At 41.0% G+C, this 101,694-nt stretch overlaps 2 protein-coding genes across 3 annotated transcripts; both read left to right on the forward strand.

Moving 5' to 3' along the window:
• The first annotated feature begins 1,714 nt into the window (after window positions 1-1,714).
• Frem1 (FRAS1 related extracellular matrix 1) lies at window positions 1,715-62,791 on the forward strand. Of its 2 annotated transcripts, XM_035439826.1 has the most exons (18): window positions 1,715-1,856; window positions 4,538-4,682; window positions 8,332-8,473; window positions 11,804-11,999; window positions 17,270-17,534; window positions 26,461-26,872; window positions 31,917-32,118; window positions 33,729-33,873; window positions 40,575-40,704; window positions 43,295-43,367; window positions 48,754-48,903; window positions 50,655-50,881; window positions 51,494-51,541; window positions 51,805-51,969; window positions 52,170-52,298; window positions 52,704-52,819; window positions 60,659-60,744; window positions 62,368-62,791. In XM_035439826.1, exons 2-18 carry the CDS (start codon window positions 4,540-4,542, stop codon window positions 62,565-62,567), a joined length of 2,829 nt encoding a protein of 942 aa, XP_035295717.1. In that variant the 5' UTR covers window positions 1,715-1,856; window positions 4,538-4,539; the 3' UTR covers window positions 62,568-62,791. The 2 variants fall into 2 exon arrangements, with proteins under 2 accessions (XP_035295717.1, XP_035295718.1); XM_035439827.1 differs by lacking the exons at window positions 1,715-1,856; window positions 4,538-4,682; window positions 8,332-8,473; window positions 11,804-11,999 and having other exon boundaries at window positions 17,425-17,534; window positions 26,408-26,872.
• Window positions 62,792-81,912: 19,121 nt separating this feature from the next.
• Cer1 (cerberus 1, DAN family BMP antagonist) lies at window positions 81,913-84,398 on the forward strand. Its single transcript, XM_027400186.2, has 2 exons — window positions 81,913-82,419; window positions 84,087-84,398. Exons 1-2 carry the CDS (start codon window positions 81,913-81,915, stop codon window positions 84,396-84,398), a joined length of 819 nt encoding a protein of 272 aa, XP_027255987.1.
• Window positions 84,399-101,694: the final 17,296 nt, after the last annotated feature.

A 101,694-nucleotide genomic window follows, 5' to 3' on the forward strand; every position in this document is an offset into this window, starting at 1 on the left:
AAGACAGCCAAGTACCAGACTACCAGACTGCCATTTTTAAATGAGTAAAGCCTTCTTGAAGCAATAAGAACTCCACTGTGGTGTATGTATCTCTGTCTCTGTCTCCCTCTCTCCCCTCTCTCTCTCTCTCTCTCTCTCTCTCTCTCTCTCTCTCTCTCTCTCTCTCTCTCTCTCTCTCTCTGTGTGTGTGTGTGTGTGTGTAGGAGTCTGTCAAGTGTCCTGCTCTGTCAAGGTCTCCCATTTAACCTGGATCTAGGCTAGCAGGCAGCAAGCCCCAGAGATCTTGCTTTCTCAGCCTTCCGTAGTCCAAGGCTGTAGGTGCTCTGGCAGCTACTACACCCAGCTTTTTAATGAGTGCTGGCTTTTCATTGGGAGTTGGACTCAGCTACTTGAAGTTTCATAGCAAGAACTTGTACCTGCTGATCCAAGTTCCCACACCTGAAATAAAAGTATCTACTGTGATAATAAAAACTTAAAACACCAAATATTGAACTCAGAAGGTTATTAATAACAGTTTAAAAAGGACATGAAATTGGGAAGAATATGGGGGCTCTGGGAGGAGTAGAAAGGGATAATGACAGATGAATATGATCAAAATGCATTGTATAAATATATGAAATTTAAAAAATATTTTTAAAAAGAAACACCAAATTTGTTCTGGTATATGCAGTAGATATTTGCTACTTCCAAAGCAGGTTGAAACCTGAAATTTGTAGAAACAAGGACCAAATAACCAACTAGTGTCTGAAGTAGAGTCCAGATCCACTTTTCCACTGAACTCGCCTGACTTCCAGAGAGTAGGCAGACTTATGCTTGGTTCTCCCAGCACCAGCCTTTGAATCACTAACAACATAAATTGTCTAAATTTTACAGAAAATTTTTGATTATATGTGTTTGTGCACAAAATATATGTTAATGATAAGCAGCATGCATACCATAGCCCAAATGTTAAGGATGGAAGGCAACTTTGTGGACCTATTTCTCTCGACTTTTTTTTTTTTTTTTTTGGTTATTTTTTTTTTTTGAGGCGGGGTTTCTCTGTATTGTTTTGGAGCCTGTCCTGGAACTCACTCGGTAGACCAGATCACAGAGATCCACCTGGCTCTGCCTCCCAAGTGCTGGGATTAAAGGCATGCGCCACCAATGCCTGGCCTTCTCTCCACTTTTATGAGAGCTTCAGGAATTGAACTCCCCGTTGCCAAGGCTTGTGTGGAGAGTACCTTTACCTATCGAGCCATCTCAGCAGCCCCACCCACATAGATGCTTTAATCACGAGCCCTACATTGTGTATGGAACTAAAGAACACTTTGAGTCTTTAGAAAAGATCTGAGGAAGATGACTAGATTCCTTTTTACATTCCTGTTTACTGGAAATTTCATTTTCGTTTTCTAGAACCCAGTATCTGAAAATGTCATGGGAAATTTGAAATAGGAAATCTTCATATAAGTGGGGTGGTTTTTTTTTTTTTTCTTTTGCAGCTTTTCAAAAGAAATGGAGAAAAGGCTCTATTTCCCACTGCTGACTTTGTTGGCTTGCTCCTTCTCAGGTGTGTGAGGGTCAGACAGCAGAGCTGGATTCTTCTATCATCGCTGCTGCTGACAGGGACATCCCCAAGGACCCCTTGCTCTTCAGCATCACTCACAAGCCCCAGCATGGCCTCCTCATCAATGTGGCTATCAGCAAAGAGTCCCCTCAGATCATGCCGCTGAGTCATGAAATTCACAGCTTCTCCGTGGACCTTCTCAAGACTGGTAGACCATGTTCCACTTCTATTCACCTGCTCTTGGTGATGCAGTGACTTAACCCACCCACGTGTATGCTCTAAAGTTTTAATAGTAGGAACAGAAATTAGCTAGGTGGGTACCAGAGATGGGGTGGGGGGGAGAAATGAGCTGTTGATCAAAAGGTACAAAGTTTCAGTGTAACACAACAAGGTTTCCGACATCCATGTGTCCACTGTGGTGACTGTAGCTAGTATGTGATATGTAGTGTAGCTGGACATTACTAATAGTACACACATGCAGACAATAATGAGGGGAGGTAGTGTACATTAGTGTGAGGTAAGTATGTCACAAGTTGCACATTTATCAAAATGGCATGTTGTGTTTCGTGCTTACAAATTTTTGTTAATTAAAACATAAATCTGAAAACTGTTTTACCCCACTAAAGATACTAACAAATCATAGAAATAGGGGGGAAGAGTATATACTTTATTTGTTAATCTCTTCAGACTGAGTTATGGGCTCTTGGTTAATGAGGGGCATACAGCCTCAGCCAGACATTGTAGATGGTTGAAGCTGCAGTGGGATGTTTTCTTTGACTTTTAAAATACCATTAACAATTATATTGGTGATTATTGGTACTTTAACACAGAATTTTAATCATAATTTAAAATTTCTTTTCCAAACGATTGAGATCATGGGACTAAATTTCAAGAGGCTTGCCTGCCAAAATTTCCACAGTTGAAACAAATATAGATCCACATATAATAACCACTCATTAGTCTCTGTGGAGATAATGTGTTCTTTAGGGAAATGACACACTGGAGCAGCCTGAATTGTTTTTTAATTACTTTTTAAACAACCTTATCCCATTTTCCTTGTATAAAAATACTTTGAAAATTTGAGCAAGTATGCAGTTCTAGAATTAGTGCCTAATCTCATAGTCCTTTCTTCGATCTGCATTTCATTCCCCCAACCTGGAAGACCTTCCCTCACCTTGGGTTGACTTAGATGGCACCTTCAGATACAGCTCTCTCCTCCTACCTATTCTCTGGGCTTTGTTCTAGCACTTTTTGGCTTTTTCCCTCCTGTCTTTCAAGTATTTGTTTCTCTAATTAGAATGTAGTCTCTTTGTTCCAAAGATTATTTTGTAATAGTTGCAGATGCCATCTCATGTTTGAATCTGAAAAGCCAATTCATAGTCTCAGTTTTTGTGAATAGTGAAGAAATAAATTCTGGAACTGCAAGACTAATATGACCAATTCAGTTCCCATGTGCTACAAATAATATTGTTACAAACATAAGGAAAATAGCTTAAAGTCTATTCTCAGGAATATCTGATTTTTGTTGATCATTCATTCATTCACTCGTTCTTTTCTGAGCTGGGTTAGATGATGAGTGCCTGTAATTCTAGCACCGAAAGAGCCCGAGGCAGGGGGATCAACAGCCCAAGGCTTTCAAGGCCACCCTTAACTACATAGGGAGAGTTTTCTAAAGGGGAAAAAGACAGCTTAAATTTTTTACATGTATTTATTTATTTTGTGCATTTTGGATGGCATTTGTGGGTTTCTGTATGCTGTAGTTGACATGTGGAGGTCAGAGGACAACTTGTGGGATTTGGTTTGCTCTTTCCACCATGTGGATTCTGGGGCTCAAACTCAGTTGTGAAGACAGGACCCTTCACTTACTGAGCCATCCAAAGGCCCAGGACAGTGTTTTGTTTGTTTGTTTGTTTGTTTTTGTTTTTTTAAGATTTTATTTATTTATTACGGATACAACATTCTGCTTCCATGTGTATCTGCACACCAGAAGAGGGCACCAGATCCCATTCAAGGTGGTTGTGAACCACCGTGTGGTTGCTGGGAATTGAACTCAGGACCTATGGAATAGCAGTTGGTGCTCTTAACCTCTGAGCCATCTCTCCAGCCCCGCCAGGACAGTGTTTTTAAAAAGAAATGTTATCAGATTAAGTAAGTGTCATATATGCAACGTGTAAGTTTGGACAGCCAAACCAATTCAAACAAAAACTAAAAATTGGTTCCAAGAATGCATATTTTGATGACATTTTTGAAAGTTAGGTTTTACAACATTTTATTTTTGGCTCACTTATCGCTATATTAAAAAGAAAACCAAACAATTTGAATATATTATCACAATCATCCCACCCCTAAACATACAGAAATTACCACCCCCCCATCATAGCAAGTAACTCATAATCACTTCATTTACATTTTAAAAAGTACCTGGAATACTTTTGGCAACTACCATCTTTGGCTGTATGGAAGTATTATGTTACAATTTTTCATAGCTGTGTCCTACTTTAAACATTTTTCATTTCTTGGAATTAATGCTCATAGGTCAGCAAACATTTTGCATAAATCCATTAGTATTTATAGAGCCTTGTAGTACCTTTTGAAAATAGTAAATTAAAGTTTTCAGTGGAATATCCAAAGGACTGTTGGGTAGGATTGAAAGAAACATGGCTAAAGGTAGTTTTGGTAGTGAAGTTTTGAACTAATTAGGATTCTCTTTGGTGACTGGCTCCAGATAGATCATACTTTAATTTTCCACACATAATTCACTTTCCCAGATTGGTTTAAATGCTGTAATACCTTTGTTCTTACATGGTTTGTGTGGTTTCCTTGTTTTAAAGAAGGAAATTTAATGGGTTATGAATGACTCCACAAAACATAGTTCATGTCACTCTAATATGCTGATTAGTGAGCCCTGAGAGCACCAAGACCTGATGTTAAAATAGAGTATCTCTGATATGCGGATGGCTCAACCAAAGAGAGACTGTCCTTCTATTCTTCCAGGAATGAAGCTGGCCTATGTCCATGACGACTCGGAGAGCCTTGCTGACAACTTTGTGATTCAGCTGTCTGATGGGAAACATAAAATACTTAAAACCATTTCAGTCAATATCACCCCAGTGAACGATGAGAAACCAACACTAAGCAAGTAAGCTGCCTGAAGGGACTCACTTCAGATTTCCACAAGTTCTGTGGCACTAGGTACACAGCGAGAAGCAAGGCTTCCCTCACACTCATCTTCCACAACTGCCCTGCCACTCAGGCATCAGGACCTCCAGTGTAAATGCTAGGGAATGTGACCTAAACAATTAGTCTTTAAATGATTTGATCTTTCTCTGAAAGTTAAGTATAAAAATAAAATAACTGAACATATACTATTAAAATGCAAGTGTGCATGTGCATACTCTCACACACATGTGCACATGTACACACACACAAAGTGCAATTCATAACTCTACTGAAGGGTGACAATGTTAACTGCCAACAGTACTCACAATAGATTTCATCAAATTTTTAACTGAAAGTGATCAAGGGAAATACTCAGTCCCACTTGGTTCGTCATCTTGGTACTTCTTTATCAATCTGTACTACATCCCATATGGATCAACACCCCACTATCACATATCAGAATGCTATGTCTTAGAATTCTAGAGTTATGAACTGTAAAACTTGTTGGTAACTCCTTTGCATAGGGTTGCATTTCTATAGTGCCAGCAATTTTTTGCAACTATCAAGTGTCACAGTTTACAGACAGCAAAGATTTTCAGGAGGCCCAGCAGGTCTTTAGGGCTAGTTACAGACATGTGTCTGGCTCTTGAGGTTTCTGCTGAGATGCCCTCTTATTTAATGGTGTAGCCATTGAGCATTAAGTAGACCATTGGAGTTTCATCAGGCTAGGAACACCTTCCTGGAAACCTTTAAGTTCCAAAGTCTCCTGGACTATGTAGGGAAAAGAGACCAGACAAATCCCCATCTTACCCTGTCAGATCTTCACTGTTTCTTCTACGTGCCAAATGCTCCATAGAAAGTGTGATGGAAAATGCTGATAATAGTGTTTGGAAGGCTGCTTCTCAGACACTAGCTCTACTAAGAATATATAGGAAATGTCTGTGTCCTCATTTCAATACTGGAATTGACAATTCATATTGGCTTGACATTCATTTATAAATGTGAAAGGTGCTGTAATCCTGGAACCCAGTAGGAAGCAGGATGAATTCAAAGCTAGCCTAGGTGACACAGTGAGTTTGAATCCAGCCTTTCCTACATAAGAGGACCCAGAATAGTGGGGAGGATATTATGTTGCTAGAAATCTCTTTGTCATCATCACTTGAAGAAGAGAGCAAGATGAAAGCTTGTGTTTATTAACTACTTAGTAGGTGGCAGACACTTTCCTAAGTCCTTCATACACTAGATTATTAACTGCTCAGCCACTCACTGACCAAGACCAGAGAAGGGAAGGCGTCTGTTCACTGCAGAGCTCCAGCCTCACTGCTAAACCCCAGCAACAGCTATCACTATAAAATCCCCAAATCTCTTTCAACCCTGTTTCAGAAGCCCTCCTTTGTAATAATAATAATAATAATAATTGTAATTATCGAACCTATTTGTAGGCTACAGTGTGACATTTTAATACGCGTGCATGAAGTCATTGATCAGATCTGGATCACTTCCCTTTCCTTTCTCTTCCTCTTCCCTTGTCTTCAGAGGAAGAAAGCAGAGGTTCTTTTTTTCGTTTTTTCTTTCTTTCTTTTTTTTTTTTTTTTTTTTTTTTTTTTTTTTTTTTTTGGTTTTTAGAGACAGGGTTTCTCTGTGGCTTTGAAGGCTGTCCTGGAACTAGCTCCTGTAGACCAGGCTGGTCTCGAACTCACAGAAATCCACTTGCCTCTGCCTCCTGAGTGCTGGGATTAAAGGCGTGCACCACCAACGCCTGGCGGAAGCAGGGGTTCTTCCTTTCTCTTCCGTCTGTGTTGTTTTAGTAGGACTCTTACTTCTCATTCTTTGCCTCATGCTGCAGCTCTCCACCTTCTCCTGTTTCTTTTCCCCCATAGCTCAGTAGTTAAGAAATCTTGCGTCAACGTGACTCAGACAGCCACTTAGCAGAAGGGTGACCTTTTACATGTCACATCACTTCTCTCTGCCTTTCCTTTACCCTCTCAGTGAATGGGATGATGCTAGCTAGCATCTTTTCACAGGATTGTCACAAGTAAGCTATGTAAAAGTGCCTGAAAGTCTGTACACAGTGAGAGGTCACAACTATTCTTTGTTGTCATTGGTACAAGCAGTTCTCCCCATTCCAGAAACACGAAGACAATCTGATGCCTGCCCTGTTCATTTCTGCCAAGGGTAGCTTGGTCTTTGCCAGCACTTGACTCCATTTCTTTGATGGTTCCTTTAGATGCTGTGTTAGGTGCTTCTGTCCCCAAGTTCTGGCACAACAGCCCACCTGTCCTGTGCATAGCAGTAACCCAGACTGTCATTGCTGACATGTAATTCTGGCCCTCTCTTCTCACCACACTCGTCTTCCTCATAGTGACTCGAGGCTGCTTCATCTTATAAGAAGTCCCACTAATCTCCATAAGCCCCAGGCAGCAAATCCATCAGCTCTAGAATCTTATGGTTGGCGCATGCTCTCCACTCCGATCAAGAAGTTGCCAGTCCTGGGTTAGCAGGGATCCCTCCTTGAATGAGAGAGGTTAGAATGGAGTGTCAGGTATTACCTTCTCTGCAGAAGACCTGGTGCTTGCTGAAGTCAGTTGGTTAGACTTGGTTCTTGGTTCCAAGGCCAAGGATTTCAAGCACTCCTGTGTTTCTCAGAACCAAAGCTGTGGAGTCAGACAGTAGTCGCATGTGATGTCACTATGATCCCAGGGGAGAGCTAGAACACTGGTAGATAGAAACCCCCTCTCCACTTGGGTGAGGCCAGGGGAAGATAGCAGTGCCCACATGGAAGCTGCAGCTGTCACTGCTCCATCTGCTCTTGCTTCCAGTTGGCTGTCCAGACGTCTGCCACCAGGCTGGTGGCTCCACTTCTTTGGGAAGAAGAGCTTGAAAAGACCACATGCACTAAAACCTTCTCAGGAGGAGGAAGAGGACATTAGAGGACCACAGATAACCCAAGAGTATCAGCAGCAGGAGGGCACTCAGACTGCCCTTTAGGACACTATATAAGTCACTTTCAGTAGGGTTCTGTCTGTCTAGTTAGAACTATAATACCTGACCTACTTCTTCATGGAGCATTAAGCATTAAGTAAGCATTAAGTGAAAGACTAGAAGCAAAATCATTATATAAACTACATTTAACTTAGAAGATTGTAAAGTTCTACTCCTGTGAACAACGAGAAGAATCTCTCACGTAGCACCCTAGTCATGGCTGCTGGCTCACACCCCTTTTCAGACTTTGGTATACGACTCACAGTTTCCAATACTTTGCATGTTAATTATTGTTTCTTAATTCTTGAAGGTAAATCCTGTGATAACCAATATACATGCCCCCTGATGAACTTGTGCCTTCCATTGTAGGGAGATATTGTAGCCCCGCCTCCTAGGAGCCGTTATAGGTGTGCCTGGCTACGCCTGTGAGGGTGTGGTCAGGGGAGATTCAGGATGACGCGTCAGCGGGTATTTTTAAGGGGTGGCAGACACGTGGGGAGCCCCTTCTCTCTTGCCTCCCTAGCTGGCTGCCTCTGGGCACGCTCTGGCTTATGCATGGCCGGTATTACTTCAATAAAGATATTTTAACCTGTAACTTCATGATATATTCCATTTTCATATCAACATGGGCATTTTCCTTTCTACAGGAAGGCTGAAATATCAATGACCATGGGAGATACGCGTGTTCTGTCTAGTGCTGTTCTTTCAGCCATTGATAAAGACTCACCCAGGGAGACGATTCACTATTTATTTGAAAGACTTCCCCAAAATGGGCAACTTCAGCTTAAGGTAAGTGGCCCTTGAACACAATTATTTCATTACTTACTATCATTATTTTTAGTGCTTTTGCATTTTAAAGATGTATTTATTTATTATATATAGTGTTCCTCCTGCATGTATGCCTGCAGACCAGAAGAGGGCAACAGATCTCATTATAGATGGTTGTAAGCCAACATGTGGTTGCCAAGACTTGAACTCAAAACCTCTGGATAAGCAGCCAGCGCTCTTAACCTCTGAGCCACCTCACCAGCCCCTAATTAATTATTCTTTAAATGTATGTGTACCTGTGTGAATTTATATGCACCATGTGTGTATAGGTCCCCGTGGAGGTCACGTTCTTTGGGGCTGGATTTATAGATGGTTGTGAACTACCTGATAGGGGCTCTTAACCACAGAGCAATCTATCTAGCCCTAGAGTGGCCCTTTAACCTTTATTTCCCAAAGCAGGTGTAAATTTCATCAACACATACATTCGTACAATTGAATTTATTCTCCAATAGGCATGTCTTTCACTCAAGAGCAAAACATTTACTTTCCTTTTGCCAGGAATTTTCTTTATCAACTTGTAATAAATTCCACCAATACTGAGGTTCTTCATTGCTTCCTTCTCCGAGAATTGTCCCTAGGTCTGGAAGGAAGGACCTGCCTGACTTCTAAGGAGAAACCAGCATATTTTGGGGTGCCTACATTCCCACCAGACATTTTTTTTTCATGTTGATCCATGTAACTTAGCTCTTTTTTCTTTTTTTAGAATTCCTCTTTTCAATCAGAAACTTTTCAAATCTTTTGCCCCTCCCTCTTCTTTTCCTCCCTCCCTCTTCTCCCTTCATTCCTTCCTAACGTCTGTGCTCTCCCCTCCCACTCCTGTACCACTCTCTTTGCCTCTCTCATTTTCTCTGCCATGCTCTAAGCCAGCCATTCTCAGGAACGTGGCAGCATTTAAATCTGTCTTCATTAATGGCTTTATTTTGAAGCCTTTCTGCCCAGCCTCATGCAAATGTGTGAGAGAAAAAAATCTCGAATCAAAAACTACTCTAGGGAGTAGGTTCATGTGGTGATGGTCTTCCCACCCCACTCACTGATGGCTGGCATGTCTTAGTAACTGCTGTATCTGAGTCTGGCAAACTACACAGCAGTAGGTCAACATTCCTGCATTTGTATATATTCCCAAACTTTAATAGAAAGGGAGAAGTGTGGAAACATGAAGGCACACGGAGGGTTAAGTCACCGGTTTTGGTGCTAACTGTTCTAGCAGCTTGCTCAGGCCCTCTTGATTCCTTTCAGTCCTGTAATAACAAATTTCTAATCTATTCAGATTGCAGGCATGATGCTTAATCATTAGTCTGACAGGAATCACAGATCAGCCACTTGAGAAGGTCAGCTGACTCATGGGTCAAAATGTTTATTTGAAGGGTGGCTAGAGACCAGCAACAACCTCCAGCCAGCCTCAGTGTGATTGCCTGAATGCTTGAGTCTTAATCTAACACAGGCTCAGTTTAGAATAGAAAAGCAGCGAGGATTCTTTCTGTGGGGAACAGCTTGATTGTCACAGAGTATGGGTACCACAGAGAGTCAGAGAGAAGAGCAATCACTGATTTAAATTGAGGTACAGCTGTGTCCTTATTTCATTTCAAAGTGTAATGAAGCAGAAACGCACACGTTTGGGTGGCTTGGGGCCTGAGTTGCTTCGGATATGAGATGATCCAGATGGGTCCAGGGTCCCAGCAGGCTGCACACCATTTTCTCACACCTCCCTCAGGCTCACTGAGGCTGGCTGACTGAGGCTAGGGACTGGGCCTCCAGGCCTCCTGGACTCTCAAGACTCCTTGTTTGCTTGTTAGCTCTGCTTCATATTTTGTTTTCTCATTCTCGGTTTCTCTTTTTTTCTTCTTCTTCCTTTTTCTGGCATCAGATGATTCTGTCAAAGTCAAACTCATGTTTGGGAATGCAAATGAAGAATTAGAAACAAGAGAGCAAATGATGCCTTCCCCTGCATTTATTTTCTAGGACAATTATTACCAAGAGAAGTTAAATCGGATCCTATGCTGCCTGATTTAAAAGGGTCTAATTGAAAGTCTATACTTGCAAATCGACCTCATAAAAGAAGGAACCTAGCTCAACTACTGCAATATAAGTAACCTTACCCAGTGGACCTGCAGTAGAACATAGGTTTGCAAATGTCATGTGGGCAAAATATTAGAGAAGAAGAAATCCCACTAAGTAGAAGAGCTCAAAGGAAGTGATGATGTAGTGGGAGTGATGTAGTCCAAGACTTGCTGGGAACTGGGGGTAGATGAACAGCAAAAAAGAAAACACAAATGATTTAAATGTGGTTTAGTCTGTCAACCAGACAGGTAAACTACAGCATCATTTATATTGTAAATCACTGAAGATGACATTTTCCTCCAGTTATACTGCATGACTTTTGTGAGCCATTCTTAGGAAAACCCATGGTTGGAACTGAGGAAAATTAAAGTAGGGTTATTATACAATATAGGATTAGTGTTTTATTCCCTAATACTTTTCTAGTTCTTAGCCAGTCTGCCGCCATAAAAGCTTTTTCTAGCAACAACAAGCCACAATTTCTGCTCCAAACCATGCAAAACACATGCTTAACTAGGGTTGATGAGTTGGGCTTTGAAGATCTTGATGGAAAATGTGGATGACACTGAGTTTATACCTTCTACTGACCGTGTGTGTGTGTGTGTGTGTGTGTGTGTGTGTGTGTGTGTGTGTGTGTGTGTGATGGGAATCTGATGGCTTTCTTTAGGTTTTAGTAAGGCTAGACAGTGGGCTGTGGGGAAATGCTAGTGCATTCTGGTTTTGCTTTCCCCACTGAGCTTTGAAAAAGAAAACAAAAAACAAAAAAGGAGCCTTTATTAGTTGTATAAAAATAAAAACTAAGATAAATAAAAAGAGGAAATTCCAAAAGAAACACATTTAATTTCTAAGCAGCCCATTCCAGGGGCTGATTGCCCACCTGCTCTCGTTAATTGGGCTATTTCATCAGCCATGATTACTGATGATAAATACCTCAGAAATACCAATGCTGCCGAATGACTTTGTCAAAAGTCCACTGGTTGAAGCTGTTTTCATCCAAGGTCTTAAATTATTTTAATATATTTCTTTGAGAAGAGAAACATAACATTTCTTTGAAAAGAAAACATACTCACTATTATTTTAATGTATTTCTTTGAAAAGAAAAATTTAAAAATAGGTAGCACCTAGTGTAGAATTTCCTCCCAAGAGTTCCTATTAGGGGTTTTCAGGGCACAGGGGAAATCTCCTCTAACATATCGGGGGAAGCCAGGGCGTCTGGCTCACTGTGGCACTTTTCAGATAGGAAGGGACTGGGTCCCTCTCTCAGCTGGCATGCAGTGTACCCAGGAGGACGTGGACCTGAACTTGCTGAGATATACACACACTGCCAAGATGGATTCCCAAGATGGAGACAGTTTTACTTTCTACCTCTGGGATGGGGACAACAGGTCACCTGCCTTTGACTGTCACATCATCATTGAAGACTCAGGGAAAGGTAAGACTACATTTACCCAAATTCCCCGGGACCAGGGTTGTCAGTAGAAGTGAGCTGGTGTAAGAGGCCAAGAGCCTCTCCTGACTTCCACAGGCTTTGGGGACACACCTGGTGCACAGACACACACTCAGGCAAAACACCAACATACACAAACAACATAATACAAAGACATAAAGGAAAAATGTTTAACAAAGAAGGATGTGAGGTCTTGATACTCTATTGCACTGCTCCATAATTTATGACTGTGATTTACACCAGGAGGTTAAGAATCATATCTTGTTCACAATCCCAGGGTCTCAACATTTTCAGATTAAACAGTCTTTGATCCTTATGTTTCCTTGACTGAATGCTTCCTTGTTTTGCCTTGGTTGAGGATGCTTAGAATTAAATATAGTCATTTAAGTGTAATTTAAATGAAAAAAGCTATTTTATGTGTGTGGTATAATTACAATTGTCCTGCATTAATTTTTTCATCATATGAGTTAATATTTCTTCAGGGGCATATTTACATTTTATTTATGTGTTTTCCAGCTATAAAATGTGTTCTGTGACTAAGGATAATCAGTAGCTAAGCTAGATGATTTTGAATACATTTGTTCTTCTCTGTAAAAGCATCACTGTACTGGTTCGGTTTTGATAAAATCCAGGAGGAATGAGCCTCAGTTGTGAAACTGCCTCCATCAGATTGGATTGTAGGCAAGTCTGGGGACATTTTCTTGATTGGCGATTGATGTGGGAGGGGCCATCCCACTTTGAATGGCACCAGCCCTGGCCATGTGGTCCTGGGTTGTAGAAGAAAGCAGGTTGGGCAAGCCATGGGAGCAAGACAGTAACCAGTGTCCCTCCATGGCTTCTGCTTCATTTCCTGCCTCCAGTTTCTCTACCTTGAGTTCCCTCAATGATGATGGACTGAGCTGTAAGCTGAAATCCTTCCCTTGCTCATGTTGGTTTGGGTCAGTGTTTTATCACTGCAGCAGAAACCTAACTAGGACAATTGTGTACAAAGGATGTTCAGGTAAATGGAATAATACTAGCATTTTGGCATAGGCAGGTGATTCTTATTGACTTAGCTTCACAGCACAGGGGAAACCATTCCACTGGTATCCAGAGCATCTCCTGTCCCATCACTGCCTCATCTCTGAGGCCATAGTCACTTGGAAGCAAGAGGCTGAGAAAGCACTTATGGGCCAGGGTCTCACCAGCTGTGCTCGATGGCAGCTCTCCCTTCTCGTATGCCTTCTAGTGGCTGAAGCTTAGTCATAGACTGTGTTTGGGGCAGTTGGGCAATAGAAACTTCAGCATATACCCAGGAAAGAATGGCACTAGGCTACTGAGGGCCTCACCGCACTCTATCATAATTAATATTCAATTATTTTTAAAAGGATTTATTAAACCCTGTAAAAGTAGATAGATGTATTTATCCATTAAAATTTATGAAGCTCATATTTCTCTTGCTTCTTTGCATGGTGTTTATCACTGTACAACATTGTATTCTGTGTTCCTGTTGTTTTATTTATATTACTTAATATGACATTCAGAAGTTGCTTACTATCAAGTATAACTTTTAAGATACCTGTTTATATTTTTTACTTTTTTATTGTAAGTGAATGAGCTTTGCCTGCATGTATGTCTGTATGTGTGCCTGGTTCTGGTGGGGACCAAAAGAGGGCATCAGATACCCTGGAACTGGAGTTACAAATGGTTGTAAACTGCTATGTGGGTGCTGGGAATTGAATCCAGGTCCTCTGAGAAGAACCAGTGCTGGGAACGGTTGAGCCGTCTCTCCAGTCCAAGAGTAACTTATCTCAAGTAGAGCCACATTGAGTAGCTGGTCGTACTATCTCCTTTATACAGAGCATGTGCTTAGCTCTGTCTAGAGCCTATTATAAATAGCCGTTAACCTTCCAATTGTGATATGTGTGTTCTGATCTCCACAGTGGCAGAGAGGATGCCATTAGGGGATGTTTAGGATGCATAGGTCTGTAGTTTAACTGTATCCATCCTCTGCCTTCCCAGTGCTGAGGGGCTGGTGCTCTACCTCCTCCTAGCAGTATCTATGCCTCTGGGAAAAGTGCCCTGGGGCATTTTGAGTTTCCCTGCAAACGTTTGTTTCTCTTACTGCCTTTAGTGTGTTTATCACCATTACCTCAGAGCATCTGCAACTTAGGTTTTCATTTGCATTTAGAATGGTCTTTGATTCCTGCATCTCAGTTGGAGATAAAAGCTCAGTATGCCCAAAATACCAGTCTGGTCATTTGAAACAGAATTCCGTAATCTTGCCCCGCCTGACATTTTGGAATGAATAATCTTTGTTGTAGAGAATTTCCTTGTGAATTGTGGTATGTTTAATAGCATAGTTGGCCTCTGCCCAAAAGAAGCCAATAGGGTCTTCAGATAATGACAAGCAAAGACACCTCTTTTGGTTGGACAGAGCTCAATGCTTAAGAACATTTGTTGCTTTTGCAGAGGGCCCATGTTTGGTTTCCAGGATCTACATGATGGCTCATAGCCATCTGTAACTCAAGTTCCAGAGGATCCGACACCCTCTTTTGGCCTCTACAGGAACTAGCCACACACACACACACACACACACACACACCACACACACACACACACACACACACACTTTATTTTCACTTTTGTTTGCTCAAGAGGTTTGTCTTAGTTACTTTTCTATTTCTGTGAAGAGATACGGTGACCACAGCAATAGTGGGACATTCGGTTTCAGAGGGTTAGTCCATGGCCATCACAGTGGGGAGTATGGCAGCAGCTGGTAAGCATGGCTCTAGAGCAATAGCTGAGTGCTTACATCTCGTCCGGAAGAGAGACAGCTAACTGGGTTGGGGGTGAGGGGATGGGGATTGGTTGTTGTTTTGTTTTGTTTTGTTTTTTTGAGACTGGGTTTAACAGTGTAGCCCTGTCCATCCTGGAACTCACTCTGTAGGCCAGGCTGGCCTCAAAACTCAGAGATTCATCTGCCTCTCTCTGATCCCCAAGTGTTAGGATTAAAGGCCTGTCCCTCCACACCTGGTGGCTTTGGTGTTCTTAATCTATTTCAAATATTTTATCTTTCTTGGTGGATTCTCACCCACTCAGTGCTGACTATTGAGGATGAGATGGTGCGGTGCAGTGATTATGAGTTGTGCTTCTAGCCAGTGACTTAGAGCCACTTCCGGCTCTGCCTTTTATTAACACATAACCTCAAGCAGTAAGTAGCATCTCCACACCCCAGATTTCTCATCTGTAGCCTGTGGGCTTTGTTGAAGCTCCTCCCCTCTGTATAGCTGAAAGTACAGAAGAGCCCAGTACTACTGTGCCTGACACAAAGCAGCCCTGCTCATTTTTATTGTTTACTTTTGTTGTGTTGTTAAAAATTGAGCCTTGGTCCTTGTACATGTCAGGCAATTACTTTATCACTGAGAGACATCTCCAACTCAAAGTTTTATATTTTAGATATGATCATTTTTAATGGATCTCTGGTAAATGAAACTGGATTGTAGTCCCTGGTTTGTGAAACATCTTAAGCATGTGCTAATCACACACCTATCTCCCTCATTCATAAACTCAACTCATCTATGTATTTTCCTTTCTTTCTTTTTCTTTTTTTTTTTTTTGTTTTTTTTTTTTGTTTTTCGAGACAGAGTTTCTCTGTGGCTTTGGAGGCTTTCCTGGAACTAGCTCTTGTTCCAGGAACTCACAGAGATCTGCCTGCCTCCGCCTCCCGAGTGCTGGGATTAAAGGCATGCGCCACCATTGCCCGGATGTATTTTCTTAAACATTGTAAAATAAGTGTATTATAAAATGTGCCCTTGATTCTTCTGTGAAGTATTTGCTCCATCCTTTTAACTCATCCTTTTCTTGTTAGTTAGAAAGGCCTTCCCACAGTAGGTTAGTTTTGACTTGAGCACAGTTTGGCCTTGGCTTTTTATATTTGCTTTAGACATCATATTAGTCACAGTCCCTCTTGCTCCGATCAAATGCTAAGAAGCAACTTGGAGGAAGAAGGGTTTATCTTGTCTCATAGCACTAAGGGGACAGTGAGTTATTGGAAGGAGGGAGGCATGGTGGCCCGCATAAGGGGGCAGTGCGTTACGGTGGGGGAAGGCATGGTGCCTCATAGTACCAAGAGAACACAGCATTATGGTGGGGGAAGGCATGGTGGTGTGAACTTGAAGCAGGTAGCTATCCATTGTGCATCCACAGCCAGGAAATGGAAAAATGAAGGCTGGTGATCAGCTTGCTTTCTCTTTTTATTTATTCTGGGCTTACCCCATTAATGATACTGCCTACATTCCAGGTGAGTCCTTAGCAGTTAAAATTTGTAGGAACACTGTAGTAGACGTACCCAGAGTTGTGTTTCCATGATGACCCTAAATCCAAACAAGTTAACAATGAAGATTAATGATCTTTTTTTTTAATTTAAAAAGTTTTGAGAATGTCATACATGAATACTCTATTTGCAGCATCTCCAATTCCTTCCATTTTGTCCATGTACCTTCCATTTCCTCTCAAATTATTGGCTTCTTCTTCTTTAATTGCTATTGCTACATATATGCATGTGGAACCTGCTGAGTATGTATGTGTGTTTAGGTCTGACCACTTGGGATTGGAGAACCTCATCGGGGGCTCATTCCTGGAGAAGACTGGTTCTCCTACTTTCAACAACCATTAATTACCTATTGTTCTCCATCTAAGGGTTGATCCTTGTGAGATTTCCCCCCATACACATTGGCATGTCAACTGGTATTGTCATTTTTGCAGGTCTTGTTTAGATAACCATAGTGTTAAGATTTCATGGGAGCAGCTTTCCTCTCGTATATAGAAGACACTATCTCAGAAGCTATTCTGATCATCCAACTTAAAGTGTTTCTGGCCCCTCCTCCATTATGTTCCCTGAGCCTTAGGTTGCAGTGTAAATATATTAGGTTTGGGGTTGTGTGCCCCAAAGGCAGTTAGGTGTTCTCTGCATTTTGACAGGTTGTGGATTTCTGAAATGGTTTCATCTCCTGCAAAAAGAAGCATCTTTGATAAGGGATGAGAAATTTTGTAGCTGAGTAACACCATTGACAGCTTTTCTCGCCGGGCAGCAAGCTCCCCCCTTTGACAAGTGGGGAACCAGTCCTCAGGGAGGAGGCTGGAGGAGCTATATCCAGATCATGTTCACCACAGTTCCTCCAGGTCCTGAGTCTGAAATGTGTGGTAGCTTCCACAATAGGAGTATCAAGTACTTTTTAATATGAATCTTAACCAAAATCTCCTTTGCCATTCAGGTGATATTGTCATTCATGCAAAACCACTCGTGGTAGCCAAAGGTGACAGAGGTTTCTTGACAACTGCCAGTCTCCTGGCTGTGGATGGAACAGACAAGCCTGAGGAACTACTCTACCTCATCACTTCCCCACCTCGTTATGGCCAGGTGGAGTACATCCGCTATCCTGGAGTCCCTATCACCAGCTTTAGCCAAATGGACATAGCAGGACAGACAGTCTGCTATATACACAAGAGCAGGGCAGCTGTCTCCAGTGACAGCTTCAGGTAAGCCCATGACATTTTTCTAAACCTGTCCTTGAATTAATGCTTAGGAAGACAAAAGGAGTGAAGTTAGTAAATCATCACTATCCATTTTACTATAAAATCTTACATAGCTGAAGGATACATGAAACAGTGTGATCCTTCAAAGGAAGGAACATTGAGTCCTTTTCCAACTCTTCTTTAGCTGCATTTTCTTCTGTTTCCTGACTGTAGGAAAGGTGAAAACATGCTATTAAAATGATAGAAGCAATGCAAATAACCAGGGCATGGTTAAAAGCTAAGTGTGATATACAGCTCTGTGCTCAAGCTCTCCTCTGAAAGGAACACAAAGAAACGAGAAGACACTCTCTCCAGAAAGACGTAGAAATGTAATTTCCCCTTTCTGAGTGCATTTTTCTATCTGAGGAAAAGGCACATATTAGCATAATAAATTTGGCATGAGCAGACACTGCCTTTTGACACAACATGTTCCTGTAACTATATCATAAATCACGTTGTCACAAAGTGGATCATATTTCCCCATAGAAACTGTGTTATAATTGGGGACTGTGCACCTGCTCAAGGATTCAGCATCAAATAAATCATTGGGATGAATAACGATCTGGGGTGAAAAGGCAAAGATACAACACTAATGCAAATCTGCAGTCATTTAAAATGTGAAAATTTGTTCCTAGTCTCACAAAGCAGGGGAAATTCTGAGGGCTCTGTCTAGTGATGGGAAAGTTGGCTGGACTTGTGGTCCTTGATAAAACGGGAGGTCCAGGCCAGGTGTAAGGACTGGACAATCGTGGATTAGCTGGTGGATATTTCATCTACCCCTTGCTTTCAACAGTTAGAGAGCATTAACTTGTATGCCATATACAGGACTTCTGATCCCAGTAAGATGTTTTCCATGTCTGTTTAACCTTCTGCATTGCACTACAAAGTAACATGGGCATAGCAGACTCCCATAATATCCAATGGGTTATAAACTCCCGTAAACACCCACCGCCCAGAAAGGCCCCAACATTCAAATACCTCTCTTCTCAGTTATATTTTACCTTTTAAAATTCCTGCTGTGGGGAGCTGTGTCAACATTGGTAAGGATGATGTTGCTTGTTATTTGAGCTTTAAAAGTGATTTCTGAGGGATGGACTATATTCATCAGTCCAGTGTTAAACAACAATAACAAAAATATCAACAGATATGAACTAGTATTTCCTTTACCACTCTCTCTCTCTCCTCCTTCCCTCCCTCTGTCTGTATGTGTGCTCATGTGGGAGTGGTACATGAGTGTGCAAATGCATGTACATGTGGAATGCAGAGAGCATACCTGAGTGTTGTTCCTCAAATGCTGTCCATCTTGTTTTTGAGTCAATATCTCTTATTAGCCTTGATCTTACCCAGCAAGCCAGGCTGGCTGGCCAGTGAGCCCAGGAAGCCTCCAGTGTCTGCCTCCAGCACACACCAGTACACCCAGTTTTTTTTTTTTTTTAATTTTTTTTATTAGCTCAAATTAGGAACAAGCTTGCTTCACATGTCAATCCCATCTCCCTCCCCTCCCCCCAACCCCCCAACCCAATGTGGGTCTTAGAGTGCAAATTTAAGTCCTCATGCTTTTGAATCGAGCTCTTTACTAGCTGATTGATTTCTGCTGCCCCCTCTGTCTCTTTACTGATGTCCTAAAACAGGAAGATAATTCTTTAGTTGAGCAATCTCTGTCTGAGTCTGTGCTTGAGCAATGTTGGGTCAGAAGAGAACACATCCTCTTCTTGCTGGCTCTTGTGTATAAGTGGTATGTTGCCATTGTGAAAATAGAGGCTCAGGGTCACGTATTGCCTTTGTGACTCACAGCTCCATGGATTTCATCAAGTTACACAGCCACTTGTATTGTTGCTCCTTCTATGGGCCTGGATAGTGTTCACTGTACTTGTCAAACAGGGTCATCCGGAGGCTCAAACGGATTAGGCTTGTGAAGTACATACAACACCTGGCACATAGGAAGAACTGAATTAGCACCATTGTTGTTTATTTTATTCTTTCCATGGCCACCATCTCACCTTCTGTCTTCTCATGATCATGGAAGAATAAGGAAGGTTCAGACAGGAGTGGTGTTTGCTCATTCCTGTGTTTGCTAAGGGAAGCGGGTGCACTTTGGTCTAATTCATGCCTGTCAGAACCAAAGCTTTTGATTTTATAAGAATTTCTTGGGTCTCTAGCTTTTTCTATTCCCTGTTTCTCTAGTCAATGCCCGCAGGCCTGTCAGCTTTGGACATCGATGGCTGCCTGAGGAACCAGTGAGTGATTGCACACATATGTATGGAAGTGAAGGCAAGGTGCTAAGATGGCAAAAACCTAAACCCAAGTGGCTCACTTGAGTACTAGTGATCCTCTGAAATGCTTGATTCCTGTCAGCAAAAGTCACCTTAGCTGGCATTTTAAAGCTAGTTCTCCTAGGAGTATCTACTTCCTTTAGCTCATTAGAGAGTTACCTTGAAGAAAAATCTAAATTCTTGGGCCTTGTGCCAGTTGGGTAACTCCAGTCCTAGCTGGAATCTTGTCTTTGAAAGGCTCTTTAGGAAACTGATGCCTTGGGATCGGCAACCCCAAACTGGTCTAATCCATTGCTCTGAGTGTATTCCGAACCTCTGTGAGAGTTTCCAGAAGGCCTGCCAGGCCCTCCTGGAAACACAGAGAACTAGGGGCCGCTTCCAAAGGGCTCTGGGGTCCTCGCCTCAATGTACTGAAGGGACTTCATGTTGTTTTGTTTCTTGTCGTTCTTTTTTCTACTTGGTTTTCACACTGGGTTTCTTTGAAGATTTTCTTTCGGCAGAAATCTGTGGCCTGACTTTCTAGAGACAGTGACTGGGTGGGGTGGGGGTGGGGTGGTGGGGATGGTGGGAGGAGTGAGGGGGTCTTTTCTGATGCAAAGGTGTGAAACTGTGTGGGCTGAGAAAGAAGCTGCATGGAAACAATGGCCTGGGGAGTGAGAGGCTGGCCCTGCTGGCTTACCACCCATCAGAGTGGTTCCCAGGGGGACCCCTGGTTGGTGTGGGTATGCTCTAGCGGTGCTTTGTGCTCAGCTTCCTCTCTTTAACAAAGAGTAAGAGCTCTAGTCTCTATGCCCTTGAGGAACATCTACCCAGGATTTAAGAAATTGTTTTCTTGTTTATATTTTTGTGGCATTTATGGAATTGAGATTATTAATATATGTTTCTGGCTTTAGAGTTAAATGGTTTCTTTCTAAATGCATTTACTTAAATAGAAAGATGGATTAAGCAAAACAAACAACAAACAAATTGAGCAAAGCAGCAAAATCTAAGAGTGAAGGTTGTACAGGCTTGTGGTCCTCACCAAGATGGCCTTTGAGTGTTGCAGGATTAGAAAACAGGGCTACAGGGAGGAGTACACAGAGCAGAGAGCATTTACTTAGTCCAGAGCCTTCCTTTACTGTGGGGACGATCCTCTAGTCTGAACACCCATATCACCCTGACAGGGCTCCAGACACTTTCTGTATGTCTTTCCTGTTGGCCTCCATCCACCATCTTGAGAATGGTGCTCTTGTTACCAGTTTGTGCCCAGGACTCTAATGTTCCAAGAAGTAAAGGAAGTTGCCCCATTTGAGGTAACAACCGAGAGCTTATTTCAAGTGTAGTATTCTTTGCGCTCTACCTTTCTTGTGTCAAAAATTTGTGGAGACTCTGTTTGTGCAAAGGAAGCCCCTCGATGTGTCCTTCTGATCTGGGGCCAGCAGTTTTACATATTTATAATGGAAGAGCCTCGCATCTGCCCAAGATCCACATTTTAATCTTGTCATTTCGCTCACCCAATCATGGGCTGCTGTGTTGTTTGTCAGGTGGCTCGAAACCAAAGCCGAGTGCCTGTTTTAATGAAAGCGTGATCATGGTGCTTTTTAAAAATTAAATATATGCAACCAATCTAATCACCTAAATTTATGTTGCTTGCTGTTAAATTTGGCAAGGAATTTGGCTGGGTAAAAGAGATGAATTCTATGGTAGAGAATTTTCCCCCTTTCTCTTTTTAATGCAAGATGTGGCAGCATTAATTAAATAGGGTTTAATGGTTGGATTTTACCTTCTGCAAAAATATTTTGTGAATCATAAATTTCCCCTGCATTGTTTGGTGCTGCTGGCCTGGAAGAGAGATTTGGCAGCCCACGCTAGGACAGATGACATGGAGCGATTAGCAAGCTGACTTCAGCTGCTGGCGGCTGGGTCCTGAAAGAGCATGTTAATGTCCTCCATTTTGACATGCCGGCTGGACTTTTTTTTTTTTCCTGAGGAGCTGGCGCTATTTATGATTCCATTTTTATCTTTTAAATGCCATGACAGATGGCAGATTCTTCAGCCAACTCTATTGCCAGGAAATGCAGGAAGCTTGACAGCATTGTGGTAATGGTAAAATCAGACCAGGCAGGCACCCCCAGACAAATCCAGAGTCATTCCCCAAATTTCATGAGAATGCTGGTCATCCTGGCGGCATCTTTTCCCTGGGAGGTGGGGAACAAGGGAAATCAAACAAAATGGACCCGCAGAAGGAGCTAATGCCTCCATATGGCCATCCTGCTCACCTCAGAATGGACACTATTGACTTACAGAATGTGTTTACAGGGTTTTGAATGGAGGCCTGGGCAAGTGTCTTCGCTCGCCTTTTGCAGGCAGAGGCTGTGTTGACCTTGTTTCATTGCTGTGCTAGTTTTACTCTGATGGGAATCCAAGCAGAGCCGCTCATACTCTCTCTCTGTCTCTGTCTCCATCTCTGTCTCTCCCCCCTCTCTCTCAATGCTTCTTTGCCAGCGAATGGCTTTCACTTTCATCACTACACATGAAAGTGGAATGATGTATTTGATTCAGTCATGTTTAGAAATTGCATCTTTTTTCACCCCTGACTTATTAGCTTTAGGTCAATGCAGACAGCTGCTTCGGTGTCCCAGCTGGGAGCACTGGCCTCAGTAAATGTATTTCTGACTCTTCCATGGTCCCTGGCCTGCTCACCCTCATTCCCATCTGTCAGATGGCACATTGCCTATTTCCCAGGTGGTCAGATTCCCCAGCATCAGGAGGGGAGGTGTGTGAGAAGGACAACATGGCTCAGGAGACAATTCCAGTGCCCTCACAGAGGTCATGTTTGGCCTTGACACTGAACTTCGAAAACCTGTCTTCAAAGGACATTTTCCAGAACCGCGTCTCCAGTCAAGTATTAAAAATGGCCACCCCAGAAAAGCCAGTTACTCACTATGACTCACACTAATGCTTGTTGCTCCCAATGCGTTTCATCTTTTCTTTTTGCTGTCTTCTTCCTTTTTAGCTAATTTTTAATAGCCTTTTAATGGGACACAAACTCTTTAACTCTGCAAGTCATGCTAATATTCAATATGCATACCGTGAAGCTGGGGATATGGCTCAGTTGGTAAAACACTTGCTATGCAGGCATGAGGACCTGAGTAAAAGCCAGGATGGCGGCACCCATCTGTAACCCCAGTGCAGAGTAGGAAGAGACAAGTAGGCAGATCCCTGGAGCTCACTGTCTGCCCAAGGTTGCCAAATTCACAAGCTCCAGAAGCATAGAGAGTCATTAAGGAAGATACCTGATGTCAACCTCTAGCCTACACACACATCTGTGCACACATACACAGGCACCCACATACACAAGTGTACACACCCACAGGGACACACACACAGATAACATGGAATAAAATTTAAAAAAACTTAAATTTTTCTTTCTTCAACCTATGCACATTGATGCTCCATGGAAATGACATCCTTTTTAAACTCAGATTGGAGGAACATGGAGGGTTTTTTGTTTGTTTGTTTTTGTTTTTGTTTTTTGAGACAGGGTTTCTCTGTGTAGCTTTGGAGCCTATCCTGGCACTCGCTCTGGAGAGCATGCTGTCCTTGAACTCACAGAGATCCTCCTGCCTCTGCCTCCCGAGTGCTGGGATTAAAGGCGTGCGCCACCAATGCCTGGCCTGGAACATGGAGTTTTTACTTTATTTTACTTAGCTATTTTAACTTCGGGGACATGGATTGCTTATTCTACGGGTCACATCATATTTTCCTTGAAGCAGTCTTTGTGAGTAGCTAATTAAAAACTCAAAATATTTAGCCTTCCCTGAACCTGGAAACTACAGTAACATCTATCCTGGCAAGAAATGTCCACAGGCATGGCAGTGCAACAAATGTCATGGGAGTAACCAGTTGCTTTCTGGTTGGATTTAAGTCCCACACCACGAGATGAAACTCATGCTCAGTACAATTAATGGAGCCCAAAACCATGGCTGGCTAGGTCATAGGCCCTAGGGGAAAACCTACTACAATTATTCTGCTGAAGAGACATAGTCATCAACCACCCCCTAAGTTCTCCTCTTATTATTGATAGCTGATTTATATGCTCAGAAAGCACATTTTATATGCAATCTGTTAGGGAACAGAGGGTCATTTCACTTGAGAAATGACAGAATAGACAACCAGTGTATCTTTCAGTTCTCATAGACAGCTCCCCCTCCACACCCCCAATAGATGGTGATTAATACAGACCCACAACTGGTCAATGTGTGGAAAATAAAGGACTGTGGAGTGCTCAGTTCCAAATAAAACATTGACATCATCATCCTCACCCTAAGGCTCAGGCTTTATTATCACAGAATGGGGGCAGAAAGATGGTGAGGGCCAGAGGTAATGGAAGACTGTGGCAACATTGTATCTGCTGGGCTATTGCACAGAGGGTCTCACAGCAGCCATGACAAATACAAGCCTAAGCCAACTGTAATATGATCATGGATAAGGAGGGGCTCAAGAAGTCCCACCCCTAGCTAAGGAGCCATTAGGAGTTGATGGCTGCTGAAGGATAGACAGTCACTTTTTATCAGGAATGTTGACTCTAAGAAGCTACCCATTCTCTGGCAGAGTGACCTACTTCCATGAACATACAAGGAGCATTAAGTGAACCCAGTTTAAAAAAATAGCACAAGAAGTTGGGAGAGAAAAGTAGTGGAAGGATAGTGGAAAATCAGAGGAGAGGGAAGGAGTAGATTTGATCAAAACACATTGCAGGTATGTATGAAATTATCAGTCTAACAAACAAAACGTTTTAGCATAGCTTTCAAAGTAAAGTCTGTCCCCTTGACTTTTTGCTAAGTATGCCTCTCTCTGAGTCCTTTGCCCCAGAAAGACTGGTTTCAGGTTCCTCCATGCTCCAAAAGAAAGTATCTACCTTCAGATCCTGAAGTCCAAGAGCCATTTCATGGAAGATACAGAATTTCCTAGTCAAATATGCCAGACTTGTAAAATAAATGCCACGATTTCTCTAGTTAAAACAGAGATTTTTTATGATTTAATGATATATTCCAGTAAAATTCATCATTAGAAATGTTTACATCCGTGTGATAATACTCACATGTTTTTACCTCAGTGGAGTACGCACCCTGCATATATGTTCCAGCAACCATCAGCAGAGGGAAACTGCTAAGAAGCGCCTCTGAGTAACTGAGCACATCCATTCCTTTGGTCTGTGGGAAATTTGTCAATCTCACTGGACAGTAGTGAATTTCTAACTCCAGCTTCCTGTCTGCCCTCCACCAGGTGTCTAAACTTCTCTTTTCAGCAGGGAAAGGATCCTTGTCTATCATGAACCCTACATACCTCAAAGGAAGCAGGTGTAGACAAGCACGTGTGGGCTCCCAGAGGTTAGAATCTCACATAGTCCTGTGACATTGAGTGGTGTCTGGTGTTGATCTGACCTACCCTTTTATTATCTTACAAAAGCATGATAAGAGGCCCAGAAAGGAGACTGGGCTAGAATAGAACACTGTTGAATAATGTGATCTGTTTTTACAAACATTACCATTTGCCAGGCCTTGTTGGTGCAGGCCTGTCATCCCTCAGGAGACTAAGGCAGGAGGATTCAAAGTTGAAGGCTGGACTAAGCTGCATAGTGAGTTAAAGGCTAGTCTGGGCAAGTTAGTGAGTCCTTGTCTCAAAAAGTGAAAAAAAAAAAAAAAAGTTGGCTCAGTGGGTCAAGTGCTAACAGAGCAATCTGGAGGCTCTGGGTCCATATACCCAGAACCTTTGTTGTGCCAGATAGAATAGAGCATATCTGTAATCCCAGCATTTCTGTGGTAAGATGGGAGACAGAGACAGAAGAATCCCTAGAAGCTTGGTAGGTGGGAATTGCTCCCTTGACATACATGGCTGCAAACAACAGACCTTCTTGCAAATACAGTGGAAGACATGACCTGACACTGACATGGAGATTGTCTGCTGGCTCCGCACATGTGCTGTGGAATACATGCATACACAGAGAGACAGACAGACAGACAGACAGACAGACAGACAGACAGACAGACAGACAGGGGCAGAGAAATGGTTTTTATAAAGGTAAAAAAAAACCAAAAATGTTTGGGCACGTAGCACAGTGATAGAGCACCAGACTAGCACATGTGAATCCCTGAGTTAAATACCCAGTACTACAAAAAAACATGAAAAAACATAAATTAGAATGAGTTATTCTATTAAGTATCTCATTATACTGGAGTCTCTGATCAGTCTTTAAAGTTAAGTTTTCTACAGTCCATGAAAAAATATTATTGCAAAATTAAAAATATATGAGTATGTGTTAGCCTCCCTCAATCGTTCCAGCTGCGCAGGAAATCCCTTTAGGGACAAAAGATTGCATCGAGCTTGTCTGCTTCATATAGGAGGGACATCAATGGTATTGGGAAAATACTATTGACTTTAGAATGGTCAACTTGTATATTGCCCCGCAACCGGTTCAGTACCAGAAGGGCATTCTTCTGAAAGTCCGTCCTAGTTTTTTCCTTTGAGTCTCAAATCAGCATGTCCCTTAGTAAAGGTTTGTATGTTATCATTTCATTCCAGTCGATGGTGACACAAGAGCCCATGCTGAAGGCTGCCTTGCCTCTCTTTGCCAGATTTACTGTCAGCAATGGACTGCAGACCCAGCATGGGGTGTTTGAGATCACACTGGAGACTGTGGACAGAGCCTTGCCTGTGGTGACCAGGAACAAAGGGCTGAGGCTGGCTGAAGGGGCTGTGGGCCTACTGTCTGCTGATCACCTTCAGCTAACGGATCCTGACACACCTCCAGAGAACCTAACCTTCCTCCTGGCCCAGCTCCCACGCCATGGGTATCTCTACCTGAGGGGGAAAGTGCTTCAACATAATTTTACCCAGCAAGATGTGGACAGCAGGGGTGTGGCCTATCAGCACTCAGGAGGTGGCTCCTGGGAAGACTGCTTTACTTTCCTGGCCACAGACAGGAAGAACCAAGGCTTTGTGGTGGATGGAAAAACTCGGAAAGAGCCTGTTCTCTTCACCATCCAGGCAAGTATAGCAGGTATATAGTTTGTGCCAGAGATGAGGAGAGAGCCATTCAGGAAGTGGTATTTCCTTACTTCTATCCCCCTGGCATTAAGAACCAGGTTGTAGCAGGCCAGGCTGTCAGTATGACTGTGCAAGGGACTGACCTTAAGAATTGGTGGCAGTACAGGAAGGAGCAAAAACATGGGCCTTAGAGTTGGCAGACGTAGGTTTGAATTTTTGTTTTGTCATTTATTGTCTGGAAAACCTAAAAAGAACTCTTCAGCTCCTCCTGTCTGTTATTGTCCTATTGCTGTGAAGGGCACCATGATTAAGGAAGCTTACAGAAGAAGGCATTTGATTAGGGCCTGGCTTACAATTTCAGAGGGTTAGTCCATGGCCATCACAGAAGGGAACATGGCAACAGGCAGGCATGGCACTAGAGCAGTAGCTGAGAGCTTGCATCCTGATCCACAAGCCCAAAGTTCATAGAATGAGACTGGGCCTGGCATGGACTTTTGAAACCTAAAAGTCCACCCTTTCAACAAAGCCATACCTCCCAATCCTTCCTCAACAGTCTGCTAACTAGGGAGTTAGCATTCGAATACATGAGCCTATGGGGCCCTTCTCCTTCATTCTTCCATACTTCCTAATCTTTGAAAAGTAAGCCTACAGAATTGTGGTGGCAATTAAACAAGATTAGGTATCCAAGGCACTCACACACTGCCTGGAACAGATCTAAGGTACATAATTGACATTTGTAACTACAACTACGCCATTAAGGATTCTGCTTAGTCAGGCATGTCATCTAGTGGCACTTTATTTATTTATTTATTTATTTATTTATTTATTTATTTATTTTGGTTTTTTGAGACAGGCTTTCTCTGTGTAGCTTTGGAGCCTATCCTGGCACTCTCTCTGGAGAACAGGCTGGCCTTGAACTCACAGAGATCCGCCTGCCTCTGCCTCCCGAGTGCTGGGATTAAAGGCGTGTGCCACCAAAGCCCGGCATCTAGTGGCATTTTAAAGATTATCAGATAAACATGTAGGTGTGGGAGCTTACAAGGCTACGTCAGTGTCACTCAGGAACTGATGATGGCAATAATAGTAGCAGCAGATACAAACATTTTTTTCTACTTTTAATTCCTAGACAGTTTAATGCACCTATAGAACACATCTTAATTATTTGCTTTCCCCATTCCCCCCTTTTATCACTCTCCCCTGCCCACTGAAACTATTCCCCAACAACCCCCCAACACTTTCATATCTTCTTTGTGTGTGTGACCCACTGAGTTTATTTAGTGTTGCTTGTGTGAGCATGGGTAGGAGGTTATTTCTTGGAGCGTGGGGAACTTACTAACAGCTACACCACTGAAGAAAACAATGCTCTCGCTGTCTCTCCCCCAGCAACCATTAACTGCCAATGGGCCCTCAGGGAGCAGTGGTGGTGCCTTGTGCTCCCTCCCACACCCTGATGAAATGTACATGGGCACAATCTTGTGCAGATAACCAGCTGCCCTGTGTTTTTGAGTGCTGTGGCCCTGTCATGTCTAGATGTCTTTTTTATAGAGTATCTCCTCCCCATCCTCTAGCTCTTACATGTTTCACAGCCAAAGACTTTTTAAATTTGGTATCTAAAGAGCAGACCTACTTGGCATAAATCTCAGTTGATTCTCATAAACATTTTATGCGGTAAGCTTTATTGTCTACATTTATACATGAAGAAACGGAATATCAGAAGTTAAATAATTTGATCAAAGACATCAAGTCTGTTTGATTCCAAATTCTGTGTCCTTCCTGAGGTTCCATACCGCCACATTTGTTGACTCTCAATGATTCTTGGAGGGCAGAGTGTTTTTCATCTTCTAGTCAAAACACATCAAGTATGTTCTGGCTCTCAGAACTCTTAAATCTACTCTTCTTGGATGGAGTTCACCCTGTTCCACACACTTTAACCAACAGCAACAAAGATGCGATTTTGTCTCTGCTTCAGGATATTCTGACTAGTGAGATAATCATATTTTCTCCTTGCTCTTTAGCCTTTGTTAGGATTCCCCAGAGAAAAGTATGTCTCTGTGTGTTGTGCACAGTATCCATAGACCATACAGAGTGTAGAATGTGATAGAAAGTGTGTGCGTATGAAAGACAGAGAGGCACATAGGAAAAATTGGTTTAGGAATTGCCTCATGCTGTCATAGGCCCTGGCATGCTCAAGATTCATTGTGCAAGCAAACCAGTGGAGTAACAAAGGTGATGCTGTAGCCTTGAATCTGAAAGGAATGGAGAGACAAAGCTCTCATTTCTTTAGTGGAACCCCAGTCTTTTCCCTTCAGGCTGGCAATGGTCTGGGTAAGGCTTACACAGTCTACATTACTAAGTCTGTGGAGTTAAACATTGGCTGAAACACTCATCTCTAGACCACCTAGGTCTATGGCCTAGGACACTTGGCTCAGATTAACCTTCAGGGTCTCTGGATGTGAGTGAATCTTTGGTACTATGAAGGCTGAGGGAATATAATGAGTTGTGGATACCCAGGGAGATGGTGTCCATGTCAGTGATACACAGTCACTGCGGTGTCTACTGAAAAATAATTTTCTGAAAGTTTCTAAGAGCTACAAATTCGAATGTGCAGACCCAACTGCTTCCTGTACTTCAGAGATGGAAATGAGTGTGGAGTAGAGAGAATGTGCTAGAACTGAAACAAATCTCTCCATCACAGTGCTCCTCTAAGAACAAAAATATTCTAAGAGTCTCTTCACTCCTTGAAGTTGTGGAAGCAGTCTGCTGGGTGTGGTAAAGCTTTGTTTTCATCACAAATGCAAGCTATCCATTGCAAAAACAAACATTCTGTTAAACACAGGAAAAGCCTAAGATTTTTGTCCCCAGATTTCCTTGACCATTAGAATAAAGGGGTCAAGCAGCTTTTTATGAAGCAGCTGGCCCTGCCAGCAATGTAGGAGCGAAGACACCCTCAGTGTCCTGCTTCCAAGAGCTGTTTTTGTCAAGACAATACAGTATTTATTGACTGCCACATATAAACACTGGCCCATATATGTGATTCAAGCATGGATCAATGGGTTCCGTGGGGTTATATGAGTAACCGAGGGCAAAGTTCCTGGATGTAAAAAGATAGATAAATAAATAAATAAATAAATAAATAAATAAATAAATAAATAAATGAAAGGATGTACTTGACTGGTTGCAACAGGCACACATGACCTCCATTCTGTGGGAAATCACAAAGGCCTGTGGAAGGGATAAGCCTGTGTGGAGATCAAAGGACTTATCATTGCTTTCCATGAAACTAACATGTCTGGGAGAATTTTCACTAAATCCAACTCCAGTTATCATAAGATAGACAGAGCCTTCCTGAAAAATAAAATGTCTTCCCCTGTATCATTTTAAAACCTTTTGGTATATCAAGTCAAAGACCTACTTTGATAAAAGCAAACTGCTTTAATACATCTGAGAATACAGGTATAGCCACAGGCACAACAGGGGACCAAAGTGACTAGTGTTTATATAATAATACATTTTTTTAAAACCATTGACCATAACAGACAGTTATTACTTTTGTACCATTTGGGTTTATAAGAAAAACGTAACATCAAAAATAAAAATAACAACATTCAGCTGTCTCATATTCCAGAGGATCCTAATATAGCTTTGTATATTTTCATTTTTCCTCTTCCACACTACCATGGCCATAGAGATTCTCTCCCTAGGAGATCATCAGGACATTCTCACCTCACCTCCTGCTAAGCCCCAAAGTGCTGAAAGTCCCAGCACACAATTTTCAGATCCGCATTGATGAAGATATTTCTTATAATCAGTAGAAATCCAGAAAACATAAACCTGCCTTTTTGCATGTATATATGTGTGATGTGTATGCATGCGTATTTGTAAATGTGGAGGCATGTTTGTGTACTTCTGTGTGCATGCATGTCCATCCAGTAGCTAGAGGCTAATTTTGGGTGTCTTTTTGATAACTCTATTTTACGAAGGCAGGGTCTCTCTTTTTGAACATGAGTTTGCTAATCCAACTAATCTGACTAGCCAGCTTGCCCCAGGGATTCTGTCTCTACCACAGCCTTACCTGTCCATCCACCACCCTCAAAAAATCTAGTCTACCCATTGAGTCATGTGGTCTTCAGCTTCAGTAAAACAATCCACAGTCTAAAGTTAATCACTTTTGTGATTTTTGTCATAGATTATTTCCATTTTTCTACTCAACACTTTTGTCATTTGAACAAAGGCACTTGCAAAACAAAATAAAATCAAAATGAGAGAAAGGAAGGAAGAGAAAAACTAGTGAATTCCAGGACAGCCAAGGCTATACAGAGAAACCCTGTCTTTTTTAAAAATATTTTTTAAGAGTTTTAAAAATTTATTATGTATACAGTGTTCTGCCTACATATAATGCCTGCAGGCTGGAAGAGAGGGCACCAGATCTCATTATAGATGATTGTGAGCCACCATGTGGTTGCTGGGAATTGAACTCAGGACCTCTAGAAGAGCAGTCAGTGCTGAGCTGTCTCTCTAGGCCCCAGAAACCCTCTCTTGAAAAACCCAAAATCAATAAAACAAGCAAACAATAACAGAAAAAGCAAATAAAAGGTCTATGGCATTTGTAAATAATTATGATTCTGTTTATGTAGTTCATTAAACACAGCAAATCTTTCTGTGATACTAACACTGAATTTGCTATGTAATTTGTGGGTCTGTTTTAGCACATTTCATGTGCTTCTGTTACGGTTTAGACATGCTGCCGAGTGCAAGAATGGGCATCAGGGTGGAAGATACAGTATTTGCCTTCATAAAACTAGTATTGTATGGAGAGTCAGACACCAGACAAAACATAAAGCTGGGTGAAGGTTTATGGTGGAAACTAAGCCTCTACCCCAGACTCTATTTGTTAGGACAGGGGGAACAAGACAGGATTTAGCAGAAACCAACAGCTGAGGACTCCAGGTAATCTGTAAATTGAGGAGTTTGCCATTGTTGAACTGTGAGAGCCCTGCATAGCATAGGGAGAGAAGTCCTTGAGCAATATCACCCTATGATTCAGGTGGACCAGCTGGACAAAGAGGCACCCCGGATCACACGCCTGCATTCCCCTTCTCAAGTGGGGCTCTTGAAAAATGGCTGTTACGGGATTTACATCACTTCCCATGTGCTGAAGGCTTCAGACCCGGACACAGAGGATGACCAGATCATCTTTAAGATTTTACGAGGCCCATTGCATGGACGTCTGGAGAACACAACCTCAGGTATCCTCCATCTTAATCCTTGTAATTCCTCTTTTTAAACTATTGGCTGCCAGCAGGGCTAGAGAGTAACTCAATTAAGTGCAGGCCCATTTGGTGAGTGTTCCCCGGGACTTGCTGATAGACTCAGTTTCTAAATCAATATTGTTGCTAATGGGGATTTGAAGCAACTCCTACATTCATCTTCATAAGAAAAAACAAATCCCAGGCTGGAGAAACCCACAGAAACAGCTGACCTGAACAATGGGGAGATCATGGACCCCAGACTAATAGTTGGGAAACCAGCATAGGATGGAACCAGACCCCCAGAACGTGGATGTCAGTTAGGCGCCTTGGACAATCTATGGGCCTCTGGTAGTGGATCAGTATTTATCCCTAGCATGCAAATAGACTTTGGGAGCCCATTCCACATAGAGGGATACTCTCTCAGCCTACACACATGGGGGAGGGTCTAGGTCCTGCTTCAAATGATATGACAGACTTTGAAGATCCCACATGGAAGGCCTCACCTTCCCTGGGGAGCAGAAAGGGGATGGGATGGGGGTCAGTAGGGAGGAGGGGAGGGAAAGGGAACTGGGATTGACATGAAAAACAAGCTTGTTTCTAATTTAAATTAAAAATAAAGGAAGGAAGGAAGGAAGGAAGGAAGGAAGGAAGGAAGAGTAAGGGGTTCTTCTCCCTTGGACTCAGTTGATAGCATTGGGAAGGCTAATGTTCCAGAACTCTGTATTGAAGTTGTAAATAAACAAAACCACGCTCGCGCGCGCACACACACACACACACACACACACACACACACACACACACACACACACACACACACCACCACCACCACCACCACCACCACCACCACCACCACAACAACAACAACAACAAAAACAAATCCTGGCCCACAGAAGCTCAACTGTTTACCATTTTGTTGATGTTTATTTTTTGTTTTTCAGGTAGCTTTCTATCCAGAGCACAGTGCCAGGGTCAGACTGATATTGGAGACTGATTTCTTTCTTCTACTATGAAACCTAAGTGATATCAGCTCCTTAAAAAAATAACAATAATCTGTGTTTTTCTCATAATGGTTTTGCTAGATTGCATGTTATCTTTGCTTCAGTAAGGCAATGATCACATACCTCATTAAATGGGATAGCACAGAGGTGACAGGTTTTATTCATTTCCTATTTTCTTTCTCTAGTTTAGTACTATAAGGCAAATATCTCAGAAGGAAAGCAAATTTAAAGATGAATTTGAGTTCATTGAATTTGAATTTTAACATAGTTGCAATAATGCTAATTTCCTTTAAAAACAGAGTTATGCTGTTTTGTTTGAAACAATGTCTTAAGTAGCCCAGGCTGGCCCGGATCTTGCTATGAGGCTGAGGATGACCTTGAACTTGGAATCATTCTCCCTTTCCCTGTGTCACCATGAGGGAGTTTTAGGTGTGTTCCATGCATGCCAGGCAAGCGTTCTACCAACTGAGCTACATCTCCAGTCCTGTACTGTTCCTTAAAACTGTGTTTCAGTTTCAAAACAAAACAGCTGTGACGTTTTATCAATTCTTAAGTGATGTTTGATTCAATTACCGGTGAGATTCATTTAGATTTTTTTTTTGCTCCTAGGTGAATTTATCCATGAGCGGTTTAGCCAGAAGGACTTAGGCAGTAAGACCATTCTTTACATCATAAACCCATCTTTGCAAGTGAATTCAGATATCCTGGAATTTCAGGTCATGGACCCCACAGGGAACACAGCTACTCCTCAAAGGTAATGTCAATTATTCACTGGTTCTACATGTCATGTTTAGAATGTATCCCATTAAGAAAGTAAAACATTTTTTTCCAAATCAGACATAACAGTAAATTGACTATTTCATATGCTCATACAATTTTTTTCTGGAGAAAGCATCTCTGTTGCATTATTTCTAGATGATGGAAAAGCCAGTGGCTTTCCACATTATAAAGACATTAAAGGTTAAGTGAACAGTGTCTTTTATATCCTGCCTTTCACACACTGGGAAGTTGCTGCTGGAGGGCTTTCAGGACTGAGCTCAAAGCCCTTGTGTTCATGCGGCAGCCAGAGGTCACTCTAGGACCGTGTTAGTCACCACGGGCTCCTGAACTATGGGGTGGGTGGGGGTGGGATGAAGTAGGAAGGAGCAGCCAAATATATTCTCTTACTAAAAAGAAAGAAAGAAAATATGCCAGTGCCTCTGCAAGTTAACAAGCCCTCTAGGCAAGATGAAGACAGTATAAACAAAAAGTAGATTTGAGGGGATATTGAGTGGTTTAGAAACGTAAATATATGTGATGTCAAATACTCAGCCTCACAAGAACAAATCCGCAATATTAACGAGATTAGCAGAGCAGAGTGATTTCTGTGTCTGCACCTCCTTTCCAGATGCTGCTCGTGTATAGACCTTAAATAATTTACTGGCTGGCAGATGGTCACAGTGAAGGCCCAGCCGTCCGTTTCTTGTGCTGCATTGGTTTTCTTTACTCACTGCCTTCCCCAGACACTTCAGAGAAAAGTTACTCATTTCTCCTAAATCTTGCATTCACCATATCCGAGGCATATAAAATAGCACAAATGAGCACATCCTCACTGTGCTCCCTCTATGATGAAGTGTGGATGAGTGAGGAAGAGAAACATGATGAGGAAATGTCCTCAGTACCACTGCTTTTCTTCCTCCAACCTGTACTGTAGTTTCACCATTCGCCAGCAGAGGTTGCTATAGTCGTTGTTAGCAAAAACTGGCATCCTGAAGCTGAAATCTGCTCCCACCCTGCCTCCATCGCCTGTTCAAGGGCACTCCTTCACCCAGGTCTATAAACTAACCCAAGAGACTTTGGTCTGGTGGCTGCCATATGCCAGGCTCACAGCACCAGGACTTAGGAAGACCAGGTACCTGCACTTAAGATCCCCAGACTATCAAGTAAAACAAATGCTCCTCACCCATTAGACTGCCTCTGCCTGAGGGGACTAATACCTGGGGGGCGGGGAGGGGGTCGCAGTCTAAAGAATAGATAGTAATGACTTGCTTTTTTGAACAAATATCTCTATTTTCAAGAAAAAATTTTAAACTTATGTTCTAAAAATATTCATGAATTGACTTCACTCAGCATTATAGTCTTTTTAAAAATTGTTCATTTTCAAACACATAGTATTGATCAGACTTGCCCCTGAGCTAGTGCAAACCTTTGGTCCCCCACATGCCAGTATGGTGTGGGTGACAGCAGGTCCCCCCAGTGATGACACTAGATTTCCTTGCACATGCACTATTTCTATTCTTTTTTATTATCAAGGGCATTGCTTCATGAAGATGTTTTGTTTTTAGGTAACCATGAAAGTTGCTTTAAAAAGTCACAGCAGAGTTTACATCATGTGGCTAGCAGAGTTATCACTTCTGTCGAGGCTGTTTTAGATTGGCAGGCCGGCTTCTGAAAGGATCACTCCTCACAGGCTCATGCTGGAGATGTTCCTATCACCTCGAAATGGCTAGAACCCGTGAAGAAAAAAATGCCTGCAGACTGCTAATACAAAAATAACTCAGATTTGGTTCCAACATGCTTTATGTTATTTTCTTTTGAGTAGGTGGGAAAGTAGAAATTGCTCAGCATTTATCTCAGCATTTGAGTGGGATAGTTATGCCCAAGTAGATTTTTTTTCCCCTGAAACTACCCACACATATTTCTGATAACAAACAAAGGAAGGTGGTCCAACAAAGAGGTCAGTGGTTAGGCCTGATCCCCTGAGTTTATTACTTGGATCTAACTCTCAAGAGTTGTCTTCTGACTTGGACGAAAGCATTCTTGTACCTTTGCACACGCGCGCGCGCACACACACACACACAGAGAGAGGGAGAGGGAGAGAGAGAGAGAGAGAGAGAGAGAGAGAGAGAGAGAGAGAGAGAGAGAGAGAGAGAGTTTTTAAAAAAGAAACAATTCTAAACAGTGATTTGTCTTCACAAAACAACCAGCAAGAGCCTACTTACAATATGAATCATAGGCATTTGGGATTTCATTATTTTTAGCTCTATTTGATGTTATTCATTTAATCACCAAAACCATGTATAGTTGGGTCCCATCATACTCTAGAATTTGCAGTCAAGGAAACAGGCACAGATCTGTGAGAGGCTGCTTAGTGTGGGAGCTGGGGTTCAGTCCTCATTAGCCCAGGTAGCCTTCCACCCTGCTCTATCCCCCTTGCTCTTCCTTAATGCTGGCTAAGCTCTTCTTCCCCCGTAGGCATTTCACATCCAAGCTTCGAGGAAGAAGGAATATTTACCCATCAAGGACCTTAAAGTTTAACTGAGTTTTTGTGAAAATGTGAATAACTGTCAACATTAGTGTGTGGCCTCCATATCTAATGCCCCAGCAATTATAGTATAGATAGTTATCCTTTGGACATGAAGTGGACCACGTCTGCATTTTGGTCCCACCAGTTAGTGATTGTTGACAGCAGCTTTCTGATCTTTCCACTGGGAAAATACTTCAGTTACTTTAGTTAAACAAATGAGTTCCAACATGTAGCAAAATCTTGTGTTTAAGATCTTAGCAAATGAATCTTTCAGTCCTTACTGCTAGTGTTAATTCCCCTGAGTATTTATGTTACTTCCACCGTTTGAAGATGTTTCCTGAAATATTTAGTGGGTTAAAGCCTATCTCTAACTGGACATTGATTTTAGGGTCATTCACAAAGCAAACAGTCCATAAGGTTATTCACAATAAGCTAAATGCAGTGTTTTGCTATTGTACTTTCCATGCATTATCAGTCCTGAAGGATCAATAGATGGTCTGTTTCATCAAACATAGGAAAATTTTGTCTGAGTGAGATGCATCAAGTTACCAGCAGCTGGCTAGTTGGTGAGTGTGTTTAATAATATCACATCAAAATTCATCAAGCTGATCATGTTATTGCGAGTCTGTGAGAGATGGCTCCTTGTGCAGCATATCTGACCTTAACAGGCTACAGAGCCACCTCTCCTCGCTTCTCCTCCTCCATCTAGCTCAGTGCAGCTGACCATTTGTCATGGACCACATTTGGAAGGCACTGTCATAAGCAGAAGCTACTTAAATAACACTTAACATCCACGGATGTTTGTCTCAAGATTTAGATTTGGCTAAGTGCCTAAATTCTAGGCAGTGTGTTAGGTGCTTAAAACACAATCCTCCAAAGATAATAAGGAAATTACACTCAAAGTGGTGAAGTAATTATCTCCACACCAGTGGAAGAGTGGCAGCTGAATGTGAACCCTGACCACCAGGTCTCAGAAAGCCCGTTTCTTATTGGCTCTGGCCTTGGCATGACTCACTCACAAACTTGTTCTGTTCTCTGGCTCAAGTTGCCTCTCCAAATGAAGTACAGAACCTAAGCAAGGCACACGGGGCCCACAGCACTCATTGAAAACATCTTTGTAGACCAGAAAACGAAGCCAACTTAACACCAGTGTAATTTTCTTAGTACATGTTCCATGTGGATGTCTTTATTGTGCTCCCCGCCCCCCCCACCCCCCGCCAAAAAAAAGAATTAACTTCAAAAGAAAAGTTGGTCCCCATGGACCCTCCTGCTTCAGTGGCTCCTCCAAAGCACTGGTTCTTGTCCTCTTTGGCAACTGCACCCAGCTGTTCTGTTGGAGTCTTGGCCTCAAAAGAGAGAAGTCAAAAGAAATGTAAAGGGAAAGGAATTTCTATCAGGCAAACTTTAAAACAGTTAAACAGCTTTTATGAAACACCTTGTAGGGGGAGAGGTTGAAGCCATTTGCTCACGAACGCCTGCTCATTGTCTACAGCCCAGAGTTTGCACGTTTATCCCCAGTCTAGAGCTAAGGAAAGCACAGAGGAAGGGAAAGAAAATGGCACTTATTAAGCACCCACTGTGTGCAGGTGCTTTGTACACATTAACTAGTTTTAATTTTAATGATTCGACATGAATGTGGTTCTTCTCGTTGTAAGATAATGAAATCTGAAGCCTAGAGAGACAGGGGAACTGACCGCGTTCCCAAAGCACTAGCTTGTTTTCTCTGCTCTCTCTGCTGCCTCTCGCTAACCACTCCCCACTAACGAGAAAATGAAAACTGGGAAACACAGGTGTTCAGAGTCTGAGGTTATCAGGCTTAATAGCACCATCTCTGAACTGACAACCCTTAGAATGCTTAGAAAAATACTTCTTAGCATAATTTTCTGAAGTCATGCGCTACCTGATTATAAGTGAAGATCTAGCTGTAGGAATAATGACTTAATCATAATCTCAGCTTCTATGAAACCTTTTAACTGAGAAGCTCACCATAGTTAATGAGCACTCCTGGAAGTTCATTTAACCCCTTTGAAGTATGACTTGTCTTTAGTATGCTTTGAGAAATGGGGAAACCGAGGCAGGGAGAAACTGAAGCACTCTTATTAACTTAGATTGATGTCCCAGATCCCAAACTAATGTTCTAACCCCAAGTGTTTCTTTCAGTTTATTGTTCCTTCACATATATGAACCAAATAGCTACAAGATAAAATATCAAAAAGCATAGATTTTTTAAAATTATAAAACAAGCTCTCTCAGCATTGACACTGTCAGTGTGTAGGGAAACATAATTCTTTGTCATAGGCCATAGCTGTCCTGTGCACAGCTGGTAATCAGCATCCCTAGGCTTCACCCTCCAAATGCTTGGACCACCCTTCTGCCACCTGTGACAGTCAGCACTGTCTCCAGATATGCCGGGTGTTGAGAACTGCAGTATGCCTCAGAGAATAACATGCGTGCCTGGTTAAGAAACCACGCTTTGCCGATGAACACTTCTATTGTGCCATCTTTTCTCTCTAATGAGGTCAGAATAATAGTCAAAGAGTACTGTGTAAGTTGAGGTGATAAAGAGCATGTGAGAATTTTCTGGCCCAGAGTCATTTTCAAGGTGTATGAAAGAAGCTAACGCTGCTGAGAAAGGGCATTTCTGGCAGTCATGTGGGTCTGTGCAGTGGCACTGATTCCAGCTTAGCATCCGCGATGGGTGGATCTGCAGAACTCAGCTTTGGGACTAACTTGACTCTCAGCAGACAGCTCAAACCATCCCACATGTATCAGTTTCCCATTGATTCTTCTGCCTTCTCGCTCAATCACTTTTTTGCTTTCTTGCTTTCCTGGATGTTTTAGGAATTCTTTGCAACCTGTCATTTCTACTGGCATTTGAATTGTCCTTATTGACTATTATTTTATCACTCTTTAAGCATACTTTTCTTTTATTTCTTGATCTATTTCATGCTAGACTTTAAGTTCTTTTGCATCAAATACCAGTAAGTGAACCAATATTCTTTAGTATAATGATGCTTTTTAAGTCATTTTTTATGAAATCCAGGATGCAGTAACAATGTTTCATAATTATTGGATAAACACATTATGTGAACAACATACATATCTTATCGTTGAGCCCCTGTGTTAAGTCTACAGTGCAGTGTCATTCCGCCCCTAGCCTGCAAGTGAGAACCAGTCCCACTGTATTTATGTATATTGTATGATGTGACAGTGACCTGTGACCCCTGAAGGAGGATAAACTAGATGTTGAAACTTCCTGACCTTAGTCTTTTTAATATATTTTTAACTTCTTTCAATGATATCCATTGAATATGACAATTTCCATCAAGTGTCAGATTTATTTGTTGTATATCAGAAGTATTTATGAGTCACATTCAGCTGTATGTAGTTGGCCTCTTATGTCTTAGGGGTTTTCCAGATATAACCAACCATAATTCAAAATTATTTATTGAAGAATTATGTCATATTGAACATGCACAGAACCTTTTTCTTGTCATTAGTCTCTAAACAATATAGTAAATCAGCTATTTACACTGTACTGTAAGTCATCTAGAGATGAAGTAAGGTATAAAGAGGGATATTGCAGGCTGTGTGTGACTTAAATGTCTATACATTTCAGCACCAGCCGTGGGTTGTGAACCCACCCTTTGGTGGACACTGAGGGATAACTAGGGTTGCACCCGAGCTGCACACTATTGTATCTCTTTCACATGTACAGAAAGAGGAGTGGGTGTTAGGTACAAAGCATGCAGACACTTTAAGTCCTAAGCATATCCTGAGGATAACATTTCGTTAAAGTGAGCCCAAGCTCAGAGATCTCCCTAAAATGAATGGACTCTGGAGCTTCATACCTACTGGTTCCTTCCTTTCTCATACTCTATCTGGTCACTAACAACTGGCAGACTTTTGGAAATCTTTTAATCTTATTTCATTGATAGAATTCCTGACAGTTTTTCTGTTCCCCCACAAGGTCATTATAAGGATCAAATAAGATAATGCAAAAGTTAGTCATGAACAAACACTCCAAATGTGAGCAATTTCTGTCACTGGCATGGGTTAACCAAACTCCTTTGCTTCCTTGATGGAACTCAGTGCTCAGTCACCCATCCAGCTGAGGGGCATTCATATAGTTTCCTTATGGTCACCTTTTTCCTTTTCTTCATGCACAGCTTGGAGCTGAAGTGGTCTTATATTGAATGGTTCCAGACTGAATATGAGGTCTGTGAGAATGTGGGCTTATTGCCCTTGGAAGTTACCAGAAGGGGATATTCCATGGACTCAGCCTTTGTGGGCATAGAGGTAACAACTCTAAAATGTAAATTGTCAAGGTAGAACTTAGTGTTGTTAGTTAGTTTCTTTGATGATTTTCTTAGAAAAAACTCAGAGTGGTCAAGGAAACCAAACTGCAGGGGTATCACTATATGTCAGAGAGACCAACATCTTTGTCCCCCAGCCCTTCAGTGAATTCCTAGACAGCTTTTAAGATCTGCTTTTGGTTTTGAGATCCGTGTATTTCTACACATTCTTTAGCTTTCAAAGTTTGATTTCACAGAGAGATGTACCCAGCTTAGTGGATAGGTATTAAACTCCACCTTGAAAGGTGTGTACAGCTCCTATGAGGTGACTAAAGCAAGTATCAGTCACTAGCTGTCCTCTGGAAATGGAATAGGTTCACTGTCCATGCCTCAATAGATAAGGTAAAACAGAAGATATAAACCTGTCTTGAGAGGGTTCCATGCCATGCAGAAGTAGAAGGGCACTTTGGGACAGTCACCTGAAGTGTAGAGTCTTCACTTTGTCACTTCTAAACAGATTTGTTGGAGCACAACCTGTGGCTTGGAGAGTTGAAGGAGTCTGAGAAAGTCCTCTCAGAAAGGCTTGCAGGGCCAGCTTATTCACTTCAGTGGAGAACCAGAGAGACTTTACTCAGTCTATGGGATGGATGAGCCTCTGGGTGAGAGGGCGGTGAGAGGGCGTCTCTGACAGTCACAGTTTTAAGAGTTAAAAGTGCCTCTAGTCCCTGAGGACCTAAACCTGACCACACCCAGACTCACTGTATCTTTTTAGTGGATATAGGTCTCTGTCTCCTGGTCCTGCTCGTATTTTATCATCAAAGTAGAAAGCTGCATTTCCCATAACTCCAGGGAAGGGCCATGGGAAAGAAGAGAATTAGCCTGGTGTAGCTTTTTAACAAATCCCTAGTCCTTCTCGGAAAGTATCGCATATGTGAGTGAAGCATTTAGGTCTATGTTACCACTCACTTTGACATGTGAAAGGACCTGCATGGGACCTTAGTCTACCTGGGTTGTATGAATCTGACAGCTAAGTGTGCAGGCCTTTGTTAAGTACAGTCCCTGAGGCTTTGGGTACAGCTCCAAATAGTGAATAACCTGCCATTTTACATAAGCTCATATGGATTACTTGGCTGAGAAAAGAGAGAAGAAATACTTTGCCCTGTGCTGTTTGCCCTCTTTGAATTGTTCTGCTTCACCCAACCTGTCTTTCCAAACACCTTGCTTCAGACATGTTTTTCCGACTTAGGATTCTGTAAACCCAGTGGTGGTAAATACTAGGCAATTGCATATGCAAGAACCATGCAGACAAATGTAACTCCAGCATATGGTGAATGCAGGTGTACAATGGGCTGCCTTTTCCCAGCAAAAGCTGGTGCAGGGGGAGCCTTGGCATCACAGACAAAGAGCAAATGGAAGCCTAGGAAATAATCCCTTCTTCAGCAAGATGTTTCTAGATAGAACCGTTAACCTATTAGAATCTTGGTTGGAAATAGACACATTGCCTGAGACCACAGGAATGGGCATTTCAGAGCTTCAAGATGTGTACTCTGTTCCTTTCACTGTCTTGACCATCTTCAACATCTTAAAATGTGCAAAGTTAAGAGCTGACCATGGGGCTGGAGAGATGGCTTAGAGGTTAAGAGCACCGACTGCTCTTCCAGAGGTCCTGAGTTCAATTCCCAGCAACCACATGGTGGCTTACAACCATCCGTTATGAGATCTGGTGTCCTCTTCTGGTGTGCAGATATACATGGAAACAGAATGTTGTATACATAATAAATGAATAAAATTAAAAAAAAAACTTTAAAAAAAAAGAGCTGACCATGATGTTCACCTATGGTCTCAGTTGATGGCCTTTTCCAAACTCACCAAAGACATTTTTTTTAACAGACATGTAGGCTTGCCTTGGGGGTCTAAGACCATCACTTCAGAACCCTAAATTTGCCTCTTTAGATTTTAGTCCTGGATCACAGACCCAGTGAAGCTTTAGGCCAGAGTAGTTTTCCCTCTTTACAGCTTCCATGACAAGCCCTGTAAGGCTATGGGTCCTGGGTGTGGAGTGCCTTCACATAGCTGCTTACCAGGTCCCACAAAGTTCTCAGTCATGTTGGCACAGAGCAATGGTTTCATCCCAGCAGGAAAACAATGCTCAGGACTTGTTTGTTAATCTGGCCTAAGGGCTTTCAGTGCCATTGAGCTTTCAGAATCCCTCAGAGCTGGCTAACAGTACACAGGTTCTCAGGGCTGCCCACTTCACCCCACCCTGTTCTTTCTCCATTTTAAAACCAAGAGAGGTAATGGAATAAAATGGTGCTCACAACAAAGAGAACAATAAGATTTTAAACTTTATTCTACTTTTTCCAATAACTGGATACTTTTAAAAGGAGAAGCAACCAGTTAACTTAAAAAATAAAATAAAAGAAGCGTATCATATAGCCTGGACCCAAAATGGTTTATTATCATTATAAAATCTTGCCTAACATTAAAAACAGATCTGAGACTATGAATTTTGTCTGGTATGGCAGGAGAGTAAATGTTTCTCTAGTGTAGAAAATTTACTGTTATTTTTTAAATGACTTTTTCTTCCCACTAAGGTCAACCAAGTATCAGCTGTAGTCGGAAAAGATTTTACTGTTATGCCATCCAAACTGATCCAGTTTGACCCAGGTATGTTTTGTGTTTACAGTTTGTTCCATGTTCTATAAGCAGTCTGGTGACTGTTGGGACGACAGGATATTATGCAATTTCAGCCAAGTGGCTGAAAGTGGAGGAAAATCAGGGAGCTGTACAACAGACAAGTTTGGCCTGAAGTTCAGCCCTTTTATATTTTTTATTACAAGTGAATATTTATTTAAATAGAAAAAAGGTCATAGCAAATAATAAACAAAAAAATCAAAGGAACTATCCAAAACAATCCAGAAAAATAAGGTAATTTAAATATTATTGTAATACAATGGTAATTTAATAACCATATATTTTAGTAGAATTTTTTCAAATGTTGTGATTGTATAGATTCCTAATTATCTAAATGATCTCTTTTGAAATAAGTTAATGTAAGGTGTTTTCAGGGCAAATTATATTATTTAATTGAATAGTACTTTGATTGAAATCTGTGGAAAATTTTGCTAGTTACAAAATATAAAGTATGAAAGTGTGGTTTCTTCTCCTGAAGATGTTCTGGCATTGTGCGCAACACACAGGCATAAAAATGTTTGCCAACAGTACTTTGGAACCCAAAGTGTAAGCCATGGTTCTGGGTAAAGACAATGCTGGACGACTTCCTAGGGGAAGAGGAGGAGGAGAAGGAAGAGAAAGAGGAAGACTGAAGCACTAATACAAAAGCACCTCGTCCCTGGAGAATCCGCCTTAAAGCCAGGAGACTGGGCACTGCCCTTCCAGGCTCTCCTGTGGATGGGCTCATCTGTTTCCTTGTTCTGCATGGCTCTCCCTTGTTCCCGGTGGTGTGTAATGGACCTGGGTCACTATCTACGAACAAATGGAAAAGCATTAAAGAAAGAGCCAGGGCTCGTTGGGTTTGTGCTCTGCTGCAGAGGTGTTTGGCTCCATGACGACTATCTACCAAGTATAAGCTTATTAGACATGAAAATGACCAGATGTCATTGTCCCCAAATTGATGGTCTTAATGTTAGGAATGTCTTTGTGCTGTTCACAACAAGAAGCAAAGCACGAGAAGATTATATTGTTTTCCCATAAGGAAATCCCATGCAACTGGATAGTTTTAAGCACAGCTATTGCCTTGCAGTTTCAGAGGCTGTTCAGTCCAAGACCGATGTGTGAGTCTGTGAGGGAGAATCTAGCCTGTTCCTTTCTTTTGTGCTTTTTGTGGTTTGCTGGTCCTGGCTCCTTCTCTACCATCCTGGTCCTTGTCTTAGCCTTCACATGATGCTCTCCCTGTGGATAAATCTTTCCTTGTCATAAGGACACAAGTGAGCTTAACAGCTACCCTGCACCACAATGACCTTGTGCTAATGCACCACTCACACCATTACCCCATTTACAAATAGGGTCCCATTCTGAGATCCTGGCAGTTAGGTTAGGAAGACCTCAAAATAGAAGCTCTGGAGGGATACAATTGGGGCTGTTACACAAACCTTAAATTTGAATGTAGCAGCTCAGATACTATCGTCAGCCTCCTTTTTGGGTTATTTAGCTTGCTAACATAGATGAGTTGGTTTTCTAGGCTGACTACATTATCGCTGCTCTAAATCTGGTGTTTATCCTCAGGCTTCTGCTGCAGGTTCTTCTGCCCTCAGTTCTACAGTGAAAGGGTTAATGTTCTTCTTGCCCTCGTGCTTTAAAGGACTTGTTTGAAAGTCCATCATTCTTGCCGTATGTCCTTTTTATTATCTGTAGCCGTTTGTTGTAAGTTAGGTTTGCAGCAGTCACCACCACCACCACCCCGCCCTCACCAGCACTCTGTTTGGGTTGAGAGGAACTAGAATGTATCACACCAGGGGAGACTCAGAAATTCAAATTCATCTCTTGGAGAGTCCACTGCATAAGATAAATGCCTGTTTGTCTAGAAGAGTTTCCATGCTGTTTTGATAGCTACTAATGACTTGGGGGGTCGGTGGGAGTGCGGCAGCTCCAAATGGTCTTGGGATTTTAGGGATTGTTTATACATTGAAAAATAATATAAGCATATTTTATACAATTTTTAAAAGCCACATGCTTGGCTGCTCCTGATTTTGGAATTTATTAAGCCAGAAATAATTTCCTATCATGAAGCCTTCCTTTAGAGAATTAAAACTTCCCCACATCCACAGGTCCTGTAAATGTTTATATACTTTCATAATGTAAGCCCTGCCTCTTTTAGAGGTCCCCTGCTCCATCCTTTCCCTTTAGCTGAGAGCAATCTATTTCTCTGGAAATGTCCGCTCTTCCGATGCTAGAGAAACAGAACGGGCCATCCAGTGCATGGCTTCCTGTGTTGGAGAACTCTAGAGAGTTGGAGAACTCTGACTTGGGTGGGGTGAAGGTTTGCCCTGTAACTCTTCACCGAACTTTACAAACAGGAATCCTGAGAATACTTCCAGCTGTTGTGACTAAGCTGCCGTGTTTAAGTGCCTGTGCAAATACTCTAAAGCAAATGGGTGCTTTCCTTTAGCGCTTGTGCCACTCAAGGATTTGATGCATTCTTAATCAAATCTTCATCATTCTGAAAAGTCAAAATGTTTTCCAAAGGAACAGCTCTCTAATGTGGCATTTACTAAAAAATATTGAGAAAATGTCTCTCAACAGAGAAATCTGCTTTGTAGGAAAATATCCAGGAATACACTTTCTCTATAAAGTGGGGTGTGTTTATGTGAAAGGACACTTTTCTCAACCCCAGTACCTTTTGTTTTCTAGAAACAGGGTAGGGGCAGTTCAAGCCTTCTGAAGACCCAGGTGTATCTCAGGGAATTAAGGAACACTTTGCACCTGCAAAGTGGAGGAAGCAGGGGACCAAACAACATGAAATTTCTACTCGCAATCTCGTTAACCTGAGATGGTGACCCCCACACCTGGGAGGCTTGAAGTAAATGTATGCCAACAAATCAGAAGCTCTTAAAAGAAATGCAGAAGAAAGTTCTTTCAATTATTTGGTTCTGTTCCATAAGATCCTGCAAATATTTTCAAGGCCCTTTGGGGGTTTTTGTTGGTTGGCTGGTTGGTTTCTTTGGAAGTGATACTATCATTTTCTAAACTAAATTTTTGAAACAGGTAGACAACTGCTTGAGACTTGGAAATATATTCTGTGTAATTGGAGTTTTTAAAAATTGAACTTAATATTATGAGCCTTGGTCAGAACAGTTCTCTGAGTATTAATCATTAGTATTCACAAACTGTCTTCTTTGTCCACCCCTTTTCATGTTCATTTCATTTCCACAGCTGCTTCTAAAGCCCCTGAGTTTCCAGGTACCCAGCCTTCACATAGACACTCTCAAAATCAGTTTGCTAAAGCATTCACTTTCAGAATGTCCGTGAAGTCCTCCCTCATTAACCATTGTCTAAAGCCTGAATCTGGCCACCTGGTATCCAGCATTCTCCGTAGTGTGGGTACACCTGCAGCCCATGGCCTCCTTTCCCCAGATGTGATGTCTCCATTCAGCTGATCTACCTTCTACTGTGCTGACCAAATCCTCAACTTTGCTAAAATTGTTTATTTCCTTAATCTGTGTGTGTGGATCCTACAGGCATCTACTATACATGCTCCATTCTGTATGTTTATTAGCTGACCATGCATAGCTTTGAATAGTTATTTGACTTTCTAGTATATCTGTAGAAGGGCTAGGGAACTCTGGGTTCTACATCCACCTATCCAACAAAGCACAAATCAAAACATAATCTGTCTGTACTGACTTCAAAACCTTTGATTTTTCTTGTCATTGTATCTGGGACAATACAATAGTAACATGGTGTTCATATATTGGTATTGTAAACAATCTAGAGATGGCCTAAAGTTTACAGGAGGATTGCATAGGCTATATACAAGGGACTCAAGCATCTGCTGCAGCTATTTCCATCCAATGGGAGTCCTGGGACCAATTCTCCTGAATACTCCAAGACAACTATCTGTATCTGTCTTGTCTCCTCCAAGAAGTTTCAAATTCCTTTAGGTCAGAGCTTGGCTTATGCTACACTTCTGGTATTCCTCATAGCTTCTAATGCAAAGGTAAGAACTTATGGATAAAAGATACATTTTGGTGGACAGATTCATTCATCCATGAGATGTGAATTAATTAGGATTTTATATTAGCTAGTTCAACTTCTGATTTTGCAAAATCTATGAAAAGAATTAATCTGAGAACACAGTTGATTCTGGGACCTTCATAAATCAGCTATCAGCTTATTCCATTTACCAAAATTATTGCAGATCGCCCCTATTTTTTCCCCTCTAAAAGCAGCCAAATACAGAAGTGAACAATTTCAACTTTCCACCGGATGCTACAGGGATTAATGAGACACTGATTCAGTCACAAAATGTTATGAGACATACCTTCAAGAAGGTGGTTGTCATGTGGATGGCAGAGTTAGAGATGTGTCAGTCCGCAAGAAGAAAAGTCAATTCTCAGAAGAGAAGGCTAGGAAACAGTCCTTAACTACCTTATAGAGCTTTCTCCATAGGCACCCATAGGCAGGGGAGGCAGGACAGACTTCAAGCTTTGCCCTAGAGGCTAAACTGTCCTCTTACTGCCCTTTGTCCCCTGCGGCTGGTTCATCTCTACCCTCACCTTTCCTTCTAAATAAACCCAAGAAGATGTCCTACAGTTCCCATCATAGAAACCTCTGAGGAATTGGGCCATTTCAGAAGTGTCTTCCAGCCTGAGTATTTTTATGTCTGAGCTAGGTTTGCCTTCCATCCCAATGGGACAGATTGGCTGGGATATCTTCGTGGATTAAAACTTACATTAAGTTCAGAAGATTATATGAAATAAACTTGTTTATACTCCATGATAGAGGCTAGGCCAGTCTATGTCTATAATCCTCAGCCCATACATTCTCTCTAGGAGAGTATCCAACTGCTGAAGAATGCATCATCAGGAAAAGCAGCCATGGGCTAGAAGATCTGGGGAGGGAGAGCAGCCCATGCAAGCAGCTGTTGGTGGAAATGAATCACTTCAAGAATTCTGTGAGGTGCCTGAAGTACCATCCAATAATCACTTCTGCCTGCTGCAACATCTTAAGATTCTTGCAACTATTAAGATTTTCAGATTGTAGTAACTATTTATTCTGAAGAACGGAGGGGATGGGTTGGGAGAAAAATGAATGTCTGGGATTTTGTCTACTAACCTTTTTTTCTCCCCCTGTATAATGCAGCTTACTTTTTGTTACAGTGTTTGCATTGAGGCGATCATCATTGTCCAGGAACAAATGCAGTCTCTTTATATTATTTTGGGAGAACAGCAGGGCCTCAGTGAGTTGGTGGCAGTACAATAGCTCACTCGGGCTACTGCAGTCTAGCTGTAGACATGTTAATTAATATATTTCTCTGACACCTAGGTGATTGAAATAGCAATTAAAGAGTAATTAAAATGTTTACTTCTTGTAGGAATGTCAACTAAGATGTGGAATATAGCAATTACCTATGACGGATTAGAGGAAGATGATGAGGTCTTTGAAGTAATTCTGAACTCCCCTGTGAATGCGGTTCTTGGCACAAAGACAAAAGCTGCAGTGAAAATTTTGGACTCAAAAGGAGGTATTCTTTTGATCCTCGTCTTGAAATCAGGAGAGGTCCTGGCGCCATGGCTGCTGGCTTGCAGCAGCCAACGTGCTTGATAACACCTTCAAATCAAAATGCGTAATTTCTTGTCAAGAAAGCGGCCTCCATCATGAGGCTGGTTGCTTTATTCTGGTTTGTGCTTCATGTGGTTTTCCCCCTGCTAAGAGCAATGGCTGCAGAAAAGCAACAAGTCAATGGCCTGGTTGCTTTTTTCTAAGCGTTTGTTGTTCTCACCAAGGGGGAAACAATGTTGGTGAGAATCTATCGACAATTATTTTCCCCCAGAGTTTGCAGGGCTGTAATTATCTTCCTCTGTTAAAGAGCACTCTCGGAGCCCAGCACTGGAGCCCCCACTGTAGTGTGACCAGGGAAATTCTAAGAAGGGAAGGAATTGGAGAAAAATAGACGTGAAGATGCAGCTGGCTGGGGATTTGGGGGCAGCTGGAGAATACTAATGAATGACTTGGTGATGCGGAGCCAAACCATCCTAGGAAGGGTATGCTACAGAGCAACCTGCAAATAAAAGAAAAAGCAAAGCCCTTCCTTGGCACTCTGAGGTTTTGTTCTGCCAAAGTCCTTCTGCCTCTGGTTCCTTATCTATGTGGCATTTGATGTGTCTGGTGTGACATTCCATTTTAAGCCTTTATTTTTATGCTTGTCAAGCCCTGTGATCTGCATTTTTTCTCACCTGTATTCTATTGTGTCCCCACTCACCCTGTACTAAAAATGGGTGCTGTTTCCCATGCTTTGTAGGCCCACATTTCCATGACATCTCCCATCCCACCTTTCTCCTTACCATGTGTGCCTCTTTTCCAGCAGAAATGTCTGGTCACATTAAGTGCGTGAAATCTAAAAATACAAAAATGTCCCCAGGTTGGAAACATAGCTCCATGGCAGACTGCTTGCTTAGCTTGTGAAAGGCTCTGTACTCGAATCTCAGTGTAGCTCAAACTAAAATAAATATCCAGACAGGATCTGTCTGTAGGTTGTTTTTGTTTTCTTTTTGGTTGAGGTTCGATATTGTACTTTAATTTTTAATTACTCTTTACTTGTGGTGTTGGAGAGGCGATCAGAGGACCTGTGGCAATCTGTTCTCTCCTATTATGTGGGTAGTCAGGCTTGGTGGCAAACATCTTTACCTGCCGAGCCATTTCACCAGCCTGGTTTCTTTTTTCTTTTTTCTTTTTCTTTTTTTTTGGGGGGGGGGTACCCTCTCAGAAATACTGATTGTCAAGGTTTCACTAGGGTTTTGTTCTATTGTAGTTGATTGCAAATGTTTAAAGCGGCTTTTATATCGTATGACTTCTTTAAACAATTCCAGTTTCTGCCTCGAAAAGACTGGAGGAAAACTGAATACTTTCAAAGAGTGTGTGGGGTGGTACTTGAATAAACCTTCCATGTTGATGAGGATCACAGAAGGAGGGAAGTGAGCCGGTTTTCTAAGTGTCTGGAATGATTATAAAACCATGACTATGATTTTCATCTATGATTTGTGGGATGGATTTCATGACTTTATAATCACCCCATCCATGTGCAGAAGGATACTGCTTTCCCAGGTGGAAACTGATGAAGAGAGAAGGAGTTTCTGGCAAATGGGAAAAAGGCAACATCTGGTGGGAAATTCATCTGTCTAGGTTTAATGACAAGCTGTTCCAGGAACTGTGTCAATGCCATCACTTATGTGTTTGTGTAGTATACTGATCGCCTGCCATCTTGCATGCCTCCAGGACGGTGCCATCCTTCAAATTCCTTCAACCAAAGCAAGCACAGCACATGGGGGAAGGGCATTTGGCATCCTCACTCACCCCCAGGGTCATCCTCACTCACCACTGCTGGTTCTCCTCATCTGGAAAGAGGGCCTCCTCCATCTTCTACCAAAGGAGATGCCCTTCAGGGTTTTGATCCCACAGACCTCTCTCAAAGGGCGATGAGGACCCATGGGAACGGCAAATCAGTAAGGATGGGGGTGTTCTGGGAGTGGATGTGTGGGTACATAGTGCTAAGTGTCTGAGACACTGCAGAGACTGGATTTTCACAGCAAGTTCTTCGAAGAGTCATGCAGTGTCTTTTTGTATGCAAATATCATTATGCTGACTCACTGCACTAACTGTGTCAACTGAAGTGATAGGTGCATTATTTTAGCTATATGAATCCTGCTTTGGTTCCTTTTAAACCAAGACAGATAGGGAGAAATCAGTGATCCTATAATGGAAGCACATTTAAGTGACCCGTTGGGTGTGGAATTGATGAGGCATATTTTTGCATGTGTGTGTGTGTGTGTGTGTGTGTGTGTGTGTGTGTTCTCTTGCATTTTTCTGTGCTGTAGATGCACTGAAAAACTAAAGCCACCTCCTCTTCCCAGACAATACAGTGGATGTAGATAGAAATCAACACAACAGTGAACTGGGTTAGACATGATGGTTTAAAAAATTCGATTGAACTTGGCATGAAAAAAATCAGGAAATATTCTTTTAAATTTTCAATTATTACAGGACCTTGCCAGAATATACTGCTAATTGTTTTTTATAGTCAGCCTTGCATACATGCTGTTCTTTGTTGATTTCAGGTTCCTCCATCTTCTGTTTGTAGAAATGGAACAGACACCATCTACAATGTAAGCATAGAGAATTGCTAAATGTCATGCTCATGGATGAAAACACTCAGTGAGATTATTATGTCTTTTCGCATTATCTGCTAATTTTAAGTTTTTGTTTGCTTGTTTGAAATTTGTTTTAGAAGACTGGGTGATTGAGAAAAACCTTTTTGTTTCTGAGTTGATACAGTCTTTAAATGCTGATTATTGGAACAAAATTTTGTTTGCTGCCTCTTTTTTTTTTTTTTTTCTCCTCATTGTTTTTGTTTGTTGGTTTCCTCAAGTATCATGGCATAGTTTCCTTGAAACTAGATGGTGGTAGTTTCTCAGCTCACAAAGGGAAGGCCAAAATATCCATCGTCAGTCAGCCACAAAAGACAATCAAGGTGGCAGAACAGCCTCTAGCTGATAAGGTGGAATCCACAACTGACTCACACTTCCCCAGACAGGTATGGAATTCTGTCTTCCTTTCTGTTTGCCTCCTAGTAAACTGTTCCCTGGGCCATAAACACACTTAATGTCACAAAATGGACCGAGTTGGGGGGTAGTTTACCCAATACCCATGCTGCCTTGTAGGTGAAGATCCAAGAGAGGAAAGTGTGTTACCAAGTTACATTGAATGGTTCTAAACTACTGCTCTTCCCTGCAGGGTCAGCTGCCCTTGTTTCCAAAGAACTGTTCTGTGGAATTAAAGGGACTGTTTCATTTTGAAGAAAGCATCCACAGATTGTATCTATGTGATGGGATCACCTGGAAAGTCTGGAGCCCCCAAACTAAGGTGGGGCACTGGTGAAGTAGCCAAGAATCTTTAGCGTCAATATGCCCTGTGATGAGATTATCTGATAAGTGATCGGTCATATGATTCTTAGCTCATGCTCTGTCTGTTCTTACCACACTGGGAAGCCATGAGAAAAAAAAAATGTTACAAAGTGGATTTTGAAGATCCGAAATATAGCATTAGTCAATTTTGTTTAATTATCAGAATGTCAGAGGTATAAAATTGAGCCATTTCTGACTGTGGTGGTGGTGCTTTCTGTAGAAAGTCGATTGTCTCCTAAGGTGGGGAATTGTAATGGGGGCTGCTCCTGCCCACAGACGTGAGGAGATTCAGGGGTTTCTACTGTGAGGCAGACTCCAGATTATCAAGTCCACTCAGATGTGAACCCTGACAACTGCTTTGCAGGGGCTGGAGGACAAATCCTGCCCAGCTGGATGGCATCTTTACTCAGGCTACTGTCACACCTTGGTCACACAGCGGAAAGGCACCTGGACCTCAGCTACCCGAGCTTGCAGAGAACAGTAAGGAACCCTATGTCACACATATCTGATGCTTTCTTTATTTCACATGGAGCTGTGGGCCTGCGTCAGTCATGGAATAAGTATTGTCTAATGTCTATCCAGCTTTGTTTAAGGAACCTAAGGGGAGTTTGTGGTTCAGAATGGATTTGCTGCTTCATTCTGCTGAGGTCTTTTTCTGTTATGGCTGTACTAGTGCCACATTCTTTTTCCTTTAATCTCCCTCCACTAAAGCCAAAGAATTTCTTTAGTCAGCAGCACTGTAGGTTCTGATACTTTCCTCCTCTCCCTCTCACCCTGCAGATGATAGACATCCATGCCCATTGATTTTAAAATACCTGGTAATGAAAGGCCTTGGCATCCAGCCTCTGGCAATGTAGGACACACTGATGCCCATAAAGCCAGGCAAGCAGGACAAAGGCTCATTGGGTAACATTCAATAAAAGATGACCTGTGGTCAAAAAATGACAACAAAATCCATCTGATCCAGAAGGATTTTAAAAATGCACATGTAGCAATCCTTGACCAAACTTTTTATTTGATAACCTGGATATTATCCAAACAATGTCATTACACTAATATGCATTCTTGCTAAGGTTGAGAATATAGTAATTTCTAGTTAATATTGATCATATCTTATACTTTATTAAATTTAAAAGGGTATGCTCATCTAAAGACACCATTAGGAAAATGAAAGGGCAAACCACACTCAGGAAAAGCTGCTCTTAAATCACATATCTGCTAAAGGCCTGGAATGGGGGCTAAAGCTCCTATAAACTAATAACAAAAATACAGCTGAAATAATAGCAAATGAGGTAGCTAGTGAAGCCTGCTGACTCATGTGAAAGTGAAGAAAACCAACTCCACAAGTGTGTCCTCTGCCATTCACCCATATGTAGTAGCATGTGGGCATTAATGCACACACATCATACATACAATTAAAACAAAATTGGATAAATGACTTAGACCTCACAAGAAAAAAAATAAACAGCAAGTTCATAAGTAATTAAAAGGATTCTCAACATCACTAGAGATGAGGTAAGTGAAGATGAAAACACTTTCCAGTCACTAAATGATTAAAAATCATACAATGACAAGACCAGTGTTGACAAGGGTGTAAAGCAAAGATAATTCTCATGGTTGTTACACATGGAACCACACAATGGTGCATACACTTTGTGGGATTGTCTGACAGTTTCTTAAATAAAATTATGTGCCCTGTGACTTAGTAATTCTACACCTGGCTACTTTACCAAGAGAGTAAAACATATGCTAGAAAATACAAAAGAATTTTATAAGTTTATTCATAGTGATAGTAATTTGGGTCAATTTTTTTATTGATTTATAAAAGTACTATTTACTCCATCACTGAGATAATACATTTATATAAAGACCAAACCTCTGAAACCTCCAACAATGTGGGTATATTATGGATAAACAACATGTAGAATGTATATATAGCCTTACACCATAGAACACACATTCCATGACTCCATGGATATGTGTTAGAGAATCTAATCTACGTGGCTTCAATCATAAAGGGTTTTCACAGACTGTGAGAGGGCAAGGAACAACACCAAGAACTTTTCTAGTTTGAAGGATGGGAAGTTTCTGTGTCTTCATCTGCATAGTTATTATGTGGATATAATGCTGTTGTCATAATCTACCAAATGAAATAAAGATCTCTGCTTATTTGCATACTTACCTATTTGGGTTTTGTTTTGTTTTACTTTTGAGACAAAGTCTCACTATGTTGCCCAGGCAGGCCTCTAAACCATGGGCTCAACTCTCCTGCCTCAGCTTTTTGAATACCAGAGATTACAGGGCTGTGCTATCACACCCAGTTTTCCTTCTAGATTATTTTTATTTTTTGTTGTTTTCGAGACATGATTTCTCTGTGTAACAGTCCTGGCTGTCCTGGCACTCACTTTGTAGACCACGCTGGCCTTGAACTTACTGAGATCCACCTGCCTCTGCCTCCCGAGTGCTGGGACTAAAGGCTTGTACCACCACCACCTGGATAGATTTTTTTTAAAAACTATTTAAAGCCTGGGAGAGTCAACAATATTTTTTGCTAGTGGTATATTTTGTATCTTAACTGTAAATAGAGTCATGGTAGAGGTTAATCAGTGCCTTCATGTGGGGTGGGGTTGTTGTTGGTAAATTGGTAATGTAAAAATTAGTTAACTCTATGTGTTGCTACAATGCTGCATGCTGAAGAATAAACAAGACACCCTTTTACTAAAACAACCAGATATCCTACATCTATTTGAAGCTCATCTAGAGGATGTCAAGCTGGGGCCTCGATAGTTGTCTTGCTCTTTCCACTCCTTGAGAGATCTGGGTTGTTAACCTGGAAGCTGTCCAGGCTAAACAGGAAAAATCTGCTGTCAAATGGAGAGAATAATGGACCTTACTGGCAAAAGGCAGGGTGGTGGATGCACCCTGCTGTCCAGATGTCAAGTGTGGGGTTTCTTGGTAAAATGTAGACAAACAGAATGGAATTTCCCCCCAAGTCCAACTTGAAAACTGCCTTTTTGGTTATATTCCATTTAACTGTGGCTAGCTCTCACCAGTCAGAGCCTGACCTGTGACTTCAGTCACTTTCTTCCAGTGAGGCCCAAAGGACACAGTGAGTCCCCAGTAAGCCAGTCCTCAGTAAGCTTTTACTTTTAAAAACTAATTTGTTTGTTGAGGGTTGGTGAGAGGGCTGTTTATATATGCCTCTGGAGGCGGGAGGTCAATGTTAGATTTCTTCCTCAGTCATTATCTTAGCTTTTTTAGATATGGTGTGTCAATGAACCCAGAGTCTCTGATTCACTCAGACTTGCTGGCCACGGGACACCAAGGACCCACCTGTCTCCCTGTCTTCCCAGAACTGGGACTGGAGATACACTCTACCATGCCCAGCTTGTATGCTGACCCTGAGAATCCCAACTCAGGTCCTCAAGTTTGTACAGCAGCCGCTTCACTGACTGTGCTGTCTTCCAAACACCTACTTTTATTTTTGAACATTTATATTTGTTCACTTATTAGTGTGTGTGTGTGTGTGTGTGTGTGTGTGTGTGTGTGTGTGTGTGTGTGTGTGTTGGAGAGGAAACCCAGGGCTTGATAAATTCTGGTCACACGTTCTACTACTGAGCTATACCGCAGATTCTTATAGGTTGTTAATACAGTGAGAAAATAAAGTAAGATGCACTGGGAATTGTCTTTGCATCCATACAAAGATGTTGGTGTAAGGTAGGCAGGCTTCTTTTTTTTTTTTAAATAGAATATCTATTCTTGATTTTGAAATCATGATCTTCTAATTTCTTAGTGTGACAAACCTTTTTCTAAAACACTGCCCATTTAGAGAAGTACTGCTGGTGCCTTCCCATTGGTAACTCCAAGTCAGTATCCCAATACCTTTGTTTCAATGCATTTTATTACAGCTAGCTTTTAATGGTTAGTAACATACTAGTTACAGAGTTGCCTCATAGTTCTGTTAATACTGTCTGATTTACTCATGCTCATCATAAACACAAGGCTGAAATTAACTTAAAGTCCTGCCTACTTCCTCATGCACTTAACCTAAGACTTCATCTGCAATTTAGTGTTAAGCATCATCACCCTGAATTTGACTAGCCTGACCTAGTTCTGTGTGCTGCCTTGTCAATGGCACCTTACTTTCGTATTGTACTTGGTCATTTATGGAATTCTGTCACATATAGAACTTATTTGAAATCCATCACTGCTGCAAAGAAAGCCAGTATCCATACCCACAATTTACAGATATTTAGAGACAGGTATAAGGAAACAAAATCAGTTTCTCATTGTCAGTTAAGCAAGGAAAGAGGAAAGACTTTTCCATTACACTCCCTAAAAGAGCTTCAAAGTGTAGGGGACTTCTCACCACATATGCATTGACAAGTGTGTCTATTTTAACTTTGTGTTAGGCAAATCTAACACAAGCCTTCAAAATCATGTATTTTAAAGTCTCCTATCCCTCACAGCAAAGAAATAAAACTTTAAAACTGAATTCAACTAACCCTTTTGGGGAAAACCAAAAGTGTAATCAGGTTTTGGATTTATAGATTCATGTTTTAACTTTTTGTGCTGTAATAAAGTAAGTCTAGACTAGAACACACCTTAAAATACTGTTCTTTAGTATTGGTCTCACAGACCAACCCCTCATGCATTAGGGAATAGACACCATAGCTCAGTGCAATTGTCTTACATGGCAAGATGTATTTAACATTGATAATGTTGTCACAGACTTCAGATCATTTCTTTCCCACATCTCTTGCTTATAAAACTCTATTAAGAACGTAGATATTTCTGAATTTAAGTGCCTAGATTTAGCAGTTACTGAGTTCATGTCTTACTTACAAGTCAAATTAAGGATTCCTCTGTCCATAAATATGAGTTTCCAGTAATATCTGTTGATTACATGTAGCAGAACATGATTAACATTTGGGAATACTGTAAATGGAAGACTTTTGCCCTGGAAAAATGTCCATCTTCCTTGGTGATTCCAAGGAGGGGAGTGTGTCAGAGTGACTGCACTCTCAACTCCAACATGACTTCATAGGTAGCTTCAGAACCACTGTTGGTCAAATTATTTCCAAGTTATTTGGTACACTTTGATCTTGGGGAATAGTTTTAGGAGCATATTTTAAGAAGGCAACTAACTAGCAATAAAATAAACTCAAGTTGCACATGATGTATTTACCTTATTGACTGGGAAACTAAACGGCTTATCAGATACCATCTTAATGGTATTCTAGGGCATAGAAGGTAACGTGACATTTCTGCACTTCCAATTTTAGTTGAAATATTAAGTATTATATTTGATTGCATTTGCATGTTGCTTGAGCACTCATTTGATTTCAGAAGGACAAGAAGGATGATTGGAGATGTACACACTGGTTTCAGTCACTTTTTAAAAGGGCGTGGGAAATTTAAGCAAATTATCTGATTTCAGGAGGAATATTTGGGGATAGTAAGGGCCCCTCTCCAGCATGTGTTGTCTCTGAACCCCAGGCACCCCTCTACTGTTGAGCTTTAGCCAGGCCCTGGGCTTCCTGCTTCCTTCACCCAATACTTTCTGGATCATTTTTATCTTGTTCATCAGTCTTGTTGGCTTGAAAATGGGTTTTTCTCTAGGGATTGTTAAGCCCTTTCGTGAAGTTAAAGTCACACGTTTACATTTTGTAACTTGAAGCTTTACTTTATCATTAATTATTTTAGAAGATGGCTTTAGATTCCATGGTTAGAATTAGCAGACATACAGTATGTGTTTTGATTGGGCTTGAGGGACCATCATTTTATGCTGTTTCCTTGGCTTCTCCCTGGTATGTGTCTGACTTTTTTTTTTTTTTTTTTTTTTTTTTTTTTAATTTCCAGAGGGTCATTTACAATGCCTGTGTTTCAATGAGAACAGTAAAGTATATGTTATCCCTTGTCCCTAATCAGATTACTAACTCAGCTCAATCTTTTATCTCCCATCTCTTTGCCTCTCCATTGGTGTTTTATTATTTTTCTAACCCAAAGGAGCCAGACTGCTAGATTAGGCATTTCTTGAATTTACATATTGTAATCTCATCTGCTCATTTCCTAAGGCAGTCATTGTACATTTGGTAATTCTGTTATTATAGATCATTATCTATGATGCCATTTCCCTGTCCCACAGGAGCGTCTGGGACCCCTGCTGGCCTATCTTTAAGAGTTTCCCTGAAATACCAGCACTTATGCAAAACCCTTTGAAGAGGTAGATGTTTGTTTTCCTAGCTAGAGAAAGTGAAGCCTCTGTCTCCACATTTCAGAGTTTCCAAAGGGTTTTTACTTATATGTTACCCATATATTTCAATTTTATATCTATAAACACATATCTATACAGATAGTATAGGCCATATTTTATAAGTATTTGAGCAAAATAACAGGAAATTTTTTTTATTTTTTTTTTTACTTAAAGCCCCCATACACATGCCAAAACATTTGTTTTGTGAATCATTGCTTTAATATTATGCATAGGTGAGACATAACTGTTTTGCTGCTATTTTTCATTTGTTTTTTTTTTGGGGGGGGGGACTTCTTGTTTTGGAGAGTTAAACAGAAAACTGAAACTGTATTTAAGCAACTAAAATGCATTTTACAAAGTCTGTTTTAAAGATAGTTTCAAAAATTTTCAAGCAGGGTAGATGCTGAGTAACCAGGAATAAACTTATATCCATTCTGGTGATGGCTGTGAGGTTGGTAAGAAAATTACCAGGCAAGGGACAGAGGTGCCAAGCAAGAAGTAGATCCTACCTCTCCCATCCTTAGTCCAGTACTCCACAGAGATGGGGTAGCCCAAGCCCATTCAGCACGTGTTTAATATTGTGTGTCCTGAGCCTAGAGCATAAAGACTGGCCTCACTGGATATGAGGAGATGTCTCATTGTGGTGGCAGTGCCTGTCAGACACAAAATGACGACTTCAAAACCAAGTCATAAAGCTCCAATCCAGCAGCTCGAAGCTCTCCAGCACTCTTACAGATCTCAGGAGGCCTGTAAGGCACCAGTGGATTACAGAGCAGCAAATCCTGTGTTAGTGAAAGGAAAAAACATTAAGAAACAAATTACAGTTACTGAATTTTGGAAAGACATGGGCAAATGGAATGATATTTAGTTTAGTGGTTATTTAACTCTGTATGTGCTGCTATTTTATTTTCCCTTGTCATTTGACATTTCCCATGTCAACAAATGCTGACCAGGCAAGAAAATCACTATGATTTTATTTTCTTGTCATTTGACTTAAGGTTTTTTAAATTACATTTTGTCTTCCTTCATTTATGGGCGTATGGAAGTAAGAAAGAGGACAACTTAGAAGAAGGTTGGGTCCCTCCTTCCGTGACGTGGGTTGCAAGCCTGAAGTCGCCAGGCATGCCATTACCCACTGGGCAATCTCACCAGTCCTTAACATTTTAAATTCTTACTTTACCTTTATGAGTTGGAATAACTGTGCTGTTATGTTATGTGCATGCGTTATGTATTATTTCTTCTTTGAATCCATTACTTCTCTTTTCAAGAAGAAAATAACCCATAGGCTTTGATTTGAGTGTTTTTAAAGAGCTTTAAGTAAGTTCCATCGGAGAATTCAGATAATAGACTGCAACTTACAGGAATAGCTCAGCTAGCATCAATGTAATTCATCAAGAATTCTATTTTGAGGGAAAACAGTGTGTACAGGCAGGAGGAGCTTCTCTAACTTCTGTAAAATGGATGAGGTTTGACAATGGAGCTAGATTCCTTTCACTGAGATATGGGAAGGGTCATATTTGTTGGGTTATTTGAATAAACACACCCACCTCAGACTTTAGACTTCAAATAATTTTATCAGAGAAGAAAATAGGGGTATCTTATTGATCAAATTAAGTGGTAATGGTCAAATTTATACCAGCTAGAAAAAGAATTTCTGTAAGAGGATCAGAAGTCTAAGCTTATCTTTGGCTATGTATGGAGTTTGGGGTTAGCCTCAGTTAAAAGATACCCTGTCTCTAAGAAGGAGGAGAAGGATGGTAATCTTTATATTTTGGTATTAAGTAATTAATCTCATTAATCTTTACAAGCAGACAGTTGTTAATTTACAAAAAGATATTTTAATTACATCGAACTGTGACGTCAATAGAGCTATATAATATGGTAACACTGTTGCCCATCCCCTACTCCATAGATTAACCAAAGCTAAGCTAGAGAACTAAAACATTGAAAACCATTTTCTACATGTCTTCTGATTTTCCTTTTATTTCTATTATACACATCATATGAGCAGCAATATAGACTCCCTGGTGCTGAGATTCTTATTTTCATTTGTGCATGTGCAGGCATCAGGGAAACCTTGTGACCATCTTCTCCAGGAGGCATATGCAGTGGTTATGGGATATCAGCGGGAGAAAGCCCTTCTGGATCGGTAAGTGTCTGTATTCTCCTGAGAAGGGAACAAGCACACAAACAGCAAAGGCATTGACGCCCCCTCCATGCCCTTTCAATGATGGCATGCAATAGTTAGCTGGCCAGTCAGCTAACCACCATCTTAAGGCTAAGAGTATGGTCCAGTGACAGAGCATATTTTGAGCATGTACAAGACCCTGGGTTCAATACCTAGCAGCAAGAAAACAAGAGATCACTTTAGACATTTTGGCTTTTTGGTAGAGTACTTTTATTCTTGCAAGTCTATTTCAAAGACATAATTAGGGATGTGGTTAGACTGATAGATATAAAAATTAAATATAATGGCATTTCTAAAATTGGAAACCTTAGAAGTAGCTATAAATACAGTCAGATTACAACATGCCTATATGAAGGTGCAGATAATATTTATTGTTCTTACATTACCTAGTAAAGTTGTAACAAAATTTCTTATGTGTGTATATTAATTGATTCAAGAATTATATATTATATTGTTATAGATGCATATATGTATATATGCATATACACATGTACATAGTACATATATTAGTTTCTCAAGACAGGGTTTCTCTGTTTAGATTTGGATCCTGTCCTGGAACTTGCTCTGTAGACCAGGTTGGCCTTGAACTCACAGCAATCCGCCTTTCTCTGCCTTCTGAGTGCTGGGGTTAAAGGTGTGTGCCACCACCGCCTGGCTAGATGACATATATTGGATTTGTGACCTGGTACTAAGTGAAAAAAACAGGTGCACAACCATATGAAACATGGAATTGTATTAAAGGGGAAATAGCATTAGGGAGGTTGGGAACCACTGTACAACACTTCCCTGCCCCTCACTTGCTCTTTCTCAAATTCATGGCTTCTATTTTCTTAATTATATATATTATAATTATACAACTATATAATTATATGTAGTCTTTAATATACAAATACAACCTGCTCAGTCCATATAACATTAACTTGTACAGATATAAACTCAGGGTTGACCAATTGGTATCAGATAACCAACTGAGTGTGTCTTCCCTGAAAACACTATTTCTTATGCTCTCAGCATTCTTTAGTTGCCTGTAGTTCTTTGTCTAGGGTAAGGATTTTACATGGGCTGCCATCTTTAATCTTCAACAAAACTACATATGCTATTTTTACTCTCATTCTTTAGATGAGAATACTGAAACTCAGAAAGGGCAAATAACCTACCCAAAGAGGACAGAGTATGCTTGGCTCCAAAGTCTAATGCTCCTAAGTGTGCCATGTTGTAACCCCAAAACCTAGTCTTGGATCTAGAACTGGGACTTACATTTATTTATAACCATGCTTAGTGCCATAGACTAAGACAGGTTTTGTGGTACACACCTATAATTACAACTATTTAGAGGTCTGAGGTAGGAAGACCATGTGTTCCAGACCAGCTGGGGAACTTAATGAAACCATACTCAAAAAGTGAAAAATAACAGAGTAGAGTAGGGGACCTAGCCCAGTGGTAGGGTACTTGGCTAGCATGTGTAAAGAAATAAATTCAATATCAGTACCAAAAGGAGGGGTAGAATAAAGGGAATGAGATAGCCATGGCACCTAAGTTTAAATGTAATAAAAATATTTGGTATGTTTCCTTGACTCACATTAGGCTTGAAGAACCAAGGGCGCACTGGCCGCTGGGAATGGATTGGAGGAGAACCTGTTGCATTCACTAACTGGAGGAGAGGGACCCCTCAGCACCCAAGGCCTGGGAAGAACTGTGTTTTGGTTCACAAAAGAGGACAATGGCAATCAAAGAACTGTAGTAAAGGCAAGGCCCACAATTTTGTGTGCTCAAGGAAACTCTGAATGTAACCTGAGATTCCTCACCTATCTATTTACAAGATCTATGTGTATTTGCTCAGTAGAAATGCATTGTTGTGGCTGGATGGGTATATCTTTGTGGGCCTATCAAGTGAACATGTAAGCTAGAGCAACACTCCCAGGAAGGTGGGTGTATGAATGTGTCTTTCAAGATGAGATATAATTTCTGTATCTCAATATTTTTCTAAATAAACACCTGCAGTATTATAGACTGTAATATTTACTTCTTCTAGACGATTCATACTCTTTCCTATGCCAACTCTCAGGCAGTACAAATATCCATGGACCTTAGATATTTTTGTTCCTAGTCCTCAGCTGAGTTCATCCAGAAAGTTCAGTATTGCAGGTGCTCCTACCACAGAGTCTGGGTTCTGAAGCTAGCCCTGCAGATCCATTAAACTGAGGTTGAATGCCAAGGGTTGGCTTGTATCCTTGGGCTCTTTTAATGTTAAATTTAAAATTAGAGGCTGTGGGTGGACAAGGGGGCTCACTTTTGAATGGAAGAGTCTTTCAGGAGGACACTCAACTGCACAGATCTAGTGAGGTAGAGGCAGGGGCCAGACTCTATTGCAGAGACCAGATGGAGGCAGGGGCATGCCTCTACTGGAGAGATCAAACCATACAACTCATGAAACATATTCTGTCCCAACGCAATCATGGCATTGTACCATTCCTTGGTTAAATATTGGGTTTCTCTGCCTTCCAAGATCATGTGAATTTTGAAGTAGCAATATCTCCATCTCCATTTGCTATGCTGACTAATATTTTTAGAGGGCCTTTGGAATACGCAGTAACTATGCAAACTAGTTGACACACAGAAGAAAGATTCCACTCCCTCAGAAGCACCCCCACGAACTATGCTGCTGAACAAAGGAAAACAATACTGGAAACAGACCCTTTGAAAGCCCATAGTCTTGGGAAGGATGCTGATGTGACTGTGAGCCTTTAAATCTGTAATATTTGCAGAGATGTTCCTCTAACTAGATTCTTTAGTAGAAGGGTCCTTATTAATTTATAAACTCAGCTGAGTGAAATGTTTTTGTAGCAATGAAGCATGCTGTGCCTCTCTCAACAATCCCTTCTGGAACCCAGGGTTAATTATAGGAAGTCAGAACGTCCTTTTTGAAATGTTTATTAAAATTTTTCCTTTCATGATCACTAAAAAATATGGCTGTGCCAAATATAGCTTGTCATATGAGCACCAGTGTAACTTTAGAATTAAATGAGGTGTTCATGTAGACTAGAGCTTTAGGGCATACTTTTTAAATGGAATAATAATATCTCAAGTGTTATAGACACTAAAAATGGCTTAAGAAAGTCTTTCCAGTTTTCTGGATATAAAACATGACAGACTTGCTTCATTTCTGCTCATTTATCAAAGTTTGAGTTCTTAGGAAATTTTACCTAAAGAAGGTAGGATAAGACTCAGACATTCTGTCTCTTTCGGAAATCCAGATGTAATTGCAGGTCTGGAGTCCTCTGTAGACAGTAAAATGCAAAGATATGTAGAACATAAGGATCCTTCAGTGTTTAACCAAAACAGGCCAAACCCCTCCTCCACTCTGGCTCCAGCCAAGTTCCTTGTCATCCACTGGCTTCTGTCTTACACAAAGGTGGGGTTCAGAGTAAAGGGAAGAGGATGGATCCACAGTGCAGAGAGTGAGGAATTCATTCTCAAGCTGTGTACACTATTTAAAGCTGGAAATACGGAAGTATGGCAACCATGCTCAATCTGGTTGGCATGGCTGGTTTGTTACTCTTTACTGCGGTGAAAAGGGCATGGCTGTAATTGCAAATGTTTAGCATAGAGAATGGTTTGTCTGTTTGTTTGTTTTATCAATTAAGAATAGACCATTTTGAAATTTTCCCAATCATGAAAGCTTTATCAAATTGAGAAATCAGGTCTAAGTGATTGAAAGAACATACAAATTGAGGCAGGCTTGGATTCTGGTTATGACATGAGTGTGAATGGCTGGAGATGAGTGTAGCCAGGAAAGACTTAAGAAGCTGCAATTGGACTGAATGTCCACTCAGGAACTTTCTGCATGCAAGGACATACGTGCAGTTCAATGGTATATAACTTTTCAAAATGTCCTGAAATTTGATCTTTAAATAACACATAGTGTATGTCTACTAATGATAAACCAAAAGCTGGAGTTAATCATTTCCTCTCCTTCCCTGCAATGGTAAAAGCAAACTGAGTAACATTTATTTGTGTTTCTATTTTAAAAAAACAAATATGTATGTATTTTAATAAACACTATGATTCTGTGTAATTTAAACCATCAACTGGTGCTAATTTCTGTAATGAAGTAGCATATTTAATTACTGTAATACTGTTGTATCAAAATTAATAAAATAAATATCTATTTGTCAGATAATGTACCTTTAGTTTTTCATATTTTACATTTTTATGATGCCAGGTATTGTTTTATTTCTGTCACGTTATTTGCTTTTTAAAGACAGTCTCTCACTATGTAGCCCAGGCTAGCCTTGACTTCATGACCCTCTTTCTTCAGCCTCCCGAGTGCTGGGATGCCAGGTACATGTCACCATCAGTTTGTGTCTTAATGAGTCTACCCCATTTGAGAAGGGATGGATGAAAAATCTCAACATGTCTGTTTTTTTTTTATTATTATTATTGGTTAGACTAGCTGTTAGTTATTAACTGCTATGCATTCATATAGTATTTATTCAGTGATATCGAATATGCAGCATCAACTCTATATCTGGCATGGTCTTAAACCTCAATCTATATGGTAATGAATGGAATAAGAAAAGCACAGAGCATATATGCAAATTTCTGGAAGTTTTAAAGCCTGGGTTTCTATGTTTAGCCTCCCTGTCCTGGAACTCACTCTGTAGATTTAGAGATCCTTCTGCTTCTGCCTCCCCAGTGCTGGGATTAAAGGTGTGGCCACCACAGCCCAGTTTACCTGGAGAACTTTTGACCAGGGAGAAAGTGGCAGTGGAGCTTGGTGATTATGTCATCTCTTTTCAGACCAGGAGGGAAGCACACTCAGGGGCAAAATGTTCAAGATGATTTGTTAGTTTCCCCAGATTAAGAAATGGGTACTGACTTCCTAAATTTATATTCAAGGGCAAGTATCATTAATACTAGTACTTCCTAATTCATGTCTCCGCTAAGGAGATAGAACAAAGTTTTTAAATATGGATAATTCATTTTCTAACTTCTCCCCCTAAACAATAGGCATTCTCTAAAATAGATTCCTGAAGCGACAGAAATAGACCTTTGATATAATCTTATCTGATACTCACATTTTACAGAGGAGAACCCTGATATCCTCTGAAGTCACAATGTGAAATCAGCATCAGGACTGGCATCTTAGAAATGACAGGCAGAAGGATGGAGACATAGTTAAATGAGTAACATGCTTGCTATATGAGTATGAGGACCAGTGTTCTTAACCAGCACCCAAGTAACAAGCCAGAGTGGGGGCTTGTGCTTGTAACCCCAGTGCTGGGGAGGTGGAGAATGGAATGTCCCTGGGCTCTCTGGCCAGGCTAGTCTAATAGGTCAGCACTGGCCTCTATGCATGTAGACACACCACACACACACACACACACACACACACACACACACACACAAAAAAAAAAAAAAAAAAAAAAAAAAAAAAAGCAGGCAGAATCTTTCCCAATAGTAATATTCAGGTGGCTTTATTGTATTCTAGTACAATGTCTTTGAATAGTGTTATAAAATTTATGAAAGACACACCCTAAATCATATATTGCATGATCCTATTTATGTGAAATGCCCAAAATAGGCAAATCTATAAACCAAAGTGGGCCAGAGGGTAGAGGACTTGAGGGGTTGAGACTAGCAATAGGTATAGAATTTCCTCTGAGGGGATGGAAATACTCAGGATTAGGTAGTGGTGACAATTACACAATATAGGAATACACTAAAACTATAGAAGTGAATATTTTATCATTTGTTGAGGTGCTGGAAATTAAAACCAGCAGGCATTCAGTAAGTACTCTGTCACTGACACACATCCCCAGCCCTGTCCGGGCCATATATTCTAGAAATCTATTCCATCCAGCCATGAGTTCTGGAGTTCTGGGCTCTCCAGAAGCTCTATTGTCTTTTAGATATCAGCTAATGGCTGCTAGATATCCTGGCCTGGTGGAGAATGACTCCTATTCTAAATAACAATAGCCTTGGGCCAGAGTCTATACTCACCCTGAAGACTAGTGAGGTGTGCTGGGGTGGAGGTTCCTGAGGGCTTGAGTATGTGCAGCAGAGGAGTGCCTCTAGGATTTAGGGAAATAAATGCTATCAGTACTTTATACATGATAATAGACGTCTTCTGCCATTGCCCCCACCTGTGGATGGTTACTTAAGATGATGGATCAATAAACCACGGACTTCGGTATTACCTGATTGCCCTCCTGACATGATCAGATGTCTCTGTCTCTTCTTTAACATCATTGGATAGCTAGTTTTCCCTTGTCCACACTCCCCCACTGAGGGTCAGACCCGGGGTCATTGGGCTGGTTCCAATCATAGCCCTGAAGACATCCGTCTGTGAGAAGTAGCTCCCGAATGTGGGGCTAATACAGATGGTCCGAGAGAGATGGCACCAAAACGTGGCATGCAGAAAAAAAGAAGTGAAGTATAGTGAGTGAACGGCATTAAGTCAGGAGTAAAATTGTAAATAATTGTAGAAATGGGACACATATAATTGTAGATAGGAAACAGGAAAATATTAGATGACAAAGGAGTAAAATGTGGTTAGTTAACATTAAGCGTGAAAATGTGTATAATGTAGATATGAAACAGAGAAATATTAGCCAGATGAAAAAGAAGTGAGTGAGTTAACCTTGAGAGTAAAAATGTATGTAATTCGAGATATGAGACAGAGAATTATTAGTCAGATGATTGTATATTTACTTGGGCATATTTTAATAGCCAGAAGAGCTGGAGTAAAGCAGAAGCAAGTACAGAAATTTTTAGAGTTTGAAAGTTTTGTAAGGTTCCTTCCCCCTCACAGAAGCCACCACTGCAGCTGTCTCAGAGCTTGGGGAAGCAAAGTTGTGGCCCCACATACGAGCTAGGTCAGGAAGACTTCCAGGTGCCAAGAACTCAGAGTTACTACAATGGTGGTATTTGACTTTCCAAGCAGCTACAGCCACAGATGACCTGCAGCGGCCAGCCCAGGCCCAGAGAGCAAAGGCAAGATAAGGCCAGGGCCAAAGCCTAGGAAGCTTGCAGCCTTGAGAGCTGCTACAATGGCTGATGCCCAACCAAATGTATGAAAAAATTAATGCAGCCAGTCAAAAACTGTTTTAAGACCTTATAGAAAGAAAGGTGACGTAGATGAGTTTAAACTTGTTCAGATTTTGGATGCCCATAAACTCAAGTGTTAGTTATAGCTGCTGTATTAGAAGAGATTTCAGTTAAATAAGTTTCATTTCAACAAACTAATCATGGCCTAAGGAAAAGGAGAACGGAAAGATGTGTGTATGGTGTGGCCACACATGTGTATGTGAAGTGTGATTATGAATGCATGAATCCTAACAAAAGGACTTACTTGAATTGCTTTGGATGTAGTTAAAAAGGACATCAGGACAGACAGTGTCTTAACAGGAAAGGTTGGCGATCTGCCCCTTAGAGCCAGTTGGTGGAAAATGGCCAAAGCCTACAGCATGGCCTGAGAACCAAAAGGAATCTGTATGGATGATTCAATAGACTTTAGCAGAGGAGAGGATGCAGAGATTCTCTTATTTTTTGTGGTTAAAAACGAATCAGAAAATGGAGGTTAATACAAGATTTGAGAAAAGTTGTGGACAAAAAGGCCTAAGGGAACTGCAGCCCTGTTAGGCCCCGCCTTGAAAGGTATCAGTGTAGATGCAATTGATACCTTGTCAGCTAGTGAAAGTTTTACAGACTGGATTAGAAGAGACTACTTGCAAACTTTAAGTAATTTTCAAAACTTATTTGGGACATGTGTTATATTCTAAAGAAATGAAGCTTTCAAAATTAGAAATTAGAAAAGATAACTTGTGATCTTTGAATGATTTTCAGAAGTTGTTGGGAAATATTCAATGGTTACATCCTTTTTAAGAGCACCTATTGATGATTTGAAACCTTTAAGTGATATTCTAAAAGGAGATAGTGATCCCAATTCACCTAGATAGTTAACTGAAGGGGGTAGACAAGGTCTGCTACAGTTGGAGAATGTGATCCAGCATCGGCAGATAGGCTATACTGACCATGAGAAACCATGGGAAGCTTATGTGCTTCCCACCAAGCATGGTCCAACTCTGTTTTGTGATAGGAGAGACCATTACTATGGTTATACCTCCCTGTTTCCTCAGCCAAAGTGTTAAATCCATATTTTGAAGCAGTAGCTTGTATGGTGCAGAAGTGCCAGATGGAATCTAGGAGATATTTTGGCAGAGAACCAAGTATAATACATGCTTCTTATACCAAACAACAAATTGATTGGTTGTTTCAAAACAGTGATTCGTGGGCAATTGCTTTTGCTCAATTTTTGGGAAAAGTTGACAATCAATTTCTAGCTCATAGACTGGTTAAAATTTTTGCTAATACATCCTTTTATATTCCCCAAAATGTAAGGAGTAATCCTGTAAAAGACAAACGCTATGTTAGTTTTTACTGATGGTTCCTCTAATGGAAGAACAGTTTATGTTATAGATGGCAAAGAATATGTATAACAAACAGCTCCAGCTTCAGCTCAGATAGTTGAGTTATGAGCTGTTACAATAGTTTTTTAGCTTTTAGTAAATGATTCATTTAATCTGTATACTGATAATCATTATGTTTTTAAAGCTCTTTAAGTGATAGAGACAGTTCTGTACATTGGAACTAGTAATGACCAGGTTAGAATACTGTTTGAGCAAATTCAAAATGCAATTCATCTAAGAAAATTGCCGTGCTTTGTGGGTCACATAAGAGCTCATTCAAACCTTCCCAGCTGAAGGGAATGAATCAGCAGATAAATTAGCAAAATTGGTCACTTTATCCCAGGTAGAACTGGCTCAGCAGTCACATAACTTTCATCATCAGAATAGCAGAAGTCTAAGAAAGCAATTTGGTTTAACTAGAGAGACTGCCCATCAAATTGTCAAACAGTATAATGTGTACCCACAATATTTACCTATAACTAATTTAGGAGTAAATCCTTGAGCCCTGCTTCCTAATCATTAATGCAAATGGATGTTACTCATATTGCAGAATTTGGCAAGTTAAAATATGTGCACATGGCAGTTGACACGTATTCAGGCTTCTTAATGGCCACTGCACAAACTGGAGAAGCCACTAAGCATGTGATAAGTCACTGTTTAAAATGTTTTGCTTACATAGGAGTTCCAAAAGTGATAAAAACAAACAATGGATCTGGATGTACTAGTAAAGCATTTCAGCAATTTTGTGCTCAATGGAAAATTGATCACAAAACAGGCATTCCTTATAATCCTCAAGGATAAAGAATTGTGGAGTGTGCTCATAGCTCCTTGAAAATGCCACTTCAAAGAATTAAGAGGGGGGAGTTATTTCCCCAGTCTCCACATGATGCATTAAATAATGCACTCTTCATTTTAAATTTTTTTGAATGTGAATGCCAGTGAGCAATCTGTAGCAGACAGATTCTGGCATGAAGGAGTATCTTTTGCTCAGGTCAAATGAAGAGATTCATGCAGTAGACAATGGAGAGGACCCAATCCAGTCCTAATTTGGGGTCTAGGGCATGTTTCTTGCAGGAAGAGAATAATGCCAGAATGTTTGGTGATGTGGAGCAGAGAAAAACTGGACCTGAAACCGTGGGAGCCTGGCCAAGTCAGTTGAGTGACACCCACTGAACCTGTGTTCCTGACCCTTGGTGTCATCGAATCCATAGTCTGAGAAAGAAATACAAGAGTCCTTTGAAGATTTCCAGTTTCTCAACAATCCTGCTGCATCGACTTCCCAGACCTGTGAGTTTTCATACTGGAGCCCACCAAGGACTGGATGACTAACAGTTTGTCCTTGCCACACCTTGAAACACAGAACTTGTTTTGTCAGTTTTTCCCTTTGGGGAAAAAAAGGAGCTACTTAGGACAATTGGATACTAGTATAGACCATGATGTGTGGCAAAGCCCTCCTCCCCCTCAGTATTTGAATAGGACACGGACAAAAGTTTTGCAGTTAACATTCAAGGACTGTGACATCTCAAACTTAATTTTTGAACTTTACAAGCAGCAGAGCATTGGACTTTAGACAGGGAAAAGGAAAAAGTTCAGAATTGTGAAGTTGTTTGTATTCCACCCGTCATGAGAACATTTTATTGTCCTTTGATTGAATTGGAATTATGAGAATTGTAAACCAGCCGATTTGTATGTTTATTGTTACTATCCATACTGGAATTATTAATGTTTGTAACCTTTGCTATGCTATGCTATGCAAGTATTTTTGGATGTAGAGGTCAGAGCTCATTCTGACAGGAATTTGATATGTTGCTTATGAGTCTTTGGGTACAATTTGATTAGAAAGGCAGATTTAGACTTTGATACGGCCAAAGGCACCTCATCTACACCCCCCCCACTCAAGTTTAGACCCAGGGTCGTTCGGCTGATTCCAATCACAGCCCCGAAGACATCAGTATGTGAGACAACCCCAAAAAGAAACCTTAAGTTGATGAATTCCAAACTTTATGAAAAGTCTCCACATAAAATTCATTTTCAAGAGCTGGAAATGGGATGTTGGATTTGCTGTGTGTTTATCTGACTTACTCAGTTACACCTTCCATTGCATTGCCTGATGTTCAACCAGATTTTGTTTGCTTGTTTGTGTCATTGGTTCATGGGCTAAATTTGACATCGTTTTCAATTGGTAAGGTTGCCTTGCTGATATCCTTCTCTTTTCTCCCCATCAATCATAGCAAAGAACTGCTACTAACAGCAGAGTGTATCTGGATGTCTGTAATGTCTAGAACACCATGATTTTCATGAAATTAATTTTATAAGCCTTTAGAGTAGGGTCATACAGGAAATGAATATACTATCCTCATAACTTACATATAACTTCATTTTGAACAGTTTTTATAGGTCCTAAACTCTGCTAAGTAATAAAATTTAGTTTATCTTAAGACAGAAAGGAACAAAGATCAACCAACACTTCCATTAGTGGCCTCGTGGTACCTGCAATAGTTTCCAAGGAGAGCTGCACAATGCTCCTTCCCCTCCTCTCTCCACCTGCATTTTGCCTTCAAAAGGCAGGCTGACTCAACTTGCTGTATAGAAAATCCATGGTCAGACCCAACTACATGCCCCACTTTTAAGAAACAAACTTTTAATATAAAACCTCAAATCCATGGAAAGTAAAAGAGTTGAAAGGATATGCCATCCTAAACCCAGTCAAAATTGGAGTGGCTGTATTAGTGTCAGACAGCATAAATTTTAGAGCAAAGGCTATTGCCAAGGAAAACAAAGATTAGTCGTCATGATACTAAGGGAACGATTGTTAAGGGAGCCTTGTGATCTGAAACATACATACATTTGGTAACAAAGCTGAAAAATATGTCAAGCAAAAGCTGGTGGGAGAGAAATGGATATATGTATATTCACAGTCAGACATGTCCATACACCTTTCCTTAAAAGGTGAGGGTAGTGAGGAAATCAGTGAGGGTGCAGAAACATGGACACTGCTAACTACATTAGCATAACTGAGATTTCTGGAACAATCCAGAAGTATCAGAGTCTGTGTTTAAGTGCATGTGAAACATTTGCCAAGGCAGACAAAGTTTTAGGGAATAAAAATGAGTGTGTATTTTTCAAGCCTAGTATAATATATTCACTGGATATAATGGAATTATAGGAATCAGTAACAAAAAAAATGTTTCTGGAAGATTCTGTGTGTGGTTACTCACTACATTATACACTTCTTTGATGTGTATGCTATGGACAAAATAAAAAATATAAGTATTTTGATCTAGATAAAAATGAAAGTATATCAAAAATTGTGGGGTGCCAGTAAGGCAGTGCTCAGGGGAAATTTCATAATAGTAAGACCTTAAATTAAAAACATAGATAGATCTTTACTTAATAACCCCCTTCTACCTTCATAAGAAGAAATAGGCCAGGTATGGTGGCACATGCCTTTCATCTCAGCACTTGGGAGGCTGAGACAGTCAAATCTTTGTGAATTCAACGCCAACCTAATCTACATAGCAAGTTCCAGGTTAGCAAGGACTACATAGTGAGACCCTGTCTCAGAAGAAGAAAAGTATACAAGGAGTAGGGCAAAAGTAAGGAATTAATGAATGTCATACTAGAACACAGAGAAATGCCAGGATGATTCCAAGTTTAAGACTAATCCTGTGCTATATAGTAAAACCATGATTCAAAACTCCAAAGGCTCCAGTGTTGAGGGCTTCTCTAGCATGTGAAATGTTTTGGGTTCCATCCCAGCACTACAAGAAAAAGAGTGAAGAATAGTAGACTATATCAGTGAAATCAATGGTGTTTTGAAAAGTAAGTGTATGTAAAGTTCTGGCCAGTCTGACTAGGAAGGAAAGACACTGATTACCAATACCAGCAATGAGGAGTGTAGCATCACTAAGTTTTATAGTGATTCTCACAATTATTGGGAAATATCATGAACAGTTTGGTAGAATAAATCCAGCAATCTAAACAACGTGGATGAATTCTCTGAAAACACAAGCCATTAAAGCTCAATAAAAAAAGCATAAACAGCTTGAAAAATTGTGTTACAAACTGAAATCTTTGAATGGGTAGTTTGAACTTTTCTGATCTTTGTTATGTCAAAGCTCACTTGCTTTGTTCATTTGTAAAGATACTCATATAGCTTATTCACTTGTGCACACAATAGTGGATATGTAGGCTGTTTAGAGTTGGGGCTGTTCCAAATAAAACTGCTATGAACATTCATGTGATAGTCTCTGAATGGATACTATGCTATCTTTCCCCTTATGTGAATACCTAGAAGTACAGCGATGGATTATGTAGTGTATGTTTCGGCTTCTAAGAAATCACAAAATTGTTTTCCAAAGTGCTTACTCAATTTTCCATTCCTACCAGAAAAGCCTGAGTATTTTGGCCTCTCAATGTCCTCACCCTCACTTACTATGGTGATCTGTGTCTATTAAGCCTGTAGTTCTACCACTCCATGGATTGAGTTGGTGTTTTTTGGTGGCTAATGGTCATGGTCATATTGTCATGTGTGTATTTGCCATCTATATATCTTCTTTTATAAAATACCTGTTCAAATCTCTGCCCCATTAAAAATTATTGATCTCGAGTTTTACTCTGAATAATAAATGTTTTCTTCCAACCCCTGGCTTGTCCTTTCCTTCTCTCAGAGGTGTCTTGGTGGAGATCTATTATCCATTTGTATATGTTGTTGGGTTTGAATTGGTGAGAGTTTTTTCAGACTCTTTTGTCTGTATTCATGAGGGACTCTCTCTCTCTCTCTCTCTCTCTCTCTCTGTGTGTGTGTGTGTGTGTGTGTGTGTAAAGGGTTTTAGGTGACCCAAACTGATCTAGAATTCATTGTATACCCAAGGATGACTTTGAACTCTTGACCCTCCTGCTTCTGCCTCTCAAGGCTAGGATTACAGGTATGTGTCATCACCATCTTTATTCTGCAAGAAACTTGATTGACACTGTTCATAATTGACAAATAATAAGCTATACATTTAACATGTATCTCTTGGCATAGTGTGTTCATGTCATTTCTTACAATAAAGAGAGTAAATACGTCTACCTCTCTCAAAACTTTCCTCATGTCCCTTTTCAGTCTCTTGATCCTTCTAGCTTGCTTTCCCCATTCCAAGGTATACCTGATTGACTTTCTGTCACTGTAGATTGGCTGATAACTTCTAGAGTTTTCTATAAATGGACTACATATGCACTCAACTATTTTTGCCCTTCTCTTTCACTTAGCATAATTATTCTCAGAATCACACCAGTGACTAACTACAGCCAGGAGGAGGAAGTGGGGGGGTGAGAACTGAGGTTTTAAGGTTCTGTAATACAAGTGATAACTTTCCCATGTGTTAAGGCATTTGTGTTCAGTGTGGAACTGTTTTTAGGAGACATCCAGATGACTAAGAAAGCCCTCTCTGAAAGTTCCAGGATGCCTCGCTTTTAGACAAGAGCTGTGATGCACAAATCCCCTTCTAATAAGAACTAAATGAAGGGATGATGTCTCACCTGACAGGAGTGTTTGCTGTGCTAATGGGCTGAACTTGGGTGTTAGCTATTTCCTGAGCATAGCTTCTGGAGCCAAATTAGTGAAATTTTTTTTTGGCATTGGCATTAAACACACAATTGTTGCATGTACTGAAAAGGATGTATTTATAAATCATGCATCAAATCAGTAATCATTTAAATAGGGCTATGCATGGAAAGAACAGTGGTTGTTGAGCCTATGTGGGAGTGAGGAAGGACTCAGGGAAGAAGCTAATTAAGAGGAAGGGCGGCAGGGAAAGTCTCCCAGTAAATACTGTCAAACATTGCTTTCCTGCCCAGCAGATTCCAGGTCACTTTAGTGGCCTGATACAGTAAGCCTTCTTAGGGTTTTGCATTAAGTTAAGCTGAACTTTGTGTAAATGTGTCTTAGTCTTCCTGAGTTTATGATCAACCTGGGCCCAGGCTCAGGCAAGCAGCATAAAGCCAACCCTGGCCAGAGGTTTTCTCTGTTTTTCTATTTTATTATCAGTTTTTTCTTTAAGTTTGTCTCTTGCCATCATGTTACTTAATTCCTACACCTAGAGGTAATATTATGTGTAATATTCTAATATTTATGTTACAGATACTTAAGATTATGTTTCTGCATAGGTGTTGCCAAGATAGTAAAGCCAACTTTTATTTATAGAGGGAAGAAAATATAAATCTGTCCAAAACCTTTCATGAAATGAAGGTTTTAATATTTTCAAAGAGTTGATTCTGGTGCCTGCTCTCAGAGAGCCTTGGAGAAGGGCTGTCAATACAAGGCGTCATTGTTTTAGGTTTCTGATCCATGATTTGTACCCCACACACTCAACTTTCTTTTCTTTTGGCAACTCCTCATGCATTCTGTCCTACACTTGGCCCTGAGTCAGCTGAAAGCTTTGCAAGTTGATTTTCTGTCCCATCTGAATTGCAGCTTAGCTGCGGAACTGTTTTCCATGTGTTTTTAATCATTTGTCCATGTGTTATGAGCTTATAGGGACAATATGGCTCCCCCAAGCTGCCTGCATTGTATAAGCAGAAACTGGCAAGGCAGTCAGGAGGGGAACAGTTTTCAGACAGATGCCCCCTGCACTCTGTGTTGGTGATACACCACCTCCATCTCCCAACTGGAGCACAACAATTGACAAGCTGCCTAGCATTACCTGGCAGGCACATGCCCCCCCTCCCCTGCCTGAGTCTCCTTTCTTAGGAGTGTCAAAACCCTTCCCCTGAGAGTTCCCTACAAACTGTGGCAGTATGACAAAGTTCAGATACCTACTCTGAGAAGCAGCCAGCTTGGGAAATAAAGAATGGTTTATTTTGAATCCTTCCAGATTTAGTGGAAATTTGATTTTAAAATATAGTCTAAGCATGGAGAATTAAGGCTAAGTCCTCTAGGACAGAGACCCCTCTCAGAAAGCAAAGCACAGCCAGAATCTCCTCAGAAGTTTCCATCCACATTGCTGTTAGGTTTGGGAGGTTGAAACAAACATGCACGAAGCTAACTGTAGACCTCGGGCCAGGAAAAGAAATAAACCAGAAAACGTGTGCTTGGAGCTTTGGATTCTGCAGACCCCAGGAATAGCAGTCCTTACCCTGAATAGTCATCTCTCTGTGGTTAAGAAGATACACAAGGATCTTAGCTCTATCTGTTTTTAAATGAGTGAATAAAGAAGGAACTAGCCCAAGTCGGGGCACATGCCTCCAGTCCCAGCACTCAGAGTCAGAGGTCCACCTAGACTATACAGAAAAAACCTTTCTCAAGACTGGCAGCAGGCTGATCTTGTAACTTAAAGCTTTGAGATTCTCATGGTTTTTCACCCTCTTTCTGATGCTCATTAGTCTACTGAGGACTGACTTCATGAAAAATAAATGTTGCTGAGTGCAGAAAGGCAGAGATGGTCCTCAAAGGTGTGTGTGTGTCTGGGGTGGGTGTTAAAGAAGTAGAGGCCAGACTTCAGTAGGTGGGCATGCAAGCAGGTAAGAACATAGATGTTCACATCACTGAGTTGTGAAAGCAGATGAGAACACTGGAGGGCAGAACATGAAAGCTTTTATGGATGCAGGAGACATTTTGAAAGAGTTTGAGGCTGTCCAACATTATGAAAATGCTAACAGAGATGACTAGGAGAGGTTGCTATAGGGTTATTTGGTGACATATGGGGAAGATGTGATTCTGGGGGACAGGGAAGGAGACACAGCTGGCAGGGTTTGAGGTCACATGTGAGAAACTCTTAATCTGGTATCTTCTGTCTCTCTCTGTATAAGAAGGGGTAAGGTCAGTTGTTGAAAAGAAGAGCGGGGCAGAGCAATCAAAGGGCTGAGACAATGAGTTTAAGCTCATCTGGAAAATAAAGAGATAGCTAGAGTATTAAGATAGAGTGCTAAGCAGAGCTGAGAGAAAGGTATGTTGTACAGAACCAATTTGTCCCGTCTTCCCATTTTCCTTGGCAGCAGAGTGGTTGCACTGTAGTCATGGCCCAGGAAAGGTGAAAGCTTCTTGACTCCAGGGTTGTGATTTGTAAAGGGCAGGAAATAGAGATCAGTACAACGATCCAAAGTTAAGAACCATGGAATTCAAGTTAGATGGTAGAGGAAGTGAGGACCAGAAGATTCATAGATATAAGTTAACTAAAGACCTCATCCATTCATTAAACCAGTGCTTCTGAGCATTTCCACTGTGGAAGGAACTGACTTAACAAAAACATCTACTGATCTTTTTCAGACTCTAAAATCTAGAGTATTGACAGATGCTAAATAAATGTTCACACAAACATTATTTGATTAGAATTGTGTTACTATGGGGATAAAGTAGGTCTAGATGAGTGTAAGAGCTGAAACCACAAACAAGATGTGAGTGTGAACCATGCAATTCACAGATCAGAGGGCTGCAGCTCTTGGGTGCAACAGGGTCAGGTCAGAATATTGTTACTGAGGAGGCCAACGGAAGTAGGGGTTATCCCATTTCAGACAGGGTTGAATGGGCATTCATGTGATAACAACAATGGCATGTTATCAGCATAACACGGTCACAATCCATCCCTGTGGACACAGAGGTCATCCAGAATGATAAGCCAAGAGGCTATATTGTCCTTGGTGAAGTCTAGAGATATGTGGTGCCCAAAAGTGAACTATTCACAAGCTCAGGTAACAGCTGATTGTTGCAAGGATAGATAGTCTATGAGGGAGGAGGGAGAAGGGAGAAGGGAGAAGGGGAAGGGAGAAGCTCCACTTTATTGTGGAGCTTTTTTGTATTGTTGAATCTGGTTACTTCTGATCTATTAAAAAAGAAAGAAAAATTGTATAATGTCTACTGTATTTCCTTGTGCTCAGTGAATACTTACTGAATAAAATTAAGAGAAACAGTGTGCAGTCCAAGGTGTTTGGAATTTGGGAATAGTTGATAGAGTCTGATTAGTATAAGAATGTTGTCTGCCTAAAGTTTTCTTATATTTTGATTAAATAACACTTTTATTAAATTAAATAAGACTACAAATTACAACATCTACTACTCATGGGCAAGGACATTCTTATCATTAGCCCCTACAATTCTACAGTGTTGGCACTCACATATACATCGAATGAATGAATGAGTGAATGAGGCCAGAGCATGGAGCAGAATTGGGGAAGGGTGTGCTTCTGAATATGTGCTTTCCATAAAATGGACCAGGGAATGATGTTAGACATAGTTCTATATTTTAAGTAACTTACTGAAGTATATCACGTAGACAATTATTTGACAAGAAACCACTTACCCTACCTTTCTCCTTGTTTGAAAACTAAGAAAAAAGTGCTGGCAAGATGGCTCTTAGATAAGCCTCATGACCTGAGTTTCATCCCAGGACCAACGTGGTAGAAGAGAATGAAGTTCCATAGGCTATCTTAACCCTTTAGGACACACACACACACACACACACACACACACACACACACACACACAATAACAAAAACTAAATTAAATATTTTAAAATATTATGCCTTATTTTGCATTTTAAAAACTCTGATATCTCTATGATTCTACTGCTATCCTATGTTTTGAGGAAAAATAGTAATACGGGGAAGGTCTGTTCCCTAATAGATTTCTCACACAAAGCTATCATCCTGAATTTCCTTTTCCATCTCTCAGTTGTCCCATTGAGCTCACATGCCTGTCTCTGTCTCAACAGTGGCCTCTCAACTTTTGTTAATGTGAGAAAAGGACTTTCAGAGAAGAATGGTTCTCTGCCTAACCTCCATGCAAGCACTCCATGCCTTTCCACCTTCCTTCAGAGACTCTGTGAGAACAGAGATCTATCAAAAGGCAGTTGTGAGGCCCTTCACACTTTTTTCTTTTTGAGTGGTTGACTTTCCCAGCAAACTTTCTCCTATGTGCTGTAGAAATGCCACTGGCATAAAGAAACATTTCACTAGGTATATTCAGAAAGGGCTCTGTGGCTGCAAAAGATATGTGACTTCCCTGAAAACAGGGTCAAGTTAAAGCAGACTCAGAGCATGCCATGCCTGTGTGATTGGATAAAATGAGTGAATTCTGAACCTGGCTGCTGTGGCCCTCTTGCTTATGTGGGCCCATGAAGTGGATTTTGCCTCTTGGGTGGACCCATCTCGGTTCAGGCTTCTTTCCTTGTGCTAGTTGGTACAGAGTACACCAGTAGCTCTTTTTGTATGACAGCTTCCTGCTGTGTTTAGAAGTTTCTTCCAGACCTGCCTGCAGTTGGCTCATCCAAATGGGCAGAAGAGGTGCATTTGGCACCCAAAGGCCAACAGAGGTCACCCCTTTCCTCTGAAAGCAGAAAAACATCCATGTATGTGTTTCAGATGAACGGATAGCATGTCATGTCCAGAGCTTTAGAATGGATGAGAATATACAGCGCTGAGAAAGACAAACCTCCCAGTTCTAATAGAGATGGCTTTTCATCCCATGCTTCTCCCACAGGTTTCTTGTCAGTCAGGATATTTGCATGCTTGAGCAGCAGGAAGAGACAGAAGAGCAAAAAAGGAAATTCTCCAGGAGTGCTTTCTAATTGGCATTTATAAGTACCAAAATTTGGGTACAGAAGACAGGAAGTTAAGACCAAAGGAAAATTAAAAACGAGTGACTGACATCCCCAGAGGTAATAAAATTAGAGAAACTGTGCCCCTGGGTATCTAACCTGCTTGAGGCAGGAGCTAGATTTAATCATTTTAGTCATTTTCCAGTATCGATCCTGACTTTTCATCCACAAAGTAAGTCCTCTACAAATGTCTGTTCAACAGAAATTGTTTCAACTGTATCCAATAGCCAGTAGTTCCAGAACCAGGTAAGATGAGATCCCCGGTAGAATCGATGATTAATGCTTTGTGTGGATCATGCTAGACCCTGTGTGTCTGACTGACAGTAGTGGAATTTAAGTCACTGAACAGTGAAGTTAAAAAGGAGCCAGGGAATGTATTGTAGCTGGCTTTCACACTGTATGTACTACCAGAAGACCTAATGGCTGCTGTGGAAAGCGCATTGCATTGGGAGGCTGAAGAGAGTTAAAGAAATTCCAGTTATCAGGCAAGCTTTTAAAAGGACTATTTAAAATAAATGGCGAATATCAATGGTCTTGTGATACAGACCAGCATCCCTTCAGTGAACACCAGGAAAAGTACCATGGGCATCTGGAACAAGTAAAATGCATATCTTTTAGAATTCTAATCCACTTAAGCATAGTTTATAAATAGCTTATGTGAGGCTTTGCCTCATAGAACTCAACAATAACTGTCAAGAACACAAATGTCTGGAAAGACATCACAATGGGGAACTCGAGGAAAGAAAGCTGCATACAAAACAAGAAGAGAGTACATTCCGGATTACCTCTGCTAGCAAAAGAAAGGCATGTGGTGACCAAATTAAGGGGGCAAGACAGATAAGCAAATGAGGGCCAAGAAAGATAAGCAAATGTGTTGTTTCCCAGTTGGGATGCTATAGGCGGATAGGGCGGATAGTTTCTTGTATCCTGGGCTCATTTTAAGTTGTCATTTGCCACTTACCCCCTTGGTCCCTGAAGAATTGTGTTTGTCTCCGTCTTTATTGAATCTGATCACCAATCACTTAGAATTATGGCAGATGTGGATTCAGTAAGGTAAGGATCCCCCCCCCCCACTCCAGCTTCATCCCCAAATTGATCAAGTCTGGTTTTGTAGTCCACATTCTCAAGCTCAGATTAAGAAAGAAAGAAAAAATAATAATAATGATGAAGTGGCTTGAGGGACACATTATCCCCCTTGATTGATGGGCTGTCAGCTATATCACTTGGGATCCTGTGGAGAAATTTGTAAACAACTGGAAGAATTTACTGATCTCTGGCCAGTTGTGAAATCTGGCATTCGGTGTTTGTTTCTTAATGTGAAAAGATTAACTCTAGAATTTGGAGTCTCCATGTGTGGATAGGGAAGATATATTCCCTTAACTCGGCTGTGACCAACAGCTTCAACCCGAGTGTGGATACCGAGAAGGCAAAGAGGGTTGCTGTGAAACAAAACTAAATCCTTCCTAAGCATTGTGGCAGATGACGCCTTTACACTCTCTCTCTCTCTCTCTCTCTCTCTCTCTCTCTCTCTCTCTGTGTGTGTGTGTGTGTGTGTGTGTGTGTGTGTGTGTGTGTGTGTGTGTGTGTGTGTGCTCTGTGAAGGCCTGGGCTTTGCTTAACATGTCCTTTGTTTTGCTTGCCTTCGACTCTTCTCTAGTAAACACAGGAGGCTGTGTCTATTTTATCCCAGCTCAAGGCAGATGTGCAGCAAATGTTAGCCGGCTCTGTTTTTTTCTTCTAATGACAATGATGAGGAATTCAGACAAAGAGCAAGTTGTTTTTGCCAGTACAGCCAGCCACTCAGACAACAGCTAAACCACCAGCTAATTAACCCCTGGGTCTCAGGCTTTCCCTGGGGGCTTCAAAAATACAGAGCCAAAGTGAGGAAGGCAGGACACCATTAGCACTACATAATGTAAGCAAACACTTAATGTGTTTGCTTTGCTTGCCTGCTGACCACCTGCTTCCCATTCTACCAGGCAGGTAGCTTATATGGGATGCCCTGGCTGCAGTTCTGCAGAGAGAGCCTCTCCTTTGGGCCTGGCCATCTGCAAACCTAATCTCAGTCTCTGGTCCCTGGTAGCATGTATCTCCTCTTACTTCAGTTGCTTGTGCTTTTGCCTCTGGGGAAGGCAGGCCGATGTGTGGGTGGCTGCCAGAGTCAGAGCCCCTTTTCCTTTGTGCTCCTAGAAAGGGGTCGCAGAGATCTCCACATCGCTAACCAAGAGGAGGCAGAAGACAAGCCAGATCTGTTTGTAGCAGTGCCACATCTCATAGGTGCCAGTCTGGCTGGGGAAGGCCAGAGGCAGAGAGAAAAGATGCTGTCCAGGCTTGGAAGACTCTGGAAGAAACCTGAGACAGAACTTCACCCCACAAAGGATGTGGAAAATGATCATGTCGCATTGGGAATCCAGGCCCTCACTCAGTCAGCAGCTGAGAGGAAAGTGGAGAGATCACCTCTTCAGGAGGAAGCCAAGAAATTCTGGCATCGCTTCATGTTCAGAAAAGGTCCAGCCTCCCAGGGGGTCATCTTGCCCATCAAAAGCCATGAAGTACATCGGGAGACCTGCAGGACAGTGCCCTTCAACCAGGTATGCATCCTGGGGGAAAACAGCCAGAGTCTGCAAGACTTGGGGACAGCTAGGACAAATGGCAGGATGGGAAGACGCTGACAAGAGCCTGTGCTATGCCTGATTCCACATTTGGTCCTTGGGTATTCATTGTGGGACTTGGCAAAATGTGATCGTATTTCCATTTCCCTCACATCTCCAGTTTCCTGGCATGCTGGAAATGCCTAATGCTAATATGGTGGCATGGTCAGTATTGGTAGTCACCATTCTGAAGGCACAGAGCTTTGTTGAATGCATGTATTTTTAAGGTCTACTATCCATATAGAAAAGTAAGGGTATGCTCTCAGTTAGGAAACAGGGAATGTAGAGCAATTGCCAGAACTACCTTGCAGATTATCCCCACATTCATGAAGATGTAGAAAAGCATGTGAACCAAACTGAAGGTAAGGTGGGATACCCTGGATATGGTGATGTGGGATACCCTAGATATTTCCCTGGGTGCCCCTACATTCATTTCTGATGCTCACACCTTACTACTTCACAGGTTCACAAACACTTTCTTTAATAGTTGTTAAAATTATGTGATGTTTAAAATGTTCCTGCAGAAACTCTATGTTGTGATTCTCACTATCATTTCTTGGCATTGTGATAGCAAAACATAATTTAGAGTGTAATTTATCTTTCTCAAGGGTTTTCAAAAATAACCTTAACGTGAAATCACATCTCTTTCCTTATCCTACTTCCTAACTTGTGCTGGCTAATGTATAGTGACCACGATGAGTTCTGCACTATTAAGACAGAGGAACATTCTACAGTTCTGCTTCCCCCAGAGCTGGCAACACCTACATTCCAAATGCTAAATTAAAATAGAGAAAATGCATCAAAAAAGACACTGAACCAGAAGCAGTGCAGGAGAGACTAAAATTTTACAGTCTAGTAATGGCGCCCAATTAAGTAGGCAGTATTCTAAGGCAATTGACTGTGCAGCAATGACAAGTCAATCATCAAGTAATAATATCTGCTTTGCTGGTCAATGGACAATTAGAAAAATTGCTCCTAGGACTCGGGCAATCAAGTTTCCTTTGAAAGTCTTACCTTTTAATTCTATTGCTAATTAAATTAAAATTAAGGAGTTTGACTCAGCTATTTTGAAAGACGAAAAAAACTGTGTTTATGAGATTATGAGAAAGCAGCAAAGGTGATGTAACATAGGTATATAAATTGTGGCTCTGCTGCTTTGTAGATTTGAATGCTGTACAGCTCAAATAAAATAGGACAGGCTTATACTCATAGTATCTTGCCTATTTCATGATGAAGTGACCAGTATTTATTGAGAAGCTGCTGTACACAATGCACTATGGGAAACAGAAAGGTGGGGTGTAGTAGTTAAGTAAAAAAAAGCTGCCATTACAGCTTTTTGTTACCAGTTAGTTATAGCCAACTATATGAAAATTCTTTAAAGTATGGTGTTTATAATGGGAATTATTTTCGTGTTAACATAAGGCTTTCTAGAGGCTAACTGATGAGTTACTCAATAAAGAAAGCATTGGTGAGGCGGCCTTGCCCCTAATGGACTCCATCTCTTGGATATCATGAAGTGCATTCCCAACGTAGATTATTCTACATCATCCTTCTGGGTTAGAGTGGCACGAAATGTCCTGAGGTGACCTAATCTGTTTGCTTTTCAGACAATTGCCCATGAAGACTGTGAAAAAGCTGTTATCCCAAACAACCTTTGCTTTGGGAAATGCGGGTCCATTCATTTTCCTGGAGCCGAGCCACATCCCTACAACTTCTGTTCCCACTGCTCGCCCACCAAATTCACCACCATGAGCTTGAGGCTGAACTGCACTAGCCCAACCCCCGTGGTCAAGATGGTGATGCAAGTGGAAGAATGCCAGTGCATGACAAAAGCGGAACATGGAGAAAGGCACTTCCCACTGGCTGGTTCCCAGGAGTCCTTCATCCCTGGACTTTCAGCCTCAAAAGCTATCCCATGATTTCCTCTGAAAACAAAATCTCAACAGAAAAAGTGGTTACATAAGGGGAAATAGGTTCACCCCCATTTTTTCCCCACTTGTCTTTAGACAGGGTCTTATGTCTTTGTTGTGGTTACATAAAGGGGAAGTACCTCCCCCACACACACTTTTTTCACTGATGTTTAGACAGGGTCTTATTATTCTGGGCTGGCCTCAAACTCGCTGTATGGCTAGGATGACTTTAAACTCCGGATAGACTTCTTGAGTGTTGGGATTTCAGGCATACACTGTAACACCTAGCTCTCAGTTAAAGGGATTTCTAAAAGGATTTTGCATACCTCCAAGCTGCCTGTGAGATTTAGGAAGTATTTTGATTCTATTGAATGACTCTTGCCATAGATGTGGGAAACAGCTTGCTTGATGGCCCATATTTTTCTTTCCTTTTTGTACTCCCCACATGAAGTTTGTACTGTTGGTTACCTGACTTTGAAGAAAGAACACTTATGCTACTCTTAGAAATTTATATACAGAGGGGGCTCAGGCACTAGGAACCAAACCATTTCCTGGAGTATGATGAAAATGCATGAACAGTATTAGAATCAAAGGTCCCCCATGGAAGTTACTAAGAAACTCAATAAGTCTCAAATTAAATGCATTGCAAGTCATTTGAAAAAGAAACAGTTTATGGGTGAAATCTACCCACATGCCTTTGAATCTTGTAGCAAGTTGGGTTTCTGTGTCTGAGCTTCTTACTATTGTATAAGAGTATGTATGACAAATAGAACTCAGCAGATGCTTCAATGTCAAGTTCTGAACATGATTGGACTGTTGTAACACATTAAATTTTAGTATGTGAAGAATTCTTGGAAATACTGTGGCTCATAAATGCCTGGTATTGGTCTTTCTGGAGTATTTCTCAAACGACTTCATGGGGTTATGACACTGGCCATGGGCCTCTGATTCCACAAGCAGCCCTTGTTTAAGTCATTCAGTCACTATCTCTTAGCAACTGTCTCTTTCCTGCCTGCATTTATTTGTGTCCAGATATTATACAGCATTAGCTTTTCCCCACCAGATTACTTTTTAATAGAAGTTTTTTGAATATTTATTTAGAAATTACTTTATTTAGATCCTTCTACTTTTAGTAACCATACTCCCACACCCCTCCACACACTCCCCTGAGTAATGACTAATTACTGTTTATAAAGAAATTAATTTTACATTTTAATTCTATTCCTCTTAAATCACCATCTAACATGATGCTCTGAAGAAGCAAAAGCATTTATAGTTAGTGTGTATTATGCAACACATCAATGTAATAGAATATGGGCTACAGAAATACACATGTGGCATTTACAACAGAATATATTATGCCCTTTGGTGGTCAAAGACAACCTAATTGACCAAGATGTGGTCATAAGGATAAAATTGTTAAGCATTAATGATATCCCAGCTGGTCAATATATTTTGGTGCCAAAAGCTATTGAGCATCTGTCTAGTGTGCAACTGCCTAACCCTGATTATGTAAACCCATCTCTGCCAATTGGGGTCCCCTTCTCCTCCTTACATCCTCACAAATCCCTTTTATCTATACTTGCAAAGAGACTCTCAAACCCAAGCTCCAAACAATGATTAGTTTTATTCAAACTTCTGGCCTGTTCTTTCCTCGAATGCAAACTCCAGATGGGCTAGCTGATTGAGGGGTCAGAGCTTACATTCATAAAGTGATTTGTGGGAAGCTCATAAGAGCATCCTTTCACAAACATTTTACTTGCAAGAAAAAAGCAGTGTCCAGTGGCTCAATGTATAAAACACAGGAGCACAGGACACTAATGAGAAGAAACACACCGGTAGTGTGTATCCATCAGACAGCAAATGAATCTTTTAAACCCATCTACTGCTCTCCAAAAAAACATATGAAGCAGGCAATCACCTATCTTACCAGTAAAGAGAGTCAAACCTGTAAGTAAAAGCAACTTGTCTAAACTTCCATGGGCAGTATTTTCCTTTCTTTTAATAGACTTGAGAATCTAGATTTACTTATGGCTGTATTTCCATTTGTGTATAGACTAGTTCACAGTAAAAGATGACAAGACAGCACTCCTTCTGTCACACTCTGGTCCAGATATATTTGCTTTACTTACATAGCTAGGGGACCACATTAAGCATGGAAGCTTTTCACTTGTGGTATTGACTGATGTTCTATACAGGGCATCCATAAAAAGCCACAATCACGGACCTCCTTAGCTTTTTAGTGACTGGACCAGGTTCTATGTCAAACATTACAATGACTTCATTGGCCCTTCTACAAATGCCTCCCTAAATTTTGATTTCATTTTCCTCTCATAAAAAAGAAAAGATAGAAAGAAAGAAGGTTTAGAGCTGGGAAAATGGCCCTGTCAGTAAAGTGCTTGTCATACAAGCTTTGAGACTTGAGTTCCTGTCCCCAGGACCCATGTGAAAGTTAAGTGGTGACACAAATCTGTAAGCCCAGCCCTGGTGTGTGTGTTTGTGTGTGTGTGTGTGTGTGTGTGTGTGTGTGTGTGTGTGTGTGTGTGTGTATGTACAGATTGCTGGAGCTGATGGACCAGCCAGCCTAGAGAAATCCATGAGCTCCAGGCTCAATAAGAGATTCTGCTAGATGGATACTGAGGAAGACATCCAACATTAACCTCCCCAATCGTCATTCCCATGAATATGTACTTTTAACTTTGGATCTGCTCTGCTATTGTGTCAGTCTTGTACACACATTGTTCGGTAGCACGTAGTATTCTTTTTGTGTATATGCTTTATTCAGCAAAGGTTCCCTAGGTACACATATCTTGTGTACTAGCTTGAGTGCAAGTTAAACAGAAGCTTGGCTCCTGAAGAGCTTCCATTCCTGTGGTGGGATGGTCAAGGAGCTTGAAAATCAAGCAACTGAAAGGGGAGCATGAACGGGCTATATGCTGTATGCAGAGCAGCATGCTAAAGACAGGCTGTTTTCTATAGCATGGTCTCTAGAAGCGGGGACGTTAAAGTGGTGCCCTTTTAATGGTTGACATATTCTCCTTCAGTGGTCTATGGCGGCTTCTCCTCTGCACAGCATTTGCTTTATTTCTCCAACACCTCTTAGATATTTTTCCTGAATGTTTCTCTATAAGCTGACGTACAGAATTCCCTACAGGGAGTAGCTGAATGAGATTTAAGATTTGATTTTCCCAGTTTGTACTTGTTTTTGGCATTTGTTGACAAGGGTCTATGTTGTTTTTCACACATAATGCATTTGTCACTGGTTGGCTTTGCCTCTGCTTCACATTCTTCCAGGGCCTACACATTTGACAGGAGCAGACACCTCTGGAATAATCATCTTGTCTGAGACAAAGAAAGGAAAAGATAATGCAATTATTCTTGAAGATTGTTCTAGAAGTATCACAAATGACCCTTATCCCATGGTTAGATCAAACAAGCCACATGACAATCCTGATTCCAATTGTGTTTGAGGATATTAATATGCTGATATTATTATTTTAAATAAAGGATTTCATCTAGCCCAGGCTGGCCTAGAACTCACTCTTTAGCTAAGGATGACTTAGAATTTCTGATTCTCCTATCCCCATCTCCCAAGTGGCAAGGTTACAGGTGTTTGCCATCATAGCCAGTTTCTAGTATTTGGAGGTACAAGATTTTCTTTGAATCCTTGAATTGCTAATTAAGAATGTCATTCAATCCCTGAATTTTTAGGAGATTTATACTATACAAGACACTACACTGAGAACTTAAGGCTATTTAAAGACAAACAGTATACATTTTCTTCTACTTCAAACCTTTCAGTGTGCATTAAAGATGATGTACACAACAGATAAGGCTATGTATGACTCTTGCAGGCATAGTTAGAGCTTCTAATCCTTGAGACTTTACTATGTGTTTGGATGCTATAAATCCCTTTAGGAGACATTTCCTGGTTATGTGAGTGTATGTTATGTGAGTGTTGTTGAGAATTTATGTGTATCTGTGATGAACACAGTACAAAGAATATGAATATATAGACACATGATTATCTGGACTTAATCCCAGACCTTTGAAGTCTATAGTACAGGAGCAAGTAAATACATGTTATTTTTTTTGCCTCCCACTCATTTTTTTATAAAGCATACTGTGCTGATCCCTCCAAAATCTCACCCCCAAGCTCAGAAACTGCTTTCCGAGGAAAGCCTTCCATAACCCCAGCCAAGTTTGGGTTCACTGCTTGTATGCATCCACGGGTACTGTGGTTCTTTACATCATACTTCATCTCAGATCATAGTTATAGTTCTGTTTGTGTCATTAACTGAGTTCTAAGCTCCATGAGAACAGAGGTTGCATGGGGGAATCTTTCTCCATTGCAGTCAGTTATCAGGGGAGTCTAGTACAGAGTGTGCAGGAGCTTGATAAACAGAGGTGTGTAGGTATAAATAGAGCAATATTAATGTACCTCATATGCTGAACATAGATAATGTGTCAAGAACAGTGCCAAGCTCTCTCTCTCTCTCTCTCTCTCTCTCTCTCTCTCTCTCTCACACACACACACACACACACACACACACACACACACATACACACACATATATATGTGGAGAGAGATTTTATATATAATTTCATTGAATCTGTAGGAAAATGAATGGAGTAAAAAATTCAGTGCCATTTTATATTTGATGATGCTCAGGCCCCCACAACAGTAACCTTGCTAAAGGTTAGGAAGTGTCAGAGGTAAATGATTCCCAGACTCAAGTTTCTTCCCCCAGTGCTTCAAGATAGAAAAAAATGTTAAAGGAATGAAATGAGCATAAATGAATATGTTTCATGAACTACTCTTGGAAGGGTGGCTTACATGTGTGGGGCTTGTGAATACCAGTGCACACATGTAAGCAACATGGAATTTTTGAGTGGAATACTGTAAAAGATGTGCCTGGACCACTGAAATGTGCACAAGTGTTGGGCGTATTCATAGCAGAAAGCTTTACATTTTCCTGATGATCTCAAAGGTTTCCCAGAGGCAGAGATTGTACCGCAAGGTAACAAATTGGAATAGAGAGGAAGACCAGAGGTCAGAGATGCCTGAAGAAACTGTCGAACAGTCCTGCATATGCCTCTTCCTGTAGGAAGGCCGGAAGGTCAGGTTTCTGTTGGGGACTGAAGTCATAGTTTTGAGTGCAGCCCATGATTCTGTTTGCCTTGTTTAATCTAGATCTGCACTGTGGAGTCTGTAGAGGTGACAAGGTGAGTAACCTCACTGAGTGAAGGAAGGGCACTTTCCTGTAATGGTAGTTTCCTAAAGCAAGTGTCCCCACCCACATTGTCAGCTCAGATTGTCACTCTATTGCTTCCATTCCGCCACTTCTTTGTCCTCCTCCTCCTCTGAAAAAGGAAAAGAAAAAAAAAAAAAAAAACACAAAACAAGCAAACAAGCAAGAAGCATCAGAGACTCACCTGGGAGGGGTCTGGGTTAATACTTTCCAAGGAAATTATTACTACTTCCTCTTACCTTCCAACCAAAAGAAACATACCTCTTTCATGACCAGTCTAGAAAACAAGAATTTCCAGTAGGTGTGTTTTGTACAGTACAATCATGTCATCGAAAAGGAATCTGGATTCCTGGTCAAAAAAGGAAGTGAATACTTACCTCAGGCAAAGGATGTCCTCTTCTAGACGCTTCCACCTAGCTTAGTAGTATCTTAGAGCATTGATAAACAATGCTCCAGGGAACTTGCTTGGGATCATGAGCTGTAGTATAGGTCATTACAGGGGCTCTCAAACAAGCAAAAGTAGACTTTGTGCCGCATTTCCCTGTTTGTCCTTAAGGGTGATGAGATCATGGCAAAACTGTAATGAAAATTATAAAGCAGACTCGGTGGAAGGACTCACCCTCCCTAGGAGCAGAAAGAGGATGGGATAGGGAGTAGGTGGGGGCAGGTGGGGAAGGGAGGGAGCGGGAACTTGGATTGACAAGTAAAACAAGCTTGTTTCTAATTTAAATTTAAAAAAAAAGGAAAAAAAGAAAGTATTTAATGTTAATAAAAATGAAGCAGAGTAACAAACATGATGATACTCATTCACTATCATTATTATAGTACAAATATGATTCATGAGTGTAATTTGGTTTTCGAGTAAAGATACATTTACTTCTATTGATTTGTCTTTATCTTTATCTTTATAATGCAGTTTGTGACTAAAACTACTGTGCTTGGATTTAATAAATACAGGAAAATTATATATCATGCTTTCAAAAACATTATAAAGCAGATCACCTTTATTTATTTATTTATTTATTTTGGTGTCACAGTAGACAGTAGCCACTTCCCCCTCTGATCTCACTTTAGTGTCTTTCCCCTTGCTCATCTCATTTCCAAGTACTCAGTTATCTACAGTTCCCTAAGCTCCTAATTAAAGTCTGCAAATGTATCTAGCCCACAGATGTATCAATTCAAAATAGATACATTGTGAATCTAGGGAGTCTCGGGAATTGGGTTGACTCATTGGGGTACCTTTAGTGGTCTTTTCCAGCTTCCTTGCTCAAGAAGACAGAACGTATCTTATTGAGGAGTTTGGGTTTTATTCCATAGACAACTCTGTCTCTATACTAGAATTCTAGTATACTTGAGCTTTTGAAATACAGAAACTATTCTAAAGCCTGGAGGTGGGAGCTGGGGACAGTACTTTGGTCTATGTGTCTCACAGATAATGTTTTGCCAGGCAACAGAACATATAGAGTGACTGAAAATCTCTGACCACACCTAGCAAAGTCTAGGCTCAAACCCAGCACTAAAAAACAAAAAGCAACCAAAAATAGCTAAACAAAACAGTAAACAGGAACTAAAAAAGGGGAATTCGGAAGACTTGCTCAGACTCTGGGAGAGCCGGAGGCTGGCGGTGCTGTTCCCCCACTGCTGCCACAGGCCTGCACTTTTCTGCCTCTACTGAGTTCTTCCGGTTTGGGGTGTGGAAAGCTGGGAGTCACACTTCTGATTTACTCAATTGCTTTTGTTGTTGCGTGTGCTGCTGTTGTCACTGATGACTTGACTCTAGGACCTGACTCTTGTGAAGCAAGAGTTTTACTCAACGCTTTTTGCTTTGGTCTTGTCTTATCCAAAGAAACTTGGGTCTTTAACTAAGTTGATTTACTTCTCTTAGATATCACTTAAAAAAAAAAACACACACATTTTTAAATTGCATTTACTCTTTTATTGGAGTTCAGCTTTATGGTTCAATACTTCAACTATTATGGGCTAAAACTTGCTTCAGATACTCAATAGCAATGTCTCTTTCTGGGAGTCTGATTCAGTGGATTGGGGGGGCATTCTCAGGACTCTGAATTTTCTGTAAAATATTTTTTATATGCAAAATAGTTGAAAAAGTGAGAAATGACAGGAATAATTCCAAGCTCTTCACCTCAGTTCAACAGCTTTGGCATTCTGTCATATTTCTCTTGTCTTTCAACTTGTATGGATGTGTATATTTATATTTGATTCTTTTTTTTTTTTTTGGACAATGTGAAAAGTAAATGTCAGGGACTAGAGAGAGGGCTCAGCAAGGTAGCTCACTTAGAGCTCTTCCAGCTAACCACTCATCCTGTCCTACAGATCCTAACCACACAGAACTCCAGTCCCAGGGGACTTAATGTCCTCTTCTGGCCTTGGTGGGTGCACACATACACACACACACACACACACACACACACAACTAAAAATGAATTTTTAAAAAAAGGTGAATTTCAAGTATTCTGACATTTCATTTTTAGCGTACTGGTTATACTTCCTAAGAATTATGGGTATTATTATATATAGTTAAGATAATGTCACCATTCCTAAGAAAATTCACATTTTTAAGCTATCACCCAGTTGTTTGCATTATGAGAGGCACCTTCTGCATCTAGTGCTTTCTTTCCAGCATGATACCATAGTGGAGCAATAGAGACCTTGGTGGAATAAATGAGACTTCCAGAATCGGTCAAGTCCCATATGATCTGGGTTGACTTCAGGAGCAGATCAGATAAATGTCTCATTGCCAGAACTGCATCCATGGTACACACAGCCTACGCCAAACCTGGCTGCTCATCTAGCTCTCAAATGAACCTCCACTCACCTGTCTGAACAGTAAGGGAAAAGGCCCTTCCTTGTTCTGAGAAACACCAAAGAAAATCCACCTGCCCTCATTTTTATATGTGAATATGTAACAAGGCATCTGCATCATTAACTATATATATATACCCTGGTTTAAGGGAAGAGGCTTGCTTGAGTGTAGCTACCAGTCAAGTCACTCCTGGTGTGATTAAAGAGTTAAAATTGCAGTCTGTGGAGTGCTTTGGGGCAGCTGTAAGAAGGAGGGGTCATGGGAGTTGTAGTGTGGTATGTTTTCATGCTGAAACTCTCCACAGAACAGCCTCAGCTGCTACTGCATACTCTATAATTTTAATACACCCTTAATAGTTACATAGCACCTACACGAGGCTTCATAATGACAGCCTCATAGTTCCTGTAGCAATTAATAAATGACAGCACATCCAGGAAGGAGTCTGAGAATTCCAACTTTCACAAGTCAGGCCTGAGAAGGATGCAGGAATTTCTAAACCTGAGGTCAAGCTCCAGCATTTGCCTATGTGTCTCCATACAGTCACATCCCCAGGCTCTTCCTAAGCAGCAAAAGTTAAAGAGATTAAGGAGTGTTCAGGCTAGTGCTTGCTAGAAAAAACACTAACTAGGAGTGACTTTTTGTTTTGCTGTCATAGTAAAACTTTCCACTTGCCTGAGAGGACAAAGAACAAGACTGTCAGAAATGCAGTATGTGCTGTATCTTGTGTGCACCTGCGAGCTTTGTGGCTGTCACTATCCCGAGATGCACAGGCAACTAGTAAACCCAAGATGCATCTTCAGGGCAGCCAGCTGGTCTTTCACTGTTGATTCTACTGAATTCTTAGATGCCTGTTTGCTGCAGGCTTTTCTCCTCACGACTTTATCCTGCATTTCCTAGCAAAGTTTCTCAGGAATATTTGCTATTCCACTCATGTTAATCAGTTTGTGTGTGTGTGTGTGTGTGTGTGTGTGTGTGTGTGTGTGTGTGTGTGTTCACTTGTGAACTTATGTGTGTTTACCCAGCTAAGCCTAAGACTTCCTTCTGTGGCACTGTGGAGTGTCAAAAAGGGAAATGCCAGTGACTTAAATTTTCCAGGTATTAGATGTGGATGTCATGAACTCAAAGATGGTCTGTTGAATTCATATATTTGGAAAAATCTGTTAAAAGTTATTTCTCCAGTGTTTACAGCTGTAAGACACAACAGAAATTGCTGGTTTATTTTCTGGTACCTTGATTTTCCTTAAAGGACTCAATGGTTTATACTGCAGTTGACAGACTTCCACTGGGAAGTGTGAACTGTTTGTCTCCTTAGCCACCTAGAGGTGTGAACTGTCTCTTTAGTTGCCCAGTCCCTTCCCAGTGCTGAGTCTTTTGAGAACACATTTGTTCTGGTGCCCTAATTGAGATGCTAGAAGCCATTTAACATAAGCACTCAGCTGTCCTTCTCTCTGTTTAAACATCTCCCATCTACTATCCTTCTGCCTCTTGTTTGTCTTTTGATTTTGCAGATTGAGTAACTGATCCTTCTCCTGGTGAAGCGAACCTTCCTGCTGGGTCTATTGATTCTACTGCTGTCTCTGCTCTCACTTTGTGTAAGCTCCCAATTCTAATTTGTCTTTCTTTTCCCGTCTCAGGATTTTGTCCTAAAGATAAATCCAGGTATCTCCATCCTAAAACACAAATAAGGAGCAACTTCTTTGATTATCTTATTTCTTGTGGCAATAATCAATGCCTCCACTTCCAAATAATCTACCTTCCCTTGAATTATCTAGGCATGCAAAAGCATTCTAAGTTCTCCAGGAAAATTCTAATCACCAAATCCTGTGGTCTTTCCTTGGCACCACAATCAGCCTCATTATGCTTTCCTGTCTCTGACTATTCCCTCTCCTGACCCCATTTCTTCTCTCACTTCCCGAATGTCTAAAACCCTTCAGTGTCTGCAGCAGGTAAAGACCTGCCTGACTCAGACCCATCTCCAACTGTCCAGTCACCATTCTGACAATTACTTCAAATGCCTCCTCCCTTCATTTTTCCACAAGGCAAGGGTCCATAAACACTGATGTAATAGACCAAACAGGGCCTGAACCCATTGTTGAAATTATAATTTTATTGGTACCCAGTCTTCCTGCTTATTTACAGACTGTCTAAGGCTGCTTTCCAGTACAATGTGAGAGCTGAATAGTTGCAACAAAAACTATTAGGCTCAAGAATCAAAACTATTTCTATCTCATTATAGAATGTTTTACCCACCCTATCCTGAGGGTTCTAGTCACTTAAATTGACATTTCTTTTTTTGTATGTGTTGTGGTGGACAAGGACAGACATACAGCACTTGGCCTTATAACTAATTCTCTGCAAATAGCACAATGGGCAACTTATCTCCTTTACCCCTGCACCTCTTCTAAGTCATTTACTGCTTATGCTTCCTGCTACAGAAATGGGCAAAGGTTAAAATGTTCACAACCACTTATCCCTTACTTCTCAGAAGCCCGATGTGACAAGTTTCTTTACTTAAGCTATCAATGGAGATACCACATATTTAAGAAGGAAAAGAGGCTTTAAACAAGCATGACATCCATAAGTCAAGAGGTTATTGAGGTTGCTTTTGTTTTGTGCACTAACTCAAGTTACTATCAAATTAGATGGCTTTGCATCTTGGTGAGTGTAAAACCCAAACTAGAATTACCATGAGATGAAACCTGGTGAGTTCATACAAAGTCATGTGTGCAGGCACTTTCCTGAGCATGCTCAGTTGAAAGTCATACTTTAAGAAGGAAATATGGAAGACATATTCTGTGCATGCTTGGCTCAAACCCATCAAGCACATGTTCAAAGGTTAAGATGGTGGGCAAGAATGCAAAGATGCTTAGTTTGCATCGTAAAAATAGCAGATGGGAAGATGTACAGGGGTGCTTCAGGGCATGCTCCATTGAAGTTTTAGAAGAAATGGACACTTTAAAGGTACCTGCTGCAAGAACTGTTAAATTTAGTCCTTTCTGTCAAACACTAAAGCTTTATGTATAATGAGAAATTAAAATCTTTTTCTCTTCCTCACCTTTTAAGACTTCTTTACAAATCTTTTTCTCTGCCTCACTGTGTAAAACCCTTGTGCAAACATTTTAATCCCTCCTTTCCAGTAACACCTTTATTCACACAAAAGCCCTGCTGCATTCTGGGAACTTAAGTGGCTAATGTGGCTTACCCCTTTCTGCTTTATTTCATTTCCTTTGCAATTCTTTTAAACTAGCCAATTGTGAAAGACTGAGATCCAATCCCAACCAATGGGGGAAAGATAATACACCACCCATGTTGGAACTAAAGCCACGTGCACTTCCTACCCCAGGATGCTTGTTCTTCGCTTTTGTGAGAACACCATTTTGATCAAGAGTAAAATAGTCTTGTAGAGACACTTCATTTGGAGTGGTGATCTCTCTTCTCTTTGGGACTGGGAACTTGTTTTCTCACACTGCTTCACTCAACCACTAACAAACAGGTTAACAAGAAGTCTTCAGAGAAATCGAGGTAGGGAGGATTAGCCTGCCTTATTAAGAACAATAGTACTTCCCTTGACTCTCATAGCTGATCCCAAAGACTCTGAATATTTGAGTGTACATAATAAACAAGGGTGTGTATGGGGTAGGGAAGACTTCTTTTATAATGTACAGATCTGACGCTCAATAGAAAACAGGGCTGGATATTGACTTGTAAATAATTGCTCCATAGGGAATTATCCAATCATTTCTTCCTCTTTCTTATCTTTAATATATGTTAGCTTGGTCTGAAGATTCAGCCTTCTTCTCTCTGCTTTTACTACATCCTCTTTCTTGGAGACCTAACCCTCCTATCATCTCAGTCATCCCTGCTGACTGAACTCTCCAGAATGCAAAGAGCAGTCTTACCCCAGACCAATCCTAGAATATCACTTATGTATTGCTATGACACTTGTCCATTTTCTTAGAGTGAAATCTCTTTTGATCTCTGCTTCTGATGGTTGTCACCATTAAATTTGTCTTGTAAATTATGATTTATTTATTTATTTATTTGAGGATGGCACCCATTACCTGGCACATGCTATGCAAATGTTCCACCGCTTCACCATGTCTTGAAACCTTCTCTACTTTAACATATTCTTTGTACTTTTTTTTCCAAGGCAGGAATTTTCATCATCTTTCTAGACTCATATACTGCCTTACTCTTTTAGGCTAATCATATTTCCTTAGATACAGTAACTTAAGCTATATATAAGTAGGTTGTATCAATAAAGCATTTTCCAGGCAGGTATGGTAGCACATAACAATAATCCCAACACCTGGGTTGTAGAAAGCAGAGGATCAAGAATTTGAGGCTAGCCTGGGCTACATAGCCAAAACTTATCTACAGAAAACCAGGGGCTGTGGATGTAGCTCAGTGGCAGTGCCCCTGCTTAACATGCACAAAACCCAGTTCAGTCACCAATACCCAGACAAGAAGGTTTCCTCTTTGCTGTCTACTTTGATCCACATTCCTTCAAAGGATGAGGGAACAGGGTGATTGTCTCAAAGCATCAGATCCTCCCACCTTGGAAGAGTCCTAGTGTAAACTGCTGAGTCTTATTACTGGGAGCAGCAGCTACTTTATTGTGCCATAGACACAGAAAGGAGACTGTCCTGAAGAACATTGACTTTGAGTTGTGACAATGGAAAGCTTTCATCATTAAATGGTCTGTTAGGACCTAATCAGCCGATGAGGAGCAGAAAGAGGCTCATAGCTGACATAGTCAGATTTGCTGTTTCCCAGGGAGGGGAGATACTCACCCCTAGGTCAGAGGGATGAGGGGCTGCAGGTGGGCTTAGAAGGTGGACTTTTATTGAGAAACATGTAGTTGAATCTGAGGATACACAGGTCACTTTGGGATTGATTGGCATTTGGAGGTGGGGTTAGGAGGAGGGAATTAACTAGGTATTGCATGGTGACAGGAAGTAAAGATGGCTGTGGAGCTGCATATCAGAAGTAATATATGAAAGTTGCGAGCAGCCTAAGGCTTCCGTGGAAAGAAGTCATATCTGAGGGTCCCATTATGGTATAGTTTAACTGCTCTGTCACCTCAGCAGCAACAATGCTGCAGTCTACTCTTTGCAGCTTAGTCTGTCTGTCTGTCTGTCTTCCCAGCATGGTGCGTGTCATGCTTATTTCTCTTTCTAGTTGATTTTTCATTCTTTCCATCTCAAACAGATTTAACTTGTTTAGTGTCCTATCTAAATTCATAGGAATACCTACCAGAATATATTCCCTTCGACATTTATCAAAATGTAATGATGTCAAGTTAATATTTATTTAGTGTAGTCAAAAAACCCAGAGCAACCAGCAACCAAATTCCAGGTTCAACTTAGAATATTGAAATCTTTCCAAACAATTTGCCCCTCTGCTTTTTGACAATGATGGCTTCAGTAAGTCTTTTCCGGCTTAGAGCTGGAAATTGCCCTTGTCTAATGGCTCTTCTTTAGACACAGCTTTGGTTTTGTGGCTCATCATGATTTGACTGTTTCAGTTCCTTTTCATCTCTATCTGTTATACACTTGATCCATACCACAGGGCCCTGATGTTCACACAATCACATTTCCTTCCTCTGGAAATTGGAACCCTACTTCAGACCCCAAGTCCTGCTCTCTTTTGTTTCTCCATGAGGCCATCCCGGGCCACCCTGTTGAGACACCTAGCTTCTCAGCAACAGCAACACTTAGCTTGTGTCTGTTTAGGATTGCTTTTACTCTCCTGTTAAAAACCCAGTGACTCTTCAGAGTTTCCCTAGCTATTTGAAATTTAAAAGCTGACCTTAATATACTTTTAACATCCTAGGGAGAGTTTTTAACCTGATGTTCATAACTTCCTTGTGATCCTCTTAAAATGTAGGAAGGTGGGGTGGTGTGTAGAACTTTATACATGAATATATGAAGTAAGTGTGCACACACACATATGTGTGTGTGTGTGTGTGCGTGTGTGTGTGTGTGTGTGTGTGTGTGTGTGTGTGTGTGTGTATACTTTTCTGATGATGGGATCTACAACTTCCATCCTATGTTCAAAGAGATGTACTACTCAAAAAAAGGTTAAGAACAACTTTCAGATTAGTAGTCTATTCTGGAATGGGCACCCTGCCACTCACACAGATGGAGGTGATGACTAGAGCAACCAAGAAATCATGAATGTGCATCAAATGTGGGTGCTTAGGGCATGGTACCCAGCTGGGCAGGTGGAGAACGCCATCCACCCAAAGCTGCCAAGGGCTATTAGCCAGTGCTGATTAAACTCTGGACTGCACCGACTTTTGGAAATTGCAGTCAAATCCAGTCCTCCCTAGTATTGGCATAGAAGCACAGCAGTTGGCGGAGCTTATCTGCACAAGGGCTCTGCCCGTGATTTTGTCAGACACTATGTTGGCAGTGACAGCGCTGCTACTTTCCCGATCTACGTTTTCTTTTCTTTTCTTTTCTTTTTTTTAACTCGCAGATACAATCAGTTTGATTAGTAATTATGCTTCAGCATCACAGATCCATGAAGTAGAACAGAATTCTGGAGGGAAATACGGTGCATGACATATTTCCATGCTTAAATTAAGTAGAAAGGCTCTTTTGGGCTGGGGGTGTTCTTCATTGGTCATGTTCTTACCTGGCATTTTTGAGGCCCCAGTAAGAAAACCAACAACAGTAACAACCAAATCCTCTTCAGGCAAGTGTCTGCTGTGACATGTGTCTATCAATGCAATCAGTGCTTAGCACGGATCATGGAATGAGGGATGTGGTCCTTTGTCTATACCTTTTAACTTCCCATGCTAAACCAGTTCACGGTAGGAGGGATATTTTTCTGGCTACTGACTTACTTCCATACTTTCCCTAGAAAATGTTCTGTGGAATCAGCTTAATTTATGAAACAGGCATAAAAAAGTGTATACTTCCAGTTTTCATATACACTCATATGTCTCAACTAATTATTTTGGGCACTTGTTGAGATCATTTGACACAGATGGTTCCCCTTCACAGAGATGTCTGAAGAGACATCAAAACAATATGAAATTCAGGTCACTGGGTTTGGGGAATTCATTCGAAGTATTTTCCTTCAAAGTTACCCCTTACCTTTTTTTTATTTTTCCCTATTCAAAGAAACCAAGTAACAAAAATCTCACTATCTCAAATGCATGATGATAACCAAAGTTACTTATTTCAAAATTAACTGTGACAAGCTTTCCAACACCATAGCTATGTGTGAAAGGAGAACTTGTTAACTTGAAATGGAATAAAACTTGCATATAGCTGGTGTCTACCATTGGGTTGCTTTAGCATGCAATGGTCTAGCTGAACAATTCTGAGACTTGAGTGTGTGTTCTGAATCTGGTTGTTATACAGGTTTGTAGGCTTCTCCTCCAAAATTTCTAGTACTGTAGATTGGGATATAGCTGAAAACTACGATTTTTTCGCAGGTTCCCGGGTGACCCAGATGCTGCTTTTCTGGGGATCACACCATGAAAATAAAATTAATTTGTAACTTAAAGGTCATAAAAAGTGTTTTCAATCAGAAACAACACTTTTTCAAATCCCTAGCAGCTCGTGATAATATGAAGGTGCAAGCAAGTTCCATAAGTGCTATCTAAACAAATGAACTTTGTGTTGGCAGGGTTCTAGGTGATCCCCACCCCCGACCCCACACACTCACAATTTGGTTAGCATGAAGTGCACCGTGTCCAAAAGACAGACATAGAGCCACACTCTTGTAATCCCTCCATTCAGGAGCCGGAGACAGAAGGATGGTGTTGAGTTCACCATGCAACACAGCATTGCCATTGGAGGGCCTCCATGAAAGTAAAGCTACATCCTGAACTACATTCTGAAAAGAATTATGTAAGGACTAGTCAGTGTTAATGTTTAGCAGTGGTGGCAAGGAAAGTAACACCACCATACAACAGAACTCATGTGGGAGATTTATTAGGGGGGGGGGAAGGGAGAGGGCAACAGGAGAGGTCTGTGGGACTAGAGGTTGGGGGGGTGAGAGGGGACTTGCCTTTTACAAGGGGCTATAGCTCACACAGGTGTGGACACAGGGGGAGTTCTAAGTAGTGGCAGCAGCTGAAGTATTCTGCCAGGATTTAGCTCTGGCCGGTGTAAATGACTGAATGCTAACAGTCAGAGCAAAGTGTATTTATTATCAATAAGGGACAACACATATTTTAGATTTAAGTGCATGTGGAGGTAGGATTATGGGAGAGAGAGGAGAGAGAGAAACAGAGAGGGAGACAGTCTGCTTGAGGAAAGGACGATCTTACACACCTGAGACATGATTGTGTGTGGGGGGGGGAGGGGAGGCAGTTATGCTAGGAGTCTTTATGATATATAACTATATGTTTGTATATGTATGTGTGCACACACAGATATATAGCTCTTCAGCTTTCTAAGTTAACTTGTTCAAAGTAAGTAATTTACAAGGTTTAAAGATTAGGCAAAGTTTAAAAGTTAAACTTTTAACAGTTTAAAAGTACAGTTTAAAAATAAAGGGCGGGGCTGGAGAGATGGCTCAGAGGTTAAGGGCACTGGCTGCTCTTCCAGGGGTGTTAGGTCCAATTCCCAGCAACCACATGATGGCTCACAACCATCCATAATGAGATCTGATGCCCTCTTCTGGCCTGCAGGGATACATACAGACAGAATACTATAATAAATAAATAACTATTAAAAAAAAAGGGCATGATTTACTTATTTCTCTTATCTTAAAGAATGTCCTTGATGCAGAGGCAGGGAGATGTCTATGTTCAAGGCCAGCCTGGTCTACAGAGTGAGTTCCAGGACAGCCAGAGCTACACAGAGAAACACTATTTTGAAAACAAAATAAAACCAGACAAACCAAAGAATGCGCTTTTTGTAAATAGATTGCAAGGTGGTTTTATGAGGTTTATTTTTTTATAGATTTAGAGTGGAGATTAGTGCTAATAGAGTTGAATTCAAGGCCAAACCATTCTGGGCCTAAGTGACCACCGTGATTTTTACCATTGTTAAGATGTATTTGGGAAAATGAACATTATCTCTGAAGGCAACCTAGGCTTTAGGTTGTTTTGAAGTTTCTTGACACTCAGCCAAGAGGAAATCAAAGCTAGATCTTAGGGTGATATTATACTTTTCCTTTTCCAGGTCCTTTGTTTTCTCTATCTTCCTATCTTGCCTCAGCCTGAGAGAAGAAAGAAGACATTTTAGGGGAATGAAATTAAAGG

Source organism: Cricetulus griseus, chromosome 2 (genome assembly GCF_003668045.3).
Source record: "Cricetulus griseus strain 17A/GY chromosome 2, alternate assembly CriGri-PICRH-1.0, whole genome shotgun sequence".
Classification (NCBI taxonomy): Eukaryota; Metazoa; Chordata; class Mammalia; order Rodentia; family Cricetidae; genus Cricetulus; species Cricetulus griseus.

Coding starts and splice junctions, on each gene's coding strand:
- Frem1 (XM_035439826.1), top strand. CDS start 4,540: ATGAAGCTGGCCTATGTCCATGACGACTCGGAGAGCCTTGCTGACAAC. Junction 17,535..26,460: donor GTCTCCAGTGACAGCTTCAG/GTAAGCCCATGA, acceptor TCTCTTTGCCAG/ATTTACTGTCAGCAATGGAC. Junction 51,970..52,169: donor ACTCACACTTCCCCAGACAG/GTATGGAATTCT, acceptor TCTTCCCTGCAG/GGTCAGCTGCCCTTGTTTCC.
- Cer1 (XM_027400186.2), top strand. CDS start 81,913: ATGTATCTCCTCTTACTTCAGTTGCTTGTGCTTTTGCCTCTGGGGAAG. Junction 82,420..84,086: donor GGACAGTGCCCTTCAACCAG/GTATGCATCCTG, acceptor TTTGCTTTTCAG/ACAATTGCCCATGAAGACTG.